This window comes from Pyrus communis, chromosome 17 (genome assembly GCF_041283825.1).
Source record: "Pyrus communis isolate YQ-2024b chromosome 17, ASM4128382v1, whole genome shotgun sequence".
NCBI classification, from domain to species: domain Eukaryota; kingdom Viridiplantae; phylum Streptophyta; class Magnoliopsida; order Rosales; family Rosaceae; genus Pyrus; species Pyrus communis.
The window spans coordinates 11,252,368-11,390,315 of NC_142581.1; the positions used below are offsets into that span (position 1 = coordinate 11,252,368).

The following is a 137,948-nucleotide window of genomic DNA, read 5'->3' on the forward strand; positions in this document are numbered from 1 at the left end:
CGACTCGCTGAGGGACCTCATCATCTCAAACAATCTGATTCGACGAGGGAAACAAGAAGGAGAAACGTAGAGGGTATAATTGAGTCTAAGAAAGTTTCATTAAACTTTACTATTCATCCGCCTACTCTGAAAAAAAAGCAGGCTTATTTTGGCTGGAACATTGAAAACAAACATTTATTTTTAGATTTAAAAACACATTTTACACCTCAACCATTTTTCATAGCTGTTTTTTTTTTTCTCCAGCTATGCCAAACTGGTACTACGTCCTTCTTTTGAATGTGGAAAAAGTATGGTGGTGGTGACAAATGAGTTGCTAATTTATCACCTAGCAAGCTGCTGACTTATGCACCTGGCGATTACAGTCGAGGAAGGAATACAACTTGACCTTAGGTTCTAGAACTTGAAAACAAGTTTACTAGATCACTGTGAAATTCAATAACTGGCTTGGCTTTCACTGTGCTGAATATGAGTAACTTAATAACACTTCACTTCACCCAGAAGTTAATGAGATGACCTCTTTAGGCGAAAGAATGAGAAATTCTTCGCCCGTCGAGTCTTAGATAGGTAACCAAACAACCAAAAGTAATGGTGTTCAGGGTTAGGATAGTTAGTGTTTGTCTCAGTAGTGTAAGAAGGATTTCGTGTAGAATGAGGGTTTTCACGTAGAGCGTTTAAGTTGTTTGTTGAATTGAATGGGCTTTCTACGTTGCATATGAAAGAGAAAATATCTTTATGTATTTCTTAATGAATAAGATTACATTGTGATTCTGATATATATATATATACAAGAGAATATCCTTTGAGTAAATGACAACTCATCTAACTAATTATAGCTAGGAAAACAAACAGAAAATGTTAATTAGGATTTAAAATGCTACCCTTAATATCCCCCCTCAAACAAAACTGAGGGACTTGAAGGGAAAGTTTGTCCCTAAGTAGTTGAAATCTAGCCTTAGAAAGAGACTTGGTGCAAATGTCAGCAATCTGGTCTTGAGTGCAGATAAAATGAACTAAAATGGCTTTGGACAAGACTTTTTCCCGAGTGTAGTGATAGTCTATCTCGACTTGCTTTGTTCTTGGATGAAAAATGGGATTCTTAGCTAATGAAATAGCTGAGATGTTGTCACACCAAAGCATGGGAAGATAGGGCAGTTGTAAACCAACATCAACCAATAATTTGCAAATCCATGTAATTTCAGTTGCAGTGTTTGCCAAGGACCTGTATTGAGCTTCAGTAGAAGATCTGACCACTGTTGGTTGCTTCTTAGCACTCCAACTAATAAGAGAGTTACCCAAAAATATGCAAAATCCACTAGTTGATGGTTTATCTATATGACAACCTGCCCAATTAGCATTTGAAAAGGCATTAATACTAAGGGAATTTGAATGTTTAGGAAACCAGAGACCAAGATCCAGAGTTCCTTTAAGGTATCTCAAAATCCTTTTAACAGCTTGAAGATGAGATTCCTTTGGTTGATGCATAAACTGACATACTGGATTGATTGCAAATGAAGGGTCAGGTGATGCGTTACGAATGTGACACACAAATTAAACCCTATTTGTGACAATTGTAGTAATGATGTAAGTAGGGATCGTTCTAACCGGGGATTAACCAGGGGTGCTAATCTAATATAAATTGACTTAAAAACACAAAAACTAAACTTAAAGACTCTAACTAGACTACTATGACTCAAAACAGATTTGAAACACTCAAAACTGCCTAAAACAATCAAATTGACTCAAACAGAAACTAAAACTTGATTTGGACGAATTTGAAAGTGCTTGTGACTCAAAATACTTAAAAACACAAAATAAGACAGATTATAATGACTAAGACTTAACACAATATGGGGTGGATTGTGTTTGGACGAAATTAAATTTAACGGACAGATTGTAAAGAAAAACAGATTGTAAGACAATTTGTGATGAACCAATGGATGATGGAATAGCTAAGGGGTTCTTCTCCACACATGATATATATGCAACGTAAGTCAATTTCCAGTTATCAATTCAATAAGTTATGAACCTCGACACTCCAAGTTAATTAGGTCCGCTTAAATTAACCTTCAGATTTCCCTAGAATCATTGAATTGGATGAATATGCATCGCAACCAAATTATTCCTAACAAGTTCTCTATATGAACAGCATGATAAAGACACAAGTTAGAATCATTACATTCTTTGGAAATCATAAGCATCGACAAGGCATTTGTAACTATGAAAAGCATGATACTCCTGCCAGGAATCTACTTAACACGATCGTGACTAGCGACCTTCACTACTTGCGAATATAAATTCATAACAATTAGGTGAAACAAACTTATACCTTAGCACCAGATTCAAGCATGCAAATTAAGCGTGCACTCTCAATCAACATACAAGAATAAGTTCTAAATCAGACGGTTAAGCAAATTGTATTCACGACTTATGCAATGATAACTGGAAGTAATCAACTTATTTCACATATATAATCATGGTTTCGAATACACCCTTAGCCAAAACGAATTTAGCCAATCATACTCAAACCAAAACAAAGATTACATGAATTAGACATTGAAATATAAGATAGAATACACCTAAAATTGTTCAACAACTCAGAATGAAGAGCCAAACAATTGAGTGAATCTGTCTCCTTTCCCTTGCTTGCGGCAGATTGGGTGATGATGGTTTCTGGGTTGTTTTGATGATAGAATGGATTTTGGGGTGTTTTAGAGGCACGACAAGGGATGTAGGTTGAGTATGGATGAGTGTTTGATGGTTGGAAGGTGGTGGAGGACTCGACAATGATGGTGGAAGAAGGTGGAATGGCTGGTTATGTTTCTGGGTTGCAGAATGGTGTTTTGGGATGGATGGATGTGTGTGGGAGTGAATGGACGAGTTTTGGTGGTGGATCCCCTCTAGGGTTCGGCCAAGGGCTGATTATAAGTGTTTTGGGAAGTTAATAACATACCTAATTGAGTTATGATTCAGATTTCCTAGTCTAAATATAAAAGGTAAGTGAATAAAGTCCAAAAAAATCAGAAAAGGGGAATGCACAAATTTAAAACAAGTAAGGAATGTCCTTGCCTTGCAAGGAATCAGAAATTAAACCTCTTGCACAGCAAGGAAAGGGAATTTAAGGTAAGGTACGAAATTGGTGCAAAAGAAGGAAGGAAAAATCCATTCCTTGCAAGAAATCAGAAATTAGGACTTTAGGGAAAGTTTTAGAACTAGGAAAGTGAATTAAACTAGGAAATAGGAAATTGAAATCAGGAAACACAAGGGAAGGGTGCGGCACATAGTTTAGGGAAAGGTAAGACACAAAGCAAGAGGTATTAGAATAAGGGAAAGGTCCTAACACATATGGAAAACAGGGAAGTTTACACAAAGAAAGGGAAACAACCTTCCTTGCACGGCAAGGAAGGGAAAGTTGCAAAGAACCTTTGTTTGTTGTCCAAGGGTGCTCGGGAGCTATCTTAGTTGCCAAAACTTAGAGCGTTCTTGATTTAGGAAAGGTCAACCAAAATAGGAAACTTTGGCTTAACTTTCCTACTTCAAGTAGGAATCCTTGTGTGATTAGGAATCCTCGTCCAAATAGGAATCCTCATGTGAGTGGGAAACCTCCTTCAATTTGGAAACCTTCTCGTAATTGGAATCCTCGTCGTAGTAGGAATCCTTGTCGTAGTAGGAATCCTTGCGACATCAACTCTTCAAGTTCGTCCATTCCTTTTGCTCCAAGCATAAGCTATCCAATTTGTGCCCAAAAGTGCTCCAAAAGGCTCCAAAATGCATCTTTTCGCCAACTACGTCTTATGAACCTGAAAACACACAAAAGAAGCTTAAAGAACTAAAATAACTAAGAATTAATAACATAAATGCACGAAAACAAGCAAACTAAGTCGCATAAATATGCTCCTATCATTAGGCCTGGACCAAGTGAGGTATTGTAATCCTCCAACCAATGATCTATACTTTGATGGATTTGATAATCGTGAAGACTGATGATCCAATGAAGAAGTGCTAAAAGGAGTGGCACATGGTTTTGCACCAAGCATATTTGATTTCTCAAGCAAATCAAGAATGTACTTGGTTTGAGATATAAAGAACCCTGATGTTGACTTTTTCACTTCAATGCCAAGAAAATAGTGAAGAGGTCCTGAGTCTTTGATAGAAAAGAAGTTACTAAGTTGAGAAATAGTATCTTTGCAAACTTAAGGATTTGGACATATGACTAGTATATCATCAACATACACTAAGATTTGGACATTTGACAAATAGTGAATGGTCATTTTGTGAACCAGTGAATCCCATAGAAAAGAGAGCAGTGTGAAGCTTTTCATACCAAGCCCTAGGTCCTTGTTTGAGTCCATATAGAGAATTATACAGCTATCAAACATAGTTAGGCTTGGTTGAATCTTCAAATCTTAGAGGTTGAACCATAAAGACAGATTCAGATAATGTTCCATGCAGAAAAGCATTGCTCACATCCAATTGATTGAGAAACTAGTTGAAGTGATCAGCTAATGTAAAAAGTAATCTAATGGTAACTGGTTTAGCTACTGGACTAAATGTCTCAGTGTAGTCTAAACCTTGTTGATGGTGAAACCCTTTGGCAACAAGCTGGGCTTTAAACTTGTCGATTGTGCCATCTGGTTTTCTCTTGATCCGAAAAACCCATTTACATCCCACCAAATTTTGAGAGGAATGTAGTGGAACAAGTAACCAGGTATCAGTGCTAAGTAATGCATTGAATTCTTCCTGCATTGCTGGTCTCCAGTGAAGGTGTTTAGAAGCTTGAAGGTAGGTGGTTGGGATATAGTCTGGAGCAAGGTGAGAAGGAATAGGATGTTTGGTGGCATCAAGAGCTTTAGGTTTGACAATGCCAGATTTAGACCTGGTTTGCATAAGGTGAGTGTTGATTGGCAATTGGGTCTGTTGACTGTTAAAGGAGGAAGGAATTGGATGTGGTGAAGATATAGGTGAAGTTGTGGGAGGATGAGAGATATGTGATGTAGATAAAGAAGTGGTTGAGAGGGATGGTGGTGCAGGGAAGGTTAATGATGTAGGAATAAGATTAAAATTGGAACTAGAGGACTGGTGCAGAACTGGAGAAGTAACAGTATAATGAAAGGGAAACTGAGTTTCATCAAAAAGCACATGCTTGGAAATGTAGACTTTCCTAGTTACAAGGGACATATACTTGTAACCTTTGTGTTGTAAGCTGTATCCCAGAAAAACTGATAGGAGCATATTCATGCGACTTAAATGGCTTGTTCTCGTGCATTTACGTTATGTTTCTTTAGTTATTTTAGTACTTTAAGCTATTTTCGTGTGTTTGTAGGTCCAAAGGGCTAAAGGAGCAAAAAGATGCATTTTGGAGACTTTTGGAGCACTTTTGGGCTAAGGATGGATAGCTTATGCTTGGAGCCAAAGTGTTGGACGAAATTGAAGACCAAAGTGTTGGAACCTTGTTCCCTTTAGTTTTAGGACATTTAAACCTTTCCTTTATCCTTAGCCGTGCATAACATTCCAACATTCCACTCCTTCATTTCAGCCACACTCCCACATATCATTACTTATCACCACATATCACTTATCACTTATCATCACCACATATCACTTATCACTTATCATTCACCACATATCATTCACCACTTATCATTCACCACATATCATTCACCACTTATCATATCATTCACTTATCATATCATACACTTAATTAATTAACCCACATGCACCCTTTATTCTTTCATCATTCCAGCCACTCCACATCCCTCACCAAGAAATCATTCAACACATGCATCCATAATCATTCCTACACATGTGCCGTGCATCTCCACAATCCCATTCATCAACACATGCATTCACATGCATTTCCAACCCACATGTCCCTTTAATTAATTTAACCTAGCTGTTATTGCACATGCATTCCTTTAATTCATCATTGCACCACAAATCATCAACACATGCACCCTTTAATTCATTTCATACACATTCATTTTCAGCCACTTTCACACACCAACAACACCACTCATTGCACATGCCTTCCCCCTCTAATCCACATGCAAACACATTCATAAACAACACCCAATCTGCCCAAAAGCCGTGCATCACACATGCATTTCCAGCTCCCCCTTTTTTGCATTCCCATCCCATTCCACATGCATTCACTTCATCATTGCAGCCACATTTGCACCCACATCCATTTAATTCACATGCTTTCACATGCATTTTCAGCCATGCACATTCACCTTGCATTTGCAGAAAATCCACTTCCTTTGCACATGCATTCATTTCATCACTCTAGTTTTAATTCACATGTATTTCAGATTGCATTCCCATTCTTTAATTCAACCAACACAACCATGCACTCCACATGCATTTCCACCCTTGCAAGACCATAATCATTCATCCACACAATCTGCCATCATTCACACAAACACCATCATTGCACCACAATGCAGCCACATGCACTTGTTCCTCCAACATTTCAGCCACATGCACTCCCATTCTCTCCCAAAACCGTGCACATGCATTCTCCTTGCATTTCCAGCCATTCCACATGCTATTTCAGCCACATGCACTCATAATCATTCAACCAACTTTGCACATGCATTCATCATCATAACCTAGCTGTCATGTTCCCCCCATTTCACCTATAAATAAGCATCCATTGCATTCATTCTCATAAACACTTCCATTTCAGAATGTAGACCATCAAACTTCCTTGTGCCGTGCTCTCCCTTACAATCCAAACACCATCCTTCCATTTTCACCACTCCCTAAACCATTCACACCATCAAACTATCCTTAGACCTTGTGCCATAACGAAGAGGAAGAGAAGAGTGCCTAAACGTTCATACAATTCAAGTTTGAGTTGTTGGAATGTTTAGGTGTTTCTTTGATTTCAATGTTTAATTTCAATACTCTTTATTTTGTACGAATGAGGAATGGAAGAGAAGAGGGCCTAAACGTTCATACAATTCAAGTTTGAGTTGTTGGAATGTTTAGGTGTTTCTTTGATTCTCTTTGTTTTGTACGTATGAGGAACTAAACTCCCCTTTAGCTAGGGGGTGATTCAAATATATGTTTATGCTTGCATTTTGATTTGATTACTTCTAATTGCGTTTCATAAGTTGTGGATTCAATTTGTTTAACCGTTTGATTGATAACTTATTTATGTATGTTTATTGAGAATGCGCGCTTAATTTTCATGCATGAATATGACGCTAGAATATAAGTGAGTTTCACCTAATCGTTATGAACTTATATTCACAAGTAGTGGAGGTTGCTTATAAACAATCGCGTTAAACGAATTCTTGGCATAAGTTTCATGCGTATTCCATAGTAACGAATGCCTCGTCAATACTTATAATTTTCATGATGCTTAATGATCTTTGATTGTATCTTTATTGTGCTGTTCACGTAAAGGACTTTTGGAGAATGTTGTGGATTGCGTTGTGCTAACCCATCCAATTCATTAACTTAAGGAGAACTTGACGGTTAATTTAAGCGGACCTAATTAACCCGGGGTGTTGAGTTTCATGGTTTATTGAAATGCAATTGGAAATCATTTTATTATGCAAGTGTAACATATGTGAAGATGAACCCCTTAGCTAGCATTCATTCATTTCAATTCCATTCATTCTATTTCAATTTCATATTTACATTCTGTCTAGTTTATTAACTTGTTTATGTTTTCATGTTTAATTTAACTTGTTGTTCAATTATATTAAACATGTGGAACTAATTTCTTTTTAGTTAGAGGCGAATTTGAAGCCATTTACATATGTTGGTTATGATTTGATTTACTCCAATTATGAATTCATGAACTTTAGATGTGGTTTACTTTTCTGTTTTGATTAAGAACTTGTTTATTTATGTGGGTTGAGGGTCGACACTTAATTTGCATGCCTAAACTTGATGCTAGGATATAAGGGAATTTCACTTAATCGTTATGAACTTATATTCATGAGTAGTAAAAATCGCTAGTCACGATTGTGTTTAGTAAACCCTAGGCTGGATTAACATGCGTATTCCATAGTTATGAATGCCTAGTCGATGTTTATGATTTCCATTGAACTTAATGATCCTTGTTGAATGTCTCTATCATGCGTATTCCATGGTTAGGGACTTTGATTAGGAATAATTTGGTTGTAATGCGTATTCCATTCAATCCAATGAATCTAGGGAAATCTGAAAGTTAGTTTAATCGGACCTAATTAACTTGGAGCATTGTCATTCATCGTTTGTTGAAGTCATAACTGGGAGTCAAATTATATGCTTATGTTCATGTGTGGATAAGGAACCCTCTAACTAGTTTTTCATCATTCTTCGTTTTACAATTTGTTTTGTTTTCAAATTCATCCAAAACCAATCCCCCATTTATTTTAAAGTGTTAGATTAGTTAGAAATACATTTAGTTTGTGCTTATAAGTGTTTTGATTCATTTTGTTTCCCAAATTCGTCCAAAGTACTCAAGGTGCTCAAAACTGCCCATAAAGTGTTTTTAAGGCAGTTTCGAGTGCTTTGGGTACTGTTTGAGTCTTTTGGTTTGTTTTAGTGTTTTAAAGTTTAGTTTTGCAATATTTGAGTCTAGTATAGTGTTTCATATTGTTATTTTACGTTTTTGAGTCAAATCCAAGTGATTAACAATCCCTCCTAATCCCCGGTCCAGAACGATCCCTACTTATACATATACTACAATTTGACGAAAAGAGGGTTTAATTTGTGTGCGTATAAATCCCGCATCAAAAACACATGGTTGACACTTGGGATCAAGCTTGGAGTTTGTATACGGCTTGAGCCATGGGAAACACTTGCAACCAAAGACCCTGAGATAGTTGTAATATGGAGTCTTGTGAAAAATAGATTCCCAAGGAGAGCATTTGGTTGCAGTAGGAAGCATGTTGATAAGATATAAGGATGTGGCAAAAGCATTAACCCAAAACTCATATGGAACCTTGGAAGCTGCAAGTAAAGTTCTCGCAGTTTCAACCAAGTGTGTGTGCTTTCTTTTAGCACACCCGTTTTGCTTTGGAGTATGAGGGCAATTGAGTTGATGAATAGTGCCATGATCCCTTAAGAATGTGGAAAATTGAGTGCTAATGAACTCTCCACTAGAAGCAGATCTTAATGTAACAATCTTAGTGCACAATAGGTTCTCAACCATAGACTTTGAAGTGAATGAAAGTAGAGAAAGCCTCAGATTTGTATTTAAGTGGAAAGAACCAACAATACTTGGTAAAATCATCAACAAAGATGATATAATATTTGAAACCTTGTATAGAAACAGTTGGTGAAGGTCCCGTATATCTGTATGTAGAAGCTCTAATAGCTTAATTGTAGAACAAGAAGCTACAGAAAATGGCAATTTCGAACATTTGCCCATAGCACAACTAGAACACAGATACTTATGAATATCACCAGAAACTGAAATATAAGAATGAGATGCAACTTTATTAAGTATTTTGAAGGGGGATGGCCAAGTCTTTGATGTCATATATCCTAAGATGCTTTTGAAGTTGCTGCAAAGGCATGTTGTTGTCCAACAATGGAAGTTGTGGTGTGAAATGAATAAGAGCCATCTTGTATAGGGCCTTTAAAAAGCACTTTCTCCAAGGAAAGATCCTTCACAACAAAGTGAGAAGGATATAGATGTACCATGAAAGAGAAAATATCTTTCTGTATTTCTTAATGAATAAGATTACATTGTGATTCTGATATATATACAAGAGAATATCCTTTGAGTAAATGACATCTCATCTAACTAATTACAGCTAGGAAAACAAACAGAAAACATTAACTAGGATTTACAATGCTACCCTTAATAGCATAGTGTCTTATATTTATAGAGATGAATTGTGTGATGGCCTAGTCTACCGAATGATACAATTATGATAATATTCTAATTCTTCAGCATATTCTCTAAATATACTTGAAATTATTCTCAGTTGAAACTCTATCGCCCCAACTTTTGCCATCTTCGACTATACTCTAAACCTAAATTGATTATGCAATTGATTAAACCTGTCTGAAAACCAATTATGATCCTTAATATTCCTTCATATTTCTCTCATCCAACAATTTAGAGTATACTGTCACATCCCGGCCTGGGCCGGACCACTTCCCGGGCCCGCTCCACCACCGTAGCACGATATTGTCCGCTTTGGACTTACCATTCCCTCACGGTTTTGTTTTTGGGAACTCACGAGCAACTTCCCAGTGGGTCACCCATCATGGGATTGCTCTAGCCCCCTTCTCGCTTAACTTCGGAGTTCCGATGGAACCCGAAGCCAGTGAGCTCCCAAAAGGCCTCGTGCTAGGTAGTGATGAGAATATACATTTAAGGATCACTACCCTGGGCGATGTGGGATGTCACATATACGGGCTACGTGCGTGCAAAATCGGATCCACATAGTTTCATTTTAAATTTCTACATTTTTTAACAAATTTTTATCGAAAGCAATTGATATCGATATATCCTTTAGTATTTATATTGATATATTGTTATTTCCATGGATATTGATATTTTAAATCTGCTTGGCACTTGCCACTCGGCTTGGCAGCGCAGCCTAAGAGAGATTTTTCATCTTCCTCCCAATCCTAATAAAAATCAAATCAGACAACAATAACAGCAGTAAAAACACTAACTTTGTACAACGACTTCCACAACTCCTCTCGTGTCTCTCTTAGTTTCTGTCAAATTCAACACTAACTAAATTACAGACACACAAATTTCAATTAGGGTTTTTGTTTCTCTGCCCAATTTTTTTGTTTGTTTGTTTGTAAAATTTATCGTTCTCCAATTAATTTCCCATGATCCGAGCTCTCCTGCATCCCAATAACGACCCCGGGTTGAAATTCTGAGAACTTCAAGGCTATAGAATCCCGACCATTGATGGGTGTTTCGTTTAAGGTTTCCAAGACCGGTACTAGGTTCCGTCTGAAGCCGCCTCTCCAGTCCGAGGCCGACGTTGGCGGCGATGACGTGTCCGAGGCTCCCAACAACGGCAGCTCCCGAGCTGTCCCCAGAAAGCTCGAGGTAAAGTTTTGAGATTGGTGAATTTCTCTCTGTTTGGTTGCTGAGAAAATGTGGGAAAATGAGTGGCAATGTGAGAAAAAGTATTTGAATTTCTGATAGTAAGCAAATTAAGTTTGAAGACTGATAATTGAAGTGAATTAATTATTATAATTAAGCGGAGGGTTAATTTGTTGCTTTGCTCGTATGATTACTTGGGCTGTGTTTGGTTGCTTAAAATATACAAGGAAATAATTGACATAAAGGTTTACAGCTATTTTCGATCTTTTGGCATTTGGGTTTTGCTCAGAAAGTGTGTTCAGGCATTTTACTGAGCCTGAATTTGAATATTGGGGTCAATTCTGCTGAATGTTAATAATATTTGGATGGAAAATGGATGTTGAAATTAAAATGTTTAGATGCAGCACTTTGTTTTCAAAATGGGTACTTTAAGTAATTGTTGAAATTAAAAGTTTCTGATGCAGCTTCTCGAATTGAATATCTGGGTCATATTATGATATCTCAATTTTGCAGCTAAATCCTTATCCTGTTAATTTTTAATTCCCCAAGGGCTATGGAATTGTTCTTTTGCTGCTCTTGAACGGACTTAGAAGGTGCAGGAAAGAAGATACAGAACAGAATCTTTATTATTTTCCTGTTTCTTCCAACTGAAACAGAATTGAGCATTATTTCTTACTTATTCTGAAATGGAATATGCAAGTGGAAGGCTTTAATTGTAGTTTGATTGAGAACCCCTGGATAAGGAGAATGAGTAGAGGGTTTGATGTACTGTTTGCAGTCTATTTTTGTTTTTTGGACTAATTAGATTCACTTATGGTATGCACAGGGTGAGAGTGGGGCCGGGGTTTCTGGTCCATCAATGTCTTCTGAAGAGTTTCTTGTATCTGCAGGTTCGTCACAATTTTTTAGGGGGTTGGGGATTAGCCTTAGTTTTATCTTGATTTTTCTTCCCTTTGTTTTGACAGAAAACGAAGTTTCCTTCACTTTGAATCTCTTCCCAGATGGATATTCTTTTGGAAAACCATCAGAGGTTTGTTAAAGAGAAATATAATTTTGGATGAGAAGGAAACATGGCTCTTTTAAATCTTGTTTCTTATTCTTAAGGTCTTCTGTATTTATAAATTTTCAGAATGACACTGAGCATCAAGCTACACATCAAGATGTTCCAAAGTTGTTACACCCATATGATAGGACGTCAGAAACTCTTTTTTCGGTAAATGTCTAGTCATTTGAATTTCCCCCCTTATTTCTTTCGAATCTCCAGTTATGGTTAGAATGTTGCAATTTTTGTTTGGAAGATCAATGGTTGCATGCGATATAGTGTGGCATAAAACTCTTCCATTTAAAATTTCAATATAAAGTTTTCGCTGATTCAGTTAACTCCAGAAAACTGACTTAAAATAGTGGACTTGACCCATTGATGAGCATGCATTACATGCAATGAGTGTGTAAAATCAGAAACAAAAAAGAAGAAATCATGGTTTTTCTCAAAAGGCGCTTCATCATTTTGTTGATTTAAATAGTCAACAAATAGTTTAGAAGTCACTTTATGTCACCTACAACACCTTGTCATCTGCATCAAAATTAATATCTGGGATTTTTTTCTCTGCAGCTTTTTTTGTACTAAGATTTTGTTCCTTTTTTATTTGCAAACATATTTAAAGGCAATTGAATCTGGCCGGTTGCCTGGAGATATTCTAGATGATATACCTTGCAAGTATGTCGATGGAACACTTGTTTGTGAGGTGAGTTATCTTGTTTGTTAAGATAGTACAGTCAAATATTCCAATGAAAAAGTATTTTGAAATGTGAATAGGACAACAGTTACAAATTTTACATTATTTGGTTGTACTTCGTGTTTTAAAATTGGTACATGCGATTTCTTGCAGATTCGTGATTATCGCAAATGTGCTTTTGAACAAGGGTCCGGTAGTCCCCCTAACCATGGATCCGTTATTGTAAATAAAGTACGCCTTAAAATGTCATTGGAAAATGTAGTGAAGGATATCCCGCTGATCTCAGATAATTCTTGGGCTTATGGTGACCTGATGGTTAGTAAATTGATGTCTCCCATCCTTTCCAAATAGTTTTCTGTTATATGTTCAAATTGTGATGTCAATATTCACTTCAAATTGCAGGAAATGGAGTCCCGAATATTGAAAGCTTTGCAGCCACAACTTTATTTAGATCCAACTCCCAAGTTGGACAGGCTCTGTAAGAATCCAGTTCCCACAAAGGTAATTACGTTTTAGGTTTGTTCGATGTACTTCACCTGGATGAACTGATGCATTTTAATCATGTCAAAATTTTGTGTTTGCAGCTCGATTTGGCATTGACTGGTATCCGGAGAAAGAGGTTGAGACAAATGTCAGAAGTTACTGTCGCATCTAATAGCAAGGCACATGGGAAGAAAGTTTGCATTGATGGAGTTCCAGAAAGCTCTAACTGTAGGTTGGGAGATTCTGGAACCCTTCCAGGCAATATGATGCCACAGCATGCCCATGAAAATTTGACCGTTCAAAATATGAGTACAAATAACTTGTTGGCCCTAAGGTCCAAGAGTTTTATGACTGATGCTTCTGTTCCAGCACCACATTTAGTACCCAACCAATCGAGGTATCAAATGGGGGTTGGAACCCCAAGAAGCATGCAGGACCCTGGATCAGGAAGTGTTGTCAATGCATCACCTTCCCCTGTTGGGCAAGACATGATGATCTCGTATACTGACAATGTGAACGGTAATGCCCCTCTTCATGGAAAGAGAGAGCATCTGGATGGACAAATGTCACCCTTATCTACTTTTAATAAGAGACAAAGGCCCACACCAGTTGGCCTCGATGGAATGCAACATCAGCAAATAGGGCCACATATGGATAGCTTCCATGGATCAGATATGAACTGGAAGAATAACTATTTGCAGCAGCAAGCAATGGCCAAAGGAATTCAGTTTTCAAATACAGGCATTCAGAAGTTTTCCCAGCAGATGTTTGACGGGGCAATGAGTCAGGACCCTGGGAAAATGCCATTTTCTGTAGGACAGCCAAACATGAGATTTGGTGCCAAGGAAGAGCCGTTTGAGACAGGTAAGATAGACGGGTTAGAGCTCGGTGGGATTAAGAACGATATGCAGATAATGGAAGGAGACACAAGCCATCTCGATCCGTCGAGGCTTCCCCAAAGATTACCACAGCATGCATTCATGAGATCTAATTTTTCTCAGCCATCCTGGAGTAATCTTGGTCAGAATATGGAGAAAGATGCAAGAAAGGATGACCAATTCCCAAAAAGAAAATCATCTCAAAGTCCTCGGTTATCTTCTGGGGCTTTGGTTCAATCCCCATTATCATCAAAGTCGGGGGAGTTTTCTACTGGTTCCCTAGGACCCCACTTTGGAGCAGCTGCAGTAACTTCTGCTGTAGGGGCATCACAGAAAGAGAAGGCATTAATGACCTCAGTTCCTACGATTGGAGCCTCATGTTTGACTTCCAGTGCTAATGAGTCTATGCAACGGCAACACCAGTCTCAAGCTGCTGCTAAACGGAAAACAAATTCGCTCCCTAAGACCTCCGCAATGACTGGTGTTGGATCTCCTGCCAGCGTTAGTAATATAAGTGTTCCACTAAATGCAGGCAGTCCTTCTGTTGGAACTCCATCTTCCGCTGATCAAACCATGCTTGAAAAATTCTCAAAAATTGAAGCGGTGACCATGAGGTATAACCCTACTTTTTACCTTTTGATTATATGTTAATAATGGTACTAGTTTTGAATTTATGTGATTTCTTTGCACTATATCACCAGCACTTTATTTTCCCTCTCTCTGACCTACAGAAGAACATGAAAGGCGGATAGAAAATTGAAATTTTTTAAATGTGTGTTCCTTAATTGTGTAAGCATTTATCAGGAAATATTTTGACTCAAGGAGATAATGGTAGATTCTACAGTCTGGCTACATGATTTTCTCTCCCAGTTTTTGTTTACTTTCCCTTCACATAGTTTTTTTAACTTGCAAAAATTCCAGACAAATTTCTTAGACCTTATCTTCTATGGTGGTGAAAGGCGGTTAGTTAATTATGTAGCAATAACAGTTTAATTATTTTCAACTGGGTGTTAGTTAATTATGTAGCAATAACAGTTTAATTATTTTCAACTGGGTGTTGTTTTAGGTATCATCTCAACAAAAGAAAGAATAAGGTTGATGACCACCCCGTCAAGAAGCCAAATGCATTCCCAGATCAACATCTGCGAGCCTGCCTCTCAAATGGTTCCAATAATGAGGATTTCAAAGATGATTCATGTGAGAGACCTTTGTCGAAGTCGCTTGTTGGTGGAAGCATGAATATCTGCAAAATTAGAATTTTGAATTTTGTGAAGGAAGAGCATATTGTTCAAGGTGCAGTATATCCTATCAATCAGTTATGCCTTTTGTTTTAATATATTTATTCAAAATCTGGGCCAGATGTTTCGGTTTGGTTACAAACTTATGTATTTAGTAGAATTTCTGTCTTGCTTATGATTCAAAAATCTACTTTTGACTCAGCAGGAAATGTTGTTTATCTTCCCAAGCAGCGAACTAGGTTGATCATGTCAGAGAGACCAAATGATGGTACTGTAGCAATGTGCTATGGCGAAGTAGATGATGGTGATTTTCTGTCTGCTGAGGAACATCTTCCTACATTGCCCAATACTGTAAGTGTTATTCTACAAGCTACACTTTGCAGTCTGAGGTGATTGTTTGAACACAGCATTACCAGAATTAGTTGAGGCTATCAACAAATTATTTTGTCATCCCATCTTACTGAAGATTTATTTTCTCAAAATATAAATTTACAGAAATACTTGTCTTTTGTGGTTTGATATTTTTAGCATTTTTGCTCTTTATTTGTTATCATTTTCACATCCCCGTTCCAGACTTCCTTTTGCCCCTTCGAATCATGCTGTTGGCTCGTGGAATTTTCCTGCATGTGTATTCTCTGATTAATCTTTCGTACCATATTCTGCCATTGATTGCACAATGTTTGTATGATATTTGTCCTAAAATATTCTGCATTATGGAGCTTGGTGTGGCATTCACAATAATTTGTTATCATATAGTTGATCGTAACGTATTACACAATTTTTAGAAGAGTCAATCGTAACTTTGTTTCTGTAAAAGAGCTTGACTAGATCTATGTCAGGATAACCTTCACTGTTTACCATTCATTGTGTTTTCTGTTGTACTGATGTGTATATCTAAACTTATTCCTACAACAGCACACAGCGGATTTGCTTGCAGCACAGTTCTGTTCACTGGTATGTTTTAAATGGTCTTGAAGTTAACTAAGAGTTTAAATTACACACTTCGTTGGTGATTTATGTTATATTCTTTTTCAGATGGTAAAGGATGGTTATGATTCGGAGGATCACATCCAACCAAAGCCAGCCCGCATGACTATTTCCCCAAGCATTCAACCAAATGCTTCTGGGCTCCCCCATAGCAACTCAGCAGCTGAGATGCAACAATATGCAGATTCAGTTTCAGGCCAGCCATCCAATGAGGTTGCAAAGTCAATTAGTGGCAGTAATTCATCCTTAACCTCATCCCAGAATCTTCTACCAAGCACAAGGATGCTGCCCCCTGGAAACCCTCAGGCCTTACAGATGTCTCAAGGTCTCATGGCAGTGAATTCAATGCCTCAACGCCAACAACAGATCGAGTCACAACCATCCCTCCAGCAGCAGCAGCAGCACCAACAACTACAGCAGCAGCAGCAACAGCAACACCAACCACAACCACAGCAGCAGCAAAGCCAACACTCGTTGATTCAACAACAGAATCCCCAGCTCCAGAGACCAATGATGCTAGCGGCAAATTCGCTTTCCAACATGCAGTTACCCATGATGAATAATAAGCTTACCAACCTACAATATCGCCTATTACAGCAACAGCAGCAGCAGCAGCAGCAGCAGCAGGGTCCGCAGATGCAGAGAAACATGATCATGGGACTTGGAACAGCTATGCGAAGCTTAGGCAATAACATGGTTGGGCTTTCTGGTGTTGGAAACACAGTGGGCATGGGAGCTGCAAGGGGAATGGGATCTGCGCCCATGACGCCTATTTCTGGAATGGGCAATGTGGGTCAGAATCCAATGAATTTAACCCAGGGTTCAAATTGCCAAAATAGAGTTAATTTCTTGATCTATTCATCTCCCAATCGGAGGATTTATATAGGAATACAAGCAATGATGATCAGGTATGAAACCAGTACAAGAAGTCATAAAAAACTGCTATGAAACTACTATATTAATTACAATGGATTTCACCTAATTCTTTAGCCAACAATGGCTGCTTCTTTAGTCAATAATGGCTGGATAAGTCTACAATGGCTGGCTGCTTAAGTCTACAATGGCTGGCTGCTTCAGTTAACACTCCCCCTCAAGTTGGTGCATAAATATCTCGAATGCCCAACTTGCTGAGTGAAAGATGGAAAATCCTACTTGACCCTGCCTTTGTTAAAATATCTGCTAGCTGGTCATCACTCTTCACATAAGGCAAGTTAATGGTACCATCAACCAACCTTTCCTTAATAAAGTGCCTATCCACTTCAACATGTTTAGTACGATCATGTTGAACTGGATTATGAGCAATGCTGATGGCGGCTTTGTTATCACAATAAAGATTTGATGGCTTTGTAGAATTGAAACCCAATTCTCTCAACAAAATCTTGAGCCATAACAATTCTTGCACGCCGTGTGCCATACCTCTAAATTCAGCTTCAGCACTGGATCTAGCCACTACATGTTGCTTCTTACTGCGCCAAGTAACTAGATTTCCTCCAACAAATGTAAAGTATCCAGAAGTCGATCTGCGATCAGTTACTGACCCAGCCCAATCTGCATCAGTGTATCCTTCAACTTCTTGATGTCCATTATTGGAAAACATCAAGCCTTTTCCAGGAGCAGACTTCAAATACCTGAGAATGCGTTGTACAGCATCCATGTGGGCTTCACTTGGCCTATGCATAAATTGACTCACCACACTTACAGCATAGGCTATGTCAGGTCGTGTATGAGACAAATAAATCAACCTCCCAACTAATCTTTGGTATCTTTCCTTGTTAGCCGAAACTTGATCAGGATAGTCTCCTAATCTATGGTTTTGCTCAATTGGTGTGTCTGCAGGTTTACAAGCTAACATCCCAGTCTCAGTTAATAAGTCTATAACATATTTCTTTTGAGAAAGAAAAATGCCATGCTTTGATCTTGCAACTTCAATACCCAAGAAATATTTCAAAGTACCCAAGTCCTTCATTTCAAATTCCTTGGCTAGATACATTTGAAGTTTTTGAATTCCCTCGACGTCATTACCTGTAACCACCATATCATCCACATAAACAATTAAGGCTGTAAGTTTACCTTTATCATGCTTAAGAAATAAGGTATGGTCAGCCTGAGTTTGCTTGAACCCATAATTTCTCATGGATTGAGCGAACCTGCCAAACCATGCCCTTGGTGATTGCTTCAATCCATACAAGGACTTTCTCAACCTGCATACTTTGCCAATATCACAAGTGGTAGTGAATCCAGGAGGAAGATCCATGTATACCTCTTCATCCAAGTCTCCATGTAGAAATGCATTTTTCACATCAAACTGTCGTAGAGGCCACCCCAGATTTGCTGCCAATGACATAAGAACCCTAATAGTGTTGATCTTTGCTACCGGCGCAAATGTCTCTTGATAATCAATGCCATAGGTTTGAGTATAACCTTTGGCTACCAATCTGGCCTTGTACCTCTCCACTGAACCATCAGCTTTATGCTTTACTGTGAACACCCATCTACACCCAACAGGTTTCTTGCCTTCAGGAAGTTTAACCAGTTCCCAAGTGGAGTTTTTTCGAAGAGCTTCCATCTCTTCAATCATAGCTTTTTTCCATTTTGGATTTTTAAGAGCATCCTGTAACTTATTAGGAATTGAGACTGATGACAATTGGTTTGCAAAAGCTATATAAGAGTCTGACAAGCGATGAGATGAAACAAAATTAGATATGGGATATTGAATACCCTTTGTAGAAGAATAACCATAACGAACAGGGGGTATCCCTCGATTTTCTCGAATAGGATAACGAGAAACAGACTCATGATGTGGTTCATTTGGATCAGCACTTAAAACAGACTCATGATTGGACTCATCAAATATAGTAGGCTGAAGAGAAGGAGAATGAGTGGTTACCTCAGGATAATTCGTATGAGTAGCAGCTGATTGGTCAGAGAGTTGGTCAATGAGGGGATCTATATGTGGGTGGTCTATCTCATCAGCACCTTTTTCTTTTTCTTTTCCTTTATCTCCCCTTTTTCTTGTCCTCTCATATACCTTCAATATTTTTCCACTCTTTGCCTCATCATTAGGCAAGTTTGGACCATCACCGGCATCAGACAAGTGTTCATCCGAAGAATGCATACCACCAATGTCAAGTGGCCACTGCTCTTCCTCCTTACTCCCCATCTCCCCCTGAAGAGAAGTGACCGAATCTCCCTCTGAAAAATAAGCCTCTTGTTCCTGAAAGGTAACATCCATAGAGACAAAAATTTTCCCATTGGGAGGATAGTAACATCGATACCCTTTCTGAGTAGCAGAATAGCCAATAAACATACATTTGATGGCTCGAGGATCCAACTTATCACGATTTTGCATGTGGACATGAACATAGCAGACACAACCAAACACTTTTGGAGGAATATGAAGGAGTGAAGGAAGAGAATGATACTGGGAAAGGGTTTGGATAGGTGTTTGAAATTGGAGAACACGTGATGGCATGCGATTGATAAGAAAAACAGCTGTGTGAATGGCATCACCCCAAAAACGTTTAGGAACATGCATAGCAAAACATAAAGATCTAGCCACATCCAAGAGGTGACGATTTTTACGTTCTGCTATACCGTTCTGTTGAGGAGTATGTGGACAAGATGTTTGATGAATGATACCTTCTTGTTGAAAAAATGTTCCAAGTCCATAATTCAAATACTCTTTCCCATTGTCAGATCGAACAACTTGAATTTTAGCATTAAATTGGGTTTGAATCATTTGATGAAATATTGGAAAAACAGACATAACCTCACTCTTATTTTTTAGTAAGTATACCCAAGAAACTTGAGTGCAGTCATCAATGAAAGAGACAAAGTATTTAGCACCAGTATGAGTAGGAATATGAAATGGTCCCCAAACATCAGAATGAATAAGAGAGAAAGGAACATCACTTTTATTGGAGCTTAAAGGAAATGAGACACGATGATTTTTAGAAAAGATGCAAGTTTCACAATGGAAATTAGAAACCTTGACTTTAGAAAATAAAGAAGGGAATAGATATTGCAAGTACTGAAAGGAAGGATGTCCCAATCTTTTGTGCCATAACCAAATTTTTTCAGAAGCTTCAAATTGTTTAGCTTCCACTTGACAACTGTAACTTGTCTTCTCACAATCTGGTGGTAAGTCCAAGTAGTATAGACCTCCCCTCTCTCTACCATGACCAATCAACGCTTTCGTTCGAATATCCTGAAACCAACAATGAGTAGGAGAAAAGATGGCAAGACAGTTTAGTTGATTTGTGAGTTTACCAATAGAAAGCAAATTGTGAGAAAGATTAGGAACATGTAAAACAGATGAGAGAGATAGGCATGGTGTTAATGAGATGGAGCCTGCTCCAAGCACTGGAGTGGAAATACCATTAGCAACTTTAACGGTATTTAAAGGTGGAGTAGTGTGAGAAGCAAACCATGAAGAGTTATTGGTCATATGGTCAGAAGCCCCCGAATCAATGATCCAAGGTTTATTTGGAGCACCAAATGTGGTGTTCAAGGCAAAACCAAAGTTACCTGCGTCGACTAAGGAAGTGGAAGCAGTAGTAGGAGAAACTGAGTGAGCAGATTGATCTACTCGAGGCACGGAAGGCGTTGGTGTAGACAGGTGTGCTTGTGATCCAACAATGCTTTTCTTTTGATTTTCCTTCTTTTGAACCCACCAATCAGGATATCCATGCAACTTAAAGCAAGTGTCTCTAGTATGCTTATCCTTGTCACAATAAGTACACTTCCTTGTATCAGTAGCTTTAGATCCCCCTGATCGAGAATTCGAGACTCCACGGGGAAATCGAGACGGAGCAGCTACCATGGCTGATCCTTCCACTTGTGGGCCAACCAACATAATGGTTTGCCTACTTGCTTCAGCATTCACAAGAGCATAAGCAGCACGAACAGATGGCAAAGGTGTTTGAGTCAAAACTTGACTGCGAACATGATCTAAATGAGGATCAAGGCCAGCCAGAAAATCATACAATCTTTCTTCTGAAATTTCTGTCTCTCGAGCAGCAACATCATCAGCACATTTCAATTTTCCAGGACGTAAGAAATCTATTTCTTGCCATGTTTGCTGGAGTTTACCATAATATGCAGATAAAGGCTCACCATTCTGGCGAGTCGCCAGTGCTTGACGGCGAAGTTCATATAATTTTGATGCATCTTTTTCAATTGAGTAAGTTTGGGTAACAGCATCCCAAACATCTTTTGCAGTGGAGAGTCGGAGAAAAATGGCCCGCAAATCTCTAGTCATAGAGTTGAGAAGCCAAGATTGAACCATGGCATTCTCTTCCTCCCATATAGCATACGATGCATCGGCTTCTGCTGGTGCCTTCTTTTTTCCACTGACATAAGACCATTTGCCTCTGCCAGTGATGTAGATGCGGACACTTTGGGACCACGAGGAATAGTTGGACCCATCCAACTTGTCTGGGGTGATATGCAGAGACATATCATTTTGTGTAACAGCAGCTGAAACAGTGGTCTTGGAGTCACCCATTACTACTGCAACAAATTCTCTTTATTGAAACAATAGAGTCTCACTGAGAGGGATGTAGGAACAAAATGCAAGGAGGAAGAGGCAATGGCACGGGTTTGTTGGGTGATTCCAACGGGTATGGTTTATAGGGTATGGGGTAGTATTTAAAATTTTGGGTTTATAGGGTGTGGGTTCGTGGAGATATTGCAAATGGACAGAAGATGGGTAGAGATGCAGCGGAATGTATATGGTTAACAAGCTCAATATGGGTAGTGATGTTGGCAGATATGGCCAAAGAGAGATTGGATTCGTATGAAAGTAGAAGGCCTGCTATTCTGCAGGTCTTATGGGGTAGATGGCAGTAGTGCCAGTAGGTTAATTAGAATAGAAACTCCTTTTGGATCAGAATGGCTCTGATACCATGCCAAAATAGAGTTAATTTCTTGATCTATTCTGTAGACATCGAAATTTCGGTGAAATGAATGTTAACCAATAATTAAAATTTCAACGCTTACGTGTCACATAAATTTTACATGTAGCGTGTGACTCAACGAAAAATCGAAATAAATTGGAAAGGTCATCAAATAGGACACGTGTCAATATCTGGCAGAAATGATTTATTTCATCTGATTATTTAAATCCAAAAATCAAGTTTTGGAATTCTATAAATAGGAGGCCAAGGCATTCATTTCGAAAAGGAGAAAAGAAAGGAAGAAAGGAAGGAAGAAAGGAAGAAGAGGAAGAAAAGAAAGGAAGAAAGGAAGGAAGAAAGGAAGAAGAGGAAGAAAGAAAGGAAGGAAGGAAGGAAAAAAGAAAGGAAGAAGCCTTGAAACTCTAAAGCTCTCAAGCAAATCCCGAAGGATCAAGAAAGCTCTCTTCGTTCTTCGTCAAATCCTCCTTCAAGATCAAGCCCCAACGGCCCTTGAAGAACTTCCACCAACTCAAGATCAAGCCCCGACGGCCCTTGAGGAAAGTGTTCATCGTTCATCAACTGTTCATCCCTAGATCAAGCTCAAAAGCCCTCGAAGATCCGTTCATCAACTGTTCATCCCTAGATCAAGCCCCGACGGCCCTTTGGATCAACAGCTCATCCACAAACCTACACCCTACGAAGATAGAATCAGAGGATCAAATTACAAAGAGATTGTAACCCCAAAATCATTAAACACAAAAATATATTTTGTTCGCGTTATTCTTGTCTCTTGTTTTCAGGAACTTTTTCGTGTTTACAAATTTGGCACGCCCAGTGGGACCTTCTCTACCTCTCATCTCTGTCTACGTTCAAGATATTCAAGCACAATCCATGGCTTCAAACAAAGAACAAGTCATGACTATCGGCACTACCTCCATTGAAAAACAGCTGATTCAGATGAAGGAAACAATTGCAAGGCTGATAAAGACTGCAGAGGAGAAAAACTTGCAAACCGCCGGACTCATCAACCGTCTGGAGGCGCAACATGGTGTCATAGTGAAACCAAGCTCTCTTCCAACTAAGAGGACCGAAGAAGGCTTCAACCCAAATGCCTACGAACTCATGTCAAAGGCTGGGCATGACTTTGCTTCCTCTTCAAATCTTGGAAAGAAGGTTTCAAACACCGTCAACGACAAAGATCGCGACCTCACTGAGACTCAAAAGAAGTTGAAGGAGCATGATTATGGAGTTGACAACAACAAAGCTGGACTTGGCTTCACACCAAATGCACCCGTGAAGATTTCAAGCAAAGTGAAGAAAGCTAGCGCTCAACACATCAGCGTGAGCATTGAACAAGACCAAGAAGAGCCTAAACCCTCCCCTCGGACGTCGGTCTTCAATAGGATAAGCCATTCAAGCTCCAGAACTTCAGTGCTTAATCGCATTGGTGGTCAAGACCGAACCTCTGTCTTCAAGAGGCTTAACGCGCCGACATCCCAAAGCTCTGTTTTTGAAAGGTTGTTAAAGCCTAAGAAACAAAGCAACACAGCTATCTCTCCTCTGCGACGATCATCTTCAGAAATATTTGAAGATAATGGTAAGCCTTTTGGAAAGAGGAAGACAACCCCAAAGGGAGAAAAGCTCGATGGCTTAGGAGAAAAAGACGACGCTCGAAGCTTGATTCCTTCAAGGATGGAGCGCCAAGCAATCCTAGAGGTCGACACAAAAGGACCACTAAAGGTAAGGAGGCGCATCATCGTCCACACTGGCAAATCTTCATGCCAACAAACCCAAGAGAACGGCACTGAAGAGGAGATCCAAGATGTTTTCTACATCACGGTTCAAGAAGGTAAAGAAGACGAAAGCCCGAGGAAATACTCAGAGTCCCTACTCTCCGACCCTGATCCAAGCGGCAGTACAACCATGCAAGTCATGACCACTGGAGCAACTTCAATCGAGGAGCAGCTAGCTCAGATGAATGAAGCAATCGCAAAGCTCACACGGACTGTGGAAGAGAAGGACTTGCAGATTGCCGCACTTATCAACCAACTAGATGCGCTGCCCGACGTGAAAGTCGACCCAAATATTGGCCTATTAAAGAAAGAAGACGACGAAGAAGAGGAGCCACCAGTGGAGAAAGTTGAAGAGAAGCCGAAGCTAGACCAAGCAATGGCATCCATGGGATCTCTCTCTATCCAGCAGCTACAGGAGATGATCGCAAGCACTATCAAGACACAGTACGAAGGAAGCTCGCACGACTCCGTACTGTACTCAAAGCCTTACTCCAAGAAGATTGATGCTTTGAAGATGCCAAGGGGTTATCAGCCCCCAAAATTCATGCAGTTCGATGGAAAAGGCAACCCGAAGCAACATGTCGCCCATTTCATTGAAACTTGCAACAATGCTGGGACAGAGGGAGACTACCTCGTTAAACAGTTCGTGCGTTCGCTGAAAAGTAACGCTTTTGACTGGTACACTGACCTCGAACCCGAGTCTATCAACAGTTGGGACCAGCTAGAAAGGGAATTCCTCAACCGTTTCTACAGCACTCGTCGTACTGTAAGCATGCTAGAGCTGACCAGTACGAAACAGTGGAGAGATGAACCTGTCATCGACTACATAAATAGATGGCGTTCATTAAGCCTGGATTGCAAAGATCGGCTTTCTGAAACCTCCGCCATCGAGATGTGCGTTCAAGGCATGCAGTGGGGACTACACTACATCCTTCAAGGCATCAAACCACGAACATTTGAGGAGTTAGCCACCCGCGCCCATGATATGGAGTTAAGCATCACCCGTCATGGGAAGAAAGAGCAGATCGCCGACTACAAGAATGACAAAGTTTTGGGGCCAAAGGTGGATAAGGCTACGTGGAAACCCACCAAGGAAGCAATGACGGTCAACACAACTCCAGTCAAAACCCATACACGAGGCAAGGCGATTCAAACCGAAGCTTTTTGTGATCAAGAGATACGTAGACGCACTTTGAAGGAGCTTGAGGAGAAGACTTATCCATTCCCCGACTCTGACGTGGTTGCCATGTTAGATGACTTGCTGGAAAAAAAGGTGATCAACCTACCTGAGTGTAAACGGCCGGAAGAGATGAACCGTACTGACAGTCCAAGGTACTGTAAATTCCACCGCTTCATTGGTCATCCGACGGAAAAGTGCTTTGTGCTAAAAGATCTCATCATGAAGTTGGCTCAGAAAGGGATCATCGAGCTAGATCTTAATGAAGTGGTGAAATCAAACTATACCTCCGTCACTTCTGGCTCTTTGAACTCAAAATCTTCACCTCAACCGCTGGGGGCATGCTCCAAAACCATGTCAGTCAAGTCAAGTGAAGTTGAAGGATGGACTTATGTCACTCCAAAGAAAATGCACAAGAAACATAGGTCTCCTCCACAAGTTCACCAATCGGAAAGGGGGCAAAGCAGCTACCGTCAACCTTCAAAGCTACATGAAAGTGTTGAGGATGATGAAGTTATGACACAAAGATCGTCTGTTGCCATTACGATGCGCGATTTCTTCCCAGAAGACTTCTTCAATCACTCAGTCAAGACTCCTTGCTATAAAGATTGCAAGGAATGCCTCTCTAAAATCGTTTGACAAATTCAAAACGCTCCTTGCCTGTACGAGTTGAAACTACAAACGGCACCAAAAGCTCCTCGTTCGCACGAGCCTAAAAGGCGACAAACAAAAGCTCCTCGTTCGCACGAGCCTAAAAGGCGACAACCAAAGCTCCTGGCCCGCAAGAGCATAAACTGTGTACGGCAAAATCATCACCAAAATCATCATCAAAACCATCACTCATTTGAACTACGTTATGACTTGATCTCTTCGTTGGAAGAGTACGTAGGCAACTTGAAACTTCAAAACTTCAAGTACAGTCACATCAAAATAAATAAATAAATGTTTCATTAAAGAAAGTCAATTTTATTACAAAAGAAAAAAAAAAATACATATGTTACTATGTATTAAAAAAATATATATATATAAATATACATGTTAAAGTGGGTTTGCCTACAAGACCCATGGCAATTCAAAGAAACAGAAGTTGAAGTCCACAAAAGTAGAGACTCCCAAGGAATTTGGTGGGGCGCAAGACTTTGTCACCATGCCAAGTGGATTTTGATTGGTCGTGAGATGGTGGAAAAAGCAGGATGCTGATGTGGCTTATAAAACTCTAAAACATCTTGTACCCACCGTTTTTCAATACCACTCTCACTCTCACCCTCCTTTTCTCTCTCTCTCTCTCTCCCTCTCTCTGCTTTCTCTGTTCTTTTCGCTTTTCCTTTTCCTTGTTATGCCCGAGAGGGTCAGATATGGCCGTTGATTTCATGGGTTACAGAAACACCATCACCAGCAGCAGCACCAGCAGCTTCTCCGCCAAGTTGGAAGAGAACGCCGTGCAGGAAGCAGCTTCCGGCCTCGAGAGCGTCGAGAAGCTTATTCGCTTGCTGTCCCAGGCACAGCAGAACCAGCGCCAAGGTGGTCGTCCTCGACATCCGCTTCCCGACCCTCCCCGTGGTCGAGTTGCAGAAGCACCAGTCCAGCGTCAACGCCATTGCCTGGGCCCCACACAGCTCTTGCCACATCTGCACCACCGGTGATGACTCCCAGGCCCTCATCTGGAACCTCTCCTCCATGGGCCAGCCGGTGGAGGGTGGCCTCGATCCCATTCTGGCCTACACGGCTGGGGCTGAAATCGAGCAGCTGCAGTGGTCATCTTTCCAACCTGATTGGGTTGCAATTGCCTTCTCTTTCCCAATTAAAAAAATACACAGCTTTTGCTGTTTGCGCTCTCCACATTGGCGCTCCCAATTGCACAAAGATCTCTGTTCTTTTTCGTGAGATTGCATTTATCGGAGATGGCAACAACTGCTGCTTCCAGCCTGCAAATGGCAACTGCCAGACCCTGCATAGAACTTTCGGGTTGAGCACTGCAATGCTTAATGGCAGTTTTAAGGTGGCTTCATGGACTAAACTCTCGAGTGCATGCCACATATCATCTGTACAATCTTTCCAGAGGTGCTTTACTTCATCATCTATGAAATTGGATAAGTTTGTTACAAAGGCAATGGCTGGGGTTAGTGATAACAAACCTGTCTCGGGGTTACCAATCAATTTGAAAGGAAAGAGGGCATTTATTGCTGGTGTAGCTGATGATAATGGGTATGGTTAGGCAATCGCAAAATCTCTAGCTGCTGCAGGTGCTGAAATTTTTGTGGGAACATGGGTGCCTGCTTTGAACATTTTTGAGTCCAGCCTGCACGTGGAAAGTTTGATGAATCACGCGTATTACCAGATGGTTCTTTGATGGAGATTACCAAAGTATATCCCCTAGATGCTGTGTTTGACAACCCTGAGGATGTCCCCGAGGAGATCAAAACAAATAAGCGCTACGCAGGATCCAGTAATTGGACTGTCCAGGAAGCTGCTGAATGTGTGAAAAATGATTTTGGCAGCATTGACATTCTTGTGCACTCGCTTGCAAACGGACCAAAGGCGGCCTCTTCACTTCTCTGTCAAAATCTTCGTCTCTGACCAACAAGACAACAACTTGCTTCAGATTATGTACACCATGGAAGCTGCACAGGTACAAGCTCCCGCGCACTCCCTCCGCAGCGAGCGGTGTCCCTTGTGGCAGGCAACAGCAGATTTTACTGGTGGACAAGCTAGCAGTTATAGGGAACATTTTCTGGAATGCCCGCAAGGATTATTAAACAAACATTTTGAAAAGCTTATCCAGTGTGACACACGACTTTGTGTCTTAAGCCAGCAGCCAGAGATTGTTTTGAAATCACCATATTTTGAACCATGCTCTTCTGCTTTTGAAGATCCAGGCGAATGCAAAGGTCATGGTTTTGGTCAACTGGGGAATGGACCAAATGGTAAAGGATACAGCTTCTATGGCATTCGAATATCAGTCCAGAGAAGCGCCTTCCCCCAGCTCAGTTATGGATGCTCGTGCAATGGAAGGAAATGGCAGTTCAGAAGCTGTGGAGCTCAAACTCCAACAGTAGCTTGTTCGCTGCCCGTCAACGCCTCCACCGATTGCAGCAGCAACCATCCTTGCCGTCTTTGCCGCTGTCAACTCCTCCCGCGGAGTGCTCCTTCTTCATCTCCACCGATGGAGGCATTTGCAGCACTACAAAAAAAAAAAAAAAAAAAAAACAACGGAGATCTCACCAAAACGCAGCGACAGCATCCACTAACTACCTCGAGCTCGTCACCCTGGCCACCATGATCAAAATCAACGAAGAGCTTCATTGACCGCTGTCAAACGACTAGCCGGTCTTCAAACTCGACGCCTTACACTCTGCTTCAAGCTCTGGCTGCTTCTGCACTTCCGCCATGGCTGCTGCCTGTGAATGTGATTAACAAAAACAAAGTTTGTCAACTCACATCTGCTTGCCTCTGCTGCTGCCTGTGAATGTGATTAACAAAAACAAAGTTTGTCAACTCACATCTGCTTGCCTCTGCTGCTGCCTTTGAATGTGATTGACAAAATCAAAGTTTGGCAACTCACACCCAAAGACTTTCTCCGTCTCTTACCTCCTACTACTCCAAGCTCCTCTGCATTTCCTCCCTGCACCATGTGGGGAATATATATATATATAAAATATTATTAAAAAAAAAAAAAAAAAAAGATCTATTTGGTGGATCAGTACCACCGAAAGCAAAGAAAAAAATATAATAAAAAAAAAAGATCTATCTTGGTGGATCAGTACCACCGAAAGCAAAGAAAAAAAAATATATAATAAAAAAAAATCTATCTTGGTGGATCAGCGCCACCGGGAAATAAAAAAAAATAAAATAATAAAAAAAAAATCTTAGTGATGTATATGTTTTATTTGTATTTAGCACAATACACTGAATAAAATAAAACATGTCCATTAATCTCCAAGAAATTACAAGTGTGTACAAAAAAAAAAAAAAAAAAAAAAAGATGGAGCTTTCACAAAGGATGTTCACGTGAAGCCCCATTACTTGGCAAAACTCTAGAAGCGGAAGGCATCGGAGCAGAAGGCATCGGAGCGGGAGGCATTGAAGCTAGAGCATTCCAGGCCTCAATACTTGGCCAAACGCTGGAAGACCCAGGAAAAAGGTGCCTCTGGAGGAAAGACGAAAACCTTTGACGATCACTTTGAATCCGACCTTCAGATTCTTGCAGCTCATCAAGCTTCCTCTTCATGCCCGTCGAATAGTTGTTTGCAAGCACGTGCAAACTTCTATTCTCATACTTCAGCTGCTTGATCTCTTGCTTGAGACTTTCCACCTCTGTCATCAACGATTCAACCTGACGGGAGCGAGCAAGTAGGCGTTGGCCCATGTTGGACACAGAGCCTGCACACTGAACGCTGAGAGCGAGGGACTCTTGAACGGCCAACTCATCGGACCGTCCTGACAGCAGCCTACTATCTTTTGGAGTGAGGAGGTTCTTAGCTACTATTGTAGCTGTTGTGGCGTCCTGCATCACGGAGTCTTCACCTGTAAGAGGACCGGTAGAAGATAAAAAAGAAGGGCGCCATACATTACCTTGACCGGGTGCAACCGGATCGCTGCTGAGACTCAAATCTAAGCAAAGGTTCGATGAGTTAGTCATGTTTTCAAAGGTGTTCAGAGAGAATGGGTGGATGAAGATAATTCTCAAAAGGCCGGAGACGATTTTCAAGAATGGGCAATTTTCAGAGTGTGTATGTTGGAGTGATCGATACCTCTGTAAAAAGCCAAGCGACACGACCACCGATTCAAAAATCCGGATTTTCCTGCGTGAAGTTCGGCGACGCGTTCGCGGCTTTTCAGAAAATGCGTTCAACTTTGTCAAAAGATATCTGACAAAGTCGAGAACACGTGGAGGCCATCATCGCAACTACACGTCTTTAGCCGACAAGCGCAAAGTTCGGCGACGCTTTCTCTGCTTTTCAGAAACGCGTGCAACTTTGTCAAAAGTGGCGCTCGTTCAGAAATCGAAGAGGCGTCGTTCAGAAATCGAAGAGGCGTCGTTCAGATATCGAAGAGACGTTTGTCGACAAGGGTAAAAGAACGGTACCACCACTTGCTATTAAGAAATCCCTATATACGTCGACCTTCGTCTCTTATGACAAGGCAGACCTGAAGAAAATGCCCAACTCTTCCTCATCTCTGAGGGCGCACTCCCAGCAAAGCCTCTCGAAATACACAATTCTTCTTCTTCCTTTGAGAAAACCTATTCAACCTTTGAAGATACCAGATGCCTCGAGTACAGATGACCCAGGAGGAAACGATAGATTGAAGCATGTGCTGATTCATTCACCGTTTCTTCAAAAGCAAAGGTATCTCATATCATCAAGGGCGAAAGCATAGGTATCTCATATCATGCTTTTTCCCTATCTTTTCCTTTGCCCTTGTTCTCACCTGCCAAGACAAGGACAGAGGAAGCAATATGTCGGAACCTCCACTCAAACCAGTTGCCACCAAGGAGTGAAGCACCATTTAAATGCAAAGGTTGCATTCAACTCCTGCATCGGAGGACAAATACTACAAGAGAAGATGCTAAACCTGCATAAGGAAATACCACTTCTGCAAAGGGGAGCAAGTAAGGCAAGCAAAAATGATACATCGAAGCATGTGGAGACAAGCACAACAAATATATGTGCTGATTCATTCGCTGCTTCTTCGAAAGCAAAGGTATCTCATATCATGCTTTTTCCCTGTCTTTTTCTTTGTCCTTGTTATTACTCGCATGGCAAAGTGAAAGAGAGCAGTCAGCGGCACTTGGAGTCAGTCTTCCGATCTGGAACCGACTACCTGGAATCTATTCCTGATTGCTTACCTAGTATTGCTCTCGAGTAGTCATCTTCAACGGTTGATACACTGCCAGAGAAGGGACAAGGAAACTTCAATCTTTCCAACCCTCTTCAATACGAATTGGAAAGATTGAACAAAGAAACAAGTCAGCACCTCCACCTTGTACTTGCCTGCCATATCTTGAAACCGCTCGTAGACCTTCGGCGGGAGACCAAAAGAATCCTGCTGCCCAGTTCAAGAGTAGCACAAAGGAAAATCAACGAGCGGAGGAGACCAGAAGAATCCTCCAGCCCAGATCAAGATCAAGCCTCAATGGCCCTTGAAGAAATCACAAGTCCGATTCAAAATCAAGTGATTCACCACCCTTGAATCAAATTCAACTCCAGATAAAAGGAGTAAGTTCAGACCTTCGGAGGAGACCAAAAGAATCTTCCAGCCCAGTTCAAGATTAAGCTTGTGGAAAATCAACGATTGGAGGAAACCAGAAAATCTTCCAGTCGAACTCAAGATCAAGCCTCGATGGCCCTTGAAGAAATTTCCAGCCCAATTCAAGATCAAGCCCCGACGGCCCTTGGATCGACATCTACATTAAGGAACTTCAAAACGCATCTCATACACGTGACAAGCACATGTCAACGACGCGCCTTGAAGTGGGGGCATTTGTAGACATCGAAATTTCGGTGAAATGAATGTTAACCAATAATTAAAATTTCAACGCTTACGTGTCACATAAATTTTACATGTAGCGTGTGACTCAACGAAAAATCGAAATAAATTGGAAAGGTCATCAAATAGGACACGTGTCAATATCTGGCAGAAATGATTTATTTCATCTGATTATTTAAATCCAAAAATCAAGTTTTGGAATTCTATAAATAGGAGGCCAAGGCATTCATTTCGAAAAGGAGAAAAGAAAGGAAGAAAGGAAGGAAGAAAGAAAGAAGAGGAAGAAAAGAAAGGAAGAAAGGAAGGAAGAAAGGAAGAAGAGGAAGAAAGAAAGGAAGGAAGGAAGGAAAAAAGAAAGGAAGAAGCCTTGAAACTCTAAAGCTCTCAAGCAAATCCCGAAGGATCAAGAAAGCTCTCTTCGTTCTTCGTCAAATCCTCCTTTAAGATCAAGCCCCAACGGCCCTTGAAGAACTTCCACCAACTCAAGATCAAGCCCCGACGGCCCTTGAGGAAAGTGTTCATCGTTCATCAACTGTTCATCCCTAGATCAAGCTCAAAAGCCCTCGAAGATCCGTTCATCAACTGTTCATCCCTAGATCAAGCCCCGACGGCCCTTTGGATCAACAGCTCATCCACAAACCTACACCCTACGAAGATAGAATCAGAGGATCAAATTACAAAGAGATTGTAACCCCAAAATCATTAAACACAAAAATATATTTTGTTCGCGTTATTCTTGTCTCTTGTTTTCAGGAACTTTTTCGTGTTTACATATTCATCTCCCAATCGGAGGATTTATATAGGAATACAAGCAATGATGATCAGGTATGAAACCAGTACAAGAAGTCATAAAAAACTGCTATGAAACTACTATATTAATTACAATGGATTTCACCTAATTCTTTAGCCAACAATGGCTGCTTCTTTAGTCAATAATGGCTGGATAAGTCTACAATGGCTGGCTGCTTAAGTCTACAATGGCTGGCTGCTTCAGTTAACACAAATATTAGCAATTTAACCCAGCAATTTCAAACTGGAAGATTAACACAAGCTCTCATGGCATCAAAATTTAGGATGCAACCGAACCGAGGCGGCATGTCAGGCAGTCCTCAGTCGGGCACAGCTGGGCTGCCAGGAGGCAGACAGATGCATCCTGGATCTGCTGGTTTCGCAATGTTGGGTCAGACTCTGAATCAAGGTAATATGAGTGCAATGCAACACAGGCCAGGAATGGGGCCTATGGGTCCACCGAAGCTGACGGCGGGGATGGCAGGGACGAATATGTACATGAACCCACAGCAGCAGCAACAATTTCAGCAACAACAAATGCAGCAGCAGTTGCAGCAACAGCAATTGCAGCAGCAGCAGCAGCAATTGCAAAAGCAGCAGCAAGAAACGACTTCACCACTACAGGCTGTTGTTTCACCACAGCAGGTGGGCTCTCCCTCGGGAATTTCACAACTGACCCACCAAAGCCAGCAGCAACAGCAGCAGCAGGAGGCTAGCCCACAGCAAATGAGCCAAAGAACTCCGATGAGTCCACAGCTAAGCTCAGGGGCAATGCATGCCATGAGTGCTGGTAATCCAGAGGCTTGTCCTGCAAGCCCACAGCTAAGCTCTCAAACGCACGGCTCAGTCGGTAGTATGGCAAATTCTCCCATGGACCTTCAAGGTATGAACAAGAGTAACTCCGTTGGTAACCCGTAGCAAAAATATCAGATCTTTGGGGATGTTCTGGGGAGGAAATAGTTCAGCCTCCCCTGTCGGAAGCCTTTCCTTCAAATCCCACAGTTAAGTCTGGCATGTAGAATTATTAGTCATTTTAACACAGTAACATTTACATAAATTTTAGCAGAAGTATTAGCTTAGACTTAGTACATGATATCACCTTTTTTCCCGGGTAAAAAGGTGAATATATATCTACTGGAGTGCAATGATTTATGCTAGAAGGGGCTGAGAAATGTGATCCATCCTATGTGCTGTAAAGTGTAAATTCTTGGGGAATGGTTAATGTTTATAAGTGAAGATTGATTGTGAAAGTATTTGCAATTTTCTGATTCTTTTTTTTTTTGTGGCCAAATTATTTCCTTGTTTATTTCAATATTCAATGGAGAAGGCAGGTCGTGTGCGTATACTTGTGTCCTTTCCATGAGAGAACCTACGAGTTCTTCCACTTAACATTAACGTCTTTTTACTGTATAAGCATCATAATCTTAACCATTTAAAATTTTTATTATCATCGAAGATCACCTCTGCAAAAAATCATTTTAATTTCTTGCACCAAGTTCGAATCACCCTTCTCGTAAGAAAACAACTTGAATTACAATGGCTAGTTTAAAATTTGCAATTTCCCCCAAAAGTTGAGAACTGAAGCATGGAGTGGAGTTTATGATCACTGTGTGTTCTCACATGGCTCCTGGTAATATCCTTGACACTAGACAGCCAGAAAGGGCCATTATCAGCTCAAACTCATCCTTGAGCATTTCGATCACCCCGCCGCCTCACTCCCCGCTTTCCGCTACGCTGCTGAAAGGCCGTAGATAACCGGCCTTCCAACCTGCACCGACATTGAGAACAAGTCCAGAAGTAGAACAAGTTTTAAGGGTTAAAAGTGGTGGATGGATATGATTCTTACAAGAACAGCTTGTGCACCGAGGGCTAACGCCTTGAACGTCTGTCCCTCGGCGTACTCCTCCATCGAAAAGAAGAGGAACTTTTCCTACAACTTTCCAATTGAATTCGTAACAGGATAAAAAGAAATGATGAAGTAGCAGTAGATAGATTGCACCTCTTCCAAGACAGAAATAGTGGAAGGAGTGTAATCGAGTTGGCGGCCTCCACGGTTCGAGACAACCACCCCAGCAACTCCTACTTCCACGGCCGTTCTTGCTGAAATATGGTAAAACGACAGCCATTGATCAGAAGGGCTAATCTGGACGCACGTCGACTTAAGGAGTCAGTTGATCTTACCACTTCACGAGTAAGAACCCCTGCAGCCATCCTATGTCCTGCATACTCGATCAATAAATGCAATAACTAAGCATTCAAGACGAAAGAAACCAGCTTTCGGGTTTCCAGCAATCTAGTTGTCTTAAACACCAGAAAAATTAAATCAATTGGGCCACTCTTGATATTTTAAGGATAAAATTTCTCGTGTAAAGAGTCATTCCTCCTTATATGATGCGTAACATCCTCGTATTGTATAAACATTATATTCGGAATCAATGATTTTCTTTATCACCCTAAAGATCATCTATAGAAGAATAAACAATTTGGATTATGACGTTTGTATGTGAAATGATATCATGCCATTATGTAAGGTAGATTGTTGCTACATCCAAAGATAATGACGGTTGAGATGCAATGAATGGTGAAATCAAGTTGGATAGTAAATTGACTAAAAAGCTCTACGCATGACATCATATGGCTTAAATTGAAAAAATTTACCTCGATTATATTCAATTTTTCTTCTACTTAGCTTGATCTCATTTATTGATATGATTGATTATATAGGAAATTGATTATTTAGGAATATAGTGCTCCTTGGAGCTTTCGTTGCCCACGATATGATACTTGAAATCTAAAATCGAAACGATTAACCAATATGAGACCAGAAACCAAAAACTAAGCTCCATTCAATCACATAAACAAATGAGACCAAGGCTGAAGAAAATCGAGTAGAAGTATAACTATGTCAACGAGTCTCATATTTAACAAAGTTGGATTACAACAGTAGTTTTAGAATCTACAGTTCCATTCACGTCTCTGTAGAATATTATTTTAATTGATGTTCTTACAATAGAAAAATGATTCCCGCACAATCTATTTCTCCTTTTGCGCACCTCTGTTTGTTTATGTCCATGGTTCTCCTGTGATTTATTCAATCCAGCGGCCGGAAAATATACGGGGTGTTGTGGGGAGAAAAAGACGTGCGGAAATCACATCACTTAAAATAAATTAGAGCATCGAATGGAGTTTATCACTTTCTGTTCTGACATGGCTCCTGGTAATATCCCTAATACTAGGACAGCCAGAAAGGGCCATTGTGAGCTCAAACTCATCCTTCAACATTTCGATCACCCGCTTAACTCCCCGTTTTCCGTTTGCTGCTAGGCCATAGACAACAGGCCTTCCAACCTGCAGCAACATTGTATCAATAAGAAGGGCCACACAAATAGTAGAAGCAGTTTAGGAGTTCATATATGCAGTGTGGTGGATATAATTCTCACAAGGACAGCTTGTGCACCGAGGGCCAGCGCCTTGAACACATCTGTTCCACGCCGTATTCCTCCATCAAAAAGAACAGGAATTTTTCCTCCAACAGCATGAACCACCTGAATACATTGTGGATATAAATGTTATGCCGCTTTTGTGTCTCACAAGTTACACCAGTAAAAGTGATGAAGTAGAGAGAGAGTTGCACCTCTTCCAGGACAGAAATAGTGGCAGGAGTATAATCGAGTTGACGCGCTCCATGGTTGGAGACAACAATCCCAGCAACACCTACCTCCATAGCCTTTCTTGCTGAAATGTAAAACAACCACCATTCAGAATCAGACAGTCCAATGTATCTCAACGCTGAATATATTGACTTAGCTGTAACACATAACTTGAGAATTTTGCTACAGATTTTACTAAATGTTCAAGAATTTTGCTTTAAATTCCTGGAGAAGTTAGCATTTTCTAGACCAGTTGCCAAATTGATTTCCGTTTATGAGTATGATATTTACATACAGTAAGATTAGAAGATCTCAAGATATGAAGCCTTTATCAGTTGATATCTTACCATCTTCATGAGTGAGAACCCCCTTGATTAGAATTGGCAAGTTTGTAATAGATTTCAGCCACCCTATGTCCTGCACACGCAATCAATGTGATAACTAAGCATTCAAGAATAAAGAAACCGCTTAGCACACCGGGAAATAAAAAGTTCTCTAACCGATTGTCTACAAGCATATGAAAACGCAATCAGACGAGTCTACTGAGTTATACCTCCCAGCACAGAGAAGCATCAAAGGTCCCTTTGGCAAAAACTTCCAAGTTTGACCCTTCATCCTGCAGAGAAAGTGTCATGTGTATGGATAAAACGAACCTTTCACTTAGATTATACAGCTGACTAACATTGCACATTTGGACTAAAGTTTTCAGAAATAAACCATTCCACTCACACTGTCTACTTCAGTTGATATAAGGCCTTCAAAATTCCTCAACCGAGGCGCTACCATTCTGCGGCAGTTATCACAGTCATGTTTTAATCAAGAGTACTATACAGTTAAGAAAACAACATTTGACATGATGTTACACAGAAGAGTTTCTTTCCTATTATACTTCAAAGAACGTATTGCAAAACACGGAGAAACAACCACAGAAACATAGGGGATGAGATTAACTTATTCTTTATGTCTGCCTCTCTTCGACCAAGTCTAGGAGTATCAGCGGTTAGGACAATAGCCTTGTATCCATTTTTTTCAGCTCTGCGAACTATCTGAGCTGAGATATCTCGTCTTTTGTAAACCTGTTCGAACAAGGGTACATTTGATAGGTTGAGCCCTGTTAGGCAGGATAAGAGTTGAAAACTGGAAGTACGAGGGAATATTGCTGTCAAGAAAAATTTGACTTGGAAAATTAAAATGAACTCAAGAGAGGGTAAATACATATATTTGAAAGAACCGAACAGCGTTGCAGCTTGAAGCAACCTCCTCCACAGTGCAGGTGGACATGTAGGACAAAATCTACAAAGAAAAATACCACAACTCAAATACCAAACAACGCATGCTGCTTTAGCAGTTGCAATGCATGTCATAACTTATACGGATACCATTATGGTGTTACACGCAGCTGCTGCTCTAGCAGTTGCAACCTCTCCTACATTGAATATAAAGAGCAGGTAAAAATTAGTGTCTTATAGACTTAAACCAATCTCAGCGGAGAAATCTTGGAAGACTACTCAGATTTTAGACCTTCGGGGTGGGCCAATTGATGCATGGCAGTAGGAGCAAGCATTATAGGTGCTGAGATTTTGTAACCCAGTATGGTAGTTGACATATCTACTCTGCTAACATCGACAAGAATTCTAGGCCGCAACCTGGAACAAAGACACAGGACTCACTCATGTAATTACACCATATGTTCGAGCATTTAGCAGTAGAATTAAACATTTACGTGATTCTGCGAAATGCTTCAACGTTCTCTTTTAGCGTGTGCTGGTCCTCAGCTCCCCCAGTGTAGTAATCATAGTACATTTTCGGAAGGGCTTGCCTAGCCAATTCTTGGTACTCATTCACATTGACAGGTTCGGATGCCATTTATCCTGAAAACATAAACATTAACCACTCCTAGCTTTCGAGTTTTCGAGCAATCTATCCTAGATCATACCATATAATCACTGACAATCTATCCTAGATGATACTATATAACCACTTGGAATCTCAAAGTTTGATGAAAACATATGAATATGATGGCAATACAATCTGAAATTCATAAACTCATGAATTTTATATTTTCCTGCCTGAAATTTGAAAAACATTTGCAGAACAACATGACATTTCACAAGCAATTAAGGGAGTTTCTTCAAATCCATTAGAAAAAGAAAGCATGATGATCCGTCCACTCAAAAAGAAAAAAAAAAAAAAAAAAAAAAAAAAGCTACCGACTTACCTGTGAGTTGAAACTTGCAAAACCCTAATTTGTCGCTGACCAAGTTCTTTGTCGAACTTTGGATTGAGTAGTTCTGCTTTTGGGACTGAGTGAAAAATTGATCTATATTTTTATTTGATGTTTTTGTCCGTTTCTGGGAATATTTTTACTCATGATACATGCAGGGCTCGGAATTGTTGGCCTGGAGCTTTGGCAGTACCTTGGTTTTTTTTTTTTTTGTTAATAATTAAAAGCGCTTACGACAATGTTTAATAGAAGAAATTAAAAAAAAAAAAAAAAATTACTTCTAGCAGAAATCCTGACGAGTAGAAGAGATTCCTACTTGACAAACCGTTAACTGACTTGAGCAATAGAGAGGTTTGAGTTGTTATTAGGAAACACCTTGGTACTGAACCACTTCTCTTCCCTCACTTTCATTTCATCCCTCACATCTTCTTTATTATGTATGATCCCCTTTCTATTTGAAGTCCTAACTTGAAATGTAAATGGCTATTTGAAAAGAATCTCGACGGATTTGTCATTGGAGAAGGATCTGGTGTCAATTTCTGCACTTTCTCGATTGATCATCAAAGTTTGTACTATTTATGGCTCAAACCCTCTTCTTCCCTTCTCATAAAAGTTACAGAGAAGAGGAGCGAATCTACATCGAGTTCCTTGGTGGAAGCGTCACTGGTTATGCATATCACATGACTGCGGTTCATCCCGACAGCATATATTTCAACCACCTGAGTTTATCCATGCAGGACGTGAGAAAGGACGTGCATCAGTATTGTATTGATACGTTGTCGAAAATGTATTGATCCTGTGCTCATCAGCCTTCGCTTTATGTGTCAAAAATCAGGGACAGGAGTTGCTCTTGGCTCAATCTGGTGTCAGCAGAGAAGATGTAAACTACATAAACGCATATGCTACATCAACACCGACGGGTGATCTGAAAGAATATCGCGCTCTAATCCGCTGTCTTAGGAAGAATCCAGAGGTAAATAAAAACGTCTTCCTAGTCACTTAAATTATGAGATGACTCTGTGCTGAAAAACTATGATCTGATTATTGCAGCTAAGAGTGAACCCCACAAAATCCATGATTGATCACCTTATGGGAGCCTCAGGTGCTGTGGAAGCTGTTGGAACAATCAAGGTCGGTCAGCCTCAATTTTTAATTTCGTGACAGTCTCCACTTTTTTGGACGAGGTCACGAGTTCAATTATCATGGACGACAATTGATGAATACAAAAAAAAGGTACAACTTGTTTTTTTTTGGCTTGCAAAAAAGATTTAAAGAGGAGATTCATTATAATCAAATCTTGACAATGTAGGTTATGCAGACGGGATGTATCCATCAGAACATCAATCTCGAAAATCCAAACAAAAGCGTGGTATGCATCTCTAGTCGTTTGCAAACGAATTTTACGTTTTCACAAAATATTTTCAATGCATTTTCTTTTTCTAATACATGCATATACTGAATATGATGAGCAAGACATGAATATGTTTGTTAGACCAAACAAGGAAAAGCTGGACATGGAAGTTGTACTCTCTAACTCGTTTGGTCAAAATCCATCATCCCATATAATTTTGCAAGATATTGGCCAAAATCCACTAATGTGAAGACAGATCTGTGTTTTCGACTGTTATACCATTTTTATTAAAAATAAAATCCTTGTAATTTATTTACTTTTAGTAAAATTTTGTTGATTGTGAACGACATTTTCTAACTTTTCTTTGTTAATTCAAGTGATACTGGAGGAACAAGAAATTATGCTCAAGGCCTTGTGTGCACGGGTGAATGCTTTTAACCGAGCTTCAAATCCCCACCCCTTTGTGAAGCAATAGAGCCGTCTGAGCTGATTTGGTCTTATAAATTGGTTTTATGCACAAGTTTGATTGGTTTGTTGCAATTTATTATTTGACACGATTCGAGTCATCACCAAAGCACTTACCAGTTTTGTGGAAGCTCATTTACCCATGGCTCACCAGTGAAAAGTGGCAACTACACAACGGAATGTATTGATCTCGTCGATCTTGTAGTACAAGAATCATAAACAGTAAGACTGATTGACAGATTTCGCCGGACAAAGGCGCTCCTGTCGATAGGAACTGACCGACCCTTCTCTTAAAACGCCACAAATAATGTTAACAATGTATATATAAAACAGCAAAATCTATTCCCTTTTAATTGGTAGTATGACAACTGATAAGATCCCACGACTCAATTTGTTCTTTTGAGGGGTCTCTCTTTCATAAGGGTGGATATGTCCCCATAAGCAGAGGTTCTTACAGAATTAATTTTCTCAATCAAACTCCGCGTGACCAACAAAAGTAACCCCAAAACATCATTTAAACCTTTCATGAGGATAAGGCAGCCAATCTGAAGTTCCCAAGTCTGAAATAGAATGGAAGCAGTCCACCGCAACAAACAGAAGCCCGTCAAAATCGTCAAATTCAGAACATAGATGAGGCAGTTTGATCACCAGAGCTTTGTTTTGACCCAGAAAAGGAGGAAAACCACTCCAAGCACAATGGCAATAGGTGCATACTTTCGGATCAGAGCCTACAATTAAGACGTGTGAAATGATAAAGTAGTAAGTTTCAGCTACATACTACTCGGAAAAATAAAAGTTCACATATGATCTAATTCTTTGACAGAAACATCTTCAATCAAGAGTACTCATGGCAGATTGGGGAAGGCAACATAATTGTATTATTCCTAATTCAAACAAAAATGGCTATTCAGACCTATTTCGTACAAAGAAAACAGAAAAACCCAATTATTATGGCTTAGTACTAGCACCAGCATACAGCACCATCAGCAACAGCTAACAGAAGTTTACAAGCCCAGCAGCATGAATAAATAACAGCTTTTGAACGAGCATTCAAGTAAACAAAAGAAAGGTATCATGTAAATGCCGCCACCACAGCTGCATTCATACTCAACACAGGACACTACAACTTGATTGAATTGAGACATACGGAAGATGTCCCATCCAAAGGTATGATAATGGAAATGATTAGATGCTACATTATTCAAACAAGTACCAAGGACAGGGTGTGCAGGGAAATCATATGATATGTAATGTTTGGGAAGTCCACATAGTATTAGTTTAGATGATTGCCCATCACAGCTAGTCAGATAAGACTAACCTGTCGATTCAAATCTCTTGCTTTATCAGCATACACACGAGATTCTGATGTTAAACGGCTGGACATTTGACTAACCTCTGTAAAATGAAATTCAGGAGGAAAATTATCATCCATCCACACAAAATAAAACTTCCATCTAGAAGCAAAAAGAGACTTACGGTCCAACTTTTCACCAACACCAAGCACTTCCTGAACATTGCGAGTCATTATTTGGTGGACTTCATAGAGCTCATCATTCAACTTTGCAATATTCCTCTGAGTGTGAGTGTCCTGGTACAATTTCTTTGTTTTCTGTATGAATGTATCTTTTAAACACAAAAAGTGGAAGGAAATCAAACACAGCTAAAGAAGAACCAAAATGTAGACAATAAGTACAAAATTCTACTTAACATATGAGGGACAACAATTTCTGGAAAAAGACCTACCAAATTTAATGAATGCATAAGGCCTTGCAGCAGTTTCAATTTGGGTCCCGTTAACACGCTCAAATTCATTCTTGAGATCTTCAAGGTATTGGAAGGCAAGTTTCTTTGGATAGGCACGGTCGCACATTGTTAAGTAACACACACGTCCTTCGATGATATAGCTAAGAACAAAGGTCAAGGCAATAACAGTTGTATGCTTGTCCTATAACGAGAACAATGAATACATAGCATTCACTTTAAGTCATTGATAAGACAATTACTGAATGAGAAACTTAAATTTAATGACAACAGCAGGTACGTGAAACTAACATATTATCTGCCAATATTAGATTAAGCCAACAGATGTGCAAAAAACCGCACACGGTTTATAAACACCATAAATCATAAAGACAAAAGTGACAAGGATACTGGAAAACAAAGGGTCCAGTTTCAACTGACATCCTTGAAGGCTCATTTTGGCCTCTTGACAAGTTCTTGAATAAAGCCTTGACTTGTTGTTTGTAGAATTCTGAGTCTTTTACATCACGGCCATCATCCAGTCCCTCTGCTAGTGGAAGACCATCAGTAACACGAGCAATCATTGTCAGCTTCACCATCTTCACTTCACAACTTCCCAGCAATGCGAAATTAACTGCCCCATGTCAAAATCATCAAATCCCAGATCCCGAATAGCTTGAAAAATCCAAAAACTACCAAGAAATACAACAATAATATACTCACAATGCCAGACAGCCTTACACGATATGCATTATCTTCCTACGAAAAGATCTACACCGTTAAATAACTAGTCCACCCGATTTTCTGATAAGGTTAAACATGCAGACTTAGAAATTGGGTTCTATGCCAATACAGTTAAAACCCAAATCCCATGTTCAATATCTAACAAAATTAAATCTTAAAAGAGAGCAAAATTTTGTTTTATAATTAATTGTGTTTTTAGCTAACAAAAATGATTCACGGGCTACCCAATTCTGTAATTCCAACTGATCGATCACAAGGCATCAAAGATCAAACCCAAACCGTTTAACCATCTAAACCCATTTGCCCCAAAATATCCCTAAACTACAAATTTTACACAATTTGCTACAAGATCATAAAAGAAAATGCTGTGAAATCCAAAAATTTACGACAAATCTGAGAAATTGAAAAGAAAAAAAGAAACTTGATAGAGAATTTGGAAAATACAGAGCAAATACCCGTTTATAGCATTGATCTGAGGAACGGTGAGGACGATGGTGCAATCTGAGCGAGAAGAATTGAGAGCAGATGTGGAAGGGGAGTTTCGGGGACCGAACGGAGTAAATGAGGGTTGCGTTTTCGAGTTTAATCTACGATCCCTCTCTCTCTGCGTGCTATGGGTTGTACCTTGAAAGAACCAAGCCAAAGCCTGAAATTTCACACGTACAACATCTTACTGCAGGCGGTCGAACGGGCAAACCGGTAAATGGGCAAACGGGCAAATGGAAAACGGACAAAAAGGGTGCTGTCTCCTACGTATTTATTTTTACTACTCACACAAATTCTTAATTTTTTTCGAATTTTTAACCTAAATATGTTGGCTAATTTTGGACCATTGGATTCTAACAGAACAAAATTTGAACCATTGGATTTCAACAGTAAAAAATTTTAAATTTAAACTCAACTGCTAGGACACATGACGCTATATGGGCCGTTAGATTTGTAAAGGCTATATCATCCAACGGTCCAAATTAGCCAACATATTTAGGTTAAAAATTCGAAAAAAGTGAATCTATTAGTTGTGCCCACGTTGCACAATCTGAGCTTTTGGATTGCAAAAAAAATATAATCCAACGACCCTTATAATTCAGTTAGACAAAAAATTTAAAAATTATAAATAAATAAAAAATTCTATAAATACCCAACCATCCACTTCCATCCTATAAACATCTTAATATTTCCAAGTTTTTCCTACATAATCTATTAAAATCCATTGAAATTTGTCACTAAGTGTTTTTTTATTAAAATCCTCTAAAATCTAAATTTACTACACCCCATTCATTTCTTCCAAAATTAATTGTAATCTTCTCGCCATCACTTAGTACTACGGTCTAGTGGTATTCCTCTTCACTTGTAAGTGAGAAGTCTTAGGTGGTTCTGATAGTCAATGATTTAAAAGTGGATACTTGAGCAACATAGGTGCTTAAACAAATCAAAATTGGTTTGTGTTTTGATTTTGTAAAGCACGAAGGTCTACGAATTCAAGGTTGAGATGGAAAGCGGTTATTAATCCAAGGCTAGGTTTGTAGTTTGGATGCCTTAATTTCAGCTCCATTCCTTTGTTCATTTGGTGACATTTCATTTGTTTGGTTGTCTCTTTTCGAATGGTGTTTGATCTCATTGCAGCATGCCTCAAAAAGTGATTGACAAACCCATGATCAGTGGATTTGAGTTGATTGACTGATTTTTGTACACGCTCATATAAACAATAGGCTAGAGGTGGAACTCGTGGGACATTTTCTAGTGACTCCTCTGGAAATGATGAGTTTTGGTCCAATAGTGAAATGGAAAGTTCCCATCAAGTGCCACCAAGTACCTTATGATATCATTATGAGCATAAGTTTGACACCAGTTCTGCACATCGGGAGGAATGGCATCCATCTGGAAGAAAAGATACGCGTTCTTATGCTTAGAGTTTGAAGAAGGGGGGACGTAGGTCAGTTGAGTCCATGGGTGTTAACTGAAAAATTCAAAGTGCTCAGTTGCCTTGGATTCAAGCTATGGTAGACATTCTCCTTCAATTTGTAATCTGGAGTTATTCTGGGAAATTGCATACGGGGGTAGAGAGAATGTAAATAGAGTAACCCTGAATGAGATGATAGGAAAAAGTGTGACTCTGTCCTACAAGTTTGAGGCCACAGTGTGCCTTTCCCTACTAACTGTCCTGTAAATGAAACCAATGATAGGAAGGAAGAGCTTTAGCTTTCTGAACGCTCGACTTTTGATTTATGCCCTACTAAAGAAAGGGGTTTTGTTACTCTAAAGGCTCCTCTGCTAACATAGAATAGAGAAATGCGGGATGAAATGAAGCGCTCCATGGAACAGAAAAGTAGAAGTGTATTGCAAGCTGGAATGGTTCCGTTAAAAATTTTCCTTTCCCTCAGTGACCAGGTGCTTCTTCGTGTTCTGAATAACTAGATTTCGTGATTAATTTTCATTTTAAAATGATTTTCTATGATAGTTGTGTCAACCTTGAGCTTTCATTGTTGAAGCAATGAAGCTTTAGGAGGAGCTTTCTTTTCCATGTGGATTACCAATACAACAAAACTATTGCTATCTCCATATTTTACCGATCTAAATATGTGAATGGTATATGAAATCGTAGAGTAAGTTGATTAATTATGAGATTTTTAGTTTTTTATTTTTACTAGATCAATATAGTCAAGCTATGTCGAGACTTAGGTTTGGGTCTTGGAGGTTTCTACCAACCTGGTTACCGCAATGGAGCAAAGCTGAATTTGGAGATGATATGCCTTGGTAAGAATGGGGACCTTGAGATGAGTCAATATGAAGATTATCGACCTGTTGATGGTGCTAAACTGCCAAAGATTCCTGTTAAATTCTTTCAATTGGTTGAAAGTGCAATCAACGAGTCCCATTTCTTTACTAGGAAAGACTCTAAAGCTAGCAATGCTTAAGGCTAACTTCCATGGATGACCCCAGACATATGTCTTGTGAACTTTCATAAAACTTTGTTAAGCATTACATCTGTGACCACCAGCCATTGAACTATCCATTAACCATTTTGGATGAACAATCGCCACTTTTATGTGTGCGATAAAAACAGTGGTCTTCACACTTTGTTTTATGCACTAACCCGCATGACATTCATCTGCAGTAGCTGCACCATCTTATCTTTCAAATCATCTATAACCCAAATGCAATTATTCTCCAATTAGTCATTTCTGGATCGTTTAGAAGACTAAAGCAAACTTTCCTGTATTATTTTGTGAATCTTAAAATAAGTAAACCTTATGTTGAGTTCCACATTGGCTATACAAAAAGAGAAATAATAGTTTAAATATTCTAACTCCACTCCAACTAACACCAAGGGTTTTTGTGATAAAAGCCCACACTTGACGGATTGTGTAGGTGGTAATTACCAAGTTCGAGACAATATCGGTGTTGCTAGAAGTAGGTATAGAAAACTTAGCTTGTAAGAAAACAAAAATGTAAGAAAATCTTGATTTCATTTTAATGAATAATTTCAGTGTACATGTTGGTATATATATACAGATACAGATATGATGACCTTTCTACCCTTAGCTAACTTAGTTAATTACAATCAAGTCCTTAACTAACAAAGATAGTTTGTTACAACTGTAACAAACTATTTTATAGAAGTACAAGTAATATTTGGATTATTACACCGGTTCATGCTGAGCTTGGATGCATGAAATATGCTAAGAGGAACCTTGGATTGAAGAAAACTAAATCTATGTTTAGAGATGGATTTTGTATAAATGTCAGCTACTTGATCTTGACTGCAAACAAAGAGAACTTTGACAAGATTAGCTAAGACAAGTTCCCAGATGTAATGGTAATCAATCTCAACATGCTTGGTCCTGGCATGAAAAACAGGGTTGGAAGCAAGTGAAATTGTTGAAATGTTATCACACCATCGAGTTGGGACTTGAGATAAGGGAAAACCAATATCATAAAATACTTTGCAGATCCATGTGATTTTAGCAACTGTGTGAGCCAAAGATCTATACTCAGCCTATGTGGATGATTGAGCAACAATGGATTGCTTTTTGGCATTCCAACTAATGAGATTTGGACCCAGAAAAACACAATAGCCATTGGTGGATCACCTATCAAACGTGCTGCTTGTCCAATCTGCATTTGAGTATGCAGAGAAATGTCCATTTTTAAACCATAAACCATGAGTAAGAGTCTCTTTAAGAAATCTAAGAATTCTCTTTACTGCTTGCATATGTTGTTCTCTTAGAGAATGCATGAATTGGCACACTTGGATGACAACAAAAGAGAAATCATGTCTTGTCCAAGTAAGATATTGAAGATCCCCAACAATTGATCGATATTCAGTAGGTTTACAAAGAAAATGACCATTGTGATCAAGCTTAGTGATACCAAGAGGAGTAGAACAAGGTTTAACACCCTTTATGTTTGTTTTGCCAAGAAGATCGAGTAAGTACTTGCTTTGATGTAAGAAGAGGCCAGCAGATGATCTTTGAACTTCTAAACCCAAAAAGTAGTGAAGTGGACTCAAATCCTTAACTGGAAACACTTGACTGAATTGAGTGATAAATTTTTGATAGAGATTTGTATCTAGTCCTGTGACTAGAATATCATCCATATAAACCAATACTATTACAAGAACTTGTGCTTAAAAAAAAAAAAAAAAAAAATCCGTCTGAGGTTGATTGCTGAAATCCAAAACTATGCAAGGCTTAAAACAGTTTGTCAAACCAAGCCCTTGGGGCTTGTTTTAAGCCATACAATGACTTTCTCAACTTGCAGACATGATTGGGTAAGGTTGAATCAATAAAGCTAAAGGGCTAGTGCATAAAGATTCCTTTAAGTCTCCATGAAGAAAAGCATTACTAACATCTAATTGATTGAGAAACCAATCAAATTGAACAGCTAAGGACAATATAATTCAAATTGTGACTGGCTTTGCAACAAGGCTGAAAGTCTCTTGATAATCAATACCTTTTTGTTGGTGAAACCCTTTAGCTACTAAACAAGTTTATATCTATCCACTGTGCCATCATGCTTTCTTGTGATTCGAAATACCCATTTACACCCAACACATTTTGAGAGGAATAATAAGGTACTAAAGACCAAGTGCATGTAAGTTGAAGAGCATTGAACTCTTCTTGCATGACTAATCTCCAATGTTCATATTTTGCAGCTTGTAAATAAGTAGTAGGAACATAATCAATAGAATCAGGTAATGGATGCTTTGTTGGAAAATAAGCTTTAGGCTTGAAAATACCTGCCTTGGACCTCGTAACCATAAGATGAGTAGAATATTGCACTTGAGATTGCACTGGAGAATGTACTTGAGATTGCATTGGAGATTGCATTTGAGATTGCAATTGAGATTGTACTAGAGAGTGCTCTTAAGATTGCACTGAAGATGGTACTATGGTTGATGGGGAAGATGACAGTTTTGTAGTTGACATTCTTGGATTTGTCATAGAGAAATGCATATCAAAAGGAGTTGCATTGTAAGGAGTGAATGAAGAGGCTGCTTCTATTGGAGCTATAGAAGTGTGAAACAGATAAGTAAACTCATCAAACTTCACATGTCTTGAAATATAAACTCTATGAGTAACATGATCAAGGCATCGATATCCTTTGTATTGTAGAATGTATCCCAAGAAAACACAACATTTACTTTTACCATCTAGCTTGGATGAAACATATGGTTTTAGCCATGGAAAGCAGTTGCAACCAAAAGTCTTGAGCTTTGAATAATCTAGAAAGGTTTTGAAGAGAAGTTCCCATGGAGAAGTAGTCAATCTAGAAATAGGTAGTCTGTTGATGAGATAAGTGGCAGTAGAGAATGCTTTAACCCCATATACATGTGGAACATGATAAGAAACCAATAAAGTTCTTGTAGTTTCAACCAAATGTCTGTGCTTTCTCTCAGGACAACCATTTTGCTTAGGGGTATGTGGGCAACTAAGTTGATGAGAGATGCCATTTGACTTAAGAAAGAAAGTAAACAAAGTACTTGAAAATCCACCCCTATAGTCGGATCTCAAACACTTTATTTTATTTCCAATAGAAGTTTCTACATAGGTTATGAATACAATAAATGTAAAGTACACATCATATTTGACTTTTAGAGGAAAGAGCCAAGTGTACTTACTAAAATCATCCACAATTATCAAATAGTATTTGTAACCAGACACATAAACAATTGGAGCTGGGCCTCATACTTCATAATGTAACATACTCAAACTACTAGTTGAAGAAAAGCTAGAAACAGAAAATGGCAACTTGTGATTCTTGGCAATAACACAGTCTAAGCAGAAGAAGTCAATCGAATGTTTGCCTTGTAATGCAAGTTTATTACTAGATATAAGTCTACAAAAAATAGAAGATGAAAGATGTCATAGCCAATTATGCCATACTTTGACAAGAGTGGTTATACTAACAAGAGCATGATTGAGCATCTGAGGAGGACGTTGAGTACCAGAAATACCTTGGATTTGATAGAAGCCATCTTTAACTAGGCCCAGCAAAAGCATCTTCCCCATAGAATGATCTTTTATACACATGATCCATTGGAAGTTAAAGTCAATGAACAATAATTGTTCTTGAGGAATTGATAGGCATGTAATAAATTGTGTTTCATTTAAGGAACATCTAAAACATTGTTCAACTTAAATGAAGAAGAAGCAGTGTTTAAGGAAGAAGAACCAGTGTGATGAATTGACAAACCTTTACCATCGCCAATGTAGACCTTATCTTAACCAGTGTATGGAGTAGGAAAGGATATATGAGAAATATCATTAGTGATATGCGATGTTGCTCCAGAGTCAAGAATCCATGAGGGAGGTGGCTTCGAGGCATAGTGAGTGTACATAGCAGCAAGTTTGGTTGGTGGAACTTTACCAAAGATGTTAGGATTCATGCGATCATATCAGTCAATGGTTTCATGACTAGTAGAGCCACATATTTGACAAGTAATTCAAGAGCCAGAGGAGCCTTGAGAATGAAAGCCCAGAGAATTAGACTTGTTGAAACCAAAGTTATATTGGTTGCCTCGATTATTGCCATTAAAATTCTGATTGCCACAATTGTTGGAAAATCAATTGTTACCACTCCCACGATTAGAGTTGTAGCGAAGGGATTGCTACAATGGTTGATTTTGAGCTGCATAGGCCTGAGATGGATGTGGGGAAGGAAGCAAAGGCAGCTAAGATTGAACATTGAAGGCTTGAAAAGTTCATCTAAAGTCGTAGATGAGAGACAAAGATTGATCAAATCAATGAATGACTCAAATTCCTCAGGCAATCCATGAAGCGTTGCTGCAATTAGGTCATGATTAGACACAGAAGCTTCATCTGCAGTCAAAGAATCAGAAATCTGTTTGATTTGATGTAGATAGTTAGAAATTGAGAGAGATCATTTCTGAAGAGATTGAAGGCGAGAACAAAGCTGATGAATATGTGCATCAGAGACTCCTTTAAAACGTTGTTTTAGCTTAAGCCACAGTTCGCAAGACGATGAAACCCTAACCGTAAAAGGAATAATTTCTTCAGAGAGTGTTGGATTTAACTAGATCAACAGGTTTTGATCCTTCTCATACCACAATTCAAACTCAGGATTAAGAGAACAATCAGGAAGCAGAGGTTGCGGACATGGGTCAGATCCGTCAATAATTCCAATGAGTTTGTAACACTTGAAGATTGGAGCGAACAATGCTCGCCATGGAAGGTAATTAGATCTCTTCAACTTGATCGGAACCATGCTTCCAATATTCTGAATTGTAAGAGAGGAGTAATTGTTCATCGAGTTAGGGTTTGAAGCAGAAGAATTTGGGGGAGGAAGAGACAAATTTGATTGAGATTCCATGAAATTGAGTAATCAAAATGAAGAAATACATACAATCAATGAGAAAATATGAATTCAAAGATGAATTCCAGCAAGAATTTGATGAACAACGAAGCGGAAAGAGGATCGAGATGTCAACGAGTCGTGAAGCGGTTGGTGAGTGATACCATATAGAAAACTTAGCTTGTAAGAAAACACAAATGTAAGAAAATATCTTGATTTCATTTTAATAAATAATTTCAGTGTACATGTTAGTATATATACAGATACAAATCTGATGACCTTTCTACCCTTAGCTAACTTAGCTAATTACAATCAAGTTCTTAACTAACACAGATAGTTTGTTACAACTGTAACAAACTATTTTATAGCAGTACAAGTAATATTTGGCTTATTAGTGGACCATTCAACCCGTCTCTCTGATAATTCTACATGGTATCAGAGCCAGGGAGCGTACATGATGGGTGTGTCCTTAGGGATGACAATGGTTCGGTTTGTGGACGGAAATGTTATATCCATCCCCATAACCACGAAAATTAACCATATCCATAAACGTAAATTAATCATCAGGTATTATCCATAATCATACCCACCGGGTAACAGATTTTTCATCGGTTAACGAGTATATCCATCTTCGTCAATACAAAAAATATATTTGTTCAGTTGAGACATTATAAGTTAGTAGATATTAATTTTTGTCATTAAACATTTGATGTATAAAATGATCCAACGAATGAATCTTGTTGAGTATAAAAATTAAAACACTGATGATGTTGGCTTGTCTTTGATATCTCTCATAAGCACCATTGAGTTCGCATTTGATTTTGATTCAAAACTTTACTTTCCTACAAAATGCAATTTTTGTATTCTCAAGGTAATGGTTCGGTAAATAATAGATATACAAACATATATATATATATATATATATATATATATATATATATATATATATATATATATATATTATATAAAAATTATATTATTTACTAATCTCGGTTACCCAAATCTATTTCATTCGGGCGGTTATCTGCGGTTATCTACGGTTATCTGGTTTAACGATTAGAATTGTCATCCCTATGTGTCCCCTTGGCCCCGTGCGATGATAGTGGGTCCCTTAGACCCACGTGTAGTGTGAGTCCCTTTGGTTTCATATGGTTGCCGATGTGTGAACCTCCCACATGTGACCCACTAATTGGGTTCCACGTAAGGGGGCGTGTTGAGTCCCACATTGGCTATACAAAAAGAGAAATAATAGTTTAAATATCCTAACCCCATTCCAACTAACACCGAGACCTTTTGTAATAAAACCCCACACCTGACGGAGTGTGCAGGTGGTAAATCTGACGGATTGTGCACTTGATAATTACTAAGTTAAGAACAATATCAATGTCGTTGAAAGTGGGCCCTTCGGCCCGTCTCTCTATAATTCTACACCTTAGTGTTCTGAACCTAAACAAGTGTGTGTGAACTACTTGATAACATCTTTTGACCATGCCCTCCTGCAGGATCGTGATGAAGGTGAACAGAGTCTCCACAAACGTTTGACTGTTGTCTCCTTCTCCATCGGAGATTCTGCAGAATTCTTGTATGGTGGGCAAGGGGATGTTGACAGAGCAAATAAGGTTATACTGGAATCTGGAGATGTTCTGATATATGGTGGAAATCTTACTTTCAAAGAGTTGAAAATCTTGTACTTCTGTACATCGTAGTCTTTTCTAGTCTGTGTTGGTTCGAACGAAACATGCTAGCTTCGTGATGTAATGACACTTTATGTTGATATCATGGAAAGTAGTTTATGTGGCAATCACCAAGTACTTTCATTTCGAATTAGGTCATTTGTTCATTTCATTACGGGTATGTGTTGTCCGATCTTTGGTCGAAAATGTCTAACCGAAACTTAATAAGAAATTGGGTCAAATGAATAAAAAAGGGTGCCAACAGAAACATCCATACCTATATTGTAACTTGTTGGTTGGAGAGTAGTTCTAATTGGTTTTTAAACCACTTTTAAAGTAAAACTCATAAAGTAAAACTCATAAGGTCAACTCTTTTTTTCTGCACTAAAATGCAACCTCATTTTCTCTTTTGGCAGCCAAACTTCAACGGTTGCTCGAGCAAAGTTTTGTTTGGTTCAACATTCCTCTTGCTTCACTTCAAGAACAATAAAAAAAATGCTTATTTTATAAGCAAAAGCAGAAGAGCAAACAACAACCCTACCACCACCACAAGTGCTTGTCAACCTAGTAGGTGGGATCCATTGTAAGCTCATCAGCTTTGAGCAGCATTAGGTATATCCATACAGCTACGTTTTTCTGGACATAAAATCCTTTTTAATCACCATTTATTTCCACGCTTCTTATTAGATATTTATTAATTAACCCTAAAAAAATTCTATAGGGAGGTGCTCGGACGGACGTTCGTGATCGTTCAGCCCGAAGTTAAGGGTGGATATAGGGAGAATGAGCCATGCTGGAGAAGCAGGGCACATGCCAGATATATCAGCATTGTCTGAGAATTTTGCATGTGCTCTAGCTCTTCAGCTTGGACTCTCTTCCTTTCAGGCACAAGGTTGGCTGCAATGAAATAGGTCAGTTTTTTCGGAGCTCAAGTTTTAACTCATTTCACCAATGATTGTATCGAGTGTTTGTTATCGAACAGATTCTAGTTCTGCAATGCTGCAACGTCCTTAACATCCCTGATTGTAAGTGCTACACATCCTTGACTCTTTTTTTCTCTAACTCCTATGCATTTCTTCAAAGGTTAGTACCAAATATCATCATTTATTGGTATTAATTTAAATTTATACATTAGTAGCATCCATAAATTATTTCATCACCCACAAGTTCAGTAACAATGCCTGGCTCAAATCGCCTTGTTTGGCACAAAAACCGTCTCATATGTAATAATTTATTCATATATTTCGCTGAATGAGTTGCGATCGGATCTGTTTTCTAGAGCTGTAGCAGCAGATTCAACATGAGCAAGTAAACAAATATACACTTTCTGTTTCAACCTGTCAATAGTCTCAACCAGTATATTGTTCTCTGAGCTCAGACTGTTTTTCAGTTTATCCAACCACTCATTTGCTTTCTTAAGCTGTGATAGCGTCGCAGCGATTTGATTCTCTGGCTCATTGCGCCGCCCACCACTGTCCTTACCTTTCTTTTCTTGGGTTTTCAGACGAAAGCCAGACTCCAATGCTTCCTCCAAGAAATTCAAGAACCAAGATCTTATTTCATTTACGAGAGCTTCTCTGAGTTCTGCTCTCTCTTTCACACTAACTCCTTTCGCCCATTCTAGTTTCTCTGCTCCACTTAACTCAGCGGGGACTTTCAAAGACTTCAATGTACCTTTACCATGAATTAGGCCTGTCTTTTTGCTCAACCTTTCGTCATCTGGAGGTAACTGCTTTGTAGGTAAAGGAATTAAACTATCCTTTAATGGAGCTGCAATATTCGGTTGGTCAATGAGCTGGTGGAGTATGAAAAATTTGTTGAAAGAGATGTGGGGATTGTCCGGCGAGGCAGATGAGCATAGATCGGAGAACATACTTGAAAAAAAACACAAAGATTTCACTGTGAGACAATTTTTAAGGTGATTCACACATGTAAGATTATAGTCTACCTAAGGCATTTGACAAGAGATGCTGCTGTAGATGCTTCTTTCTGAGCTTCTGCTGCAACCAAAGAAGCTAGATTTCTCCTTCTAAGCATTCCCTTGTAAAATTTTAACAAAACATACGAAGTGTCAAATTGCAACTTCAATGGATTCGATATATTGTTGACTAGCTCACATCAATGAAATTCAATGAATACGTCATTGTTGCCTTGGTTACCTTTCCGAGCTTCATAAAATTAGCAGGAAGAGAAGGCAACAAAACTGACTCTGCTGCATTACTTTTATCTTTTCGGTTTGACAAGCAGTTAGAGTTCATGGTTTCCTGTTTGCTTGAAGTGCGTTTTGCAGAAGTGCTTCTTGAAGGCACAGCAATCTTCTTGGTGTTAGATACATCTACCTCTGCCTTTAATGCAAGCGCACCAGGTCGATTGTGGGGAGGAACTATTGAGCATCCCTGTAACATTACTAAAAATGATCATACTACATAACTTGGTCTAAAGATTCAACAGAAATGTGTTTCCTACACAAGAACTTTGTTACATTTGAGAAAAGCAGTTATCCTTAAAAACGGAAATTATGTTTGCAGTTTGCACCCAAATTGTACCTGACCATTAAGCTTCTGCACCATTGCAACCTTCTTAGCACCACTCTCATTGTCATTGTTCTTCCCACCACCATTAGAATCCACCGTGCTAGCCTTTGAATTTGATGTCGAAACACCATGCATATACCTAGATGCAACAGCCACCTTGTCCTCTTTGATAACAAACGTCTGTCTCGGGTTTTCATCGAAGGAATCCCTCAATTTCAAACTACTGGTTCCTTCGGGATCAGCTTGGACCAGAATCTCTGATAGCTCCAACATTTGCATCAAATCCTTTGGATTCCCCATGAAAGGGTGTCGTCCTGGAACTGGTCTGACCCCAACAAGAATAGGAACCGGCGTTCCTGCCTCCATTCTATCGACATAGAAAAACTGGCCAAGCTGCAACTTGTTATTCAATATAATCTCATTGTCTTCCCTCGACAGCAAGACATAAGTGGAATGAGAAGAATCGGAGACTTTTATGAAGAACCCTTGGTTAGGCCAGAGTTCCGAGCCACTTAAGACGGGCACGATGCTGATCACTTGAAGCAGGACTGATCGATATTCTCCTCGAACCTTCACGTTGGAGTTTATGCTCTGAAGAAGCTTTATCAAAACTCCTGGTGTGAGGGAAGCCATTGCTTTTCTCCTCTTGTTCTGCTAAATCCAAACTAATTAATGAACACCACGCATTGGGAAAAAACTCGAACAACACGAATCAAGAAAACGAAATTTCTAATACCAGTTAGTTCATCCGGAAAGTAAATTAGCATCAGTTATAAATTCACTAGAAATACTGAGGAAAACAAAAATCTGAACGACAAAAACCAAGATAACGAAAACTTGAGTTACGATCAAGATTTGTTCATAATTTCTGAATACCTGAGGAGGAGATGCAGTGAAATCAAGTGAAGATTCCTGCATAGAGATGATGAGGCAGAGAACTATGGCAGCATATTGGCTTGTCCAAAAGCACTTCTGTCGGCTTTAGCTTTGCATGCCAGGCACGTAAACATCAGCTTCTCTTGGCTTCAAAGCCAAGTTACATTTAATACACAGAAAATTTTATGGACTTTTTTCTTTTTTACTTGTGTGATGATCAATGATGATTCATGGGCCAACATTAATCAAGATTAATGTGATTGATCACCCTTTTTTTTATATATTTGGTTTGTGGATTAGGTCGTGGGTCTCTTTGTGGTTGCATTTCTCCTTTTGGGAAGAGTTTGAGATGGAAGGACTTGATCTTGGTCACAAATTATGCTTCTATACAAAGTAGCCTCATAAAGTATTTCACCAGAATTGGTACATGTGGTCATATACACATTAGGCATCACCTACTTTGGGTATACCATGAGGCATCTCTTAATCAAGGATAATAACAAGGTAGAATTCCGTTTAATGACATTGATATAGACTTCGTTAGAGTATATTTTGGTACCTAATTGAGGGTTTAGTTGTGGAAATCATAGGTTTAGGATTAAGAAAATAGGGTTATCCTGAAATGTTTACTTACACGGAATGAGTATTGGAATTATTTTTATTTTTGACTTCGGCACGTTTACTAGAATATGGGTATTGGAGCTATTTCGATTTATGACTTCCCTTATGTTTACAATTACCATGAAACAAAAAAGGGTGATTCTCACTTTGATACCCTCAAATATCGTGAAATTTGCACTTCGCTAACCTAAGTTTTTTTCGTCTCATTCATACCTAAAGTTGCGATTTGCTCCCAAAACCATACTTCCGCTTGTCTAGCCGTTAAGCCCTCCGTTAAATGATGACGTGGCATGCCTTTGCCCCCACCAAAAAAATTAATCAAAAATCTTTTTTTTTTTTTTTTATTAGTAAAAAACGTTTGTGTGTCTATATATATATATAACAAACGATATTATCTACACCAAGGGTAGGGGGTGGACCAAGCTTCACAATGGACTAGCAATAATGTGGTTCAAATTCACATTTGGCGATAATCAAACCTAAGACCTCTCACTTACAATTGAAGAGAAATACCAATATACCGTAGTACTAAATGGCAAAAAACATAAATATTAAAAAGTTAAAAATTATACTACAAAAGAGAAAAAGACATTCTCTATAGCCCTCCATCCCCACCCTTGCAACCTCCTGCACATCATCCCCTCAGTCGCGGTATCAAAAATGTTGTCGTTTTGCTTGCTCATCGTGTAGCCGAGTCTTGTGTACGAGTCTAATGCGGGTATGAATTGATTAAAAATGGGGATTTGGTTTGGTAATGGGTGTCCGTTGGTACATCAATTGGGTCATTAATTGGGTGTCCGTCGGTACATCAATTACAAACCCTAACATCACAAAAAGTAAGTGTGGACCAAATGATATTAAAATGGACTCAACTTCTCTATAACTGCAAGCAACTGCTAATCAATATTCCCCGTAAGAAAAATTCCAACGGCAACTTTACAAGTTACATATATGATCCAAATGCATTGGCTTCAGTTTCTGCACGCACCAAACTAGCATACACACCATTAAGGTGAGAGGCCATAAGTGTCTCATGGCTCCCATATTCAGTGATGGCACCGTTGCTCATAACCGCTATCATATCAGCCTCTCGAATCGTCGAAAGCCGGTGAGCCACTATGATGGTTGTAGCCTGTTTGCTGATCTTCCTAAGTGCATCTTGTATGTATCTCTCCGATTCCAAATCCAGTGCACTACTTGCTTCGTCTAGAAGCAGTAACTTTGATTTCTTCAGTATTGCCCTTGCCATGGCAATCCTTTGCTTCTGCCCCCCGGATAGCTGGGCTCCACTCTCACCAACCTATAGATGAAAGGAAAGAGAAAGCAATTATGGTGATATATATGCATCGTACGATCTAGAAATTCTATGTGCATAACGTCTACTCTTTAATACGTTTTGTTCAAAATATATGGATAATATGCCTGTAAACATTTTGTTGGCGATAATGATATCACCACGTTATCAATGACATATTGACAGTTTGTTCTTTGATGATAAAGAACGAACGTTTGTTCTATATCCGGACTATAGAGTACAGAGTATATACCTGAGTTTCGTAGCCTTGAGGGAGGCTACTAATGAACTCGTGAATATAAGCTTCCCTTGCAGCTTCTTCAATTTCAACCCGTGAGGCACTAGGGTTTCCAAAAGCAATATTTTCTCTTATAGTGCCTGCAAACAATGTAGGCTCTTGACCCACTAGAGCTATTTGCCTTCTCAGCCACTTCGGATTTATCTCCCTCAAATCCACCCCTCCCATCATCACCTTCCCTTGAATTGGATCATAAAACCTCTGTATTAACCATATCACTGTAGATTTCCCGGACCCGCTTCCACCCACCAGTGCCACTGTGCTACGGCATTTGACCTTCAAGCCAAAGTTACTCAACACGTTCACATCTGGCCTAGAAGGGTATGCAAATGTCACCATTTTGAACTGAATATCCCATGGTTTCGACCGGTCAAGCTTCCTTTCTTTTTCTCTGCTGCAGCTGATTAATGGCTTGCGAGTAATGATATCGAAAACTGCTGGAATTGCTGTTGCAGCCATGGATGTGTCTGGTGCAAGACCGGCTAATTGGCCAACAGAAAACGAACTCAAAACGAGGATGAGAAAAATTTTGTACACATCGCCGAAGCTTGCTTTGCCTTCTTTCACAAGGTAACCACCAAACCAAAGAGTTAAGGTGTATGCTCCATACATAGCACCTTCAGAAAAGCCTAGTGTTAGGCCCATGATTTGTGACCTTTTAACCGATTTCCTCTTCGGCCCCGATAAAGCTCTTTCAAAGGACTTAACCAACTGTTGCTGAGCAGAAAATGTTGTGACTGTCCTTATGTTTGAAACTGCACCGGCTGCAATGTTTCTCGCTTTCGCATAAGCATCGTTGTCGAGTTTTGGCCCTAAATTTATGATCAAGCTCAAGTAACTTGCACCAAGGGTCAGAGGAGCGAGAGCAGCAGCCAAAAGAGTTAGCCACTTATCAAGCCAAAAGCACAAACCAAGTCCCACGATACCTGAACTCAAGCCCATCAACAATACTGATAATCGATCGACATGGACCGAACGAAAACTGACAGAATCAATCGAGAGCCTCGAGACCAGAACTGCTTTCGAATTTTTTTCGCAGTCAAACCAACCAGGCTCTTGTTTTAATATCGAACGAAACAGGAGGTTTCGCACTCTCATTGTAAGTTTTGTTCCCGCCCAGCCACACAAGCCTTGTTGTCCTGTCATAAAGAGTATGTTCCCAATGCCAAGCCCAACAAGTGCTAAACAAAGAGGCTCAACTTTTTTCTTGATTTTCGATGGGTCTTTATCGAAATATATTTCGAGGGCTAGGCCTAGAACAAAAGGAAAGAGCGACAAAATTGCACCTACATTCATACCCAAAAGAAACCCTACTAAGAGCATTGGCACCTCTGGTCTTTGCAACAACCATATATCCGAAAGTTGAACCTTTTTCGGTTTTAGTTTCTGGACATCTTTCTCCTCTACTTGATTTTTCTCTTGAGCAAATTGCGATCTTGAAAAATCATGCATATCCACGGCTGAAAACTGAGTGACTTTCTGAGTTTCATTTTGTTTCAACAAAGGTTTTGTTACTCCATCAGCAGCAAGCTCAACGAGGCTATAGTAGGCACCGGCTTTTTCCATGAGCTGGCGGTGATTACCAATCTCAACAACAAAGCCAGAGTCAAGAACAACGATGGTGTGAGAATTTCTTACTGTTGATAGCCTGTGAGCAATTACAATCGCTGTTCGTCCAGAGGAGATCTTGTCAATAGCCTTTTGGACTGCAGCCTCTGATTCAGGGTCTAAGGCACTGGTAGGTTCATCCAAGAGAAGGATTCTAGGGTCCTTGATCATCGCTCGAGCCAATGCGATTCTTTGCTTCTGACCCCCTGATAGCAGTGTTCCTTTGTCTCCAACCTGCCAAATGTGACAATGAAATAAGCACTGGACCATGAATACCTATGCATCTATGTATTTACATATGTGTTTGTGCACGTGTGTGTTGTGTAAATGTTCTCTTGCCAGAGAAGCGAGGATTTGTGCTTCCAACTGTCAATCTAGCTCACAGATTAGGTGAATTCTTGTTTGATTGCGTGGTCCAGATTCACAGTTGAAAACATACATGCTAGATACCTCGCAAAAGAACATTTCCGTTCATATGCTAACACTAGCAAGAGAACATTAAGAATATTTTTGTTGTTGAACCTGAGTTTCATAGCCTTGTGGAAGGTCAGAAATGAAGCTGTTGGCATTAGCAGCAATGCAGGCAGAAATTGCTTCCTTCTTGGTGGCATTCTCCTTCCCCATTAACACATTTTCTAGTATGCTTGTGGCAAAGAGCACCGGCTCCTGGCCGACCATACCTATCTGATCTCTCAGCCACTTCACCTGCAGCGTCCTTAAATCATAACCGTCCAATGTGATTGTACCTATCGAAACAAACATTCAAAAACCAAATCAGAGAAGGAACTAGAGTTAGTCCATTTTATAATAAGTTGTTTTTTTTTCTTTTAATATTGTTAAACGGTAAGATTATGATACCTTGGTTAGGGTCATAGAACCTCTCTATAAGAGCGAAAATGGTGGACTTTCCACCTCCGCTAGCGCCAACGAGTGCTAGTGTCTTTGAAGATGGGATAACCAGATTAAGGGAATGAAGAATCGGAGCATTCAAACGGGACGGGTATGAAAAAGAAACGTCTTTAAATTCAATACTTCCTCGAGCACTCGGCAGGGTCCTGCCTACTGAGCTGTAGGGGTCTATCTCTGGAACTCTATCTATAATTTCAAACACCCGACCTGCTGCTACTGTGCCTTGTGCAAACTGAGCAAAGTATGAAAGGGACAACGCCAAGCCCCTGCGATAATTTAGCCACATGTAAATGCGTCATTCAAATTGAAAGGAAAAAGACGTCCTGCACAGAAAATCTCTGCCCCAAAATTTTAGAAATTCTTTATACCTTCCCCCAACATTGACACCAAAGAAACAAGCAATGGCGGCACCTCCAGTGATCTCTCCCTTAGAAACCAAAACACTACCATACCAGAATGCCAATGCCCATGTTGAATACGAAACCAGATAGATAACTCCCACTCCAGCACCCTTAGCGAAGCCGATCCTTGCTCCAAAAGGCACCAACTTGTTCAATAAATCCGTGTATTTTTCAGCCAGGTGATCCTCCGCAACAAAGGAAAGCACAGTTCTGATTGAACTGATCGCTTGCTCGGCTACACTACCAGCTTTCCGGTAAGAAACCTGTGACAAATGCACCAGAAAGATTCAGAAAAATCCTCATTATGTGCTGAGGAAATTTAAGATTGAGCCAACATAAACAGCGCTGTAAGGGATACCTCTTCTTTCGTAGTGAGGCCAACATAAACCGCCTTGTAAGCGATACCACAGAACATCATCAACGGTATGACTGAAAAGACTACTAGAGAGATCTTCCATGACCTCAGAAATCCAACTGCGTATCCGCATATGAAAGTACATATGTGGTGAATGAAATGCGCCATCTGCAATTATATACAAAGTTCAAAAATCCCAAAATTTATGAAATCCTAATCATCGCGTAATCATAAAAATTAGTTAAAGGGAAACTTATGCAAAGCAAACAGCAAGCAAACCTTCTCCCCCATAACTTCTTGGATTTTAGCAACATCACTAGAAATTCCATGCATAATGTCCCCCGCCGCTATTTCTGTGTCAAAAAAGCTAATGTCCTGCCGTAGAACTGCTTTTAGATATTCTCTTCTTATTCTTTGAGCAGACCTCTCCCCCACCATTCTCCAGCAAGTAATCTCTGCATTAGTGACGCAAAATACTTTTGGTGTCAAATATTTGTACCACAAAAAAGAAGAAAATATATAATTCAAAAGGACACAGAGGAACGTCCTGATGTATGTACATCTTACCCATGTATGCTCCAACTACAACTATTGACGCTAGTCCAGCCATATACACGCATATCTGGAATCAAATTGAAAAGAAAATGAGCTTCCATTGTTAATCTAACCAAAAAAAACTTCATCGGAAGTTCTGTGTTCAAATTCCAATATCGCTTGTATCAGGCAAAAAAGTATAAAAATACCCAGTTGCTCAAAATGTTTCTTTTTCTTTTCAAAACACCAGCTAAAAAGAATTTTTTTACTAAACATAGAAATTAAAAGGGATCTTTTGATACAATCGTCTCAGTTTTGAATTTTCTAATTCAAACATCCATGCCTTTTTAGTTTTAGTGATTTGATTAAACTTTTTTTTTTGTCATAATTTTGGTGCTATATACACATTATATTGTATCAAATTTTCTATAATCTAGCATTTTGATTATACTCTCATTCGTTAAAGATAATTGTAAATAAAAAAGTTGGTTAGATTCAATTTATTTTCACAATAATGCTACAATTTAGAAATAATTATCTACGATTTAAGATATTTTCTTTCCAAAATAGTTTAAAATATTTTTAAATCCCCCAAAATCAAACGTACTTAAATAAGTTTTTCTTTTAGTGCGTTAAAAAAAAATAGGATTGAGAATAATATAAACCTACCAATACACAATGTGTACAAAATAAAACGTACCAAAATAAAAATAATGTATCAATATTAACAATATGTATCAAATCAAACGTACCAAAATTGCAAATAAATGTACCAATTAATGATTTTTGTAGATTCAAACGTATTTGCAGATAATATATACATAATGTATTGTACCTAATAATAAATCATCAACAACTATACTTAAAAAAAACAGCAAAAGAAATATAATTTCACAAAAAAATTGAAAAAATTACACGGAGTATTTATGTTGATCACCAACTATTTGAAAAAGAAAAAACCATTTGGAAAAAGAAAAAATATTAAATTTTTGCATAACACAAAAAAAAAAAAAAAAAATTGTGATCGAAAAAACATATTTGGAAGAAGATAAATATAGTTTAATTACTAATATTTCCACTAAATAAGAAAAAGTGCATCATGCAGATAAAATGATAAATTCAAAAAAAAATTTAATTTTAAAAAATAGAGGTGACTATTGATCAAAGCACTTTAATCAAATTTAAAAAAGACACAGATGTTTAATCTAAATGATATAGAAAAATTATCGGAATTCTAATTATCTCAAATTAAAACATGTAGGAGTTTTTTCGGCATACCGTTTTGATATCATTCATCATCTGATTCTTGTCAGCGTACGTTGATTCAATAGCAATCTTGTTCACAAACTGTCCAAAAAGATAAGAGTACCAAGGCAGAGACCCTCCATTAATAAGAGCACCAATGCATCCCAAAAACACAAGAACCATATCCCACTTTGTTGAATACTTGAACAAGCTAAGCAACCCTACTTGCTTTGGTGGCACCTCATCTTCTTCATCCTCCTCTTCCTCATCGTAACCCCAACCTTGATCACTATCAGCATACCCATCAACGCTGCCATAATGGCGGCTAGAGACTGTTGATTGCCTGGCATGATCATCATAATTGTGACGATGATGATCATGTCCCACATGTGACAACTCGTGACCATAGTCATCATGTTCTATAATTTTCGCTGTACCACGATGGCTATGATTGTAAAAATGACCATCGGGGTCATGACCGAAATTATTTGACATCCTAGGACCCCAAACTTCGGATGCGTCATCTTCATTCTGATATGGTGTTTGATCATAGTCGATCAGACTAAGCACATCTGTTCTAGCCAATGGACCACTTCCACTGTAATTTCCACTTCCCAACTCCTTTATTTTTTCCAACCTTGGGGACTTTTTATTTTGTGTAGCATAGCTACTCTTTGCAAAAACTAAAGAACTCTCACTATTATTACTCAAATTAATGTTGCTATTCCCATTATTATCCCTTGGAGAAGCAACATAGCTTTGAAGCTCAAGTCTGCCATCAAGGACAGAATTGTAATTTGGGTTATTAATGGCAGCGCTTCTACTGGTTCTTGAGAGGTAGTAGTGATTGGCGGAGCGGCGAACTATGTGGGCTTCAGAGGTTGTGCTGGTCGTGGCCCACGGGCTCAAAGCTGAGCCCAAATTGCGAGTGTCGCTCCACCCTCTGGGCTCAAACTGCCACGAAATCTCCCCCTGCCACGACACATCATTGTCCGCTGCAAATGGGGTTGTGGGGGGCGTGGTGTGGCGGGACCTCCGGCTGCCGGGGGTTCGGTTTTGGGTTGACCAGGAGTTGGTGCTGATCGGGGTGAGGGAGCGGGAGCCATAGCGAGACCTGACAGGCGTAGGGTGGAGTGGCAGGGGGCTAGAGGAGGATTGTTCAAATTGGAAGGAGGTGTCTATGCCGTCCATGATTAGTGGAGTGTTTGGCGGGAGGGGAAAATTATGCGAGAAAGTGGGGGAAAATGGGAGGAAAAAGAGTTGCCAATTGGAGGAGTTGGAGAGGAGGAGAGGAGGTGTCTCCCTTCTCAATTGCACTTGTAAACAAAAGTGCACATTGTCTTGTGCATTGAAGGTCACATGTTTGAGACCCCTCTTCTTTAATATTGCTCTTCTCAAAAACTTTGGACCATCAAGTTGGCTAATTAAATTATATGATGAGAGCTGAATTCAAATCATCCTCCCTTCTCTCTCTAATCGTTTCTGATTTCTGTAGTTTTAATTTATTTAAGTAATAATTTAGGGAGTTGAACAATTTGTGTGTTACATATGCAGCAATGTTGTCGTACTTAGATAGTATCTGCTATGTAACATGCATCATCTACTGTGTCATCAAGCATGCAGGCCAGAAGAAAATACAGGCCGGCTGATATGTTGAGGACGATGAATGTATTGACTAAAATATTCAAACAAATAAAAAAAATCACAAACAAGTTTATTATAACTTCTTTTTAATAAAAAAATAGTTTTGAAGGAATGAGATTTGTAATTTAGTTGTTTAAGAGCATTCATTTTTGGCTGACGAGAGACTTTACGAAATGAGTTCATCATGACCCCAACCTCCCAAGCCACTAGTACAAGGCTATTTCCAAGGCCTTGTATACGTGTTTCAAAATATCATGATTGCTATGAATACGTTCCAAATAAGTTATTTTACAATTGATGTATTGAGTTTAATTCACCATCCTCCATATGTCTTGAAGTACTGTTTTGAAGAACGAAACACATATAAAACAATTGTTAAGGCACGCGATTGTTGTTTCGCTATCATATTTAATTTGTTTCCTTATAAGTGTTTTTTACAGACATTCAATTGTTTGAGAAGTAGTAAACTAATAAAGTATAAAATGGAAGAATGGATTTTGTATCATTCTTTGTATTCATCTAAGAAAGAGAAAGGGAAATGGTAAACCCTAATAAATGGTATTTCTTCTTTCCCACGTAATCACACCCTATTTGTAACAAGGTTTCTCCAAATGTCATTAGCTCATGATTTACAATTTTTTATTTCCATTAATCGTCCTTTTCTGATTAAAGCTCACAACTATATTGTTATTTTTTTTTATAATAAATTTATACTAATAATTACTAGTCAACGTATCTAGCTTTCCAAATTAAGTCTACATCAAAATAATCAAGTCATGTATACCTTATTTTAAAATAGAAACAAAAAGAAACTTCAAAAAGTAAAGAAATGATAACCCCACCGAACTTTTTTTTTTCTTTTTTTCTTTTTTTTTCCTTTTCTGATTAAAGCTCACAACTATATTGTTATTTTTTTTTATAATAAATTTATACTAATAATTACTAGTCAACGTATCTAGCTTTCCAAATTAAGTCTACATCAAAATAATCAAGTCATGTATACCTTATTTTAAAATAGAAACAAAAAGAAACTTCAAAAAGTAAAGAAATGATAACCCCACCGAACTTTTTTTTTTCTTTTTTTCTTTTTTTTTTTTTTTTTTTTTTTGCCCTACCCTAGTGGCACTCCTAATTAATCTCATTTGTCGTTTCCCTTTAATTTATTCAACGTAATGACTAGAAATTATGAAGGGCCTGCAGAATAAGAAAAATGAAGACCCGTTATAATTTTCTTAAAAGTCATTTAAATATGTAAAACTTGTTGCAGTAGCCAATAGTCTCCCTGCATAGAAAGTGGCTCTTTACCACAATGGTGGCAAAGATTTAAGACTTTGCATGACGTGTGAATTCAAACTCCATCTATGGCTACAAAACAAAACAAAAATTGTGTCCCTGCTTGGTCAAAAATTGACGGGAGAGATGAGAACACCACAAAAATTGTGGTACTTAGAAGCTATTATTCCGCCTGATCACAACACACCTTAAAACTGTCAACAATGTAATGTTGATTCTAACACAAGTTGAAACATACATCATCACACAAAGCTATCCACATGAACAAGAAAAAGAATGCCTCTTGACTACCAAAATCACGATTACATTACGCCAATCATCGATCGACTCATTGTTCAATAGAATATAGTCATATACAACCATATTTCCAATACAACTACGTATATAGCTAACTAAATGACCAAGCCTCCGTGAATTGAATCCAACATATACATAACGCCACCGTAGACTTTATATAGACGGCTGAGTTGCACCTACTCACTCGTTCGTATCATATAATGCGATCATCCCTTTACTCTACCTTGAAAATGAGACAAGCACTTGCTATGTGGTTTTGTCCAAGTGGTAATTACCTCAGCTTTGAGTCGCTTCCCTTGCTTCGGAATGATGAGAGTGAGAAGAATGACCGTGGAGCTGTAACATAGAACCGTGAGTATACCACTATCAGAAAGATTCAAGGGAAATGCCATAAACAATCGTAAGCGTGCAATCCTAAATGACACAAAATTTGATAACCCATTCCAAATAGTGAACTGAAGCTGTCAATGATTAAATGATTTCTGAGTTCTTAACAGCTTCAGGTTCATCTGCCAAAGCAGGGGCTACTACACCAGAAATTTGTTTCCTCAGTTGAGACAATAAAGTTCAGTGTACAACCGGAGATATACAGGGATGAACCTCGAACTGAGTAAACTAATTGGTGCCTTACTACCAAGAAAAGTAAAAGAAATGAGAAAATAAGTTCATAGAGAATCACCTTTCAACGAGCTTCCTGATAAATGATCCTCCCTCAGTTTAAAGTTCATTGGAGGTGCCGGGATAGAGGTTCGTAATGCTTGAACTGCATAGAGTAGTCAATTTGAAAATCAGCTCTACTTCTTTTCTAAAAGGATATAAATGAAATAAGAAAACTTATTTTAAAAGAAAACAATTCACCAAGTTTTGAAAAAAAAAAACAGAAATCAAACAGGACAATTTGTTTGAATTGATGCCCTAAGATTTGCAAACTAGCTGTTTCATATGATTCTAAGGTTAATTTTTCAATCCAAACATTTTTAAACTGAAATGGTTACTGAAATTTTCAGTGGGCTTTCTGTTTAACCAGTACAATCCAAAGAAGGTCCATCCAATAACTACGCATACACGTGAAACACATATTATGTGTGCGTGTTTGCTGATCTGAAATAACACCCAAAATACCAGCTGGTCAAGAATACAAGAAACAGCCATATAGAAAGTTAGCTGGGCATGGAAGGGCAGTTGTTGGGTTGATTAAGGGTTCCTAGAGCTGTTCAAGGATCATTAGGAAACCATGGCAGCTTTCAGCCACTCTGGCTTTCTAAACCTAAGAAGAAAATGGTTGGGACTCAAATACTCCAGCATACAACAAGCTCTAAGTCACGGGAGTTACATGAAGAGAACCTCAATTGGGAACATATATAGGTTATATAAATGAAAATCATTGGAAGATATCCGTTAGTTACCCTGTTCATTGAACTCGCTTTCATTGAAGCTGTCATCAGGACCCTGCGTGAATCCCATTCTTGACTTCCTAAAATCTTCTGATAATCGGTTCGCAGAATCTCGTCCATCTTCTGGATCATCATCTCCTTCAGAAGTCGTAGCAGAGATCCAATCACTCGTATTATCTGTCCCACGACTTTTTCTTCCAAACTTCAATAACCGTTTAAATCCTTTTGTCGTATCCTTCCGTGACTGGTTTTGAGATGAATTGGTAGCAAGGATGGGTTTCTGAGCACTTCCCCATTTCTTTCTCATCCGAGCTGCATCAACATCTATTTGGGTAAGATCATGAGGATTCCACGAAGCAGGGCTCCCGATTGGGGAGTCTACAGAGGCATCAATATCTGAGGCCTCGTGAGGGTAAGAAAAGGGATGATGCATGTGCAAGTTCCATGACATGGGGCTTTCCCCAGGTGAGTCTGGTAGAGACCCCAAAGTGTGAAATGTTGAGGGCACAGCCGCAGGCAACTCAGCCACTGAAGCAGGGTCCACTTGAGAAAGAGATCTTACGGAATCAACATTATCAGACCTTTCAGAATCCTGGCTTGGTCTTGGTTTCCCATTATCCATATCCATATCAACACCATCTTCAACTGCCATATCCACATCAACACCATTTTCAAGCTCTTCCTCTTCTTCTTCTTCCTTGGCCGTGTCAACTGAATCTTCTGCCTCAACTTCTTCTTCATTTGTTAAAGTCTCAGAAGAAATGAACCCTTTCAGCTTGGAGAAACTAACTCCAGAACCCCCGCCTGTGCCATTACCCTTCCTAAGAAATGGCTTCGACTCCACATATTTTGCAAACTTGTCAAGGGGATCCTGCTCAGTTTGCTCTTCATCAAATGGCAACAAGACAATCCCATCAGAGTTTAGAGAAGATAAGTTGTTCTGTTCTACAGGATTTGCGGAGCTTTTCCTCAAGGAATGAGAATGTCGTGGCTTCTCTTCCTTGGCCATTATCTCTTCATTAATGCTCCTGCTGCGGGAATAGCTTTTGACCTGTGAACGAGCAGGTATTTTGCTAACAGCTGGTTTGCTAACTCCAGAAGAGGGCTTTGTGTTTTCTTTCCTGAGATCAGTAAAGTTGGGAACTGACTGTGCTAGAGGATTTTCTAACTCTGGTCTTCGCCTCCCTGAACTAAGGTTGGAAACTTTGCCTGATGACCGTGGAGCTGGTGCAATTGGTGTCCAGGGGGTGGAAGAAGGCAAATTTCTATTGGCAAAAAGCTTTTTATTTTGAATGCTTCTAGAAGCACCGTCTCCTAAAGATGCCTCGTTAGAGAACCTATCTTCTCCGTACAATTTTTGGCCTGGAAATTCAGAGAGATCCTCATCCTTCTCCCAACGAATTGAATCTATTGGCTGTAGTCAAAACAGAAAACTATCATCCTAAGATACAAATACCAATCAGCAACAAAAATGTCTTTAAAGATTTGGGCAGAAAAATGAAAATGGGGAAAATCCAACCTTCCAGTCATCAATTTTACAGCTAAATTCATGATCACTTAAACTGAAACAGTACCTGCTCCCACTTCATAGTAGATCGAAAATTGAATGATCTCAGTTTGTCGGCGCGCCTACGAGCACTAGATACTGAATCTTGTCCGTCTGCTGACCCTGAAAACTTGGCTTTTAACTCCGCCTTACTTTTCTCAAGGCTATCTTCCATGGCCTTCAACTTGGCTTCCTTCTCTTCTCTTTTAGAACCCCATTCTTCTCTCAGTTTAGCATCCCTTTTTTGCATGTACCTCTCATAGAATTTTCCTTTAGAATCAAGAGAGAAACCAGGCTCTGAAAAATTCTGCCTCAGAGTATCACCGTAATCTTGGATACCGGCTATCTTCATTGGTGGAGTGGTGTTGAAATTTGCCACATCACCAGAACTACCCATTGGTTCCAACACTGTGTTAGCCGCAGAAAATTCTGCAGGAGCAATCTCCTCTGCTGCTGGTTTTCTGGTTTGTGAACGTACTGCCTGTTCCTTCTTCGCATCCATGGGTTTGCTTCTTCGAGCAGAACTAGACTGATCTCCAGGAATCCGAAGCTTGTGCTCTGCAAAAAGCTTTTCAAGCTCATTCGCCTTCATTTTGAGCTCATCATTGAGCTCTTGATTTCCCTTGGTCTGTCTTACTCTCTGAACCTGCTCAACTGGCGTTGTTGGTATTGCATCAAAGCTCTTTTGATTCATTGAAACTTTGTCACCTGTAAAATCCAACTTTCTTTCTTGACCACTATTGCTTTCATCTCTCCTTCCCTGTGGCTTCTTAATTTGTTCACGACTGGCAGAAACCGGTTTCTGGAATCTCATTTTCTGAGCTCCAGAATCTTCCACTCTAATGTGTTGCTTATCAGATGATATGCGGTCAACTTTACTCACCTCCTCAATTTCTCCAGAAAAAGATCTAAACAGAGGCTGTGGAGGAAGTTGATCACCCTCAACAACTTTGAGCTGTGCTGAAGAAGCTTCTTCAAATTTTTGTCCAACACCACCCTCAAACTGCCCTGAGAAAGATCGGGAATGACCCTGGTAACCCCTAGGACGTAACTGAGTCATTGGCTGAACACTCGGTCTAGAATCCTCTACCCTATTCCCAAATCCACCACCAGAGATTGCACCCCCAACCAGGTTCTTCCCTCCAACAACCTCTGTCTGACCTGAAAAACCTTTGGACTGTGTCTCAGAACCTGATTGATCCTTAAACCCACCGCTTCTTTCTTCGCTACCTGAAGAAATCCCTTGATCACTTAACCCAACCTGCTCCGTTCTTCCACTAGAAGTCTTGGATTGACTCTGTGAACCCACCTGCTCCTTCTTCGCCTTTGAACCCACCTCCTCCTTTCCTACAACCACCCCAACGCGTGTCTGCCCCTCAGCTTCATCTTTCAGCTCAACATCAACTCTACCAGAAGCACTCCTTCCCTCAACCTTACAAAAATCTGTCAAGCCAGTTGACCCCTTCTGGTCCTTATCCTCGGTCACACCAGATATTGTACTTGTCACCGCCTTTGTCTGAGAAAATGAACGAGAAGCAGAGGAAGCGGACGATGGAGTGCACAAGGGGTTCTCTGTTTCTTTCTTCTCCCCGCTCAAATCGATGCTCATATCACTGGCACCACTCCATCTTCGTAACACGGCCTTCTCTGCAACAGCAGGCACCGACGACACGTCAGAGGAGAGCCTTTTGAGATCCCCAGGTTTGGGAGATGGCACGTCAGAGGATAGCCTTCTGAGCTCCCCAGGTTTGGCAACAACCGGCTTTCCACCACTGCCACCGCCGGAACTCTCCTTCTGTTTATTCTCAAAGAGGCTGATACGATCCTGGACGCTCAGCCGCCTCCCGGGTTGAATCACGCCCAAAGGAGTCGTTGACTCAGTCTGGGATTCATCCTTCTTCTCCACCTTGGCCTTGCCTTCCTCGTTGTCGTTCTCAGTTACGTTGTTACGTTGTTGTGTAGGGAAGTTGGCGTTGAGGGACTTGGGTTGTTGACACGTGGAGGGCTTTGATGGCTCGTCTAGTTGCTCCTGCCTATTTTGGGGTTGGTTGTTGGGCCCAGATATGTCTTCAGTGGGATCATCAATGGACATGTCAGACTCGCATGAGGATCTGACAGCCATGTCGTCCACACTTGGCTTCCATGGGGAGATCAGGTCGTATCTTCTTTGGCACAGTGAGATAAATTTGCTGCAAGCTTCGCTGCACAGATTTCATAAAATAAATAACTTATAATTATATAGAACAATGTATTTTTATATACAGATATAAAATTACAGAATTTAAATTATAATATTTTTATTTAGGTCAGAAGTACAAGGCAGTTGAGATTTAACAAAAATGGAAAAGACCATTGCACCTGCCATATTGTGACAGGCTGCTTTACTAGTTTCCTAAGTTCTATCAACCTTTTTTTTCCTTAATATGCGGGCCATTTCCCATTTGGCAACTACTATAACACATATGGGTTTAATAAGCATTTCAAAGTGGGCCCAAACGGCCCGCTTAATGTAGCTGGGCCCCACTCAATGTGCTTCACATGACCAACATACACAGAAAGAAACATAAGTCTTCGAAAGATTATTAAATGCAAATCAAGTTGGCACTAAAGAATTAAAAGTTGAACAAATAATAATAAATAAATAAATAAAACAATTGTTCAACGAAAATCCTTGTCATACAATGAAAGATATGAAGGAATTTCCTATTCCACCAGCAATTTCCTGTCTTAATCATTTAAAAAGTCAGGTGGCATGCTTCAATCAGGCCACTCAGTTAAACCTTTTCCATTGAGGGTTGCTATTTTCAAGTTTCTTGAAACTCCCAAGGGTTGTGATAGCACATTGCTTTCAGAATAATGCATCCGCTTATGATTGCGGAACCTGGATTTAACTATCGACATTGACAGAAGTTAGTCCTATGGTACTAGTGGAAAAAGTAGACTAAAAATCCACACATTAGAAAATAAGAGAACGGTCATATACCATAAGGAACTTCACAGTCAAACCGTCTTATTCATTTTTAAGTTTCAAGACAACTTCCTCCAGATTTATACTCCGGTTTTGCGTTTGTCACCAATTAAATCAGATGAACTCATCATTAGTACCAAGATGCAGCAACAGTTCACACCACAAAGGCGAGGTTTGATGATGCACTCGTGCAGACATGGAGGTAAGAGCATATGCAGTGAGAGCATGCGCACGCGCGCACACAGAGGAAGAGATATGGAAGGGGAATGGGCAATTAAATAGGACCCTTTTTTTCACCTTCGGAGAGGGTGTGTTTGAGATAATAATTAGAACAAACTTGAGGAAGCAGCAAACAGAGAGGATTTCGAGAATCTTACTTTAAGCGATGGGCACCAAATTGATCTGCAAAGTGTTGTAGTTCATAGACTGTATCTGGGTTGAAACCAGCAGCAGATGCACGAGCACAAGCTGTGGTTAAATCCTGCCTAACTGCAACAAGTCGTACATCAATAGCCCTCAAAAGCTCCTTCCTGTTCAAATTGCATTGAGAGAATTAAAATGAGACATCAGTTTTGGGAGGGGGAAGGGGGTGGGATGCTTTAAAATGAAAATGATATTAGATTATTTACTGCCATTGGTAATGATCATGGCAGAGCTATGGCGCACTGTTCAAATTAACATGTGCAATCAACTCCGGCCTTTATCTTTAACTGCTAATTTCACCCAGTAATTTGGGCTGCCAAACAACAATTCAATATTTCGCATCGAATAGACATTCCTAAACATCCCAAACCACAACAACTTCATATAAAAGAGGTTCCATAAACACATCTCATGGTAATGACCAAATTGTTATCGCCACCAACAGATCAACGTCTTAAATAAACTACAACAAAATTTTATTCCCACTTCTGGTTTCAGAGTTCCAATACAAAGAAAAGTGCAAAATGAGGACAGCCTAATGAGTTCAAATATTCTCCTATTGCTGCAACTTCATTATAGTTCTTCCATAACTTAAACTCTGATCAAATTAATGAATACAAAATTTATTGCAATTTAAGGCAACATTAAGTAAATTATTAAAGAATTTAAAATTTAACAGAGCTTACTTTGTTGCATCTGCTGCTGCTGTGGTACCTGTTCCATCCCCACCTTAGCAAGTAATCCAAAAGTTAGGTCAGCATTGTGATAAAATTCATGTTTTGATCAATATCCAGATTTGAATGAAACATAACTACTAAAAATAAAAGATTCAGATGTACGACAGCACAGGAAAAAAGATTTTAACATTCAGGGAAAATGAAACTAATCTTTCGGCACTTCATTCATTACCAAGTTAATGAATTTAAATTGCAAAGTCAGATTAGCTGTACATGACCATTGCAAAAAGTTATACAATAACAATTATGATAACAGACTGAGTTCTTTAAACTGTTTCAGAAGATTATATTATCCCGTGTCTAATTGCTTAGTCATCTAAGTTCTGTCACATGGTAGAGGTACAATTACAGTTGTCGCAATGACACAGGGTTTTGAAAGAAATGTCTTCCTCTATACACATTCTAATTACATCTCAAATAAATTGTTCAGACAACCTATAAACATGCACCTTGCATTTCATTGATCACCCACTGTACCCGTGCTATCCATAAGCCAGGCATAATCTCATCTCACTTCCTGCTATGCCAGGCAAGCTAGGAAAGATCCTGCTGGGCCAAGTTTACAGCACTCACATCCTAAAATTCCTGGTACACCAGCAGACACCCAACCATTTTTCTTAATGAAAACGAACACCTAAGCATTTACGAGAAGATCAAATACCTAAGCATTTCCATCAGCAGATCTGTCTCTGCACAACCCAACTTCACGTTGGAAAATCTCTTCAACACAACAAAAATGATACTTCCTCACTGCATACCCCAATTTTTTAAGGATTACATGCCAACTTACAGGAATGGGACATTGAAACTTCCTGGAGAGAAAGGGACATCAAATCCATCTTACCCATAACACTCCCCTATTTCGAGTTTGGAACTTGAGCCAGACCATGAGTAACACAGAATGATTGCAAGAACAAGATAGGGTGGTGGCAATCTTCAAAGCCAAAAGAGATAGAACACTGGAATTCACCATGGGGCTCTCTGAATTCATAACAAATAAATGGAAGAGATAACCATATGAATTTTATATAGAAGAATCTGATTACATAGGTTCCGATAAGCCCTATTTATAGTAAACTAGTAATCCTGATTAGGAAAAAAATCAATAACGAACCCAGAATGGCATGGATGATTTGCTTATCTTGGTTCTGCTGACTTCGGACCTAGTACCTCGTTCGTTAATCACAAATTCAAGGGCCACCATATTTGGTTTATCATTTTCCAATAAAAGTTGGATTTCATCACGCATGGCAAGGACATGCTAAAAGTCCATATCCCCACTATCAAAGGGTGGGAACGCTAAGTCCATAGCCCAACCTAAGAAAAAAGAATATTGTAATAGCATAAAAACCCAAGGACATTAATTTCTTAGCAACTATGTAACAGAAATTAAGGAACACATAACTTACACAGCATCTTAATCCTTTAATGGCCCTGCTTCTCATAACAAGGCCACGCTGTACGAAAACAATAAAGAGTTCTGGCGAGGATAATATTACTAAAGATGTCAATTAATCCACTAATAAAATATAAAAGCAAGTTACTGCAACTACATTCAAACTACTAACAAAGGTTCGAGGCAGACAGCAATGAGACATCAAAACTAAAAAAAGTGAGAGAACAAAAATAAAGGGTTTCTTTGGTTGGTTTCTGTTCAGTAAAGTTGTATTGAAGCATAAATCAGTGTCAGCTGCATTCCTTGGAATGAGGACCAGAAAATTCCAGAGTGTGATTATACGATGGAAAAAAAAAAAAAAGTTCAATAGTATGTGCATGTGTGTGTGAATTTCGGTTCCTTTTCCTATCTGGCTTGTAGAGATTGTGCAAGACAGTGTATAAGGATATGGATATAGAGCCTGATCTCGAAAATTATGAAGGTGTGATAAACAAGTGCTTGTCGCTCTCCCTTTATACGTTTACTAATCTAAAGTACTTATTTAATCTGACATATTCATAGCAAACAACACATCTGACCAAAATCATTTTCCATAAAAAAGAACCACAAACGAGATGGAAATCACATTCAGTGTAGTAGAAAATTTTTCATATATTTATTGCTTTGGACATTAGGCAGGAACGCCAAATAAAGTATGAAATAACATAGCATTTTTCTTAATGAACTTTCCTAGATGAAGAAACTAAGACAAACAAATGGTGAGACACTTCTGCATCATCAATCCTAAATTCTCTCCCATTTCAACCACTTATAGAGATATATACACACACACATTGCTCAAAAAAATATAGATATACACACACATATATATACACAGAGACAGTTATAACAAAGAAAGTTCAATACAGTCAAAGTCCTCCAGTACTGAAGCAGATAAAATTAATTCCAACTTAGACAAGATGCCAGAAATTAAGTTTTGTTGCTTTAAACCAATTCAAGTTGAAGTACAATCAACAATGGAAAGTGATGTTAGTAGCAATGAACATACCTAATGCACCAGCATGTTGACCTCCCATCCCCTGATTGGGAAAAGTTTACAAGTTCAGTGAAAACAGAAAATGTCATTTTGTATAACATTACAGTTATTTAACAGATAAATGGCTATACCTGAGAGTATATTCTCCGTGCCGCCTCCAACTGGGACATCTCAGCATCAAATGTATTGACCAGTTCCAGCACCTCAGGTGTGCTAACGAACCGCACAAACCTGTTAACAATATCGGCTAATCAAGTTAAAGAAGCCTAAAGTATTACACATAAAAGGCCAACATGCTTTAAATAACTTTAAAAAATCCCGTTGGCAACCCAAATAACCTTTCAAGCGTTCCTTTTGTGAACCATGCCTCATCATATTTATGTTTGTCAACCTCAAGTTTAATCGACGGAACTGCAAGTGCAACCTGCTCTTCTACAACTTTTAAATGAGTCACAAATGGCTTGACTGAACCAGACGCAAGCTTCTCAGTGTTCCCATCACTATAAACAAACAATTCACATCTGCCAAAAAAAAAAAAAAAAAAAAAGGAAATTGAACAATAATAATCTAAGTGGAATTATTAAAAGGCCATGAAAACATAAAGAGTCTATAGACGCGTGACACTCACCGTGAGTGCTTTGGTGACAATTGGAATACTGCATAATCAAGAGGAGTATCAGATTTCATTTTCCCCTTCACTTAGTTCCTTTATCTCAAATGACCCTTCATATAACAGATGTAATTTTCAAGCCCCAATGGCCCAAGATCCTCACAGTTCTGATTAATTCATTCACAATGCATAATCTGAACCAAAAGAAGAACATGAAAGTTTTAGAAACTAACTACATCAGTTCTTGCAAGTCAGCATGATTGTGCAAGCTCATAAGCAACAAAAATTTGAAATTATTGACTTGACAATGAAACTTCTAATAATAGAATCAACTATGAGAACTCCACAGTTCACTGATCCGCATTCATAATCAACACGGGCTATTCCATACAAGGATATGCCCAAAGAAAGAAAGCACAACCCCAGTAGCTAAAACCTGCTACTTTTAGACCAAAACACTTACCAATTATACACTAACAGATCTCAGTCCAGAAACTCTTGCCAAAAGCAAAATGCACTTAAAGTCTACCTCTTCGCACCAAATAGGGAAACCCCAAAACTTCAAATACAGAATCCAAACACTTCCCAGATCTGATTTCGGCAAATACCAAATTCAAATGCAAAACCATGATACAAAAATGCCCAATTGACCCACAAAAACAAATTCAAATGCGAAACCAAAACCGACGCAGCCCCATACAGATAAACCGACTTACCCACATTTAAATGCAGCTCAAAAGTGCATGCAATAAATGCACAATCCGAACCAATCGCACCCAAAATTTACACCCAAATGGGAAACGATCGTCCGAACAAGAAGCTTACCCGAGCAAGCTCAATCTCTAGGGAGATCTCAATTGCCGCAATCGGATCCTCTGATTTGCTCAAGCCGGTGCCCACATTTCACTGCCTCTCTCTCTCTTTCTCTCTCTACAAGTTTATATGCGTCCTACTCCTTCTGGGTCACTGGGATTAGCTTTTCTTTTTTCAAATCTTCCAATTGGGTTTTTCGATTTCAAACTAATATGTGGGCTTTTGAGAAAACCCTAATAAGCAGCAATGAAAATATGGTTTTTGCTTTTACTCATTCCTCTCAAATGTGCCTTTTCTTTGCCCCCCTTTTCTTTTTTCTTTTCCAATAGCTTTGCTTTGCGTTTGCTCTCTCTCTACACTCTCACCTGTTTGAAAATACACAGTAGAAAGAGAGGGAGGAGAGAGGAAGAGGGAGGAGAGAGAGTGTGCGTGTCTTTGTTTGGAGCCTCAGACAAAGTATTGGTTTTGTAAATTTGTCAAAAAAATAGAAAAATAATGTTGACTAGGATTAAAAGACAGAGACTCGTTGGTGGTGCTGATGCAAAATTTACCGAAATGGACTTGACTGTGGTTTGACTCCAAATTACCGCGTTTGCCATTCTTTTATATATTTTAAAGAAAATTGTAGCAATAATTCTTCAATTTTAATTCAATTAGAATAGTATTCTTTCAAATTTAATTCAATTGTAGCAATGGTCCTTCAGCTTTATTTCATTGACCATTAGTCTCTTAATTCGTGAAAATGTACAGTTATGATCATTTTCGTTAACACTGTCAATAGTTCCGTTAAATTCAATCACATGCATTGCACATGAGACTGATTGTAGGGGGCAATTAGGAAAACATAATATTTCTTGTGGGTTGAATTCTATCGAACACAGAACCCATCCCCAATTGAAACTTCCTCCCATCCCCAATTAAAACTTCCTCCATGCCCAGCCTCACATTCCTCAAATTCCCACCATGTAGTGCAATAATCAGCCTTTAATGAAGGAAGACAATCGCAGAAACTAACCAGTTTTGTGCAAGGTATCAGTGAATTTGAAGCAGGTATGACGATGTGGTACAGAAGAGCTTTACTGCACTGGTATAGACTGGTATAAATGAGAAGGCATGGAGGAGCAGGCAGTTCACTTAAACTTCGAGGAAAATGGACGATTTGGAAGATATATGGTAACATTAACTAATCGAGGCCTTCTTGGTCCATGAACATCAAAAAACAAGCACCAATATCATCTATTTCAAAGTCTCTGTGATCTTCTCATCTTTGCAGAAGCTTGTGTCCCAGAACTCTGACCCACAAATCCATGTAAATCTGGTCTTGCTTGGTTCCCCATCCCCTTGTATCAACTTCAACCCACGGGGAACGATGTTTCCTTAATTACCACTACAATCAGTTTCATGTGTCATGCACGTGACTGTATTTAAAGGAATTATTGACTGAGTTAACGAAAATGATCATATATGTACATTTTGACAAGTTAAGAGACCAATGGTCATGGAAATAAAGTTGAGGGACCATTGCTCCAATTGGATTAAAGTTGAGGGATCATTGCTCCAATTGGATTAAAGTTGAGGGATCATTGCTACAATTTCCTCTATATTTTATTTCAAATTTAAACTTGAACTCGATTTTTAGCTACGTTTTCTCAACTTGATTTTGATCTCGCTTTACTTTATTAAACTCAAAAGTCACCAGTTTGCTCCTGGAATTCGATTTTGATCCCACTTTACTCCTTGAAACTCAATATCCACTTCACATTTGGCTTGTTTCTATGTATTCTGTTAAATCACTATTAAGTTTACTTATGTGGCATAATTAAGGCCTACTTAGACCAACTTCAATGGTTGGGGCTAAAACTTAAATTTTAGCCCATAAAATTTAGATTCTAACCCAGAAACAATTTTTTTTTTCCCTTAATAGTTTTGGCTTAAAATTTTAGCCCTAAATTATTAAAGAATGGTTTTAGACTAAGGGATTCAAACAATTATTTAACAAGGTTTTGAATGGACATAAACTGGAAGCAACTAGTTTTGAGCTCATTCGAGGAATAAGAAAACCATGCTAAAACAAAATATCAAGGTGCAAAGCTAAACCGCTTGCTAACAAGGTTGTTAGTTCAAGAATCAGCTCCTGATCATTGGCACTTAGTACGAACAACTACCTTAGCACTACGTTCTGACTTTCTGATTAGAGTTTTAACTAAGTAGATCGCTACCCATGCAAATTGCTTATCAGAACTTAGCTTACTCTAATCTACAAACACCTTTCTCTCCCTGAAGGCCTATTAAAGCTTAAGACCAGGACTAATGTTTTCAAAAATAAAATTTATGTAGATTATCCTAATTTATTTATATTAACATTTTAACCTAAAAATATTTAAATTCGGACAAATAATGAAAAATCATTAAACCTACCTCATTCTTACACATATGCACTACATGAAAAAACATAGAAAACCACACAACCTACCATGTTCTTAAACACGAATACATAGGTGGGTAGAAAGAAAAAAAAAGAAGGAAGAATTGTTTGACGAAAGTGAATTTTGGGTGGATGTTTGAACAAATGCATAAGTATTTAGAGTTTTTGGGTGAATTTGATTTAAATAATTTTTTAATTGTTTTAGTCATTGAATTTAATTTTGGGTTGTTAGATCTTTTTTTTAACCGTTAAATTTGCTCATATTCAACCTCAACCGTTAGATTTAATGAACTTATAAATTTAACAAAAAAAATTTGAATCCAGACCATTAGTTCAACCAATGGTCCAACTACATGGGTCGTTCGATAAAAAAAAAAAGTCGTTGGTCTTTTTGCAAGTGGTCGACAAAGTCAACAAATGGTTCTTGCGTTGGGTCTCGGCCACTAACCTTGGCTAATTTCTGGGCTAAATTTGGCCAAAACTAAGTTTTAACCCAATTTTTTTTTTTAGCCCAATGACTGGAAAAGCTTTGAGCAAGTTTAAAACTCAAAATTTGAGTTTTAATACAACCATTGGAGTTGGTCTTATGGTTGTGGCACAAGTATAAAGCACACATATCCAATCAAATGGTGCCACATAGATTGAAACAAAAACAAATTTAATCTCAAACATTGTATAACATATTTATAAAAAAAAATAAGTAAGATAAATAGCAAAAACAATTCATGCTTTTCATTTTTATGACCCCTCTCTCTCTAACCGTTGTTCTTACATTCATCCCTTCTCCCTCCATCTCCAGCCACCTTATCATTAGTTTCACTGATTTCGTCATTTCTTATGTTCTTAATAGAGGTGGCTGGTGAAGAGAGAAGATGGTTATTTTTGTTCTTTTTTACTCTTCCCTTATTTCAGGGAAATTTTGGCATATTACCAATTATGAATTTTGATGGATGAACTTTTTTTTTTTTAATAGAAACATGGCAATGTAAAGCAAATTTTGATTTTCAATGAATAAAGTGGCGAGTTTTATTTTTCAAGAAGCAAAGTAATGTGGCGACTTTGAGTTTTAGGGGGCAAAGTGGGATCAAAATCGAGTTCCAAAGAGTGAATTTAGGACTTTTGAGTTTCAAGGGGCATAACAATTGAGTTAAAGTTGAGGGACCATTATTCCAGTTGGGTTAAAGTTGAGGGACTATTTCTCCAGTTGGGTTAAAGTTGAAGCACATTTGCTACAATTTTTCTCATTCGGCTTTCCATATTTGCCCTCGATTCAGCTACATGTGTGTGGGACGTGACTCACTTTGACCAAAATTCTAACAGAGTTGAAGAAAATGATCACAGCTGCATGTATTGAAATCGAGTTCTAAAGAGCGTAGCTAAAAATAAACCGATAACTAATCAAGAGTGCTTGACAAAAATCTTAATGTACCAACAATTTTGAAATTTTGAGCACATTAGATAAATTTTATATCAATAGGTGGGTTGCTTATAGAGAGGGATCCTTTATTTTTATTTTATTTTTACTAGAAATAAGAACTAGTTGTGAGACCCATTCTACATCCTTCTAAAATGGTTTAAACCGTCTACATCAAGTTTATATCTGTACATTATTCTTGCAAAAAATAATTCATTCTGAAATCACATTATTTACTCCTTTAATTCTCATTATGAAATTTTAAGATTTCTTAGAACACTGTGTAGTCTGCCTTCGTCACTACGTAGTCTGCCTTCGTCAATTTCTTCCATCGCAATTAGAAGGCTCAATCTATTTTCAATTTGCTAATGCTTGACAAGGATGAACTATAAATGAAGACTTTACAATTAAACGGTTATGATCATTGTAGAAAAATGTTTGTTGGGCCTCGCAACTAGTTTTGTCTCATTTCTTGTGAAAAATGGGAATCTATTCCCTAAATTTTAATTTTTCTTCTTAGTATTTTTGTTAATCAGTGCCTCTTTGGTGAGGTTGTTTGTGAGTCTCTCCTAATGAGTATTTAATTTTGTGTTGGCGGTTTATGGATTCCTCCTAGATCTATTTTGTAGCAATCTGTATCTTCACAGATGGTGTAAAGCACAAAATCCACGTTTTTTTTTTTTTTGAAGGAAACAATAAAATTTCATTGCCATAATCAACCACTTACACGGATGCCAGTTGGGTACATATGCACCAGTGATCAATTTCTTGATCTGGAGGTAATAAGCACAAATTACAAATAATTGAAACCCCTAAACGGCTATCACAAAAGTCACACCTCTACATCGAGGAGTCCCGAAATTGATATGTCCCATAAACAAGACGTGACATAACAAGAATCGTAACCCTCACCAAAACCATCGCTAGACATCAAGGCTTCAAAATCGTAGAAGCAACACAAACCAGTTGTTGAAGCAACACTTACCAGTCATAATAAGCTAGATTAAAAAACAAAAGGACAAGGTGATGTGTCCACAAGGAGATGCAGCTGCAAGTTGGCAATAGACGTGGGGAGCATAGGCAGAGGCACGTGCAGAAATGTCGAGAGGAGTGCGACGCTAGTTGTGGCCAGGACGAACTTAGAGAAGTGGGGAGGAAAGGGTCCAGCCAGAGCCACCGTAGTCATCAGAACCGGAGTTGGTCGCAGTTGTGGCAAGCAACAATGGTAACGACATAGGTGGTATAGAGGTTGCCAAGCCAAGACCACCCACGCCACTGAACCGCCATCCCCACCACCAATACGGACCCAAAGATGACAAAACGATAATTCCAAGGGCATAGCCCTAAGTTGTCCAAACAATCAAGAGATAATAGTTGGCAAATATGCACACCAACACAGATCTGCAACCACATTCTTACCTAAGACCCGTGGGAAGGCGAGCCCCACAAAATTACTGCCCGCAGGCGAGACCACAAAACCCCCCCCCCCCAAACGCGTCACAAAAGTTTACACTAATCCGAGAATAGAATCCACCAGTCCCTTAATCTCAGTGAAGGACAAGGACACACAAAGGAATACCACCTGCAACTTCACCACACAAGTGAGATTCGTAGCTTCCACGAGGCAAGAAGTAGAGCCGCCACAAAACTAGGCGCTAAAGGTAGAACAGCCGCCCCAGAGTGTCACCACCACGAAATCAAGCAGATGAAGGTGGATCCGACCCACTAACAACCACAAATCCAACCCACAATCACGAATCAAGCCTCCATTCAAGGAAAAGACCTCGGAAGGAGGCAAAGGACGGAATCTGAGCGGGGGCCTCCATTCAAGGAAAAGATCTCAGGAGGAGGCAAGGGACGAATCCCAGAAATCCACGTTAATATGGACACTAGTTGGTTCGTTGTCAGATTCACTTTAAGTTCACGTTGCTCGTTATCAAAGAGTATCTTCTTGTTTGTTATATTTCAAGTTTTGTAAGTAGAACTCTGAGATATCAATTTGCGAAGTGTTTGACCTTCATCAGAAATGTAGTTTCTTTGGCCTTGGAGTGTCATCTCAACCCTCTAGGTTTGGGTGTTGATGATTTTAAAACTTGGATGTTTTTCTTTGGTTATTCTCGGGCATGTCTCAACCTTAATATGGTGGCAATTAGTTTGGCCAAATTGACCTTTTATGTTTGGTTAAATTTCTATCAATTTAGGACTTCTTGGATGTTATCTCGAATATCATCTTTAATATTTGTATTAGTCATTAATATTATTTCTATTTTTAATTATTTAGACATTATTTCTTCACGATCGTAATTCATTCACTGTTAATTTATCTAGGTTATTAATTTAGCTTATCAATCAAAAGCTTGTGCAAGATTCTTTCATTCTTTCAGCATACTTTGCTAATAAGACACTGAAATAACTTAATTTACATTACAAAATAACGTTCATTCTTGAAATTTTAAGGTCAGAGCCTTAAACTTTAAAAGGACAAGGCTAATACTTTGTTAACTAAAAACAAAGATATAGCTACCAGATAACATAGTTTTTGTTGTGGCTTATTTTAATCTAAAAAGGAGAGAAGGAGGCGCATCAGAGAGATATGTTTGTAGGATTGTGTAGAGGATGTGTTATTCCTCTACGCAATGTCTTTATTTATAATAATAAGGGAGAGAAGAATCTTTCTCCTCTAAGGAATACAACTCCTAACAGGGAAGAATAACTAGTATCAAATCTAATCTAGAAATTACACAAACATACTTAAATACAATGTTTATAACATTCCCCCTAGAGTGTGTAAATACTCAAGTAGATTCGACATCATGTAAAGTTGAGGAAGTCAACTCGTTGACGCTGATTCTAGGTACACGCTAGTCTCAAAGTAAAGTAGGAACTTGCATATGGAACTAAGTCTCACAAAAAACCCAATGGCTATGGTAAAACCCAAGTAGGGACAAAACCCATAGTCTAAGGAAAAATGTGTAAGGGATGCAAAGTCAAATGAAATGTCTATGGGATGTCATCAGGGATATGATCAACCCAAGGTGGGTGCCTCGTCAAAACCTCGTTAGGTAGCAAAAATGCAAAAGGAAAAATGCTCCTAATCATAGAGAAAAAGAGTACATTAAGATCAAACAAGTATACTTCAAGATACTCCCCATGAGTTTGACCTAATTCCAAAAAGAACTAACAAGGCTACAACTCAAAAAGTCTTCACATACCTATTCTTTGAACAAGCTTCTGAAACATCACCTTTAGTAGTGATTTGGTGAAGAGAAGTCCGCCAGATTGTCTTGTGAACAAACTTGCGTGACTTCAATTTTTTGATGCTCTTGCTATTGATGTGAGAAGAAGAACTTCAGTGCAATGTGCTTAGTTGCCTCATTTGATGTAACCTTTCTTGGGTTGTTCAATGCATGTTGTGTTAGCTTCATAGATCATTGTCGAGACGTTAATAAAGGGGTAAAGATCGCAGGAGCTTCAAATATGGCCCACAACTGCTCTCAACCAAAAGCATTCCCGAGTAGTTTCTTGTAAGGCGAGAATTTCAACATAGTTAGACAAAGTGGGAACTAAGGTCGATTTAGTTAACCTCCAAGATATTGCGGTGCCTCTAACAGTAAAGACATAACCCATTAGAGGTTAGATAAGTAACTTGCGTTGGCATAACCAGGCGAGAATTGACTCCAGATAGGAGGTGTGGCATCATTCGAGGATTCGTAGGGATAATACAAGCCCAGATCCATAGTACCCTTAAGGTAATGGAAGATGTCTTTAACACCATTCTAGTGTCTGCGTGTTGGTGCATTACGGTATATTTCCAAAAGATTAACAGCGAAAGAGATGTCGGGTCTAATGCATTGAGTTAAGTACAATAAAGTGCCTATCGAATTAGATAAGGAACTTCAGGCTCCAAAATCTCTTCATCATCCTTCTTCGGATGGAAGGGATCTCATTTTGCATCTAGCAATCGTACGACCATAGGAGTACTCGAATGCTTCACTTTATCTTCATTAAAGTTGCGCAACACCTTCTGGGTATAGTTCGATTCATGTGCTAAGATTTCATCCAAACAGTGGTCTATCTAGAGATCGAGATAGTATTGAGTCTTTCCTAGATCTTTCATCTCAAATTCTGATTTCAGGTACACAACTGTTTTCTCAAGCTCTTTAGGAGTTCCGATAAGGTTCATGTCGTCAACATAAACTCGCAACAATCGTAAAACCAGAATGTGACTTCTTAATGAACACGCAAGGGCATAATTTGTTGTTCACATATCCTTGACTAGTCAAATACACACTTAGACGGTTATACCACATTCTTCCATATTGCTTCAAACCGTAGAGTGAACGCCTTAGCCGAATTGAGAACGTGTCCCAGGGTTTGGAAATATTTGATCTAGTCAATGTAAGTCATTCGGGAACTTTCATATAAATTTCCGTATCAAGATCCCCATAGAGATACATAGTTATTACGTCCATTAGCTGCACACTAAGTTTTTTGGAAACTACCAAACTGATAAGGTAGTGAAAAGTAGTCACATTCATAACAAGTGAATAAGTTTCATCATTATCAATCCTGGGGCGTTGTGAGAAACCTTGCGCAACAAGATAAGCTTTATAATGCACAATTTTGTTCTTTTCATTACGCTTCTGAACAAAAACCCACTTGTAGCCAATGGGTTTCACATGTGGAAGAGTATGAGCTATGGGTCTAAACACCTTATGTTTTGCAAGTGAATCGAGCTCAACTTGGATTGCTTGTTTACCAATCAGTTCTACGTTGGCATTCATTAATGGAACGGGGTTCAATGTCATCGCTCAACATGATCTTAGTAGCTACTGCATATGCTAATGCATCGTCGACAATCATCTCACTTCTACACCAAACATCATCCAAGCTAGCATAATGGACCGAAATCTCTTGATTCTCGAAAGGTGGATTTGTCTCTTCAATGACGCTTCTGTAATCTAGATTTTCTTCATAAGTTGGATAGAATGAGTAGGCGACAATCAGATTCACTGTAGGCTCAACAACCTATGTTGTGGTTTCATTTTCTAGAGGCATGAATCTTTTGAACCAAGAGGTCTGCCACACTTTTGTGTAGGGGTAGAGGATGAACTAGCAGTTAATGTATGTGGATCGGCCAAAATGGCGTCCCGGGCCTACAGGAGGGAAGTCCGTCATACATTTGGTACATCCATCTTTGCAGACACATTTGTAGCTGGAATATGTAAAAGCATCTGGCATAGTTAGATTGTACTGATAAACACCCCACTGAAATGCAAAGACAATTCGTACCATGAGTCAACTTAGCATTCATGTTTCAAGCACATAAGTTGATCATATACAATCCTTAAATAGTTAGATTGCGAAAACAGCATCTCCATAAGAGCAACCACCCCTAAAAAATAAGATGGCCCAAAGTCCATTTAATCCACCAAAATGAATTTATTTTTAATGGCCCCTATAAAATAATAAAAAAATAAATTTATTTTTAATTTCTGATAGAATTTTTAACCAATCTTGTCACGCCACGTTTCATTTTCTAAAAGTACAATTTTTGTGAAAGATGGTTAGGTATTTATATTTATAAATTTTTTTTCTACATTTAAAAATAATTTTAAATAATTTTTTATTAAGTTAATTAATCTGGACCGTTGGAACCTTTTTTTTTCAATGCTGGAACGCGCATGTAGACCATGTGCTAAGGGCAAAAGAACTTGAAGATACATCTTTTTAAACCCAGTAAATTATCGAGTGCTTTTTAATCTTGCGCATAAATTATACAAGAAATCTCCCTCTTCAAACTTATTGGAGAGTCCACTTGTGCAAGGTGGCCAGTATTAATTCCTCCAGGGGAGCTCCCTCAACATCTGTTGGAATAACTAGCTTTTATCAACTTGTCCTAAATGTAACGACGGATATAATCTATATGACGAAAAGCATGGCAACATTAACCAATCAGTATATACCCACAAATAATAAACACCTGTAAGGAATGAGAGATTTTAGCGTATCCGGTACACAGAATAATACATTACGTATCACTATATAAATATTGGAATATGAGTATTAATAACTTAATAACTTAAAAAATAAAATTTCTCACCACTTATATAAAAACACGTGATGTACTACTCGTGTTCCGGTCACAATGAAAAATTTCTCGTAGGGAAGAAACAGAAAGCAAAAGCACAATTTTCATTGCCCAATCGGTGTATACTAAAAACTAAAAAACATCCGTAAAGGGCCAGTATATATCCACACTTCATTTCCTAAAGTAGTCGACTTCATTCTAGTAAACTGACAAATCATCAACTTTCTGACGTTGGTCTAGTGAGGCCAAGACTAATCACGCATAGCGTTCCAACTTATCCAATGAAGGAGCACCTGTGAGGTCCCCTAAGACAAAATGAGATCGAGGAAATTCATTTCAGAAATAATGGATTTCGCCACCATGCACCGTGCACCCCTCCGGTGCTATCTCACGAAAACGTGATCAATTTGTGCTGATTTATGGTTGAATATGGAAGAGGAGATGATCCTGAGTTGATTCCAAGTGGTGGGTAGCTGAAATTCACCAAAGGAATGGTGCAAAAACATCAGAAAATCACATGGGGTGGCCGGGTTTTGAAACAGGTCACGCGGGTCGAAGGGGAACCTGGCCGGTTCCTCTCCTTCTCTCCTTTCTCCTTTCCTTCCCGTCTCTTCCTCTGATTCATCCCCTCTTTCTTTCTCCTTCTTTCCTGATTGGGCAGCGTCCCTCTTCTCCCCCTTTTCCTTCGCTGCCATCAGGCAGCCCTCCTTTTTTTTTTTCTAACCACAACCCTTAAAATAATAACAATAATAATTCATACGCGTCATGAACTAGTGACCAACGGAAATCAATACCTTCGCCTCTAGGGTATTCTCGTAAATTCACATTTTAAAATTTATAAAATAATAAAATTTGGGACAGGTTGTCACAATATTACATGAAAAAAAAAATTAAAAAATTAAAAACAACAACAAAATCGCATTCAAAATTGCAAAATTAGTGCCAATTACCTCCAAACGAAAATCTAATCAAAATATGAAAAACAATCACTGCAGTGAAATATTCAACCATGATGAACAACACCGATGATAACAATTCGAAAGTAGAATATCAAAACATGCAACCACTGCGAAACTGTTCTGAAACAAAGGATTGTTTCAGAAAAATCACCCTAACAAGAAGGAAGAACAACGACGATCATGATTTGAAAATACACTCCCAAAACATTCGTCGGCAAGCAACACTCATAGCATTCAACCATATTCGGAAAAAAATGAAGAACACTGCAAAAAAGGTTTGATTATAATTGATATTTAACTAAAAACACTCTCACTACCACGTAGCGTCATTACTCCATTTATGTTATAGCATGTGATGTCTATTGCACTCGTAATCTCACTCAGCTGGGGGCCTTCTGTAGGAGAGATCCGGTGAAGATAGCAATAAAATTTGTTGCATTGAGTTCAAATTGATGAGAAAGGCATGCCAGCCGATGAGAAAGGCATGCCAGCCAAAGTTTCATACTTCATACTACATATAATACAATGTCCCACAACAAAGTTGAAATAATATAGAGAAGTCTGCAAGGTAGGGTTAGGGTTACGATGTTGCGACGCCATAGCAGGTAAGAGTCATCCACTTTCACTAATCTTCTTTACTTAAAGGGAATTGTTATTGACACTCCAAAAATCTCATTCTACACTCCAAACTTTTTATATTTGGAAATAAATATACACTTATGAGGAGTGTAGAATGAGATTTTTGGAGTACCAGTAACACTTCCCTAATTAAAAACCAATTTTTAATTGATGCTTCTTTCAGAAGCCACAGTGAACCACCTTCAGTCCCAAAAGTTATCTGTTTCAAGAAACCCATAAATTAATCAATGTACGCCTACATTCTTCTGCGCTAAGAAATAAATCCATAACAAAATTAATGGAAGTAGCTTGCCACACTTACCTAGGGGATCAAATAGTTTTACAGGAGACCCCTTCTCCACGACACGACCGAGGAATTGCAAAGACATGCCGCCAGTGAAATCTGGCGAAACATGTGCCTGGTAGACTTTCAGCTCACCACCATCATTGCCTCGAGCAATATAAAATACATGTAATGAGGACCATTGTTAAGCCTTCGCCTGTTAGCACACAACATTCTAATAAATTGCAGTTGGTCATTCTGAAAGACGAGGCAAAGTATTAGATGCGTGCATCTAAATATTCACAACAGTTTTTGATAAAAAGAAACTATTTCTTTGTGAATAAAACATCATGGCAGTATGAAGAGATAAAACATGTGAAATCAAAGAGAAGAAAAAACATTTTGTCTTCACAAGTTACTACTAAAGAAAAATAGATAGAGGCTAATGGAAGAACTACACACCCAGAAGAGCAACTTTTGCCAATTCAAAAAATTAAAATCAATACAAACCTTTTGCTTGTTGAACTCTTGCGTGGCAAAACGGGCAGCCTCTAATCCCTGTCCTTTTAAATTGATAAATAATCAAATTCCTATTCAAAACAAGGGGAGAAAAGTCCAAATTGGTAAGAAATATTATTTGAAAACTACAGCAGCAGGGATGCCTAGGTTCCAGGCCCTCGTTCGGTGCTAGAGTTTTGTAGGTATACCTATGCGAGTTTTAGCATGCAAAGTGATGGCCAATTACCAAAGGTGGAGGTAACAAAACAGTGAATTGTAAAACGATTACCCTCAAGAATTTTGTGAATCATAGTGGAGAAAGGACACAATTAACATAAAATGTAAAATAAGTATCCAGGACCTGAGACTGAGTGAAATTCTCTTGAAAAAAGATTAGTTTGGATGGGGGATTTCCAAGTATCAGGGGATTTAAGCTAAATTAGTTAGAAATGCACTCAGAACCATTACGCAGAGTGATTAAGAATGCATTGCACAAGCATTACAAAACCACTAAATAAAGGATTTTCAAATGACTCATTTCCAGTAGTCATTTACAAAATCCTCTAAGTGCACTCCATCTTTTGCTACGGACACATAAGTAGGAAAATCCAGTTACCTACTGTTTTGTAGTGTGTTTCTTACAAACGTATCCCAAATTCAACATAAAGGGTTACATGAAACAAATGGTGATCTTAATCGTGTATGCAAGCGATGCTAAAGTAATGACTAAGCAGCCTAGTTGAGAATTGAGAGTTTCATATACCTGCCCAGAACAGGGAAAGCGAGGTGCCATCGTTCTCGATTGCATTGCAACTTTGCAAGGTATCCATCATCAGAAACATGGTGACAACAATAACCAGCACTAAACTCTACTGAAGACATGGGCTTGGCCTCTGGATTTCTGGAATGGTTGTTGACAGCCACGCTCTGAGAAGCCCCAAGCACGGCACTTCTAATGTTACTGTAAGTGGATCGATTAGTCCCCAGCTTTTGGAGCATAGAACGAAGAGACATAATCACCATCCTTGCTTCCCAGTCTGTCAGCATTATACATTGTTATCACATGAACAAATACACAGAGTGTGCGCATAACTACAAGAATCTCAGTCAAATTTACTACAAAGTATGCTTTCACTACAGCCCAAAACAACTTCACACACAATTGAAACTACGAAAATCAATCCCCTAATTGCCTAACCCTAACTATAAATCCCAAATTTCCTAACCCTAAAATAAACCCCAAATCAATTACAAGCAAAATCAAGCTTTAGAGAGGGAGGGATGTTGACCTGATTCGTAGGGTAGCGAGACGAAGGGCACCAGGGAGGAGTGAGAGCAGTGAAGAGGTGAGGAATAGGAATGTCTGATACCTGTCTTTGTTCACGAAACCTCGAAAGGGATCCATAAATTTGCTCTGCCACCCCTAACAATACAGTAAATTCATAAATCGCCCTCCGAAAATCGCGACTACCCACTCCTTACCCACTTTTCTCTATGTACTTTCTAATGTGATTAATGTTGTTCTTGAATTTTATGATTGCACGTCAATTTGGTCATCTCGTTTATATTTAATTAATTATTTTATTAGTATGTTGACGGAGCATCATGTGGATCTCATTGATCTAATCATATATGTTATGTGGATTAACTATTAAAAACTTTTTTTTTTTTTAAGATATAGCATGGAAAGCCACGTGAAGGTGCACCAATGCCATGTAAAAAGTTATGACTATTAGGATTGTCAAAACTAATCAATGATGATTTTCATTGGTGATGGCATGGGGACCGGTTGGGTATGGTTAGAATAAAAAAGAGAATTGGAATTACCCAGTTGGAGAAAGTGAATGCAAAATGGGATTGCGTGGAGATCTCGGGTAGGAGAAAATAGAATAGACTTCTTTATTTTTTTCACTGTTCTAAATTCTCTGCCTATAGCTGCCTAGACCCCACCTAGGTGCTAGGTGGCTAGTTACAGCCCCAATTAGTCCTCGACATTTGAAAATTTTATTTTGCACTTTAATTTTTCAATAAAATGTAAATGACTTGTTGAATACTTGGATGAACGCTTATTATATACTTGTTCCCCATGTTTTCAATATGTTCTACTACTTTATAACCTATATGTCATTTTATTTTACAATTTATGTATCTCAATACAATTATGTATGTTTTTTTAAGTATAAATAGACAGTTATTTACCCAATAATATAAAATTTTACTTCAATCCGCCTAGGCCCCCGCTTAAGCCCTACCTAGCCACTTAGGCGCTAGGCCCCAGCTTGTCGCCCAACTAGCGCCTAGTATCTTTTAGAACCTTGATCTTTTTACTTAAAAAGGGGTATCCCTTAAGTGACTTACTTTAATTATTTTGTTTTAAATGGCTTGACTGCCACTTAGTACTACGGTCTAGTGGTATTCCTCTACACTTGTTAAGTGAGAGGTCTTAGGTTTGATTCTCTCCAAAGACGAATTTGAACCACATTATTGCTAGCACATTGTGAGGCTTAGCCCACCTCATCCCCCTTAGTATAGATAATATCGTTTGTTCAAAAAAAAAAAAAGAATTGGCTCAAAAGTTTTGAGCCAAGTCTTTTAGTAAACTAAATACTATTCTTCTCCTTCGTTAATCATTTGCAAAACATGCATCCGGTCTTTTAGTAAACTAAAAAGTATTCTTCTCCTTCGTTAATCATTTGCAAAACATGCACCCGCAAACCCGTTGCTGCACTCTTCTCCTATACCACATGCCCAAACTTGTGTGGTCCTCGAAGGTCTCACAACCATTGATCGGGGTTGTCAAGTTGTCTAGGGACCACCCGAGTCCCTTAATGCATCCGCCACTGGTAAGAGTTGTGAGTTCAATAATCACATATTATATCAGAAAATGAGTAATGATACTACATGACAGTATAACAATCAAACCAAAAAATTACAACTTCAATTATTACCTCTTTCTTTTCCTTGTATTTTCTTGGTAATTTAATGGGATCACACGATTATGTGTTGAACTAAAAAGTTAATGGAATTGACGGTTATGGTTAACGTGAGACACGAGTGAATACTAAATTTAGTGAAATTCGGGCTATTTATAAATCATAAGCTAACGCGATAATTAACTATTTCCCTAAATAATATTCCGGACACACCTTCAATTCTTTTTTATTATTTTTTTTATTGAACCTATTATACCTTCAATTTTATTAGAGATGAACGGGTTACCTCTCTCATAGAGATTTTTTACGAGTGTTGCTCAAACTGATGTCACAAACTAAATTGGAGTCACTTTATATTAGAATATAAGGGTCTAGTAGTATTGTACTCCACTTGTAAATATGAGATCTTAAAGCCGAATCTTGTAAATAACGAGTTCGATATTAAACAATGATAGACCTATCATGTCCAAAAAAACAAGGCTAAATTGGCGAGATAAAAACACATGAACTAATATTGGACCCTGAGCAGAGCCCAGTTACAAAAAAGATCAGAAAGACAACACAACATACCCAATATTATACATAATTTGTGGCCCAGCCAATAACTTTGAATTTCTATTGCTTTTTAGCTACGAAACTCATCAATCCGAAATTATTAATGCAAACTCATCGACCATACCAAGCACCACATCTGCCAAAAGAATTTTTTCCGGATCAGAAGCAATTCTGACTATGCTCAAGGAAAAAAACTTGCTGGCGTTTTTGATTCACAAAAACAACACTCTTTTTAAAGAAGCCTAGCTGCTTCTTGCGGAAGCACTTCCAACTCTTTTCCAAGAAGCACTTGGAGTTGTAACAAAGTTTCAATGGTTTGTTATTAAAAGCGCTTCTAAAAAAAGTGTTTATGAGCATAAGCATTTTATAATACAACCAGCACTGACAATTCTAGATTTTCATGGTTACGACATTTCATTATAAGTGAGCATAAAAATACATGAAGATCATACACTTGATAAGCAGCAAGCAACAATATTCAATCTTTCATTACTCCATTTGCTAAGATTGATGCTCACTTCATAATCCGACAATATTTCCGGCAATAATCCGACTCTAAATGCTAATCAACCATTTACCGATAATCGCTACTCTCTCCTAACATCATGATTTCACAAACTGACTCGACTACTATGTCACAAACACCACAAGAAACAGATCATTCACTCCAATCTACCATTTTTAATACAAATTTGCCAACATGGGTTGTTTTGTTTATTACCTTAGCTGCTACAATCACTGTTATTGTTGTTGTTGCTACTACGATGGTTACTAGCATTCCCAACCCCGTTAACCCCGCTTTTTCTCCCACTTCCACTCTTCAGCTGAGAAATCTCCACCTGTGTCTTCATGAAAAACTGCAGCCTCTGCAACTCCAACTCCTTGGCAAACTTCATCCTCTGCTTCTCCATCTCCACCACCTGCTGCAGCTTCGCTGACTCCGCATGCTCATAAGCCTCCCCAAACTTCAATATCGCTCGAGTCAGTTCCCTCACCGAGCTCCCACACCCTCCTCCTCCTCCTCCTCCTTTCTCTCTACCCACCGCACAAGGTCTTAATCCACCCCCTACTCCTTTCCTCACGCTCGCATTGGCATTGACATTGACATTGACATTGGCATTGGCATTGGCAGTCCTCCTCTTCCGCTCGAAAATCTCATTATCAGTCGAAATAGGCGAAGGCTCCCGAGACTCGTCTGAGTCCGATTCTACCAAATCCCTTTGTCTAATCTTTCCCACCCGTTTCGCCCTACCCCCGAGAAATTGGCTATGTCGAAGCCCGACCGGCATTTTTTTGCTATGCCCCGAAAACCCACCACTACCACCGCCGCCAGCAGACCCAGGACCCACCTTAGCACCAGAGGGACCAATCAAATGATCAAGCCTCTCATAAAAAGGCCACTTGCTGGGTCCTCCTCCGGCCCCAATCTTCGATTTTTCGAGTTTATACTTCTTCTTCACAGTATCAATCCTATTCTTACACTGTATGTCAGTCTTTGGAATCTTACCGTAGTTCTCCCTGCTGCTCACGACGTCCGCCACCTCCTTCCAGTGTTTCTGCTTCAAATTCCCCCTGCTCAGCTCCAAGTACCTCTCCCCCCACGCCTCGATCAGCACCGCCGTCGCCCCTGCGCTCCAGCAATCTTCCCTTCCTCCGCCGCTGCTCCGTCCTTGCTGCTGAGCCGACGACGGCAGAGCTAGGGTTAGGATTTTGTTCTGAGTCGGCGTCGGCGCTTGAACCTGCGCCGGCGGCACCGCCACCGTCACCGTAATCCGACCGTTCTGCCTCGTCGACGCCGGCGATCGGCTTCCTCCCGACGCCGGTGACTGGATCTCGTCGTCCTCTTCCATCGATACGACTGCAATCGTGCGCGGATCTGGATCGGTCCGGTCTAGATCCAAAATCCGGTAGTAAACTGCGCCGGTGCGTAGACTATCACCGATCTGAGAGCTGGCACTGGTTCAGAGGGATTGAGGAGAGTAAGGGTTTTGTGGTGGATGCTATCGTGCGCCGGAGGTCGTAGGATATGAGATATCGGCGATGTGAACTTTAGGTTTTGTGGGGTTGGAATGCTTTTAGTGTGAAGAGAGAGAGAAGGTGTTTTGGGTTGACCGGCTTCTCGCGTTTACGGAAAACGTTAATTTGGTGTTTTTTGTTGGGTTGCGTATTCTCGGTTGACGGAAAAAACTGAGGGAGTCAAGGGACGCAGAGAGAGAGGCGTTGGGGTTTGACGGCGACCGTCGAGGGGTACATAAGGTGAGGACACGTGGTAGGGTAGGGGACCCGGCAGTCGAGATGGCGGGATTTAATTGGGGAAGAGGTAGAGTCCCCGTCACCGGCGTCACGGAACAGCCGGCTCGGGAGTAATTGACGTAAAACTCCATGGTGTTTCGCTGCAATTACCGGTGCGGTCATTACCTTACCTGACATGTATTCGGCAGGGGCTTCCCTGATCTGAATTCTGGTGTTTCCGAAATTATTAACTCCTAATGGGGAAAATAATCTTTTTGTTAAAAGTTATTTATTAGTACAAACACAAAGATCAAGGACAATCTTTTTGTTATGTGAGAGGTAACATCATATATTTGAGTAATGTCATCAATTTTGGCCAGTTCAATTTTGGTTTTTGAGGTTTGGAAACTGATCCAAACCAATATATATATATATATATATATATATATATATATATATATATATATATATAATTATAATTATTTTTTTTCAATGTTTATAAATAGTTTAGTCATACAATCATAACAAAACAGAACCTGTTGCAAAGTTGGTTTCAGTGAGTTCGAATTGTCCTCATGCCTTCTGGATTTGGAGATTTTTTTTTAATTTTTATGACCAAATCAACAAAACCCTAGAGCAACCACACCCTTTCTATTTTTCATTCCCCTCTTCTCTCTCTTTCCTTGCCTCCAGACTCCATCCATATCCATTTCTCCATTCTTCTCCATAATCCGCATCCTCCTTTCTATTCTAAGCTTCATATTTTTGAGACCCTCCATGTCCATGCCTCCAATTTCTCCATTCTTCTCCATAACCCGCATCCTCATTTCTATTCTAAGCTTCATATTTGTGAGACCCTCCATGTCCATGCTACCAATTTCTCCATTCTTCTCCATTCTATTTCCATGACAGTAATTATTTGTTCGATTGCATATTTGATTTGCAACTTTATATTGCAGATTTGTATTGCATATTTGTTCGATTTTTTGTTGTGGGTTTGTTAGTTATTTGAATTTCAGATGAATAAATGTAATTACTGCTGTGAGTTGTTGTCACATCCCGACCCAACCCCCCACCACATCCCGGGCTCAACTCCACCGTAGCATGATATTGTCCGCTTTGGGCCCTAACCATGCCCTCATAGTTTTGTTTTTGGGAACTTACACGAGAATTTCTCAGTGGGTCACCCATCATGGGAGTGCTCTCGCGCGCGCTACTCGCTTAACTTCGAAGTTCCCATGGAACCCGAAGTCAGTGAGCTCCCAAAAGGCCTCGTGCTAGGTAGAGATGAGAATATACATATAAGGCTTACAAGATCCACTCCCCTGGGCGATGCGTGATGTTACAATCGATCCCCCTTAGGGGCCTGACATCCTCGTCGGCACACACGCGGCCAAGGTTAGGCTCTGATACCAAATTGTCATATCCCCGCCCGGGCCCCCACCACATCCCGGGCTCGACTCCACCGTAACACGATATTGTCCACTTTGGACCCTGACCATGCCCTCACGGTTTTGTTTCTGGGAACTCACACGAGAACTTCCTAGTGGGTCACCCATCATGGGAGTGCTCTCGCACGCTATTTGCTTAACTTCAAAGTTCCCATGGAACCTGAAGCCAATGAGCTCCCAAAAGGCCTCGTGCTAGGTAGAGATGAGAATACACATATAAGGCTTACAGGATCCATTCCCCTGGGTGATGTGGGATGTTACAGTTGTGGATTAAGATAGTATTTTGATGGATTATGTGCTTGTGTTGCTCTTGGTGTTGCAGACTTGCAGATTTGTTTCTTTTTAGATACATTTCTTTACCAATTTCCAGATTTACTTGTTTATCAAGTTTCAGATGTCTGCTTCTTTTTTTGTTGTTAGGGCTTGGTTGGTCTTCACTTCTGGTGTTTGTTGGGTTGCTGGTTCATGGTCGCCGGAGCTTGCTTTGATGGCGGCTGGGGTTTTTAGTTTTTTTCTTTCTTTCTTTTTCGGGCTCAACCCTTGGGTTGGGTTATTGTGTTGGCCAATTTTTATGTTTGTGTTTAGTTGTGGGCTTTTCTTATTTATGTAAGTTTAATGAAAGTTTACCTTTTATTAAAAAAAAAAAAAACAAAAAAACAGAACTGGAAAAAACCAAACCGAAAAAAAATCAAACCAAATTTTCAGTTCGGTTTTGGTTTTGGCAAAAAACTGAACCGTTTCAAACCGAACCTAGGCCTAGAGGGGATGGGAAGAAGAGGGAAGAGAATCCTAGTCTGTCTGACATGGATGTTATTTGATTGGCTACGTCTAACGTGGACGTTAAAGTGCCGGTAATACTGACTGAGGATCTTCTTCGGATCTTGATTTTAGGAATCCTCCAATTACATTCGTTTATTGTATATCGTGCGGCTAAAAATCATTATAAATCTTTTTATTTAAAATTAAATATAAACAGTACTTGATGAAAACTGGCCGCACAATATATGATAAACATATGTGATTGAAGGATCCTCAGATCCTCACAAAGAAAATTTGGAGAGGATCCTCATTCATAATACTTGACGACTTTTGTGGCGTCAAAGTATGGAGAAGGGGGGATTGCACTCTAATCAGCATGCTACCCTTTGAACCGGAAAGGGATCATTTCCGAATTCCTTCCACAAAATCCACCAAATTAAGGGACCTGGGCCCTTGAAATTTGTTCCAATGACTACAAACAGGGGCCTCCTTTAAAATTTATAATAACTTTAGCCGTTGGATCAAATTTCAAGGGTCCAGATCCCTTGATTTGGTGGATTTGGTGGAAGGGATCCGGAGAGGATCCCTTTCCCTTTGAACCCATTTGAGAGCTTACTTTGATAAAGCACATGGCCTTTAAGAGAAAAGAATTTCATTTTTTTAAAAATTAAAATTAGTTGTGGAACTCATTTTACGTCAAACTTCTCTATTTATGATTATTGTAAAAATTAAATTCAATCTGAAATCATTTGCTTGTTAAATTATCACGACGAAATTTCAATGTTTTCTTAGAACAAAGTGTTCTTCAATTTTTTTGAACTCAATTAGATATTTCAAATATTTCTGATTTGGCTAATACTATGCAAGGATAATCTATAAGGTGCAACTTGAAAAATAAATGGTTCAAATAATTAAAGTTTGACGTAATATGGATCCCACTAAAAATGAGAATCTCTTTTCTTAAAGGCCTCATAATAAAGTAATAGTGGGGGAAGGAAAAATCAAACCTAAAAAACTTAGTGTGTAGGAATATAAGGGTTATAAAATCTCTTTTACTTTTTAAGTAATTTTAATGTAACCATATTATGGTAGCATAGATTATGTTTATTTGAGCAGATTGACCATTGAGGTTGGCTTTAAGACGTAATAGTCGAGAGTGTAATAAAGTGGCTCACAATTAGTAAGATTTGCTATCGAGATAGAAACTTCTAGATTTAGGTTTCGGAAGTACAATGACTTATTTGAGAGTCGAGAACGCAATAAGGTAGCTCATAATCTAGCAACATTTGATATCGAGTTACAAACCCCTAGATTTAGATTCCGGAAGCAAAAAGACTTGCATATATTAGGAAAACTAACGAAAAGTTAAAAAAAGTTCCCTTTTAATGAAAAGCCCATTTTTAAAGGTATAGTGAATAGTATTAGGGAAATGTATAAATATGATTTTTCGTTAAAAATGAACAGTACCAGAAGTGTTTCGTTAAACTAGCCTAATTTCTTTAGTCCCGTTGGGACGGCTAACTGCACTCTTAACACTTTTTTGCAATGAGTATATTTTCATATTTTTTCACACGTGCCAAGATATAAGATGTGACATCACATAATGTGTATATTCTGATTGAAGGTAAGTTTTAAATTTCAACTTCGAAGAATAAATCCTCTTTTGCATGAGGACTTCGATGTTTCCCAATCATATTGATTAATAAAATTTCGGTTCTATATTAAAAACGAATAAACACTAGAGAAAACAATAACTAGATTAACCATCTGTGAATGAGGAGGACGAAGCCCTCATTCCATTCTAATGTATGAAAATTACATCGGAAAGAGTGGTGGGGTGCACTTCCCTTTACAAAAAAAAAATTAGGGATTCGATTTGTGTACTCTCCTTTTTCTTTTGACGCTCTTCATTTAGGATTGAATAAATCAGATAAAATTTAGGAACAAAAACAAGGTAAGGTTTGCAGAAAAAGAAAACCGAAATGTCAATCACTACGCATAAATTATTCAACGAAATTCCTGGCACAAACAAATTTCATGAAGTCACTTCTTTAATTAGTGTTTGAAGCGTAAAACTAGCAATATAGGACCTGCTACAGGAATGGCATAGCTTTCGTTTGCTTCCTAACCAAAAAATGTCCTACTATCTCCTTCCTATCAAAAGAATTCTATTCTATGTGGCTTTGGCATACCTATCAACAGCAAAGTTGCGTGTTGCACTCGGCAGTTCAAGGCATATTCCGTCAAGTTCGGGTTTTGCAACCATTTGACAACCCAGACGGGACCTGCAAACAAATACCGTCTTTTAGAATTCATATCTATTTCAACTATAGCTCTGACAAAATTTTCCCTGCAGATAATTCCAAGATATAGGGGGCTTACGTCTCTGTGAGCCCGAAAGCAAGATCCAGCATGTCGTTTTCCTCATCAGTTGGATCTTCGAGTTTATTGTAGTATTCCATATCCTAACCAAGAATTCTACAAGTTAGTTCAGATGGAAATTTTGGTGGGAGAAATGGAAGTCTAGAAGGCAACTTTCACTCGATACTAACGAACGGAAATCAGTTCATTTTTCATGTCTCCTTGTATCCAGTGAATATTGCCTTCCTAGTATGAATCTTCATCTCCAAACATCAGGTTTCAATGTACAATAGTACATACTCTCACAATCACATGACATGTTGAGCAAGCGCACGATCCTTCACATGCTCCTAAGATCACATTAAAACCAACTAGTTAGGAGGTAGTGCCATGCTGTTGCTTAGTTGACCAACTCGATTCAATTCAGCCAAGCCTTGGTTCTAATCACATAAGTTCAATTTCCAAGTCATCTTATCCGTTCAATCCTAACAAGCATTTTAATAGTCTCATTATAAAACAATCTTGAAGGGCAAGCTCACGCATCAACACCACTAAAACAAAACTTATTGGCGTCTATAATCTATATAGAGCCCAGAAAAGTACTTAATAAAAGTTAGAATCATATTAAAACAAGAGGAATCAAAGTGGAATGCTCTGTGGTACAACATCAAATGACTTGCCAGAGTACCTTCAAGTTCTATGTCATTTTCATGAGCAGCTTCTAGCATGGACATTCCAACGGGAATCTTAATATGCTTCTCCATCTCATCCTTGTCAACAAATGTGACAGAAATTCTGCACATTCGAAAAGAAGGTTACAGAAATCAACGAATAAGATATAAGGGTTCCGGTACCACATATTTAGTTGAAGGATAGCACTAAGGATGAGAGCTCATCTTTAATGAAATAAGCCAAATAAGGGAATTCTCTCCAAATTGTTCACTGGTGATTGAAACAATATGTAAGGTTTTGTGGCTACAAGTCCAATACGGTTCTTTTATATGAAACAAGAACTTACTCTTCTACTTTTTTATCCCCCTCTTCATGAGCAGTTGTCGAAGAGTAAGTTTGATGCTTCTGGAAAAAAGACGAGCGAGATTTGAGGGGTCAGTGCAAGAAATTGAAAATGAGACAAAGTTCCATATAAGAAAATTCGTTAGGAAGCTAACCGGATTGTGGAAAATATAACTGTAACGTCCACTGAAGTTTCCTGTCTTTGGTGCAGATGTCAATGGAGCTGGAAAAGCACATAAATTAGTTCTGAATTATTTTTAAGGATACCAACTTAAACTACAATTTAAAATCACAAGAGAACCTCCACTGCCTTACTGGAATCATGAGATAACCTCCACTTAAGCAGTAGACTAATTGTACAGTTGTACCTTGATCGATTTAAAAAGACACAAATAGACTAAAACTCTATGTTTTTGTATAAAACTTGGAACGTTAAACAACCCATCATTCCTGCCAACGATCCAACATAGCAGACATCACTCTCCTATCACATGTATCTAGCCACATGTCGACAGGAACAAGCACGGAAGAAGTGAATGTTAAATTTAATAAGGGGCTGATCATTTGGGATGGTTGATCATCTGAGACTACTGGAAAAAGCAGACTAGAGATAGTAAAAAAAAAAAAGGTACAGAACAAAAACCTTTTACGAGATGCTTGATCATCTGAGTTCTAACCGCGGATAGTCTAGAAACAAGCATGTCGACAGGAACCACTCAGAAGCACCTGGGAAACATGAACAAACGAAGCATCACAAATGAACCAAAAAGAATAAAAACTGAAACGGTTTCGTATGTCTTTCATGCAAAGTAACTCTGTAAAGCAAAGAACTTGGTTTATGTGATTGAACGAGAAAATGAAGTTAGTACGAATTTGAAGGAAATTCGGTACTAAGATTGAGAATGAGACTTCAGCGGCAATAACGCAAACAGATGGTCGGCACCCAAAAGAAGGGGGCAATGTGAAAACGCTTACAATATCATTAAATCTCAAAAAGTCTGGATACAATATCAACCATAGACTGCATGAATCATTCTAACACAAAGCTTATTTATTTTTTTATGAAGAAAGAAACGGAAGCATGCCGCATGGACGACGGACCTCTATGATCTTTTTTCAGGCAGAAGTCGAGCGTCTGTGCCTACACAAGAATGTCGCCAAAGCAGATGTAGAAAATTACCTTTTTAATTAGGTGTACTTTTTCAATTTTAGCCTTTAGTTTATCTTTTTTTTTTTTTTTTTTTTTTTTAAATTTTTTTTTTAATTAGGAAAAATATTCCACTCTAATCTAAACGAGGCACGAGGATTTGAACCCAGGTAATTCTGTTTATTATCTGTAGTGTCAGACAAAAGAATGAACCCGGATCTTTCTATTTATTATTTGTAGTGTAAGACGAGAACGAACGTAGATATGAGAGTTTTAAGAAAGTAAGAGAATTGCCTTTTTGCTTTTCATCTTTTTGTATTGAACATATGATACATCCATACATATATATAGTGATTTTAACCTAAAATCGTTTTTAATTTATATATAAAACTTAGGCATTAAAATAATAAAAACCAAACTTCTACTAAGCCGTATAGTTTTTACTTCTATTCTTCCACCTTTCATCCTCAGTTATATGTGGTTGGTTGCTTTACGGGGATTCTCACCAATTTCGTAACAAAATGTTAATTCTCTACAATTGGATGTAATTGTTTGGCACTCAAATAACAAAATAGTCATAAATGATTTTCTTTTTCTTCATTTTCTCTACGGCTAAATCGCCAAAATGGTCCCTAAGATTTGCATAACTCATCACTTTGGTCTCTGAGATTGAAAATCAATAGAATGGTCCCTGAGATTGTCCACCATCCATCATTTTGGTCCTTCTGTTAAAAACTCTTTGGGCAATTTTCAAAGCTTCGTAACTCAATCACTTCTTAACCAAATTCGACCCATAATATATCAAAATGAAGATAGGAAAGTGTAGAACAAGATTATACCTATTTGGAAGCCCAACGGTTTCCAGAGATGGCCGGAAAATAGTCTCAAAGGTGACTGGTCCGCGAGAAAACTTGAAAACTCGCCGGAAACTGGGTAAACTTTAAACGTTCATAACTTCTTCAATACTCAACGAAATCGAGTGATTCAAAAACAAAAATCATACTTGTCGACAAGATGAAGAGAATGGTACATTTATAGACTGCTAATTCACTGTGGTTTGGCCGGAAAACGGCTCGAAAGTGGCTAACCATTTTCTAGTTAGCCACTTTCGAGCCGTTTTCTGGCCAAACCACAGTGAGTTAGTAATCGAGAAAGATACTATCTCTTTGTCTCATTGAGGCGTATGATTTTTTTTTTTAAATCACTCAATTTTGTTGATTATTGAAGAAGTTATGAACGTTTAAAGTTTACCCAGTTTCTGGCGAGTTTTTCAGTTTTCCCGCGGACCAGTCACCTTTAAGGCTATTTTCCGGCCATCTCCGGAAATCATTGGGCTTCCAAATAGGTATAATCTTGTTCTAAACTTTCCTATCTTCATTTTGATAAATTATGGGTCGAATTTGGTTAAGAAACAATTGAGTTACGAAGCTTTGAAAATTGCCCAAAGAGTTTTTAATGGAATGACCAAAATGATGGATGGTGGACAATCTTAGAGACCAAAGTGATGAGTTATACAAATCTCAGGGACCATTTTGGCTATTTAGCCTTTTCTCTACCTATTTGCAAGACATTGGAAGATAACAAGTCTCAATTTGATGATTGTGCTAGTTAAATTAGGAGTGGATGCAGTTTGGTTTGGTACAGTTTAGACCTCAAGCTGCAATTGAACTAGGACATCACTATTTGATATGATATGGTTAGGTTTAAATGCAAATAGTAGTGTAATTAAATCAAACTAAATCACAGTGACCGGCTCACGCTCATCTTACTTACATTTAACACTTTAGCTTTTCTTATGCCAAGCCTCGATAAGGCCTCGTTTGATATATAAGATTGAATTTTTTGTGTAATTCTAATTGAAAGGTATCTTGAGAGGAGAAATGAAAATTTTATGTTCAAGTAGAGGGTAGAACAGGGGTGGATCCATGTAGGGGCAGGGGCAGGGGCAGTCAGTTGAGCCTCCCAATTTTGGCAAACCTCCATGGAAGACCTAGTTCTGGCCCTTTGAAAGTTGTAGCTACTCTTTCAAATTGCCCGCCAAATGCTTGATAAATTGCCTCAATGAAAATGAGCAGGGCATGCTATGTTTGTGTGCATGCTGGTTTCAGCGCGCTAGTGTTTTGCTGCTACTTAGCTATACCCCCAAGTTAGTTTTTCCCTTCTACTAAGACCATCTCCAACCAAATGAGGGGCAGAGGGCTCGTTTTAGCCCTCTGGCCCTCCAAGAAATTAATATTTTAATGAGCAGTGTATGACCATATTTCTTACCATCTCCAATCGAGGCCCAAAGGGCCATAGGGCTCGTTTTATCCCTATCATAAAAAATTGTCTTCAATCGAGGGCTAAGGGGCTATAGTATGGAATTTGAAGAATTGAAATAAAATGAGGTAAAATAGTATGACATGGTGAAAAATATGTGAGAAATGGTGTAGGAAAAAATTAGAAATTATTTAAAAAAAAAAAAAAAAAAAGTTTGTGTTGGGACAAACCCTAAAGTGGGTTGGGCAAATGGAAAATAACAAAAAAAAAAAAAAAAAAAAAAAAAAAGTAAGTAGGCTAGCAAGCGGGCTGGTTGGCTAGCTGAAGATGGCCATTCGGTTGGCCCTTTGGCCCTTTTTTGCCTCGTGGGGCCCACGAGCTCTTTGGTCTAACCCTTGGTTGGAGACGGTTTTCGGGCTATTTTTGGCCCTCTTGCCTTCTAGACCTTTCGGTTGGAGATAGTCTAAGGCTTGACTTTGGACCTTTGGTGCTTGTCACCTAAAAAGAAAACTGATTTACATAAGAGAAGCAGACCGATATACAATGATAGAGACCCCAAAGCTAATAAAATTCCAATTGCACTAACCCCAGTGAAATTATAAATAATAGAACTATATATTTTAATTTTAAGGCCATTATTTGTCTAAAAAAATGTTTGTGAACTTTTACACGTGACCCTCTAAATGATTTTTTTATTATTTTTTTTAATTCGCTACTAGGTAGAAAATGGATTACTTATGAAGAAAACTTATTTTTTCCATTCTATTTAAAATGTAAAATTAGAGTAAATGAGTTTTCTTCATGCCTAACCCTCTTCTAATCCCCCAAAATGGAGAATCATTCACTCCTACACTTCAATATTCTTTCATAGTATGGAGTTACACATCCATTCCAATTCAACCCAACATTAGCAAACAAGCCTGGAACCTCTCCTTTTGGATTAAAGAAAAGAAAGACCACTATTGAAGCTCAAAACTATCCGCTTTTCTTGGTTTGAGCCCAAAATCTGAACCCAATTTGTCTAGCATCAAAGTTGATGCAAAGGCAGATTGAATGTGAATTACTAAAAAAAGTTTAGCTTAAGCTCATATGTTTGTCTTTGAGGAAGGGCTCTGCTGAGTCTACTTAAAGCCAGCTTTACAAGCACAAGAGACACAGTTTATGGTATAATCCGCCAATTACATGGTCATTACCATATGATTTATTGTAATCATCGACCAAAGCCTAGGCCTTTTTCATGCACCTCTGTACTATAAATGAAACAAATTACAAACCTATATGCATCTACGCATTACAAGAATAAGTTGTTATTGTTATTATTATTCTTGTCTTACAGAATTATTCATTCTTCCAATCTCGATCATGGCTTCTCTTGCTTCCATTCCCCCAATCTCTGTGGCTACTCTACCTTACACCGCCAATGGCAGAAGCACAACTTGCCAACTCAATGGATTATCTAGGATTGTAAGTGCCATGATTTTTTTCGGGAATCAAGATTCTTGGGTACGTATGTCACAGTGTTTGTGGAATTGACATGCATGAACCTGTCTATTGTGAGAGATTGAGACAAGTCTCGTATATTTCTGAGTTTCTGATTGAGAATAGATAATAGAGAGAACATATTTTTCACTAATTGTATTATTTGATTATTCTCAATGCAGGGAGGGCCAGTGGTTAAGGGGCTAAGACTTGTACCAAAGATCAAGATCACTAAGGCAGCTGGAAGATCATTTGCACTCCCTAGTTGCACGAAGACTACAATCTCATGCGCCATTGTACGTATATTTACATATATTTTTGCAAATATCTTTTTTTTACTTGGTTATCTATAGCTATTATTAAGCAAAGTTTATGAATCAAAGAGGGTAAAATGATCATTATATACCCCCTTTTTATATAAATAATTAACGGGGACATGGAAATTTACACTTACTTTCTCTTGCATCCTGTTTTTTCTCCTCCTTTTTTTTGTAATTTCTCAAGCAATAACTTCCATTAGCACATGCATCAGACTTACTAGTTATAAACTCTATCGAATGCCGGCAGAATTGCATGCAGTTACTTGAAACATTTTTCGGTACTCTTAATCCGTGCTTATTCTATGTACATTCTTTTAATCATATCTCTAATCTGTGCTTAACTAGAATAAGCACTTATCTTGTTTGATTACCTTGTGCAGGCTCAACCAGAGACCCTGCTAACCGTGCAAAGCACGATTGCCAAGCAACTCTCCATTGATGAAAGCACTGTGCTTCCCGAAACCAAGTTTGTAGATTTGGGGGCGGATTCTCTCGACACAGTATGATGCTCTATCTTCATGCTTCCTCTAGCTAATTACTATATAGTTTTTTTTCTTTAGCTTTAATTGATGATGAGTGATGTTTTCACAGTTTTGCACAACATATCAAAACATGTTAAATCGATTAGCTAGCTGTGATTTATAAAACTGTTATGGTGTCCATATAATTTCCACATGAAATAAAATTATTTTCTTTCTGTCTGCTATTGTAACCTTCAAAAAATTGTACCACTTAATTATCAATTTGACTTCTATCATGCAACTTATCGTTAATCCAATTATATAAAATGAGTAAAAATGATGCCCTGTGGGGTTAGGGTTAGCCACGTAGTGAGACAGTTAGAGGAGGTGAGAAAATGAGTTATGAATATTATAGTTTAGTGATTCAAACCCTTTCAAGGTACTCAATAAGTCATATAACAAACCACATCAAGTAATATAATTTTTCTGATATCAATATTTAGGAGGTGTATTCAATTGAGAATTTGAAAGATTTTAATGGATCGATAAATCCATGGATTTTTATGAAGTTTAATTAATTTGCAGATATTCTATGTAAAATTTTGATTCAATTCCCTGGAAATTTCATGGGGAGATGTGAGATTTATGGATGTTTAAAATACACTACGAAATCTATCTAATTCCATCTAATTCCTTAACTTTTTAAAATTCTTTAAAATCAAATTCTAATTGAATACACATAAAATGTTATAAACGTATTTAGAATCTTAATTGAATATACCCGGATTTCTAAAAGTTTGAATAAACTATCTTAAAATCTCTTTTTTTATTTTTTTTATTTTTTTTTTGGTCAAACGATAGACTTTGTAAGATTAGATGTTAGATTAGCTTCCGACGGAATTCGATCCCACGCTGTCATGCAAAGGCTCAAAACATTTTCACCACTGTGGTAAAGGGCCTGCATCTTAAAATTCTGATTGAATACACACTGAATTTCAGAGAATTACTTAAAATTCTAATTAAATACCGTTAGATTTATTAAGAGAATTAAAATTCATTGAAATCCCAATTGAATACATCCCCTTAATTGGGACATCATCAATTAATTCAGAGATAAGGTAGGTATTGACTTCAGTTGGAACCCCCTCTAAATGATGGTAGTGAAAAGATTAATCACCCATTAATATTGTGACGTGCAAGAACATTTGATCATATGCTTGACTAATTTCACCTTCGTTCAATAATTTACTTTTTATTTAATTATTAATTTCACTCTCTACACATATATATCTGATCAATAATAAAAAAAAAAAACTGGAACAGGTTGAAATCCTAATGGCTTTGGAGGAGAAGTTCGGCGTGTCCGTCGGAGAAGGGGGAGCCGAGAACATTGCAACCGTTCAAGACGCTGCTGATCTGATTGAGAAAGTGAAATCTGCTTCAACTTAGGGGCCTCCAGAGTTCATGTCAAGACAATTAATTCCTTGTATCAGTCAAATTTTGTTTCTTTTCTTTTCCCTACAGATTTTCCCTTTAGATTATGTCAAAGCTCCAGTGAGGTCGTGACGTATAATTTCCATTTGGAACGAAATGCATTTTGTTTGACAAATAAATATAAGAAAATTTGTACTTTTCCTTTTAAATAATAAATTAGTCTTAGGTTATATCTCCGCATGACAGTAAAGGGCTCGAACAGCAACACTCTTGAATATTCAAGATGTCAATTTTCATCAATTAATGCATAATTGTGTGTAATCATGTTGATTCTAATAACTATCAAGTCTATATGGCACACAGACCGAGTAACTAATGAGTTAATTACGTCATTCGATTGAATGATGGGCGTGCCAACTCAAAGACCGAGCTCGGTAGGTGAGTAAATGATAGTGGTGGTGGTGTCAAACGCGCTGCTAACTTCTGTGTCTCGTGATTGCAGCCGAGGAAGGAACTCGTCTCGGCTTCTGGGTCCTAGAGCCTAAAAACAAGGTTACTAGTTCTCTTCAAAGTTCACGAATCGTTGGCACTGGGCTCAACCTCTGTAATTATATTTGTGCAAATTTAAGTACGCCAAGGTTCCAGACTGTATGGACACAAATACTCAAAAGAGATAAGTGTCTTGATTGTAAATGTGGTTCGGCTGTTCGAATGTTGAACTCTGAAATATACTTGCGAATATCCAATTATAAAATAAACTCGACTTTTAATGTGTCCAGTGAGATAACCCAGAAACACCTCACTTTGCCGAGAAGGCTAATGAAGTGACCTTATTGGTTGAGACTTGGATAAATAATCAGCCAAACTCGAAGTAGTGCTGTTAAGACTAATTGAAGGTGCTCCTCGGTCGCCTAATTCTACGGCTCCAATGCTGTTAAGACTAACTGAAGGTGTCACCGGTTGTCAAACACAGTGCTGTTAAGACTAATTGAAGGTGTGCTCGACGAGGTTAGGACGGGTAGTGTTTTCTTAAGAATGAGAGGTTTCACGTAGAGCGAGGGTTTGTGCAAGGCATATTTGTTTGTGTGTTTGGATAGGCTTTGAATGTTGCACATCTGCTCTTATTTATAGTAGTAACTTTCCTAGTGCCAAGGTAGAATCCTACCAGGACTAGATTTCATCGACAACCTTCTCCTTATCAGGATTGGATTTCGAACACTCCTTCTAACCCTAGGATCTGAATCTATACATGTTCCTGCTCTTTGATGGGAGTATAAAGCATATTCTCACTATCTTGCTTACCAAGGATTTCTAATAGGATCAAACTTAATTCGGAACTATCTTGAAAAGCCAGAGAGTCCTTCATTATATCGGACTCGGCCAGATCATTCTGAACTGGACCGAGACCTCATTATGGGCCGAGCAAATAACCTACTCGGCCTAAATCTATTAATTTGGGCTTAAACAAATCCATATAAAAAATTTACTCAACGCCAAAATTCTAATGTTGAATGTCTGAATATTATGTTCATTTCCAATATCATATTATCAACACTGCAGGAAAAAGACATTGCACTTTGAAAATAGCTAATTCTCACACTTTTATGTGCAAAACGCGTAAGGTTTTAAAGGTCTGTTTCATAACTATATATTTTCTGATTTTTAGTTTTAATCTTTTTTTTTTTATTTTAATTATTTAATTATTTATTTATTTTTTATGCTTGAAATATGAGGAAACTACTAGTTAAATACGAATGCGCCTATACAACTAAAAAAGAAGAAGATAGGGATCAATCAAACTCCGATTAAAGAATCAGGCTCCACTCTAGACCGGCGGTTGCCCGCCCCTCTTTGGACCGTCAGAGCCCGTGATTTGAAGCCACCACCGCCACCAAACAAAGAGATGAGAGATTAAAAGTAAACTTTAAGTTAATTCTTAAGCTCCAAAATTCGGAGTTTCAGTGAAGGGAAGGATTCAGTACACAAATCCGTATGTACAAAGATCAAAATCAAAATACAAAACGAAACTTGAAGATCACATGGAAACATCAAAATAGGTGAAATAGTTAACCCTACTTTAACTCCTCCCTCATAATCTCCAAGGAGCATTGGTTCCTCTGCTGTTCCTTATCAGTTGAACCGTCGTATTATATATAGTAAGAATAGATAATAGATAATAGAGAGATGAGTTTTCACTAACCGTATGATTTGATTATTTTCAATGCAGGAAGGGCCAGTGGTTAAGGGGCTAAGACTAAGACTACAATCTCATGCTCCATTGTAAATAGATTTACATATATTTTTGCAAATATCCTCTTTTTACTTGGCTATCCACACTATTATTTAAGCAAACATTCTTTATGGATCAAGAGGGTAAGATGATCATCATATACCCTCTTTTTATATAAATAATTAACGGGGACATAGTAATCTTACAGTCACTTTCCCTTGCATCCTATTTTTGCTCCCCCTTTTTTCGTAATTTCTCAAGCAATAACTTCCATTAGCACATGCATCAGAGTTACTTGTTATAAGCTCTATCGAATGCCATCAAAAATGTATGTAGTTACTTGAAAAAATGTTTTGTATACATCCGTGCTTATTCTATGTACGTTCTTTTAATCATATCTCTAATCCGTGCTTAACTAGAATAAGAATTGAATTTTACGGCTTAATTTCTATATTCCATAATTCTGAATAAATAGGTACATACAATCCTTGTTACAAAAGGAAACGAAAATAAAGGACATAATATCCTTCCTAAGACACGACTCTAATAATTACAAAATATTTACATTCCTTTTCTCCTAAATATTGACTTATTCCAAAACTCCCCCTCAAGTTGGAGCATAAATATTACTCATGCCGAACTTGACAAGCGAGTCATTGAACTGCCTACTACACACAGCATGGGTAAGAATATCTGCAAGCTGTTCCTCTGAGTTCACAAACGGTATTGACACAATCTTCTTCTCCAACTTTTCTTTGATAAAATGTGTATCCACCTCCACATGCTTAGTACTGTCATGCTGTACTAGATTCTCAGCTATTTCTCTAACGGACTTGTTATCACAATACAAGTCCATTGCTCCCTTATGTTTAAAATCGAGACTCTAAAGTAACTTCCATAGCCAGAGAATCTCACACCTTGTGCCATCCCCTTATACTCGACTTCAGTAGAGGATCGTGATACCACATTCTACTTCTTGCTCCACCATGTGACCAAATTACCTTTAACAAATGTAAAATACCCAGATGTAGACCTTCTATCAATCACATCACCTGCCTAATCAGCATTTGTAAATCCATCAATCCTCATATGTCCATGACATGCATACAAAATCCCTTTACCAGGGGTAGACTTCAAATATGCCAAGAGTGCATAAATTGACTAACCACACTTACGGCATAGGCAATATCCAGACGAGTGTAAGACAAATAAATCAACCTCCCTACTAGTCTTTGAGACCTACCTTTGTCAACCAGTTCTTGATCTGGATGAATCCCTAAATAATGTTTCTCCACTATCAGAGTGTCTACATGTTTACATCCCAGCATGCTTGTTTCTTTTAATAAATTCAAAACATATTTACGTTGAGACAAGAAAATACCTCTAGGTGACCTAGCAACTTCCACGGCAAGAAAATATTTCAAATCTCCCAAATTCTTCATCTCGAACTCGTCAGCCAGGTTTTGCTCAAACTTCATCATCTTTTCCGTATCATCACTCGTTATTATCATGTCATCCACATAAATAATTAAGGCCGTCATTTTCCCACTTCTCTGTTTCACAAATAATTTATGATCTGAGTGACTCTGATAATACCCAATCCGTCTCATAACTTGAGTAAATTTTCCAAACCATGCACGAGGTGATTGTTTAAGTCTGTAAAGTGACTTTAGCACCCTACGTACTCCGGTTTTCCCTCTAGTATTGTACCCCGAAGGAAAATCAATATATACCTCTTCTTCCAAGTGCCCATGAAGAAAAGCATTTTTCACATCAAATTGTTTCAATGGCCAATTCAGATTTGCAGCTAAAGAAATCAGAACCCGTACTGTATTCATCTTTGCCACTGGAGAAAAAGTTTCCTGATAATCATCACCATAAGTTTGAGTATAACCATTTGCTACTAACCTTGCTTTATACATGTCTACTGATCCATTTACCTTGTATTTGATTGTAAAGAACCATCTACACCCAACCGGTTTCTTTCCTTTAGGTAGCTTTGTTACCTCTCATATATCATTCTTATGTAATGCCATCATTTCTTCATCAATTGCAACAACCCATTTAGGATCCTTTAAGGCCTTCTCAACTCGGGTTGGTGCTTGGATTGCTTCCACATTATTTACCCAGGCTTGGCGTTCCAGGGCAAAGTTCGAGCATGACACTTAATTAGCTATTGCGTACTTCATTTTTCCTTCAGGAGAAAACCTGTCAGGAGGAACACCATGATATTGCCTTAGTGGTAACTTATATGTACTCATAATGTTATCTGGATTAGTTACATGAGTATCAGTGGTACTTACCTTAGGGATATTTAGAGTAGACATATTGGGTGGCACTATCGAACTTAAGAGAGAGGGGGGATGGGTTCGGTAGGCAATGGTGTAACTGGTTTGGTAGCTTCCTACTGACATTCTTCATCACACTCGGCAAGCTGTTGTTGAGAGGACTCAGGGGGTTTGGTGCTCGATGATTGAAGAAAACTCCAGTTCTCGGCATCCTCTTGCTTAAAGCCCTAATTGTCTCATTGTCGAGAGCTTTCAAAGCTCCCTTCTTCAATACGCTTTCCCCCTGAGCTACATATTTCCAACCACCCAAGATCACCAATAATATTCTCTCCCTGGTGATCAGAAGGTGATGTAATCGAACCATAAAAATACTTGGATTCAGAAAAAGTAACATCCATGGTCACGTACATATGCCGAGTTTCAGGGTGGTAGCACTTATACCCTTTCCGTTAAGGAGAAAAGCCAAGAAAAACACACCGGTGAACACATGGATCCAACTTACTATGATGAATCTTGTGAATATGAACATAGGCTACACACCCAACTACACGAGGATTAAGAGTATTGGTGGACACTACTGGAACAAATACTGTCAACACTTGAAGAGGTGTACGAAAGTCCAAAACTCGGGATGGTATACGGTTAATTACATACACAACATAGGTGACCGCTTTAGGCCAGAACCGTTTAGGTATGGACGCATCAATGAGCAAGGCATAGACAGTCTCCAAGATATGATGGTTCTTTCTCTCAGCAACATTTTGTTGTGCGGTATGAGTAGTTTCATGTAGGATTCCTTGATCCTAGAGAAAGCTAGACAGCTCGGAACCAATATACTCACCTCCATTATCAGAGCGAAAAACCTTAATAATAGAGGAATATTATGTTGCAACCATTTGAGAGAATGACTGAAACACCACACTAATATCACTTTTATTCTTCATCACATAAATCCAAGTAATGCCAGACAAAGTACTAATAGGAGAGGGACCCCAAACTTCAGAGTGCACAAGATCAAAGGGAAACAATCTTTTATTCATACTAGGAGAAAACGAAGTGTGATGACTTTTCGAGAGAATACATACTTCATAATGTAAGTCAGATTCTTTTATTGCATGAAATAAACTAGGCAACATATGCCTTAAATAACCAAACGAAGCATGTCCTAATCGACAATGCAATAACCAAACTTCTTGTAAATTATTGGTACGAGATGCTCGAACTGCATTAGCTTTGCTAGGAACGACGTCATCCATATAGTATAACCCCTCTCTCTTAGTGTCACGCCCAATTATCTCCTTAGTCTGAATATCTTGAAGTAAACAAAAAATGGATACATAAGTACAATACAATCTAATTTCTTAGTCAATTGAGGAATAGATAACAAATTATAAGACAACGAAGGAACAAGCAGACAGTGATGAAGAGGAAAGAATGGCATGAGGTGCACAGTGTCGGCCCCCAAAACCGGTGCTATTATTCCATTGGCATTTGCAATACACTTCCATGAAGTTGTTGTTATACTAGTAAATAAATTCTTATCAAAAGTCATATGATCGATTGCACCCGAGTCTAGAATCCAACCTGTATGATGTTCCATATCAAAGGCTAAATCCCTAGGAGTGGTCTTAGTCAACAAGCTTTCACTCAGATCACCAGAGGGGGGGGGTACGGCATCCTTGGTGGCAGTGGCAACGGATGCACGCCCTCCACTTGCTCCACTAGTGGCTCATTCCTTGGCACATAACTTTTTCTTCAATTTTGAAAACCATTCAGGTTCTCCATGTTTCTGAAAACATGTATCTTCCGTATGATGAGTTTGCCCACAAAAAGTGCACTTCAAATCATCCTTATTTTCTCGAGTGAATGGTCGATAATTTATTAATGATGACGGATTAAAAGGCCGGCTACCCGAAGGTGGCCGCGACCCCATAGCCCCAAGGAAGGGGGGAAGGGGGGCTCCTCTTTGGTTCCTAACGCCACTACTACCCATCATCGTTGCATAGCATTGTGCTTCCCGCCTCATAATGGAGAACATTTCCTCCACATATGGTAAATGTTGAGTTTTTAAGATATCACTGCGTACTTTGTCAAAGATATCATCAAGACCTGCTAAGAAGGCATACACACGGTCCAATTGGATATCTTCTTGAAGTGTCTTCAAGTTTACAACATATTCCATCTTGATTCGTCTCGTTTGATCCAATTCTTGCCAAACAGATTTGAGATTGGTATGGTATACACTGATAGGCCTCATTTCTTGTCGAAATCTGAATGACTTCATGTTAGATCCCACATCGCCTAGGGGAGTGGATCCTCTATGCCTTATATGTACATGCCCACCTTCATATAGCACAAGGCCTTTTGGGAGTTCACTGGCTTCAGAGTTCATCGAAACTCCGAAGTTAAGCGAGTTTAGGCTGGAGCAATCCCAGGATGGGTGACCCACTGGGAAGTTCTCGTGTGAGTTCCTCGAAACAAAACCGTGAGGACGTGGTTGGGGCCTAAAGCGGACAATATCGTGTTATGGTTGAGTCGAGCCCGGGATGTGGTAGAGCTCGGGTTGGGATGTGACAATTCATTTTCAACTCATAAATATGAGAAATATTAGACCCGTCATAATACGTACGAGCAACCTCTTTAGTAGTACGAAGATGAATGAAAAATCCCATGATGGTACGATCCACGGAATTAATTAACCACCATTTCACAATGGCATTCCCTGTCTCCCAAACTTCATGCTTAGTACTATCCTCCTTGGATTCTTTGATGCTTCCTGTCACGAACCCTTTCTTACCACGCCTAGCGATATGCATCTCCAACACCTTGGACCAAAGAGGATAGTTTGATTCATTAAGTTTTATAGGATTAGGTATGACCGAAGCATCACTCTGAATAACAACTGGATTTACGACTGAACCGTGGGTAGAGCCATGCAGCCCACCCTCAAACTTCAGCCCCATCTCGCCTTTGTCACTCGCCAGAGGTCACGGCAACACACAGTACCCACACTCTGCAACACAGCACACGACATACAAGCATAGCAAACAGTTCTTGCTGCAGGTATGCAGCGAAAAGACCAGTTTCGTCTTCCTTTTTCCCTTGTGACACAAGCAGCACGATAGCACGGTGGGATTAGGGTTACGGTTTGGCTCTGATGCCAAATTGAATTTTACGGCTTAATTTCGTATATTCCATAATTTTGAATAAATAGGTACATACAATCCTTGTTACAAAAGAAAAAAAAAAAAAAAAAAAAAAGACAAAATATCCTTCCTAAAATATGACACTAATAATTACAAAATATTTACATTTCTTGACTTATTCCAATAATAAGCACTCATCTTGTTTGATTACCTTGTGCAGGCTCAACCAGAGACCCTGCTAACCGTGCAAAGCACAATTGCCAAGCAACTCCCCACTGATGAAAGCACAGTGCTTCCCGAAACCAAGTTTGTTGATTTGGGGGCGGATTCTCTCGACACAGTATGATGCTCGATCTTCATGCTTTCTCTAGCTAATTACTATCTAGTTTTTTTCTTTAGCTGTTTTGGCAGTTTCGCAGAATATATCATAACATGTTAAATCGATTAGCTAGCTGTGACTTATAAAAATGTGATACTAAAAATTATGGTGTTCATATAATTTCCACATGAAATATAATTATTTTCTTTCTGCCTGCTATAATAACCTTCAAGGTTTGTACCACCTAATAAATAATTTTGACGTTTATCATGTAACTTATGGCTCATCCAATGTATATAAAATGGATAAAATGACGCCTTTGGGGGTTAGGGTTAGCCACGTAGTGAGACTATGACAGGAGGTGAGAAAATGAGTTAATTAAAAGTATTATAGTTTAGTGATTTGAACTGGATGTGCGTAAGTAGGGATGCAATTTGGGCTGGATCAATCCGAATCCATCCATGTCCAATCTGACTTTAAACTCGAACAAACAGGTTTTTTTTTTAGTTATAACCCGCTCGAATCCAACCCAATTTTAACCCGTTCAATGATTGGGTTGAGTTGGGTTGATCATTTGCCCGTCCATCTCCAACCCAACCTAATCCAACTAACCAAACCCAATCTAACCAGATTGTAACTCATATCAATTAATGCTCATACTCCACCCAAGTATGCCAAGTCCAAAAACCAACGTCTTTTCTAATATTTTTTTAAATAAATTACCCTTTATAATTACTTAAGCTTTTAGGGAATAAGAGGTTTTGATTAGTCAGCCCATATTCGTAGTCTTTAAATCCTAAAGCTTTATAGTAGATTGATTTATGAAATTAGAGTAAGCAAACTTTGATGCTACTTGGCTTACTTTCTTTAGGAATTCTTGGAAACTAATTTGTTACAAGATTAAACTTGAAAAAATTGGGCACTCCAAACTCAACCCAAGTAAACCCTAACCTAATTAAACCCAAGCCCAAATGAACCCGAATGAAACCCAACCCAAACCTAAGCTCAAATTGTAAAAATTGGGTTATGATTGGGTTGACCTTCCAATCCGCCTGAGTTGCACCCCTATGCGTAAGTGATAAATTAGGAAAATTATATGTTCAATAAGTCATAACAAACCACATCATCAAGTAATATAATTTTTTTTTATTTTTTTTATATCAACATTTAATTAGGACATCTTCAACTCATATAAGGTATTGACTTAAGTTGGAACCCTATCTAAATGATGGTAGTGAATAGATTAATCACCCATTAATATCGTGACGTGCAAGACCAATTATTCATATGCATGACGAATCTCACCTTTGTTCAATAATTTACTTTTTATTTAATTATTAATTTTACTCTCTGCACATATATATATCTGATCAATGAAAATAGAACTGGAACAGATTGAAATTCTAATGGCTTTGGAGGAGAAGTTCGTCCGACGGAGAAGGAGGAGCTGAGAACATTGCAACCGTTCAAGACGCTGCTGATCTGATTGAGAAAGTGAAATTGCTTCAACTTAGGGTCCTCCAGAGTTGATATTAAGAAAATTAATTCCCTGTATCAGTCAAGTTTTGTTTCTTTTTCTTTTTCCTACACATCTTCCCTTTAGATTATGTCAAAGCTCCAATGAGGTCGTGCGTATAATTTCCATTTGGAATGAAAGGCATTTTCATTGACAAATAAATATATGAAAAACTGTACTTTTCTTTTAAAAAAAAAAGTTAGTCTTAGGTTATATCTCTCTGCATAATAATGCAGGGCTCGGACAGCAACACTCTTGAATATTCAACATGTCAAGTTTCATCAACTAATGCATTACTCAACGCCAGAATTCTTACGCTGAATGTCTGTATATTATATTCATTTTCAATATTATTATATTATTAGCCTCTCTTGTGACACGCTCGATCGGATGACAATTTGCTCTTTCATTTTTTTTTTCAAATTTAAATTTAAAATATGTGATTGAAAAAATTCAAAAGAAAAAGGTCAGCAAAACTACTTCCATAAGTCGAGAGAAAGAAAAGCTCGAGGATAGGGCATTTTGACTATTTTGCCCTTTTTAATTAAATTGTCCTTTTCAAGAGTTTTAAGAAGGGAAGGATATCCTTGGTATATTGAAAGCTTCATCATTTTAGAGTATTAACTGGAAAAAGTTGAAGTTCCATTATAGAACCAATTAATAATACAAGAAATAACTCAACCTCTTATAAGTCATTTGCAAGGTTTTTCCTTTCACCAATGTAGGAATATCACATCCTCACACACCCGTGTAGCGAATTTCAAGCCAAATACGTGGACAACAGAAACAAGTTGACGTGAAGCACGTATGGCCATTGGGCTTTATACGTGGCCAACCTGCTCTGATTCCATTAGTGGTGCAACTTGCGTTGGGCCAATCCGAATCGCCTATGTTCAACCCTACTTTAAACTTGATCAAGTAGATTTTTTTTTTTAGTTATAACCCGCTCGAACCCAACCCAATTTCAACCCGTTCATTGACTGGGTTGAGTTGCGTTGATCATTTGCCCGTCCATCCCCAACCCAACCAAACCCAACTAACCAAACCCAATCTAACCAGATTGTAACCCATATCAATTAATGCTCATACTACACCCAAGTGTGCCAAGTCCAAAAACCAAAGCCCAAAGCCCTTTCTAATATTTTTTTTTAAATAAATTACCCTTTATAATTACTTAAGCTTTTAGGGAATAAGAAGTTTTGATTAGTCAGTCCATATTCGTAGTATCTAAATCCTAAAGTTTTATAGTAGATTGATTTATGAAATTGGAGTAAGCTAGCTTTGATGCTACTTGGCTTAATTTTTTTAGGAATTATTGGAAACTAACTTGTTACAAGATTAAACTTGAAAAAGTTGGGCAAGCCAAACCCAACCCAAGTAAAGCCTAACCTAATTAAACCCGAGCCCAAATAAACCCGAATGAAACCCAAACCGAACCTAAGCCCGAATTGTAAAAGTTGGGTTAGAATTGGGTTGACCTTCTAACCTGACCAACCCGCTTGAGTTGCACCCCTAGATACCATGAAGAAAGTTGAAGTTCCACCAAAAACCAATTGGTAATACGGGGAGTAGCTCAACCTCTTATAAGCTTTTTGCAAGGTTTCTCCTTTAACCGATGTGAAACTCTTTTACCTTCACATCCTCATACATACATACATACATATATATATATATATATATATATATATATATATATATATAAAGAGGGCCGGCGCCAAGGAGAAGAGAGAGAGAGAAATGTGTTTGTAGAATTGTAGGGGAATGTGTATTGTTATCCCTACTACATTGTGCCTTTATTTATAGTAATAAAAGGAGAGATGATATTCCTTCATCCCCAAGGAATACAAGACATAATCGGAAAGGATAACTAGAATCAAATCTAATCTAGGATTTATACAATCACACTTAAACTAGGAATGTTTAGAACACTCCCCTTTGAGTGTGTAAATACTCAAGGTAGATTTAGCATAATGCAGAAGTTTAGGAAGTCGACTCGTCGGTATTGATTCTAAGGAACAACACTTATTCTCGATAAGGTAGGAACTTGCATAAGTAGTATGTCTCACTAAAAAACCCTAAGGCTATGGCAAAAACCCAAGGAGGGACAAAATCCATAGTCTAAGGAAAAATGTGTGAGAAGTGCAAAGTCAAAAGAAATGTGTACGAGACATCATCAGGGATATGACCAGCCCAAGGTGCGTGCCTCGTTAAAACCTAGTTAGGTAACAAAAACCCAGTGGGAAAAATGCCCCTAATCATAGGGAAAAAGAGTACATTAAGAACAAGCAAGTATCTACAGGATACTCCCCCTGAGTTTGACATAATTCCAAAGAGAAATAGCAAAGTTACAACTCAGAAAGTTTATGCATACCAATTCCATGAACAAGCTTTTGAAACGTCGCATTCGGCAGTGATTTGGTGAAGAGGTCAGCCAGATTATCTTGTGAACGGATTTGCGTGACTTCAATCTTCTGATGCTCTTGTTGTTGATGTGAAAAGAAGAACTTCGGCGCAATGTGCTTGGTGTTGTCTCCTTTGATGTAACCCTTGTTGAGTTGTTCGATGCATGTTGCGTTGTCTTCAAAGATCGTCATCGGGAGATCAACGGCGGGATAAAGATCGCAAGAGCTTTGAATAGTGGCCCACTACTGCTCTCAACCAAAAACATTCTCGAGTTGCTTCATGTAAAGTAAGGAGAAAATTTCAGCATGGTTAGACGAAGTGTCAACTAAGGTCTGTTTAGTTGACCTTTAAGATATTGTGGTGCCTCTAATAGTAAAGACATAACCCGTTTGAGAACATGCCTTGTACGGATCAGACAAGTATCCTGCGTCAGCATAACCAACAAGGTGAGAATCAACTTGAGAAGCATAGGGTGCGGCACCATTCTAGGATTCATAGGGATAGAAGCCTAAATCCGTAGTACCCTTAAGGTAATGGAAGATGTTTTTCACGCCAATCTAGTGTCTGCATGTAGGTGCATTACAGTATCTTGCCAAAAGATTAACAGCGAATGAGATGTCAGGTCTAGGGCATTGAGGTAAGTACAATAAAACGCCTATTGTACTTAGATAATGAACTTCAGGCTCCAAAATCTGTTCATTATCCTCATTCGGATGGAAGGGATCTCGTTTTGCATCTAGCGATCGAACGACCATAGGAGTACTCGAAGGCTTCACTTTATCCTCATTAAAACAGCACAACACCTTCTGGGTGTAGTTCGATTGATGTACTAGGATTCCATCCGAACAATACTCTATCTCGAGACCGAGACAGTATCGAGTCTTACCCAGATCTTTCATCTTAAATTCTAACATTAGGTGTGCGACAGTTCTTGTGAGCTCTTCAGGAGTTCTGATAAGGTTCATCTCATCGACATATACTGCAACAATCGCAAATCTGGAATGTGACTTCTTAATGAACACACAAGGGCATTGTTCGTTATTTACATACCCCTGACTAGTCAAATACTTACTCAGATGGTTATACCATATTCTTCTAGATTGTTTCAAACCATAGAGTGAACGTTTCAGCCGAATTGAGAGCGTGTTCCGGGGTTTGGAAATATTTGAACCAGTCAATGTAAGTCATTCGGGAACTTTCATATAGATTTCCGTATCAAGATCCCCATATAGATACGCGGTTACTACGTCCATCAGCTGCATATCCAATCTTTCAGAAACTATAAAACTGATAAGGTAGCAAAAAGTAATCACATTCATAACGGGTGAGTAAGTTTCGTTATAGTCAATCCCTGGGCGTTATGAGAAACCTTGTGCAATAAGACGAGCTTTGTAACGCATAATTTCGTTCTTCTCATTACGCTTCCGAACGAAAACCCACTTGTAACCAACATGCTTCATATGTGGAGAAGTAGGAGCTACAAGTCCAACACCTTATGTTTCGCAAGCGAATCGAGTTCGACTTAGATTGCTTGTTTCCAGTTTGACCAATCAGTTCTATGTTGACATTCATCAACGGAACGCGATTCAATGTCATTGCTCAACATGATCTCAGTAGTTACTGCATATGCTAATGCATCGTCAACAATCTTCTCATTTCTACGCCACACATCATTTTAGCTAGCATAATAGACTGAAATCTCACGATTCTTGGGAGGAGGATTGGATTCTTCAAGGACGTTTCCATAATCTAGAATTTCCTCATGAGTTGGATAGAATGAGTAAGCGATAGTCGGATTCACGGTAGGCTTTTCAGGACCTTATGTCATGGGTTTCCTCTTTCGGGGGTGTGAATCCTTTGAACCAAAGGGCCTGCCACGCTTTTGTGTAGGGACAGATGATTGGCTAGCCGCTAATGTACGTGGATCACTAGAATTGGCGTCCTGGGTCTTCAGGAAGGAAGTTCGTAGTACATTTGGTACATCTATCTTTACAGGCGTATTTGCAGCTGGAATATGTGATCTTGTTACACGCGCTAAATCGGTGAAAGCATCTGGCATGCTCTGAGCTATGCTTTGGAGATCTAATATGCGTTGTACTTCAGTTTCAGATTGAGTAGTGTAGGGATCTAAATGAGACAAAGTGGGAGTTGTCCAAGATAATTTGCGTCGTTCTTCAAAAACGTTAACATTCTTATCTCCCCCTAACGACAAGAAGACCGTTTTATAGAAGTGAAAATCAGGGAAACGAGCGGTAAACAGATCGCCTGTCAGAAGTTCTAAGTAACGAATAATCGAAGGAAAATCATATTTGACATAGATTCCCATCCTTCGCTAAGGCCCCATTTTTGTACGTAACGGCATCGAGATCAGCACATATACCGCATAACCAAAAACACGCAGATGCGATATGTCAAGTTCTTATCCGGTAACCAACTGAAGGGCACTAAATGGTTGTGTTGCAACATGCCTCAGATGGACCAACTTTGCTGCGTGCAATATTGCATGGCCCCAAGGAACGATCGGGAGCTTGGTATGTTTAACCAACGATTGAGCAATCATTTGTAAGCGCTTAATGAAAGCCTCTGCCAGGCTGTTCTGGGTGTGAACATAGGGTACCTGGTGTTCAACTTCAACCCCAACCGATATGCAATAGTCATCAAAAGTTTTAGATTTGAATTCTCCAGCATTATCCAATCGAATATATTTGATTGGATAATCAGGGGGTGAGCCTTGAGCTTGATAACTTGAGCCAACAGTTTGGAGAATACAGCGTTCCTTATAGACAATAAGCACACGTGTGACAAACATGTGGAAGCTTCAACCAAAACCATAAAGTATCTAAATGGTTCGCAGGGAAGGTGAATCGGTCCATAAATGTCCCCCTGAATCCATTGTAGAAAAATGGGAGGATTCGAACGAATCTTGTCATAAGAAGGCTTAGTAATAAACTTTCCCATTGAACATTTAACATGCGATTCCTTGGATCGAACCTAAGCTTTGGGTTAGTTGATGCTTATGTGATGATTTGAGGATACGGCGCATCGTTATTCGTCTAAGATGTCCCAAACAATTATGCCAAAGTGTAATTTCTTGCGCGGTCCAAATAGTAGGGCCGGCCACATAGTGGCATTCTATGGGGGCGAATGGTCGTAGTATACAAACCACTCGGGATATACTCCATCTTCTTTAGAATGCGCTTTTGGCCATATTCGTAGGAAGTTATGCACATAAATTCAACCCCATTTTCTACGTGGGTTTCATCGTGGTAATTGTTATCTCTAATGTCTTTGAAACTCAACAACGTTCTTCCGGAATGTGAAGAATAGAGTGCCTGAGAAATGGTCAAGATTGTACCATTGGACAACATTATGCGTGCTTTACCATATCCTTCTATCAGGTTGGATATGCCTAAGAGGATTGTCAGATGTGCATTCTTAGGTATGAAGTTAGTGGAATAGAGGCGCTCACGCAAAACTGTATGCGTGGTTGCCCTATCTACCAAACAACTAACATTCCTACTAGTCATACCTAGAATGAAAAATTAATTTGAATCGGTCACATGCATAAAAGTTCATAAAAACAAATATCAATTCAAAATAATTTCATTTATTCAAGGATGGTAATTGATTAAAACTTAATATCCAAAAAACAAATCACCAACAAATAATCCAAACATAAAGGAACACTATTCAAAAATCAACCAAAAACAAAGGAGGGGTTTGGCCACTAGGTGGAATTCGACCCCCATTATCTTATTTCAACTAAAAAATACAAGTCTATGTCTAAGATTCTAATCTTCCATAGGGGTGGTATCCTCTTGGAAGTCAGAAACCTCCATCTTTGTAGTTTCCAGTTCATTCACTTGCACAAAGTTTGATTCAAACTTCTTATGACGAGAACGATATTCATCTACAACCTTCTTGGGAGTTCGACAAACATGAGACCAATGGTCATTTGAACCACAGCGATAACACATATCCGCGTTTGGGTCCTTAGGAGCGAGGTTTGAGCATTTCTGGGCTTTATTTCCTCCCTTAGATGGGCCTTGACTCTGTTGACCTTGGTGGGATGGCTTCTGGCCACCCCTACCACGCCTCTTTTGGCGTTTTGGGCATTGGTTTATGCTATAATGTGCTTTAGGCACAGTAGCCGCCCCAGTAGGTCGACCTTGATGATTCTTCATCAACAACTGGTTCTGTTTTTCAGCGAGAAGTAAAACAGAGATCAAATCCGATAACTTAGTGAACTTTTGAGCTCTATATTGTTGCTGCAGGACAATATTAGAAGCAGAGAAGGTCGAATAGGTATTCTTTAGGAAATCCTCTTCGGTCAATGTTTTGTTACAAAACTTGAGAAGTGATCGGATTCGACAAACTTCATTCATAGACTTAAAGTCTTGGAAGCGCAAATGTTGCGAGTCATGTCTTGCTTAAGGCAAGAATATGTCATTTTGGTGATCAAAATGATTAGCCAAAACGACCTATAGTGCACATGGGTCCTTTGCAGCAAGATACTCAGTTTGCAGAGTGTCATGGATATGTCTTCAGATGAAGATCATAGCAGTGACTTTTTTAGCTTCGCCAACAAGGTTGTCCATCTCTTCTTCAATGGCGGGAAGTAAGTTCTTGGCAGTGAGGTGGAGCTTCACATCTTGGACCCACTTAAGCTAATTCCTTCCAGAGACCTCCAAAGCCGTGAAGTCGAGTTTGTTCAAATTTGACATGTTCCTATCACAAAATAGATGGACAAGATATGGTTAGTGTAATGGAGAAAAATCAATCCATTCACATAGGAGTTAAATATACAGGTTCTAATAGACATGTATTGGTTTAATTTTGCATGAAAAACTTTGGGTTTTCATGGGTGATGTTTTTAAATGAAAACTTCAGGTTTTCAAATAAGGCATGTTTGTAAGAAACTTTAGGTTTCAAAATAATTATGAACCTCAGGTTCATATATATTCCTGCAGGAAAACACAAATATATACAGAAATATGCAACAAGAATATGCAAAAATATAACTTTTAGGTTTACAATTATAATTGAAATTAATTATTTGGACTTCGGGCCAAATTAAAGTGTGGGTAAAAAATATAAAACCCATTAGGCCTAAAATAATTAGGCAAATAAAACTCGAGGCCCAAAAGAAAAACTAAGCCCACGGATGGCTTAAGAAAATTGGTGTCGTGCTTCCTAGACCCCAAAATTAGGCTAGGGTGTCTCGGGTTAGGCTGCAGGACCACGGGAATAGGAGAAACTGGGGAGGGGGGTTGTAGAAGGAACACCCTAAAAGAACACAGGCTGCTTAAAAGCTAACCCTTTTAAAAAATGTCACTCGGCCCGTTGCAAGCGGGCCCAAATTTTTTATTTTTTTTTTCTCTTTCTCACGGGCTGGGGGAAACATGCATTGGGCCAAAACAAGGAACCGGTTTTTGGGTCGCTGCAGGTGAGCCAAAAAAAAAAACAGGCTGAAAGATGGAGCCCAAAAAATTAGGGAGCAGGCTGAGAGATGGAGCCCAATAGGGCTCGAGTTGGGTCCAAAGACACCCCAGCCGTAGCTGGGTGCGTTCGCCAGGGAAGAAGGCCAGCGTTACTGCTTCAGGTGGCCGTGCTTTGGGACAACAGTGCTCGGGGCGAGTCTATAGGGCGTGGGAGGCCTTAAAGGTTAATGGCGATTTGAAAAAAAAATCTCAACATTCGTTGTAAAACTCTAGAAATTCAAATCAGGTTTATAGAAAAATTTCAATGAATCTTGGTCCAATTCCAGTGTAGGACGACTTCTGGTTGTCGTCGACATGAACAAAACGTTCAGGGTGGTGGATGCATGCCATCCCGTGGTCGATATGGACAAGGACACCGTCGATGGTGTCAGGTGTTTTGGGTTTGCACATGGAGCTATCGGTTTCGGCACGGTTCAACGACAAGCTGCAGGCTTGGGCGAGTGCTCAAGGTCATGGGTTTGAAAAACCCAAGCTGTGGTTTTCGATTGCTTTTTGTTTTTTTTTTTCAATTCATATATAATTCAATTCAATTATATGCATATGCAAAAACAATAATATGTTAATTGAATTCAATTTGATGCATATACATATATTTGATGCAATTCATGGCAAATATCAAATTCACATAATTCAACAATTATGATTACGATGCATACACAATTTATGTAGAATCTAAAATTCGTAAAATTTAGAGTTAGGTTATGCATCATGGTGAATGTTCATGCTATTAGAGTTGCAAAAATATCGAGATAAAAACCGTTGTTTTGAAAGAATCTAATTGTGTGATGATATGGATGAACTGGTTTGATGTAGAAAAATTCTCTAATGTCAGATTCCTAAGCGCATCGGTAGGAGCGTGCTGGTAACGTGTTGTGGTCTATTTTATCTAACAAGGTTAAAGAGGGCCGGCGGCAAGGAGAAGAGAGAGAGATGTGTTTGTAGAATTGTAGGGGAATGTGTGTTGTTATCCCTCCTACATTATGCCGTTATTTATAGTAGTAAAATGAGAGAAGATATTCATTCTTCCCAAGGAATACAAGATACAATAGGAAAGGATAACTAGAATCAAATCTAATCTAGGATTTACACAATCACACTTAAATCAGAAATGTTTACAACATATATATATATATATATATATAGAGAGAGAGAGAGAGAGAGAGAGAGAGAGAGAGGGAGAGAGAGAGAGAGAGAGAGAGAGAGAGAGAGAGAGATTGCATGAAAACGATATTGCACTTTGAAAATAGCTAATTCTCACACTTCTATACACATGACGCATTAGGTTTTAAAGGTCCGTTTGATTAGTTTTAATTTTTTATGCTTGAAATATGATGAAACTACTTGTTTAATACGAATGCGCTTAAAAAAAACAAAAGAAAAGATATAGATCAATCAAACTCCGATTAAAGAATGAGGCTCCACTGTAGCATGGCTAGCGGTTGCCTCGCCCGCCCCTCTTTGGACTGTTAGAGCCCATAATTTCTCCGCCTGAAGCCACCACCGTCACAAAAAAAAAGAGATAAGAGATCAAAATTTAAAAGTGAACTTTAAGTTAATTCTTAAGCTCCAAAATTAGGAGTTTCATTGAAGGGGAGGATTCAATACACAAATCCATATTTACAAGATCAAAGTCAAAATACAAAACGAAACTCGAAGATCACATGGAAACATCAAAATAGGTGAAATAGCTAACCCTACTTTAACTCCTCCCTCATAATCTCCGAGGAGAATTGGTTCCTCTGCTGTTTCTTGTCAATTGAACCGTCTTATTATATATAGTACGTACTTAGATAATTACATCTATGCACTTGTATATGCATCAATTTCCCATAAAAGGTAGGGTTCTCTATGTACAATGGAGTGGAGTCGCCGGCCGATACTTTAGTAAAATCTTCATCACTTCCTCTCTCAGCGATCTAAAGCAGTAATTACCATCCTGCAATACACATTTACAACAATAAATAAGAAATAATAAGGGATGTTGAAGTACAATTAGTATTTGCTAAACAATTTTCCCCTTGAATAATCACATCGATCAACTAATGTACCAAATAACCTCAGAACTTCTATATGTTATACAGGATTTTGCGAGACAAATAGAGTATGCATGTTATGTTAGTGACTCGTTCTACATATATTCTGTCAACGATTGACAGCCTGACAATATACTGTACTAATTATCTAATGAGATATCCTATGCATATATAGTTCAAGGGAATATATTAGTATACCAAATATGTTAATGATCGATCCAAGATATACGGTTCCAAACTCGCCAAATTCTCAATCTTGGTTTCAAGGTTAACTTGGTCAGTTCTTAATCTAGTGAGATTTTTTTTTTACTCAAAAGTGAGAGATTATCTAAACCAAATGATATATGCACGCTTCTTCAAGTTGACTCTGATATCTATTGGGCGTTAGCTAGAGAAGCAAGGAAATATATGCATATATCATTCTAAACATAGCTAACAACCAATCGTAACCAGTTGGACTTCTAGGTTCGGCGCGTGTCAAAGCATCAGCAGACGATTTCCTCCTTGTTAATTTCTTGAAGTTCAATGCTCCTGGTGTTCCAGCTGCATGTAAAACCAAAAGAAAATAAACATAAACAAAATTAAACATTTAAATTTCTCACAAAAAATAAATTATACAGTTAACAATAACAACTATAACCGAGCAAGTTGATCGTAACCGGAGAAGTGTAGTATATGTACCGTCGTTTTATTGTAGTGTAGAATATAAAATAGATAACTTACGGGTTCTCGGAGTTCCTGGTGTGGTTGGGGACTCCGAGGGGGAGCCGGAATCAGGTGAAAGGTTTCCAAGGGTGGACGAACTAGTCCTGAGAATAGTAATGCACCGAGTGACCGGCACCTCATCCGCAGCCATTGGCGGAGAGGACGGGATAGACATAGAGTCGTACTTCCGGAGCTTGCCGAGGCCAGATTCGGGTGCGGGTCCGGCGAGTGTTTCATCCCAAAGCTTGTGAAGGAAACCCATGATGACTTATTTTTTATTTTGTCTAATACTAATTGTCTCTCTGTAACAACCGACGAAGCTGGCTGTGCGATGTAACAATGGAAGTTGTTATGCGTAGGTTCGTGACCCAAGCTATACGACTGTTACAAAGAGATTGGGAAAACAAAGCAAATAAGAGATAGGATGAGAAAATTAATACGTAGAAAGGAAGATTTTTTCTATGAATACAAGGTGTTTCAGGGTTCTTATAAGAAGACACAGGCTTTGAGAGAGAGAGAGGTGGTAATGGCTAAGCCAAATTCAGTAAACGAGCGAACGGCTAAATGGCTTGATTACATTGGAGCCATCCAATTTGCTTCTCGTTTTTGATAACTTATTTTGAGTAACTACTATATTGTTTGGGGTTAAGGGGCTTGCATGCATGTAAGCATATCCATTAATTTTAAGTGATGCTATTTTCACCTAATCTCACTCTCAGTCTCACTCACCTGTTTCTCATTCTTTCAATTTCTTTATTGTAAGGATAATTTCCTTACTCAACTCATTCGTTACTTAAATCTTATCTTTTTTTTTTAATTGTATTTTCACATATTTGCCCATAATTGTGGCTTACAATGGCCAAACAGGATTCACTTCAATGTAGACTTGCAGCGCTCAATTTAATACTTGTTCCTCCATTTATGATTAACATGTCTTGATCATATAAACATAATAATTAGTACCGTTAATTTTTTTACCTTATTTAAAAATTAAATTTGCAAAAAAGTAAAACATTGAATAAAAATCGTGTTTAATCGTTTATATGCATCAAACAAATAAACAGTTTTGTGATAAGAGTTAAACCCACGAAGATAAGAAAATATGATAACCTCATATGCAGCGAGCCAAATTCTGGGAAGCCAAGCAAGCTACATAGAAAAAGCTTGGAAATCGTAAACAGGAAACAGGATGACGGGGTCAAGTGGATCGACAGGTGTCCCACCATTTTTAAACATAGTTTCACACATCACTGGATAAGCTTGAAGACAATTTTTTTTTTTTCGACAAACAATAGTAATTAGGTTAAATTATTAGTTGTTCGTATAAATATAATTATATTCCGCCACCGCAAAATACTAGAATACAAATTTGATTTTCAATTTTCAAAGAGTATGACATTATTAAATCGATGATTCAAATACTAATCACCCCGATTCGGTTCTTCCAGTAAATAAACTAATTAAAACGTCTTTTTCCTTTCTTCTGGGAGATAGAAATGGACTTACTGTCTTGTGATTCCACCATAGGCATTTCAGTATAAACATGGTTCCAGTGACTTCGATCCCCCTAACTTTTGTCACAGCCTTCAATTAGAAAATTAGATGTTGGCCCCTCCACAAAGACTTGAAGACAATTAGATGACTGTTTCCAATAATTCAGTAGGGTTGGTTAGGCAGTGTTAGGATAGTCCAAGGAAACATGATAATGTTCTTTAAATTGGACCAAGTACAATAATTTATCACTACTAACGTCAACTTGCATTTTTTTTTCTCTTATTGAAAACGCAAGCCAAGACTATCTCCTAGCTTTCTCAACCCTTGTTGACGAAAGTTAAACTTTCACTATAATACGAAGAGTAGTTCAATCTCTCATAAGTTTAACACGTAGACAACACAAACAGAATGATATAAAGCACGTGTTGCCGTTGTGTTTCACACGTAGGCCAACCTGCTCAAATACCATGAAAAAAGTTAAGATTCCATCATAAAATCAATTGGAAATATAGAGTGTACCCCAACCTCTTATAACCGTTTGCATAGTTTGATCTCTCACCAATGTGTGAGACTTTACCTTCACATTCTTATGCTTATTATATAAATTTTCATTTTGGCCTCGAAAACATCTACAACAAAATTGTTGTAATGTTTCCAAACCACATGAAAGAAAATATAATATTTGAAAGGTATGTGAGCTCTTTGATATATATTCTTCCCTTACAAATTGATTTTGCAAGTACAAGCTATATATATTTTTGGAGCATGAACTACCATTTGATATTAAAGCAGAATTTTACCACACAATTAGGGTAAGATGCTGATATTCAACCACACTCGACACCATATGAGATATCCTAGTTCTCGTCTTAGCCATCTCCTCTTTTGGGTATTTTTTATGATCAATATTCTAATGACACTATAAGAAAAATGGCCATTGCACACAAAAAGTTAAATGTGCCCTATGAGGCCTAAGGACACCACCATATGTGCCCATAGGGCAATAGCAACAGTGCAGCAACTAAAACATCAAGTGTGCCCTCTATGGGTGTGCCCTTTGGTCATTGGGCACAATAAGGTGTTTTGTGTTGAAACAAGTAAGCACAAATGAGGGGTTTTTGTGCCTTTATTCTGACACCTGTGTCAAATGACTTTTCCAAGCCATGTTCACACAATTTTGTTATTGTGCTCAATAGGTTAAATATTAAAAAAAACATAAATTCAAAATTACAAAATCAAACCAAATAGTGATACCATCAGTAATAAATTATTTGGCTGGTTTTACATGCACATCCAAGATAACAAGAAAATAAATGATTCACCCACTATGAAAGATTCATGAATATTTACTTAATAGGGATAAAAGAGAATAGCCCATGTTGAGGCCAAATTTGTTCTCAATAATTACAAATCAAGTGATATAATATTTTTAGAGCCAGAATTTGATCCCAAGTGCAAACTAATTCACAACTATAATGCCAGTAAAGAAAAAGACCAACCTATGCCTTCTCGATGACTGAAGACTTCTTGAATATGGCAGTAAAATATGTGGGAGCAAATACATATAAACCACAATTGATCAAATCACTCACCTACATTTAGAAAATAGATAAACCTTACATAATGTGGCCGGGAACAAAGCACATAAAACAAAGAATTGAGATCATCAAGCACCAACTAAATGAACAATTTTGGGATAGTAATTGCATCATGTACATACAAAAGTCTCTGGCTTCTTAATATAATGCAATAGTTCTTTGGTGGCAGGATCAACAACCAACTGCCAAAACTGGTTCGAAGATTCAACAGAAACTTACAGATGAACCCAAAAACGAAGTATGGCATGATGAAGAAACAAGAGGAAAGAACATCAAGAATATGGGGGAGAGTTGCAACTGATGCGAGATTTACTTGACACTCAAATTAAACCCTCGTTTGACAATTGTAGTAGAATGGATAAGTGAGGGATCGTTCTAGACCGGGGATTAGGAGGGCTTGCTAAAACCTTCTAAATTGACTTAAAAACATAAAAACACAATATAAAACACTATTTAATGCTCGAAGAAAGCAAAACTAAAAATAAGAAAGATTAAGACTAAGACTTCAACGAAATAGGGGGGAATTGGATTTGGACGAATTTAAACTAAAATGAATACTTGGAAACAAAACAAATTGTAAATATGGATTTGACGGAAATGAATGGATAGGAAGCTAGCTAAGGGTTCTTTCTCTACACATGATATTTATGCATATGAATCAATTTCCAGTTATTCCTTCTTTGAATTATGAACGACAATGCCCCAAATTAACCGTGACATCACTAGTTAACCCTCAGATTTTCCTTATATTATTGGATTGGATGGCATCATTCGACAACCCAAAACATTCTCAAAAGTTCCCTACATGTCATCATAATAGAGATACAATCGAAGATCATTAAGAATAATGAAAACCATAAGCATTGACAAAGCATTTGCAACTATGACATCATGTTACTCATGCTAAGAATTAAACTTAACGCGATCGTGACAAGCGACCTTTACTACTTTCAAGTATAAGTTAGTAACGATTATGTGAAACCTCCTTAAACTTTAGCCACATATTCATGCATGCTAATTAAGTGTCGACCCTCAATCAACAAACACAAATAAGTTAATCATCAAATAGTTAAGCCAATTGCATTCACGAATCAAGAGTTCATAACCGGAATTCATCAATTCATATCACATAAATAATCATGGTATTGAAATCACCCCTAGCCAAAAAGGGTTTAGTTCCTCATAACTTTGAAATCAAAGAAACACCTAAACATTCCAACAACTCAAACGTGAATTGTATGAACGTTTAGGCCCTCTTCTCTTCGTCTTCGTTGTAGCACAAGGACTAAGGGATGTTGTTGGTGTGTTGAATGGATTGGGGGATTATGGAAATGGAAGAAATGGAGGAGAAAGGGAAGGGAATGGTGCAGAAAATGGAGAGACTCACGGCTAGGGAGAAGATGGAAGTGTTTGTGGTGTGTTGTGTATGAAAAATGAGATGTGAATTGAATGAATGAATGCAAGGATATTTATAGGAGTAGTGGAGTGAACATATGGCTATGTCATTTGTAGGTGAAGTAGGTGGATGTTGTAGGTGAAGTAGGTGGATGTTGTAGGTGATTATGAGTGATAAGTGATAAGTGTATGATATGTTAAGTGATAAGTGAATGATTATGATAAGTGATAAATGAATGTATGATATGATAAGTGGTGAATGATAAGTGGTAGTGTTTAAGTATTTAAAATAGGGAACAAAGCCCTTCCTTGCATGGCAAGGAAGGGAGACACAAGGAAACACACGACAATGTCCTAAGGTTGCTAGGAATGTTGTTTTTGTGTTGTAAAATGCGTAGGAGTTTTCAATGATGCTCAAACATGAGGTCTTTTTAGGATTTAACTTTCCTACTTCAAGTCTTCAATTTCGTCCATCCTTTTGGCTCCAAGCATATAATATCCATTCCAATCTCTAATTTGCTCCAAAAGGCTCCAAAAGGCATCCTTTTGCATACTTTGCCCTTAGAACCTGAAAACACACAAAAGAAGCATAAAGAACTAAAATAACTAAAGAAACATAACGTAAATGTACGAGAACAAGCCATTTAAGTCGCATAAATATGCTCCTATCAGCAACATTATTCAATAGTTCAAGCTGTCTGTCAACAAACTAACCTTTTAACATTGTACCCATCACCTTATATCCTTTATGAGCATCTGCAATGACGATCAACAAGAAACAATAAAAGGAATTAACTTTTTGAAATCTTATCTGCAATTCTAAGCAATAAACTTCCAGTTAACATATAGGAATACGAAACACAAAACTCACCAAGCATGTCTTCAGTGGAAAACTGCTGTAAACATCACAATTCAGCAAAAAGATATGCAACTGTTCTAGAGGCACAAATACAACATCAGAGGTGTGGCTAACTCCGAATTCAAAGGCTTCCACAACGACCATGAAATATTGATGAGGACCACGACTCCTTACTCCCTCTCCGACCGCACCGGCCCTTCCCTCACCAACACTTCCTAACCCGATGCACCTCCCTCTCATGATCCTTCCCTATTGGACTCGGATCCCAATATGATTTCCAATTCGGGCTCTACATCCACCGATCTTCCCAAACCCGACCCACCCCCTCCCCTGATCCCTCCTTACCAAACCCGATCTTCCCAAACCTTCTTCCATCTCTTGCTGGGGGTTTTTGCTAGGGGATTTTGGCGATGATGGAGCTCAAAAGCCTCCACGATTTGTCTGGAGAAGGTAGAGAGAGAAAGAGGGGTTGGAGAGAGAGAGAAAGAGAGAGAGAGAGAGAGAGAGAGAGAGAGAGAGATGTGAGAGAAAGAATCTGAGGGAGGCAGATTAGAAGAAGAAAGTAAAGGGAAAGAGAAACGAAAAAGAGTAAGGCTGAGCAGTGTGTGGGTGAGGCTGCTTCTAATACTGAGTGGGATTGTAGGGTGTTGATCAATACAATTAATATTAAACTCTAATTGTGTCCAGACTTGTGAAGGAATGCACGACCTATTGTGCTAATAAAACCAAATGATTTAAATATACTAAATTAAATGGCACAATACTGTTTTTTGTGCGTTCTGAAATTAATAAAAAACTACAATTACTAATATCCATAAAAAGTAACACAAACTTTAGTATTCAAATTTCAATAGGCACAATACACCTTTTTGTAGACACAATTTAATGTGTCTTTTTGTTCAAAAAGCACATTTGAGATAATTTTGTGCTCAATGAAACTTAAAAAACACAAATACATACATGTACTCAATGAAATTGAAAGGGGCACCAATCAATTGTGTTCTTAGACCATTTTTTTTTGTAGTGTGACTTAAACGTTACTGTATTATAAGTCTTTCATGCATCAACGATTAGAAATCAACATATACGACTGTAGTCATATCTCATATCAAATTACGTACAACAAAAGCATTTTGATTCAACATCCACAATAATGTTGACTACAAAAAGAGGAAATAGTTTTTTTTACCCCAAATCCCTTCTTCCTTTACTTTCTTGTATTGAAGATCTTTTCTCTCATCGTAATTATTACTCTCCATTAGGGCTGGCATTTTCTGCATCAAATACCGAAACCGAATAGAAAATTAGAGAAATAAAGTTGAAATTTAGTAAAATCAAATTTATCGAACTTTTTAGTTCAGTGCACCTAATGTTGAAATTCCAAATAGAACTCAAGGTGAAATGCCACCTCCATGGCCTCGTCCAACAACTCAGCAATGTCCACCTCCACATTCTACTATGAGTCCAACTTCTAAGGGGGGAGGGATTGCCACTTAGTGCTATGGTCAAATGGTATTCTTCTTCACTTGTAAGTGAGAGGTCTTAAGTCCGATTCTCGTCAAAGACGAATTTGAACTATAGTATTGTTAGCCTATTATGAGACTAACCCCACCCCTCCCCATTAATGTGGATAATATCCTTTGTTAAAAAAATAAAAAAATAAATAAAAAAATAAAAAACTTCTACGAGTAGGGGTCAAGCTTTCACTAGGGGGAGGGGCAAAGGAGCCGAAGAAGCTGAAGGGGTTAAGCTTCTACATCAAGCTTTTGAGTTTGAACTATAGACTCATTTTTGAATAATTTGTACTTGTTATTTTTGGGTCGTAACTTACTATTTCATTTGGCTTGTAAGTTTGTAACTTACTATTTTGGTTTTGAGATGTAACTTTTTTATTTCGATAGTTGCTTTCTATTTCAAGTTTTAACTTAAACTTAACTTATTTGTTATGCCATTTAAATTTTATCACAAAAAAAAAAAAAAGAAAAAGTTATGCCATTTAAATTTTAAAGTTACATAAAAAATTGTTCAAACCCTCAAACTCACATAAAATTACACCAAACTTTGGCACTTAAGCAAGTGACCCTTTATCACAGTGATGGAAAGGAATTGAGTCATTGCATAACGATAAGAGTTTGAACCCTATCGTTAGCTAAGCTAACATCTAATTTAATAAAATTCATCGTTTGACAAACTAAGTCAAAGTCACTTAAATATGGGCTAAAATTAAGAGAGCCTAAAAAATAATACCTGGCATAACAAACAAAGCGCAGTCCAAATTTTCAGTTTGCCAAACCAAATTGAAACCAATCTAATTTCCAGTTTATCGAATTTTGATTTACTCAAAATTTCTGTTTGGTTGCCAAACCGAAACAATCCCTCTCTCCGCGATCAAAAAATGTTTTTACCAATTATTTTTGCCAAGCAACCCAATGTGACTGTTCTTAAAAATCATCACAACGTTGGATTAGGCACTCATTGGAGGGCTGCTTTAAAAGCCCATCATAATGCTTTAGATTGCAGGAACAATGAATTTCTTTGTAAAGCCCAAGAAAATAGTTGAGAATGCACCAAAACTAATCTTTAGAAATATTAATAAAAACCTAATATGTACAAACTCACTTCATTCACTCCCTAAAAAGTTCTCATGTATTTTTCGGTCTTGTATTATGGGTGTATTCAATTAGAATTTTAAGAAATTTTAACAGATAAATAAATTCATGGATTTTGATGGAGATTTTAATTGATTTCTAAAGATTCTATATAAAATTTTGAGTCAATTCCCTCAAATTCTCATGGAGAAGGTGAGAATTCATAATGCTTAAAATACACTACGAAATCTATCAAATTTTCTCGAATTTCTCAACTTTGTAAAATCCTTCAAAATCAATATCGTATTCAACACATCTATATTGTTATAAATTTCTTTAAAATCTTGATTCAATACACCTAAACTTCTAGATAATCACTTAAAATCCTTATTGAATACCTCTGAATTTGTAAAAAGAACTATAATCTTTCAAAATCCCAATCATATTGGGTGCTTATCTATTATATAAATATAAATAAGGGCAGCATCCAAAAATGGTGAAGCTTTCAATATTTCTCGGTCCCGCAATCACCTCCGATCGCAATCCATACTCCTCTACCTCTATCTGTGGTAGCCTTCATTGTCTCTTCTCTAAAAAAATGAAATTCCCAAAACACCCATCTTTACACCATTTGTTGAATTGGACTAGGATAGAAACCCCATTTGGTGACGGCTTGGATTGATGATGACTTTTGTGACTCCACTGTCAACATTTGGGTGATTGAAAGCCTCACAACCTTAATTTTGGAGAACTTGTTGGGCACTCCCCCAGTGATCTTGATGACACGGAAAATCACAAACTCTACCTTGAGATAATTTCATTTGTGCAAAAAGGTGTTTTGACAAATTTTTATAATTAATTATTAAACTCATATTAGCACATAATCGAATTTTTGGCAAAATTTGCGTCCCTATTTTCAAAGACTACATTAATCGATTTTCAATTTCAGGACCATCTTGATCGTGTGAGTCAATTTCACAGACCATTTGTGATAAAAACTCTTAAATCATGTGAGGCCTATTTATGTGCATCAACACATAACATAATTTTTAACATGATTGTAACGGAAAGGCCACATTGATTTGTGACACCTATTTTCAAGACTATATTGTTTGATTTTCAATTTCAAGGATCATCTTGATGGTGTATGTTAATTTCAAAGACTATTTGTGAGATAAAACCTATCAAAGGCACCTTTTCTTCACTTTTCTTTATGGTAGAATAATTGTGTTTTAATTTTCTTTGTGTAGGAATATGGAACACCTTCAAGTGGACTTAGCGTATCAAGTATGAAGGCGAGCAACACGATGAAAATATCAAAGGTCGTCACTTTCTCTTAGGCCTTAACGAGGCCACAAATAGTTCTCCTCCATCTTTTGTAAAAATTTTGAGTATAATGAAATGCAATTAATTAGCTCAAGATACTAATGAATGTAATTTTATGCATTTTTAGTGATTAATGTGACATGATGATCGCTTTCTTTTTGTGTTTGTAATTTTTCTAATGGAGGAAAGAAAAATAATGAAAAAGTATATGTTAGTGTTGTAAACATTCCTAATTTAAGTGTAATTGTGTAAATTCTAGATTATATTAGATTATAATTATCCTTTTCTGTTGTATCTTGTATTCGTTGGGGATGAAGGAATATCTTCTGTCCTTTTATTACTATAAATAAAGGTACAATGTAGGAGGGATAACAACACACATTCCCCTACAATTCTACAAACCCATCTCTCTCTTTCTCTCTTCTCCTTGCTGCCAGCCCTCTTTAACCTTGTCAGATAAAATAGACCACAACACTCTATCAATACGCTCCTACCGCTGCGCTTAGGAATCTGACGGTAGAGAATTTTTCTACATCAAACCAGTTCATCTATATCATCATGCAATCAGGTTCTTTCAAAACAACGGTTTTTATCTTTATACTTTTGCAGCCCTGATAGCATAAACATTCACCATGATGCATGACCCAACTTTATGTTTTATGAATTTTAGATTCTACATAAATTGTGTATGCATCATAATCATAATTGTTGAATTATGTGAATTTGATATTTGCCATGAGTTGCATCAAATATATGTATATGCATCAAATTGAATTCAATTAACATATTATTGTTTTGCATATGCATATACTTGAAATGAATATGATTTGAATTGAATTATATATGAATTATAAAAATAAAAAATAAAAAATA

General features: G+C 38.4%; 11 protein-coding genes, 1 long non-coding RNA gene and 2 pseudogenes across 26 annotated transcripts; 5 read left to right on the plus strand and 9 right to left on the minus strand.

Moving 5' to 3' along the window:
* The first annotated feature begins 10,675 nt into the window (after positions 1 to 10,675).
* On the plus strand, positions 10,676 to 33,737 carry LOC137707975 (protein PHYTOCHROME-DEPENDENT LATE-FLOWERING). Of its 2 annotated transcripts, none has more exons than XM_088689948.1 (13): positions 10,676 to 11,023; positions 11,847 to 11,910; positions 11,986 to 12,050; positions 12,150 to 12,233; positions 12,685 to 12,765; positions 12,910 to 13,071; positions 13,159 to 13,257; positions 13,341 to 14,731; positions 15,184 to 15,410; positions 15,558 to 15,706; positions 16,271 to 16,309; positions 16,391 to 17,162; positions 32,693 to 33,737. In XM_088689948.1, exons 1-13 carry the CDS (start codon positions 10,880 to 10,882, stop codon positions 33,403 to 33,405), a joined length of 3,990 nt encoding a protein of 1,329 aa, XP_088546074.1. In that variant the 5' UTR covers positions 10,676 to 10,879; the 3' UTR covers positions 33,406 to 33,737. The 2 variants fall into 2 exon arrangements, with proteins under 2 accessions (XP_088546074.1, XP_068303033.2); XM_068446932.2 differs by having other exon boundaries at positions 16,391 to 17,165; positions 32,699 to 33,545.
* LOC148689465 (enoyl-[acyl-carrier-protein] reductase [NADH], chloroplastic pseudogene) lies at positions 27,018 to 27,786 on the plus strand (annotated as a pseudogene).
* Positions 33,738 to 35,388: 1,651 nt separating the features above from the next.
* On the minus strand, positions 35,389 to 38,697 carry LOC137708659 (peroxisomal (S)-2-hydroxyacid oxidase GLO4). Its single transcript, XM_068447781.2, has 12 exons — positions 38,356 to 38,697; positions 37,861 to 38,008; positions 37,659 to 37,783; positions 37,517 to 37,563; positions 37,353 to 37,430; positions 37,089 to 37,213; positions 36,867 to 36,924; positions 36,691 to 36,753; positions 36,485 to 36,554; positions 36,122 to 36,222; positions 35,928 to 36,032; positions 35,389 to 35,835 (listed from the first exon to the last, which is right to left on the minus strand). Exons 2-12 carry the CDS (start codon positions 38,001 to 38,003, stop codon positions 35,656 to 35,658), a joined length of 1,095 nt encoding a protein of 364 aa, XP_068303882.2. The 5' UTR covers positions 38,004 to 38,008; positions 38,356 to 38,697; the 3' UTR covers positions 35,389 to 35,655.
* A 242-nt stretch (positions 38,698 to 38,939) lies between these two features.
* On the plus strand, positions 38,940 to 39,962 carry LOC137709077 (3-oxoacyl-[acyl-carrier-protein] synthase II, chloroplastic-like). Its single transcript, XM_068448217.2, has 5 exons — positions 38,940 to 39,084; positions 39,171 to 39,334; positions 39,412 to 39,492; positions 39,671 to 39,730; positions 39,831 to 39,962. The coding sequence occupies exons 1-5, from the start codon at positions 38,940 to 38,942 to the stop codon at positions 39,960 to 39,962; spliced, it is 582 nt and encodes a 193-aa protein (XP_068304318.2).
* A 538-nt stretch (positions 39,963 to 40,500) lies between these two features.
* Positions 40,501 to 43,393, minus strand: LOC137708081 (25.3 kDa vesicle transport protein SEC22-1). Of its 3 annotated transcripts, none has more exons than XM_068447071.2 (7): positions 43,117 to 43,302; positions 42,641 to 42,676; positions 42,329 to 42,551; positions 41,921 to 42,081; positions 41,654 to 41,800; positions 41,496 to 41,572; positions 40,501 to 40,905 (listed from the first exon to the last, which is right to left on the minus strand). In XM_068447071.2, the coding sequence occupies exons 3-7, from the start codon at positions 42,514 to 42,516 to the stop codon at positions 40,822 to 40,824; spliced, it is 657 nt and encodes a 218-aa protein (XP_068303172.1). In that variant the 5' UTR covers positions 42,517 to 42,551; positions 42,641 to 42,676; positions 43,117 to 43,302; the 3' UTR covers positions 40,501 to 40,821. The 3 variants fall into 3 exon arrangements, with proteins under 3 accessions (XP_068303172.1, XP_068303171.1, XP_068303170.1); XM_068447070.2 differs by having other exon boundaries at positions 42,641 to 42,721; positions 43,117 to 43,288; XM_068447069.2 differs by lacking the exon at positions 42,641 to 42,676 and having other exon boundaries at positions 43,117 to 43,393.
* LOC137709076 (DNA N(6)-methyladenine demethylase ALKBH1C-like) lies at positions 43,223 to 52,182 on the plus strand (annotated as a pseudogene).
* A 1,051-nt stretch (positions 52,183 to 53,233) lies between these two features.
* Positions 53,234 to 55,812, minus strand: LOC137709075 (protein CORTICAL MICROTUBULE DISORDERING 1-like). 2 transcript variants are annotated; one of them, XM_068448215.2, is made up of 5 exons: positions 55,560 to 55,812; positions 54,696 to 55,334; positions 54,309 to 54,545; positions 54,098 to 54,189; positions 53,234 to 54,023 (listed from the first exon to the last, which is right to left on the minus strand). In XM_068448215.2, exons 1-5 carry the CDS (start codon positions 55,599 to 55,601, stop codon positions 53,381 to 53,383), a joined length of 1,653 nt encoding a protein of 550 aa, XP_068304316.2. In that variant the 5' UTR covers positions 55,602 to 55,812; the 3' UTR covers positions 53,234 to 53,380. The 2 variants fall into 2 exon arrangements, with proteins under 2 accessions (XP_068304316.2, XP_088544912.1); XM_088688786.1 differs by having other exon boundaries at positions 54,696 to 55,337; positions 55,560 to 55,700.
* A 1,248-nt stretch (positions 55,813 to 57,060) lies between these two features.
* On the minus strand, positions 57,061 to 64,168 carry LOC137749484 (ABC transporter B family member 19-like). Its single transcript, XM_068489580.2, has 9 exons — positions 62,858 to 64,168; positions 61,613 to 61,667; positions 61,325 to 61,500; positions 61,049 to 61,213; positions 60,658 to 60,953; positions 60,239 to 60,555; positions 59,903 to 60,126; positions 57,728 to 59,614; positions 57,061 to 57,480 (listed from the first exon to the last, which is right to left on the minus strand). Exons 1-9 carry the CDS (start codon positions 64,013 to 64,015, stop codon positions 57,124 to 57,126), a joined length of 4,635 nt encoding a protein of 1,544 aa, XP_068345681.2. The 5' UTR covers positions 64,016 to 64,168; the 3' UTR covers positions 57,061 to 57,123.
* Positions 64,169 to 66,022: 1,854 nt separating this feature from the next.
* LOC137707994 (uncharacterized) lies at positions 66,023 to 77,434 on the minus strand. 2 transcript variants are annotated; one of them, XM_068446953.2, is made up of 11 exons: positions 76,994 to 77,434; positions 76,187 to 76,362; positions 75,897 to 76,079; positions 75,690 to 75,789; positions 75,571 to 75,601; positions 73,076 to 73,118; positions 72,344 to 72,496; positions 69,027 to 71,199; positions 67,465 to 68,866; positions 66,738 to 66,821; positions 66,023 to 66,394 (listed from the first exon to the last, which is right to left on the minus strand). In XM_068446953.2, exons 2-11 carry the CDS (start codon positions 76,243 to 76,245, stop codon positions 66,330 to 66,332), a joined length of 4,293 nt encoding a protein of 1,430 aa, XP_068303054.2. In that variant the 5' UTR covers positions 76,246 to 76,362; positions 76,994 to 77,434; the 3' UTR covers positions 66,023 to 66,329. The 2 variants fall into 2 exon arrangements, with proteins under 2 accessions (XP_068303054.2, XP_068303055.2); XM_068446954.2 differs by having other exon boundaries at positions 76,885 to 77,331.
* A 10,696-nt stretch (positions 77,435 to 88,130) lies between these two features.
* On the minus strand, positions 88,131 to 90,791 carry LOC137708797 (uncharacterized). Of its 5 annotated transcripts, none has more exons than XR_015958253.1 (5): positions 90,559 to 90,791; positions 90,033 to 90,306; positions 89,282 to 89,329; positions 88,811 to 89,029; positions 88,131 to 88,708 (listed from the first exon to the last, which is right to left on the minus strand). It is a non-coding gene; the product is annotated as an uncharacterized LOC137708797 (long non-coding RNA). The 5 variants fall into 5 exon arrangements; XR_015958254.1 differs by having other exon boundaries at positions 89,282 to 89,334; XR_015958255.1 differs by having other exon boundaries at positions 88,811 to 88,988; positions 89,282 to 89,361.
* Positions 90,792 to 91,750: 959 nt separating this feature from the next.
* Positions 91,751 to 95,252, minus strand: LOC137708129 (trihelix transcription factor ASIL2). 2 transcript variants are annotated; one of them, XM_068447127.2, is made up of 2 exons: positions 93,479 to 95,252; positions 91,751 to 92,109 (listed from the first exon to the last, which is right to left on the minus strand). In XM_068447127.2, the coding sequence occupies exon 1, from the start codon at positions 94,605 to 94,607 to the stop codon at positions 93,480 to 93,482; it is 1,128 nt and encodes a 375-aa protein (XP_068303228.2). In that variant the 5' UTR covers positions 94,608 to 95,252; the 3' UTR covers positions 91,751 to 92,109; position 93,479. The 2 variants fall into 2 exon arrangements, with proteins under 2 accessions (XP_068303228.2, XP_068303227.2); XM_068447126.2 differs by lacking the exon at positions 91,751 to 92,109 and adding an exon at positions 92,623 to 92,893.
* A 3,980-nt stretch (positions 95,253 to 99,232) lies between these two features.
* Positions 99,233 to 101,849, minus strand: LOC137708840 (uncharacterized). 2 transcript variants are annotated; one of them, XM_068447994.2, is made up of 8 exons: positions 101,676 to 101,849; positions 101,218 to 101,300; positions 100,730 to 100,797; positions 100,579 to 100,637; positions 100,249 to 100,355; positions 99,861 to 99,910; positions 99,582 to 99,664; positions 99,233 to 99,484 (listed from the first exon to the last, which is right to left on the minus strand). In XM_068447994.2, the coding sequence occupies exons 2-8, from the start codon at positions 101,273 to 101,275 to the stop codon at positions 99,373 to 99,375; spliced, it is 537 nt and encodes a 178-aa protein (XP_068304095.2). In that variant the 5' UTR covers positions 101,276 to 101,300; positions 101,676 to 101,849; the 3' UTR covers positions 99,233 to 99,372. The 2 variants fall into 2 exon arrangements, with proteins under 2 accessions (XP_068304095.2, XP_068304097.2); XM_068447996.2 differs by having other exon boundaries at positions 101,550 to 101,688.
* A 3,493-nt stretch (positions 101,850 to 105,342) lies between these two features.
* Positions 105,343 to 107,794, plus strand: LOC137749417 (acyl carrier protein, chloroplastic-like). Its single transcript, XM_068489512.2, has 4 exons — positions 105,343 to 105,444; positions 105,642 to 105,755; positions 106,160 to 106,279; positions 107,564 to 107,794. The coding sequence occupies exons 1-4, from the start codon at positions 105,343 to 105,345 to the stop codon at positions 107,687 to 107,689; spliced, it is 462 nt and encodes a 153-aa protein (XP_068345613.2). The 3' UTR covers positions 107,690 to 107,794.
* An 18,835-nt stretch (positions 107,795 to 126,629) lies between these two features.
* Positions 126,630 to 128,294, minus strand: LOC137708558 (dormancy-associated protein homolog 4-like). Of its 4 annotated transcripts, none has more exons than XM_068447663.2 (3): positions 127,834 to 128,293; positions 127,570 to 127,653; positions 126,630 to 127,013 (listed from the first exon to the last, which is right to left on the minus strand). In XM_068447663.2, the coding sequence occupies exons 1-3, from the start codon at positions 128,075 to 128,077 to the stop codon at positions 127,006 to 127,008; spliced, it is 336 nt and encodes a 111-aa protein (XP_068303764.1). In that variant the 5' UTR covers positions 128,078 to 128,293; the 3' UTR covers positions 126,630 to 127,005. The 4 variants fall into 4 exon arrangements, with proteins under 4 accessions (XP_068303764.1, XP_068303763.1, XP_068303762.1 ...); XM_068447662.2 differs by having other exon boundaries at positions 127,561 to 127,653; XM_068447661.2 differs by having other exon boundaries at positions 127,551 to 127,653; positions 127,834 to 128,291.
* Positions 128,295 to 137,948: the final 9,654 nt, after the last annotated feature.

Bases quoted from the DNA above. Each gene is read 5' to 3' on its own strand.
- LOC137707975 (XM_088689948.1), top strand. From the start codon at position 10,880: ATGGGTGTTTCGTTTAAGGTTTCCAAGACCGGTACTAGGTTCCGTCTG. The intron at 14,732-15,183 runs GTATAACCCTAC...GTGTTGTTTTAG, and splicing joins ATTGAAGCGGTGACCATGAG to GTATCATCTCAACAAAAGAA. The intron at 15,411-15,557 runs GTGCAGTATATC...CTTTTGACTCAG, and splicing joins GGAAGAGCATATTGTTCAAG to CAGGAAATGTTGTTTATCTT.
- LOC137708659 (XM_068447781.2), bottom strand. From the start codon at position 38,003: ATGGCATCCGAACCTGTCAATGTGAATGAGTACCAAGAATTGGCTAGG. The intron at 37,214-37,352 runs GTATTTACCCTC...TTGTTCGAACAG, and splicing joins TTCGGTTCTTTCAAATATAT to GTTTACAAAAGACGAGATAT. The intron at 36,925-37,088 runs GTTAATCTCATC...TAACTGCCGCAG, and splicing joins GAGGCAGACATAAAGAATAA to AATGGTAGCGCCTCGGTTGA.
- LOC137709077 (XM_068448217.2), top strand. From the start codon at position 38,940: ATGGCTCAAACCCTCTTCTTCCCTTCTCATAAAAGTTACAGAGAAGAG. The intron at 39,085-39,170 runs GTTTATCCATGC...TGTGCTCATCAG, and splicing joins CATATATTTCAACCACCTGA to CCTTCGCTTTATGTGTCAAA. The intron at 39,493-39,670 runs GTCGGTCAGCCT...TTGACAATGTAG, and splicing joins AAGCTGTTGGAACAATCAAG to GTTATGCAGACGGGATGTAT.
- LOC137708081 (XM_068447069.2), bottom strand. From the start codon at position 42,516: ATGGTGAAGCTGACAATGATTGCTCGTGTTACTGATGGTCTTCCACTA. The intron at 41,801-41,920 runs GTAGGTCTTTTT...TGTGTTTAAAAG, and splicing joins TTATGCATTCATTAAATTTG to ATACATTCATACAGAAAACA. The intron at 41,573-41,653 runs GTAAGTCTCTTT...TTCATTTTACAG, and splicing joins TGTTGGTGAAAAGTTGGACC to AGGTTAGTCAAATGTCCAGC.
- LOC137709075 (XM_088688786.1), bottom strand. From the start codon at position 55,601: ATGCAGGAATCTTCACTTGATTTCACTGCATCTCCTCCTCAG. The intron at 54,190-54,308 runs GTAACCAAGGCA...AAATTTTACAAG, and splicing joins ATTTTATGAAGCTCGGAAAG to GGAATGCTTAGAAGGAGAAA. The intron at 54,024-54,097 runs GTAGACTATAAT...TTTTTTTTCAAG, and splicing joins TCTCTTGTCAAATGCCTTAG to TATGTTCTCCGATCTATGCT.
- LOC137749484 (XM_068489580.2), bottom strand. From the start codon at position 64,015: ATGGACGGCATAGACACCTCCTTCCAATTTGAACAATCCTCCTCTAGC. The intron at 61,214-61,324 runs GTTTGCTTGCTG...ATATAATTGCAG, and splicing joins AAGAAGTTATGGGGGAGAAG to ATGGCGCATTTCATTCACCA. The intron at 60,954-61,048 runs GTATCCCTTACA...CATTTGTCACAG, and splicing joins GCCTCACTACGAAAGAAGAG to GTTTCTTACCGGAAAGCTGG.
- LOC137707994 (XM_068446953.2), bottom strand. From the start codon at position 76,245: ATGAAATCTGATACTCCTCTTGATTATGCAGTATTCCAATTGTCACCA. The intron at 75,790-75,896 runs GTTATTTGGGTT...TATTGTTAACAG, and splicing joins ACAAAAGGAACGCTTGAAAG to GTTTGTGCGGTTCGTTAGCA. The intron at 66,395-66,737 runs GTGATTCTCTAT...TCTATGTTACAG, and splicing joins ATCAGGAAGCTCGTTGAAAG to CTCCACGGTCATTCTTCTCA.
- LOC137708129 (XM_068447127.2), bottom strand. From the start codon at position 94,607: ATGGAAGAGGACGACGAGATCCAGTCACCGGCGTCGGGAGGAAGCCGA.
- LOC137708840 (XM_068447994.2), bottom strand. From the start codon at position 101,275: ATGCTTGTTTCTAGACTATCCGCGGTTAGAACTCAGATGATCAAGCAT. The intron at 99,665-99,860 runs GTATGTACTATT...ATTCTTGGTTAG, and splicing joins CATGTCATGTGATTGTGAGA to GATATGGAATACTACAATAA. The intron at 99,485-99,581 runs GTAAGCCCCCTA...ATTTGTTTGCAG, and splicing joins GCTTTCGGGCTCACAGAGAC to GTCCCGTCTGGGTTGTCAAA.
- LOC137749417 (XM_068489512.2), top strand. From the start codon at position 105,343: ATGGCTTCTCTTGCTTCCATTCCCCCAATCTCTGTGGCTACTCTACCT. The intron at 105,445-105,641 runs GTAAGTGCCATG...TTCTCAATGCAG, and splicing joins TCAATGGATTATCTAGGATT to GGAGGGCCAGTGGTTAAGGG. The intron at 105,756-106,159 runs GTACGTATATTT...TACCTTGTGCAG, and splicing joins CTACAATCTCATGCGCCATT to GCTCAACCAGAGACCCTGCT.
- LOC137708558 (XM_088688629.1), bottom strand. From the start codon at position 128,077: ATGGGTTTCCTTCACAAGCTTTGGGATGAAACACTCGCCGGACCCGCA. The intron at 127,654-127,833 runs GTAAGTTATCTA...TTTTACATGCAG, and splicing joins ACCAGGAACTCCGAGAACCC to CTGGAACACCAGGAGCATTG.